Genomic DNA, 116,403 nt, shown 5'->3' with positions numbered 1-116,403 from the left:
TCCATTGAACATATATTGTTGGAGTATTTTTTTCATAGTGCTTCTAGTACTCAATTCAAAAGCTTATGATGGAATTCTTCCGGCATCATGTTATACGTTACATGTATGAATTGTGCATAATAGGTTTCAGAGTTAAAATTTAGGTGCTCTATAGGTGTAACTACATTCAAAAGCTTCTAGAAGCATCAATTATACCTGTTCTATAACATCCTGAGGTTGCCGACAAGTTGCTTCTAGTGAGATTTCACCAGACAACACAGAACCCATGAAAGAACTCTCTTGTACAGTTGACGAATCTACTTCTACGTCAGGGAGTTCCATGCCAGTCTCCTCCACTTTACTGTCGCTTCCAACTTCCTCTTGGGCATGATGGGGTCGCCTCTGAACAGGAGTTTGATCTGTGAATGTACTTTGCGATGTAAAATTCTCATGCTGTTTCTCAGTTGTCAATTGGGGCGTATCTCCTTTCGTTGACGAAACTTCTCTATCTTTTCCTCTGGGGTCATCGAGACTTTATAAGAAAGAGGGAGTTCACTTCTCTTTTCGGAGGTCACACTATATTGTGTTGGTGGGGTCGGAAGTTGATGCCTAGGACTGTACTCTAGGTTCATATAAGGAGAATGTGTGAAGAAGGTACCTCGAGGAATTAGGTCCCCATAATTGCTTTTTCTGAGAAGGAAAATTTTGTGGCTGACAATGAAGAAGAAGCTTTTGGTTTGCAAATTGCTTCACTGGACCACGACGTTGCAAAGAAGTGCTACTTAAACACTGAAGATCGATCTTTTCTTTTTCCTTCGGATTGACTCTGGCTCTTTGACTGCTCTCTCGGCATATTGACCTGTCACAGGATAATACACCGAGTTATGAAAATCGATTTTCTCTCATTCGTAGTGTACACAAATAGATCATTCTGATTCGAGTAAAAAAACAATACACTGACCCAGTACAAGAAACGACTACAAGGGGAAGAAAATAATAATGCAATTATATGTTTACAGAGGATGGTTTCATTTTGAAATTATATGTTTACAATATACTGGTCACCAAGTTCTGTAATGGAAATTTTAGGATATAGAGAAAACCTCCATATCCTGGAATCTTAAATCAACAACATATATCTTATAATGGATGAGAAGCACTTAGATCTGCTTCCAGAGTCCTCCAATTTCTCCATAAATGCTTTTAAGCAAGCATTGCCTCCATCCATCGATCATCGACTCTCTTGTCTCAACGCCTATTAATCACCACCTCCCCCTCCCTCTACCAACGACTGCTGGTCTCTTCACGTCTAATCATAGTTTTCCTCGATTTTCTCATGTCAAACCCCATTTATCGTCCAAGTGCAACCACATCATATGTCGCCGGAAATCCGTTCTTGTCCTTCTCACTGGGTCGACGCCAACCCCATCGTGCCTCTTGCTGGACACAACCATCTCTTACTCCACAACCAAGCTTTCTGCCAGGTTGGTCAATGGATTTTGATTTTGATTTTCCTTGTTGGGTTTTTTATTTCTTTTCTTTTTTCTTTTTTTCCCCTTTTTATTAATACCTTGTTCCATTGTTGGTCCTGGATTTGATGCATTGACATTGTAACGAGCAGATCACAGAGGAGAAATAATAGGGCTGTTGAGGTAAAATAGGGGTATTGAGAGTAGTGGATTGAGTTGAGTAGGATTCTTATCACTCAGGATAAGGATTAGCCAATAAAGATTAGCTAATAACATGACCACTCAGTCAATCGGCAATCAAACAACTTACATTCGGACGCCGTGGGAGGCATACAAACGAGGTTAGTACGGTTAGATTTCCCAAGGTTCGATGGAAGTGACCCATCTGGGTGGTTATACCGGGCTCAGCAATTTTTCACCTATCATAATACACCACCACAGCACCGATTGTTAATTGCCTCTTTCCACATGGAAGGTAGAGCTCTTCCTTGGTATAAATACCTGGAAAATTCTGGATCATTAACCAGTTGGGATGCTTTTGCGAAGGCCCTCGAGACCCGGTTTGGTCCGACCGAGTATGACGATCCTGTTGAAGCCTTCACCAGACTTCGTCAAGAAACCACAGTGGAAGATTATCAAACAAGATTTGAAATGTATGCCAATCGAACTGAAGGGCTGACATAATCCTTTATGATTAGCTGCTTCGTAAGTGGTCTTAAGGACGATATTCGTCTCAATGTAAAAATGTTCAAACCCACAACCTTGGCAGCAGCTTTTGGGTTAGCACGAATTCAAGAAGAGAAGATTAATTACAGGCACAGACTAATCAGAAATGAATGGAGTCGCCCCAATTCCTTCCCCAATTCTGGAATTGTAGTGGCCAAAAAGCCCACTTTGCCTGTTCAACGAATCACCCAAGCTCAGATGAAGGAGCGTCGTGATCGAGGATTGTGTTACAACTGTGATGACAAATAGTCCCCGGGACATCGATGCAAGAGGCGGCAACTCTATCTCCTTGATGGGGTAGAAACAGATGACCTATTGGAAGAAGAAAATGAGATTGATGTGGTTGAGGTCAACAATGAGGCAGAACATGGGGTGACACCAGAAATATCGGTACATGCCATTGCGGGTGCCTCAACTCCTCAAACCATGCGGCTACAAGGTAACCTAAAGAAACAAAAAGTTGTGGTGCTAATAGATTCTGGTAGCACCCACAACTTCCTCAATCCGGCAATAGCCAAGAAGATTGGATTGTCTGTTCTCCCTGGTGGACGATTTGAGGTGACCGTGGCCAATGGGGAAAAGCTAGCCAGTCAAGGTAAATGCGATGGGGTCACATTATTACTGCAAGACCAACCCATTACCACTGACTTTTATCTACTGACGTTGGGTGGTTGTGATGTGGTACTCGGGGCTCATTGGTTGAGAACTTTAGGCCCCATTTTGTGGGACTTCTCTCACCTCTCTATGCAGTTTGTCCTAGATGGAAAGCCTGTCAACTTACGAGGAGAATCAGCATCTAACATGGCTGTTATGGGTGAGAACGAGATAAGGAAGACAACATCGTCAAATAAAAAGGGTGTTCTAGTACAACTCTTCAATATAGTCGGGGCCCAACCTCAATCGGACATGGATCCACAAGTGCAAAGCGTCCTAGGCGAGTTCAAGGATGTGTTCCGTGAACCACAAGGGTTACCTCTTCCTCGCGCTCAAGACCATCGAATTCCTCTTGTTGAGGGAACTCAACCAATCAGTGTAAGGCCCTATCGCTACCCACACTACCAGAAAGGTGAGATAGAAAGGATCGTGAGGGAGATGCTCCGAATTGTATGGCCTAGTCAAAGTCCTTTCTCATCACCAGTTCTATTGGTACGAAAGGCAGATGGAAGTTGGTGAATTTGTGTGGACTATCGATCATTAAACAAGGAGACAGTGAAAGACAAATTCCCGATCCCGGTGGTGGATGAATTGCTCGTGAACTCCATGGTGCCATGATTTTCTCAAAGTTAGATCTCCGCTCAGGTTACCACCAAATAAGAGTGCATCCACCGGACATTCCAAAAACAGCATTCCGAACTCATGAGGGACACTACGAATTCCTAGTAATGCCATTTGGTCTTACTAATGCCCCATCTACATTCCATGGCTTAATGAACGAGGTATTCCGTCCCTTCTTACGTAAATTTATTTTGGTATTTTTCGATGACATACTAATATACAGTAGGGACAAAGTTGAACATTTGAATCCCCTAAGGACTGCATTGGAAGTATTACGGACCCACCAGCTATTTGCAAAAGATTCCAAGTGCAGGTTCGGTTGTGACAGCATTGATTTTCTTGGGCATATTATTTCTAAGAGGGGTGTGGCTGCTGACCCTGCCAAGATTTCTAGCATGATGAAGTGGCCAATGCCCTCAACAATCAAATCCCAACGTTGATTTTTGGGTTTAACCGGCTATTACCACAAATTCATCAAAGATTATGGGAAGATAGCGCCTAAAAAAGAATTCATTCTATTGGACGAACGCGGCACAGGAAGCATTCAACAGCCTCAAGGATGCCATGGCCAAGCCTCCTGTTTTAGCATTGCCTGATTTTTCCAAGCCCTTCACCATTGAATGTGATGCGGCAGGCAATGGAATAGGGGCGGTTCTTATGCAGGACGGTTGACCACTCGCTTTCCTCAGCCATGCTTTGAAAGGAAAATCCCTATTCTTGTCTACCTATGAAAAGGAACTACTAGCATTGATGACGGCAGTAAAAAAGTGGCGACCATATTTGCTAGGACAAAAATTTAAAATCAAAACAGATCAACAAAGTCTCAAGTACTTGTTAGAGCAGCGTATCGGCACCCCAGTTCAACAACAGTGGATCTCCAAGTTGTTTGGTTATGATTTTACGGTAGAATGTAAAAGTGGAAAAGAAAAGAAAGTAGCAGATGTACTCTCACGTCGAGAAGAGGATGGGGTTTTACTTGCCATTTCGAGACCCGTCGCTTCTTGGGTTGATGAGGTTCAGGCCTACTACAAAGAAGACGCCTACTACAAAGAAGACCCAGAAATGCAAACCATAATGGAAAGGTTCACCAAGGGCGAATTGGACCTGACACGTTATACATGCCATAACGGTCTCTTATTTTACAAGGGACGGCTCTATTTGGGCCCAAATTCTTATATGAGGGCTAAGGTGCTTCGGCAGTTACATGAGAGCCCTTTAGGGGGTCATGCAGGGTACCACAAGACATTTCAAAGGGTTAATCCGACTTCTTTTGGAATGGCATGCGATCATACGTGCACCAGTACATCAAGGAATGTGATGTGTGCCAGCGTAGTAAGACTGAAAACATAGCCCCAGCTGGACTGCTACAGCCTTTGCCCATACCGACATGCACGTGGACCGAAATCTCTATGAATTTTATTGATGGGCTTCCCCTTTCGCAAGGCAAAGATTGCATCATGGTGGTTGTTGACCAGCTATCCAAGTATGCACATTTTATACCTCTTTCTCATCCCTACAATGCCACTGTTATCGCCAAGCAGTTTCTTGATAATATTTTTAAGCTCCATCGTATGCCGATATCCATTGTCAGTGATAGAGATCCCACTTTTCTTAGTGCTTTTTGGAAAGAGTTTTTCAAATTGCAGTGTACTCAATTGCACCACAGCTCAGCTAACCATCCTCAATCTGATGGCCAAACTGAAATTGTAAATCGCTGCCTTGAGAACTACCTAAGGTGTTTTGCAGGCTTCAAGCCAAAGGAGTGGGCTAAGTGGTTGTGCTTAGCCGAGTGGTGGTATAACACAAACACCCATTCATCGACAGGAATGACTTCGTTCGAAACTGTTTACGGCGTTCCACCACCTCGACTCATGACTTATGTAGCTGGCACAACTCAAGTACAAGCTGTGGAAGATGAGCTGAAAAGTAGGGACGAAATCAAGAAGATTTTGAAGGAGCATTTGGTTGTAGCGTAAGAGAGAATGAAGCGGTTGGCCGACCTTCACCGAACCGACCGAGAATTTTCTGTTGGAGATTGGGTCTACTTAAAGTTGCAGCCATACCGCCAACATTCAGTAACCACGAGAATGAACCAAAAGCTGTCTCATAAATATTTTGGACCCTATCAAGTGACCGAGAGGGTAGGCCCAGTAAGTGATACAATTCCAATTCAGACTGAGTTGCCTCCTACCTCAATTGAGGGAGTACCACAACCACAACCACAACCAGAGAAGATCTTGGCTAGGCTGATGGTCAAACGAAACAATCGTGCAATTACTGAAGTCCTAATAAAGTGGCATGGATGTGACGATGCAGATGCAACATGGGAAGTTTATTACAAGCTTGAGGAAAGATTTCCAAATATCAACCTTGGGGACAAGGTTTTTTGAAGAGGAAGGGAATCTAACGAGCAGATCAGAGAGGAGAAATAATAGGGCTGTTGAGGTAAAATAGGGGTATTGAGAGTAGTGGATTGAGTTGAGTAGGATTCTTATCACTCAGGATAAGGATTAGCCAATAAAGATTAGCTAATTAGTAGGTTGCATTGCGTTGGGTTGTTGAGATTTGGAGGAGAACGTGGAAATGCAGCATATATAGGCTGTAATTGTTTGAAATAAAAAATATCGTTATCTGGTTTTCTTATTTGGAGGTTAGCCCCCTCGAAGTGGCCTTTTCTCTGTCTTTTTATTTCTTAAAAAAAAAACACATTTCAGACATCCTACACTTTTAGACATGGTTTGAAATTTCGGTGGAGACCGAAATCGAAATTTGCCGAAATCCGGAATTTTGCGAAATCCCAAATTCTGGCCGAAATTTCGAGAAAATGTATTTAAAAAAAAAAAAGAAATATTACAAAATTTCGAAATTAATTAAATAATCTTTTTTAATTATTACGACATTTTGCTGAAATTTTGGAATTTTGCTGAAATTTCTGATTTCGGTGGGGTCCGAAATCGGTACCGAAACCGAAATTTAAAACCTTGCTTTTAGAGCAACAAACCATCTCCCAATTTATTAGATGTACCCTCCTCAAAATTGAGTTGGCATTCCATAGAATATTGCTAAAAATTCTATGGACTTCTATCCCCCACAGGGGAAAGGATCCTATGCATTGATAGAAAGTAAGTAGGGATATTAGATAATGCAGCCTAAAGCATAGTTATCCTCTCAAGAACAGAAAGGTACCTGCACTAACATGACGAGAGTCAGTATTGAATGCTTTCCAGTTTCCACCACCGGGTCCCAATCACGCAAGCAAAGAAAACCATCTCTAAGGGGAAGCCCAGCTGCCCAAGGCTATTAGTGGGGAATGACACACTGAAGCCCAACATTGAATATTGCCCAAGCCCACCTTATTACTAACCATGTTAATTCCAACACGACAGATTTAGTCTTGTTTATCCTTTGGCCAGTGTGGTCCCTTCAATTAAGGAGATGAAGACACTAGTCCTGGCTGAATGGGGCAGAGAGGCTTCCGACAAAACAATGTTATCACCCCATGTACGGTAAATGAGAAATTATTGGTCTGCCTGGGCATGCTTCCATATAATATTGGCACAGGAAGAGGGGAGGAGGATTTGAGTGGATTACAGTGGGAGTGACTGGACTCGGGTCTCACCGAGCAACTTGATTCCAATTTAGCTTATGCAAAGGGCTGGATAGTCACCATCTCCAGGAATGACCTGTAGCACGCAGTTAGGTGGTGCGCAAGACTACTGGACTGCATATCTGTACGGGAATGCAGTCTTTTTCTGAGGTCCTGGGATGTTTCAGCCAAGTGTTATTGTTGGAAACATGGTTTTAAATTTCGACTGAAATCCAAAATTTCAGGGACGAAGTTTCATATTTCGGTCAAGAGAGGAACCGAAATCCACAATACACTCATTTTTACTTGCACAAACAATAAAAAACTCTATAAATAGCATTTTCCCTACCTTCCTCCTCCACCTTCATATAAGTGATTCTCCTTCTCTTTTCTACTTTCACTTACACTATCTATTCTAATAAATTTCCTACAAGTCTACACTCTTCTTCAACTCAATCCAAGTCCATTTTGGAGCAAAGGGAACGTCTACCTTCAACTTACAACTACAAGAACTATTCCTAAGGCTTACAAATTACAAGTTACACTACAAATTTCAAGTGAAGGCTTACAAGTTACACTACAAATTTCAAGTAAGGGAAGGCTAATATTATCTTATTCTCTTCAAATCAAGTTCAACCTCAAGATTCTCTTTATTTCTTTCCATTTCCTTTCTTTTATTTCTTACTTCATTTGTCCCATTCTACTTCATTTTTTTGTAATTTGTTTCAATTTTCTTTCTTCTAATTCATTTTTCCCCTTCTTCTACTTCATTTCAGAATGAGTGGGTCGTGCTCGGGACCTTCTGCAGGAGCATTCTCTATTGGTTCGGCACCCGCTAGATCGGATGACCCGGCATGGGCTTACGGTACATTGGTTCCGGGTCAAAAAAATAAAGTAACTTGCATATTCTGTGGCAAAGTCATATCGGGTGGAGGTATAACCCGCTTGAAAGAACATTTAGCGGCTGTTCCTGGTGAAGTAAAATCATGCAAAAAAGTGACTGAAGATGTAAAATATCGAATGAAGTAACTTTTAGATGCAAAGAGAAAAGAAAGGGCTAGGATGAGCCTATCCAGAGCAGAGGTTGGAGGTTTTTATGGCACACCAGACGAAGAAGAAGAGCATAATGAAGAAGACATTGGCACACAACTGCCTCAACGAAGAGGTAAGGAAGTTCTTGTAGAACCGAGTGGTACAAAAAGGAAGAAGAAGGGAATCACAGGAGGGATCAGGAATTTCTTTGCACCACGAACAACCCCTGGAGCCCAGCCAAGCATTAAAAGTGCTTTGGCTACCAAAGAAACAATGGATAGAGCAGACATGGTGGTTGGCATGCTTTGCTACGATGCCAATCTCCCTTTCAACGTTGCCAATTCACCTTTCTGGCAACCTATGTTTGATGCTGTGAATGCCGTGGGTTCGGGTTATAAGGCACCTACTTATCATGCTTTAAGGGGTTCCATTTTGAAGAATACAGTGGATGAGGTAAACAACTACTTGGAGGAGATTAAGATGTCATGGAGATACACTGGCTGTAGCATTATGGCAGATGGATGGACAGACACCAAACAACGTTCCCTAATCAACTTTTTGGTGTACTGCCCTAAAGGAGTCATATTCCTCAAATCCGTTGATGCATCTGGCATAGTGAAGAATGCCGATGAATTATACAATATCTTTGAAAAGATTGTCGGAGAGGTGAATCCGGAATATGTGGTGTAATTTGTAACTGACAGTGAGCCAAGTTACAAAGCTGCTGGGAAAAGACTAGAAGCCGCGTTTGGTACATTCTTTTGGACTCCGTGCGCAGCTCATTGCTTAGATCTCATCTTGGAGCATCTGTGCAAACCGACTGCATTTTCTCACATAGCAACCACAATTGAGAGGGCTCGGACGATTACAAAGTTCATCTACAACCATGGAAGCCTCTTGAATTTGATGAGGAAGAAGTTCACAGGTGGGAAAGAGTTGTGCCGCCCTGCTGCAACCAGATTTGCTACAAATTTCATTAGCATACAAAGTTTGGTGTTGAATAGGAAAGCACTTCAGCAGATGTTTGTGTCTGATGAGTATAGTACTAGTAGGTTTGTCCAACACCCACTGAGTGAAGGGGTAGTTAGTACTGTGTTGGATAAAATTTTTTGGGACCAATGCAAGTACATTCTAAACATCAGCGAGCCTTTAGTGAGAGTGCTGCGTTTGGTAGATCGGCAGGACAAACCGGCGATAGGTTACCTATATGAGGCCATGGATAAGGCCAAAGAGAACATCAAGGAGAGGTTGAAGAGAAAATCAGATTACATGCCCATCTGAAGGATCATCGACCAAAGATGTGATAGGCAACTCCATAGTCCCCTCCATGTAGCAGGATATTTTCTTAACCCTGCTCTCTTTTTCACTCCTACCTTCTCTAGGCACAGTGAAGTAACCAGAGGCTTGTTGGCATGCATCACTCGACTGGTACCTGATGAAGCTACACAAGACCTCATCACCAATCAAATTGAGGATTATCGAGAGGCTAAGGGTATGTTTGGAATGAAGCTTGCAATCCGCAACCGAACGAAGTTGGGACCAGGTATATTTGAGTTGTTTATTTAATTAAGTATAATTCATTTTAACTTTCAGTTTCTCAACAAATAATACTTTACTATTTGTTACTTTACAGTTGCATGGTGGAGTCAATTCGGAGGTGACGTGGAAGAATTACAGACCTTTGCGATCAGAATCCTCAGTCAGACCTGCAGTGCGACTGGGTGTGAAAGGAATTGGAGCACCTTCGAACACATTCACTCTGCAAAGAGAAATATGTTGGAGCACCAGAGATTAGATGACTTGGTGTTTGTCCATTACAATCTTAAGTTTCGATAAAGGTATACAACGTAATATAATGTTTTCAACTCTCACCTCATCACTTTAAGCTTTTAAGTTTAACCTTTGACATTAAACTTAATATTTTCATTTTTAGGGACTTGTTGAGGAAATCATCTACCACTAGTGACCCTTTGAGCATAGACCATCTGGATGTCATGATGGATTGGGTTGCAGAAGAAGAAGATGTCATATTCACGCCGGAAGATATTGGGTGGGAAAATCTTGAAGCACCTATTGCTGTGGTTGGGGCCGGGGACGACGACGACGACGACGACTTTCTCATGCCTCTTGAAGAAGATGTCCCTACTGGTGGTTTAGGTGGTGATGACGGCGGCGACGACGACGACGAAGAAGACATTGAGTATGATCATCCGGGTTATGATGACTGAGAGTTGTTGCTACTAGCTATTGTCTATGTTTCACTTTCATGTATCTTTTTTTTTTATGTTTTTCTATGTATCAGACTATCAGTTGGACTTGTGCAAGACTTTATGTGTTTAAGTAATGAATATGCCTTTTGGGATACATATTTTGGACTATTTATTAGTTTTTCATCTTTTTCTATTGATTTTTTATTTTTTTGGATTTTTCTCATATTTTTTAATATATTTTTTGTGTGAACGAAAAGTTTCAACCGAAATGCACCGAAATGACCGAAATCCCACCGAAATTTCGTTTCGGTGGCCAAAACGAAATGGCGACCGAAACAGAATTTACAACTATGATTCTAACTATTTCTGTCTTGTGTAAATTTTAATTTTTTGGTGTCACCAATAGCTAAGAAACCACGACTTGTGTTGCATAATTGTTGCATAAATTCATGTACATGAAAAATAACATAAACAAAAGAAAAACGGATACATTTAGAATAAGTGAGTAATGCAACCGTTAAATAAATATCACCACCTTTCCCCCTCTACCCAACTCTATAAACCCCCTAATCTCTACTCTAAATACCCAAGCCTCACAACAAAACTTCACTAATTAAAGAAGAAGAAATAAGAGGCTTGACACCAAGAAGAGGCTTCACCAATTAGAGAAGGAGAAGATGGTAGCTAGAGGGATACGATGATCCTGATCCTGACAGCATGTGTTACTATGTTGACCACGTTGGGCCTGACTTTCAAAGAGCATGGACAAGCCCGAAAGCAACCCTGAGGAAGAGTTGAGAGAATTTCACATAAGCCTCTCAAGACAACTATATGAGGCTTTATAGTCAGAGAATTTAAATTTCACATACAAATGATCGCTAAAACCCTTAAGATATATACAAACCCAAGAAACATACAACCAGAAATATAACGATCCAACAATTCATGAAAACACAATAAGAAACTAACCCTTGAAATATGGACATTTTGTTCACTTTGCAAATTCACACCTCGAGGGTGAATTGTCCATTTCTTCCTAACAGTAGTCAAACATAAGAAAAATGTCAACTAAAAGATTCCACCAAAACTAATAAACACATCATAGTATATCAATAATCAATGTTATAAACTGGGTTCCAAACCCTGACCCTAAAGATAATGAGAGAAAAAAAATAACCCTAATTAAAAACAGTCACCTTTTTGTAGTAGATGTTAATGCTCACAACCACTTCGAAAAGGCAAATAATGTATTAGAGAAAAATCTATCAAACCACTTCGGAAAGGCAACTAATGCATTAGAGAAATATCTAGAGAGAAATCCTACAAAAAAAGAGAGGAGGGACCAGTGAGAGAGATTTTGGGAAGAGAGGAATAGTGGTGTTTGGAAATGGAAAAAAAGGAGCCTTAATAAGAAAGTTTTACCTGTTAAAAAAAAAAAATCAGAGCAGCCCTAGAAAGAAACACACATTGAGAAATAAAACTACCATGAAATATTGATCTCTAATGGCCTTTTGATTTATCCCATCACCATCAACTGTAAAGAACACCTAAATAAAAAAAAAGGTAATTATATTTCATACTCTATAAAAAAATTTAAGAATGTAACAATCTTCGACTATCGGCCATTAAATAATTGAACAAATAACATGAATGAAGAGCATCCCAGCATCCAAAAAAATACACACTGAAAAGAAAATAAACCTTCGCATGATATTATTCCAGGTTGAAAAACAAAGCCTTGACCATTGAGCTTGTGTTGGATGTACAATCCGATGATGACCACAATTTGATCCCTTGTTAACTCCATTCTGATGTCAAATCACAATAAAAAAACAACATCAAATCCTAGATAGACATAAAAATTAGGAAATTAAAGTTGCATTCATATGTACAACAACAAAGCTCCCCTCCCATGAACCGCCGCTTCCATCCCATTCCCTTATCCCTTCTCAAGTGAAACAAAAAGCAAGATCAATTATGATTCAGAAAACATAACCCTCACCCAATCCTCTATCAAGCCAAGGATGAGAATCATGATTTTAAATGAGGAAAACAAAGGTTATACAACTTTGAATTTTTCAAAAGGATATTCCTAAAAGTAGCAAGCAAGGGAATCCATAAAACGTAGAAAGCACCAATAGGAGGAGGTCGATAATGAAAATGGCAAGACATTAAACAAAATCAGCAATTCAAGAGCAAAAGAGAAGAATCCATAAAAAAACACAATGTAATTAAAAACAAATATCAACTAAAGAAATTTTTGTTTGGGACGACCCATAAAAAATGTAAAATTGCATCAAACAAGTCCATACATGTGTCACTCCAAGGAGAAATCAAACAAACACATATTTGTAATTAGGCATCAAAGGGCTCACAAAAGTACAAATTACCAATATATGGGTTTTGGAATTATGCACATGAAGATTTAGAAAAAAAAACAACAAATTAAACATGATATGAGATTTCAGAGGTTTTCTACCTTGTCAGAGTAGAAAATCCAACGGCCATAACTAGAGAAAAATTTATAAATCCGAGAGACCGAAATTAGGTTACGGAAGAAGGGCAGATGAAACCACCAGAGGCCATGATAGATTAAAAAAAAAAAATTGTTCGGAGGAAAGACCTGTAAAGAAAGAAGAGGAGAGAGGGAAGAAAATGTCAAATTAAATAGAAAAGAAATAAATAAAAACTCCTCCTTGAGACATGCAACAGAGAAGAGAAAGTGCGCCTACAAAATAACAAATCAACAGAAACCCTAAGCCACGTACATTTCAAAACAAAACATACCTTTTTCTTTCAATGTTTGGAATTCTAACCAGAGGGCGAAAAATCTCTAGTTCCCATTTCAATTAGGCAGATGGAAGGAAATAGGGTGCTAATGGGATTTGGATGACATGAAGTAGTCTTTAGACAAGGAAGAAGAGTAGAAAAAAAAAATTGAAATCAATGGTTGGAAAACGGGAGCTAAAGGTTGGTAGAACCCAGGTGTGCATATGCATGTAGTTGGAGTGGGAAAAATATACTGTTCCGCCTCAGTGGATGAATAAAGGATCTACACTTCAAACAGAATTTTTGATAAGTAAGTTTGTTTTTCGAGCAGGCATCAAGAATGTGCATTGTCTTCACTTCAGAAATTCATATCAAGTGCTAGGCGTGTAACAGTTAATTTATAAAGGTATGAATAGCAACATATTAGATGACGTATGGGTTATGTAGGTATTAGGCATAACTCTAACTACTGTGGAAATATTTGTGTAGCTAAAATACAGAAATCAGCACTAACAATGTATTAGTATTTGACAACTTGGAAGCACCATTATGATCCCATTTTTGTCCAGCTTTTGTCAATGCAAGAATGCAAGATTTACATACCATAAACCTCCTTTTTTATTACTATTTTTTTTTTTTTGACTGGTAAACCAGAATTGAACCTGAGTCCCCAGGATTGTAGCATCAAGCACCATCCAAATGAGACCCCAAGATTGGCTCAAGTCCTTCTACCAAAAATAGCACCCATCTCATAAATGTTGATTAAAGCATAACTATGAAAAAAGATAAGACATCATGATTATTGATGCAATATAGTAGTATCAGATGAAATAAGAATATACCAAGTGATGCCAAACTATATACCAGCCAAGTTTAAGCTGTCTGGATCGCTATCAACTCCAACTGAATTGCACAGATCCTGAACTTTTTCTTCATCATTTACTCTAACCCAAAGAAGCATCTCATAGTATCCTAATCTAGAAAGAGAAACTGGGCTCTCATCTTTGACAAATCTACTGAAGAAGTGGAATTCTTGAACCATTTCCATATCAATTAAATACATAAGAAATGGACTATAAGTTTCTTCTTCCAGCTGAAATCCATGTTCTCTCATCGACCTAAAGAGTTGAAAAGCCTTGTGAATTTGCTCTATACAATTTTCTTCATCGCTACTCCTCCTTGCCTCCTCTATGCAAAGTTTTATCAAGGCATTGTATTCTTTGACACCTGTTTCTCTTCCCAGTTTACCGAAGACTTCAAGGGTAGCTTCCGGTCCCAGTTTCTGCACACACATTCTTACCAAAGGCTCGAAACGATGAGTTTGGGTATTCTTGAAAATCCATTTCTGTTTTCTTTCCCGCGATAGTTCCTTCCGACGTTGCGATATGCATGTATGAGACATATTCGAGAACCATGGTATATCTAAGACATCTGCCGATTTCCCATTAGTAGGAATTTGAGATTCAGGCAAGTTGACGACTCCAGAGCACTGTCACCTGAGAAGTTAAGCTCAAATACATGAATATGCAAGAAAAGAAGCCACCACTTGCTGAATTTAAGGTCATCTTTGCATGCCACCAAAATCAATCATTAGTTACAAATAAAGTACGAATGCATGGGAAGTCACTTTTACGAGCAATGGCAAAGAGCAAGTTGTGGGTCCCACAAGAAGCATAGGGAGGGGGGGGGGGGAGATAATCAATACTGTTGATCTTTTAGAACATCATGAGGTAGGGGTGTAAACGAGCCTGGCCTCGGCTCGGCTCGTTAAGCTCAAAAGCTCGGCTCGGGCTCGAACTAGGCTCGGCTCGGCTCGGCTCGGTCAGGCTCGGCCAGGCTCGAGCTCGAATTATATTAATTTTACACCCCTCATCTTCCCTGGACAGCCCTATCTAGTGTTTTTTTACTACTCTTTTTACACTAGGGGGGTGATCCAAGTAACAAATGGGGTTCCAAAAAAGAAGTGACATATTTTGCCTCCCCCTTTCACTCCCTAGACAACCCTTTTAGTGTATATATTAATATAATATATATATATATATATATATATATATATATAAATATATAAATATATTAAATTCTTAACGAGCCTTAACGAGCCGAGCCGAGCCTGGCCTAACTCGGGCTCGGCTCGTTAAGCTTAACGAGCCGGCTCGGCTCGGCTCGGCTCGTTAAGGATTCGAGCCGAGCTCGAGCGAGCTTCCGAGCCCCAGCCAAAATTGACACCCTTATCATGAGGTGATCCACATGGTCTTCTCCCCATCCCAAACGGCTGTAAGATAAAGAGCCACAAAAATCAACAGTTTAGCTTTTCATGGCGGGGGTGCCTAACCGAGGCTAGATGGATCAAATGCCTAGGAACATGAAATCAAGATGTTCCCAAAACATCATTTTGGAAGGAGTTATGGTTATCGTTCGGATCAGCGCGCAGGTACAATCCAATCATGTAAACGAGGCAGAAGTGACGCCCAGTAAGTGTCTTCTAGGAAAAGGCCTAAAAGTGACTTTCTTTTTAGCATTTTCTTTGCAAATAGGATTATTTGAAGTAAATCTTTTTTTGCAAATGAAACCTTAAGGCCACATTTGGATAACCACAAGATTTAGATTTGGATTTAGTTGACATTTTGAACTGAATCAGATCCTAAAAATTCCCAAATCAGCTACAACAGTGCAAAAAATTCCGATTTTCAAATATGTTCTGCGAGACATTATTTGAAAATCAATATTTGTGGCAACTTCCTTCACCATCGCTGCTCCTCAACGTTGCTCCAGCAGCAGCTAGACATCCCTCCCTCCCTCCCTCCCTCCCTCCCTCTCTCTCTACATGCTCATGAAGATGATGGATGTATTTTGTATCCAAAACTCAAATCCAAATCAAAATACAAATGCATGAGGTATCCAAACGGGCCCTAAGGCATCTTTGGAAGCCATTAACTAAATCATTTCTAAAACAATTACAGCTATTATTTTCTAATAATCACATCTAACTTCAAAACTATTTGCATATTACATGCAAATAAATTTTATAGGCATCGAATAAGGAGCTTAAAGAACGAAAGAACTATGTAAGAAGAAGCATAGCGCATAATATAGAAGAGATCTCCCTCAATATCTGCCCTGGAATCTTCTACGAACAAAATCCTAAAATTAAAAAAGAAAAAAGAAACCGATTCAAATGCTTCTCTAATAATAAGCACGAAAAGGCTGTTTGGATACATAGATTTTATAATCTAGGATGGTAAAATTCTGGATTTTACAAGCTAAAACCTAGATTTTATAAGCTACAACCTGGATTTTACATTTTCAGGATTGTTAAAATCCAGGATTTAGCTTATAAAATCCATGTATCCAAAGGGCATCTAAAATCAACAGAGAGAGATGGAGAGATTAGCAGAAGAAGAACTCCCTGTGGACTCTTTCACGGATTTCAATGCGGATTTGTTGGAGGGAGATGAGCCTATGGGATTTCTTCAAAAATTTATTTAGAAGATCTCTATATTGACTACACATTCTGGAAGCGTCTATAGATTGGAGGTTTAGGATCATTACATAGAGATGATTTATGGGGTACAACCAATTTACATTGTGGCAGAACAAATGAATGGTTGGATCATCGTGTGAAGGGGGCCCCACTGGACTTTACAGCCACACGCATATAAAAATTCATATAATGGAAACCTTGCAACAAAAAATGGGAAGCATCATTTCCCACCAACAGTTTTAAAACCTTTCTTTGGACTATGCTTTCTTGCACAGTACTAGAGGACATTCAGTTCTCTTGATTTTCACAATCACCTTCTCCTTTTCATCTTATTCTCTTTCATAGTTTCATGCCTTCCTTGCCCTCCTCTACTCGCACCTTCCATGGCTTTCAACCACCTTCCATTTTCAATTCTAACTTCTACCCTCTCGCCTTCTAGGAGGATGTGGAAGGCCCCCCGCTCTGCAATGGCTTTCTGCCGTATATTGGACTCTTGCAGTCTTGCTTATATGTGGTGTGACAGAAGAGACAGTGGATCATCTCTTTATCGATTGCATCATTCTGTCGATCTTTAGGGTGGCATGGGTTATGCCAATCCGTATTGTTGATCTCTTCTCATTTTCGTTGTAGGTATTTACCTCGTAGAGTATACCTAAGTAGTCATTAGGGGGAAGATTAGTTTGGGTTGAACCTCTAGCTCAATTGGTAAAGACCATGCTCTTCAACCATGAGGTTGGAGGTTCAAACTAGCTTAGCTACCAAAAAAAAAAAAAACAACGTGAGGAGACTAGTGTTGGATTTATCTGGAACTTACCTCTTAGAATACAACATTGTTTGGTTGTCAACCTAGTAGAGGTAGGGAGGGCCAATCTAGAGAGAGAGAGAGAGATCATCCTTCATAAGGCCCTGTTTGTTTCAGATTATTCAACAAGTGATGCTATATAGCAACCTAATATGGCATGCATCTATTATCAAAATAATCAGTTTTGAGAAAAGTTGTGTACTGCAACATCATCTCATAAGTGATTATATAGTCTATGTTAAGAAATTCAAACAAAATTCCACCTTTTGAGGGTTTTGACTTGGATTTCATTACGAGGAGACAAGGATGACATATAAATGCAATGATTAACCATGAGACATCCTTAGTAATCTCTAGGGATTTCAATGCTATATTGGCAAACAAATAAGGGGTTTTGTTGATGTGGCACCTAAATGCACACCAAAACCATTAAGCCATCCCAACTTTAACATATTAAGGCTCAGGCTTTTGCACCTTAGACCACTAAATGGACAAAGGATATCTCTACGTACGACCCTGTAGATGGTTTGGAAGGAGGAGAATCATAGGATCTTCAGTCTTTTTTCGAATGAACGGTAGGGAAAATGAGTTGACCAAACATTATACAAATCATTTTTAATGAATTTTTTCTCAGAGATATAATTTTTCATGAAATTGAGCAAGATATCTGAGCTTTTATATGGTGTAAGCGCATATATTGCATTTTCTCCAAGAAGTACTGTAGGGGACACACCATAGGATGATCCAAACCGTCCATTTGACGGTCCACAACGTAAACAGGTTGCTGCACAAAACTCATTTCCATTGGATAATCCTAATCCTCCGATCTATAGAGGTCCCATAATACGCAATTACACTATAGATTGGAGGGATAGGATCATCCTATGGAAATTTTTTTTTTTGCACAACCTATCTTCATTGTGGCCCATCAAATGGACGGTTTAGATCATCCTATGTGTATCCGTACAGTATTTTTTTTTAAATATATCGGACTATACCTCATAAATTAAATAAATAAGACAAAATATTCTAAAAACTAACCCTATGTGACTAAGTGAGTATCAAAACGACTTTCCGCGACATTATCTAGCAAAATCCTTTTACAAAGTTTACAACAAAAAGGCCTCGCGTGTGTCTCTAGCATTCCTCTTTCTCCCTATATAATAAATACGCATACAAACCCTAAAAACCATCGCCCTCACTTTCTCGCTCTTTCATTTCCCCCTCCAAAACCCTAACTCTAATCTTCCTCCCTTTCTCTCTCGGAGATGAGTTCCGTCGCCGCCGTCCGACCTCTGGTCACCGTCCAACCACTCTCCGGCGACATGTCCACCGACGGATCAAACTCCATCCCCCTCCCAGACGTCATGAAATCCTCAATCCGTCCTGACATCGTCAACTTCGTCCACGCCAACATCTCCAAAAACCGCCGCCAACCCTACGCAGTCTCCAAACGCGCCGGCCACCAAACCTCCGCCGAATCATGGGGCACCGGCCGTGCCGTCTCTCGTATCCCTCGAGTCCCCGGTGGCGGGACCCACCGCGCTGGCCAAGGCGCCTTCGGCAACATGTGTCGTGGGGGCCGCATGTTCGCCCCTACCAAAATCTGGCGCAGGTGGCACCGCAAAATCAACGTTAACCAAAAACGTTTTGCAGTTGTTTCCGCCATTGCCGCATCTGCTGTACCTTCCCTTGTTCTCGCCCGTGGCCATCGGATCGATTCCGTGCCTGAAATCCCTCTTGTGGTTTCGGATTCCGCGGAAACGTTAGAAAAAACCTCGGCAGCGATTAATGTTTTGAAACAAATTGGGGCATTTTCGGATGCGGAGAAGGCGAAGGAGAGTCATTCGATTAGGCCCGGGAAGGGGAAGATGAGGAATAGGAGGTATATTTCGCGAAAGGGTCCGTTGATTGTGTATGGGACTGAGGGTTCTAAGATTGTTAAGGGTTTTAGGAACATTCCTGGTGTTGATGTTGCTTCTGTGGAGAGGCTTAATTTGCTTAAGCTCGCGCCTGGTGGGCATTTGGGTAGGTTTATAATTTGGACTAAGTCGGCTTTTGAGAAGTTGGATTCGATTTATGGGTCGTTTGATAAGGTGTCTGAGAAGAAGAAGGGGTATGTTTTGCCGAGGTCGAAAATGGTGAATGCTGATCTGTCGAGGATTATTAATTCGGATGAGGTTCAGTCTGTTGTGAAGCCGATTAAGAAGGAGATGAAGAGGAGGCCGCTGAAGAAGAACCCGCTGAAGAATTTGAATGCACTTTTGAAGCTTAATCCGTATGCGAAGACTGCCAGGAGGATGGCGCTTTTGGCTGAGGCGCAGCGCGTGAAGGCAAAGAAGGAAAAGCTGGATAAGAAGAGGACTGAGCTGCCTAAGGTATACCAAATACTCTTGTTATTTGATTGTTTTTTGGTAGGATTTGTGGGTTTCTTGTTAGAGGTTGTATATGATATGTGTTTGTCGCATAAAACCTTGGACACTTGAATTTATGGTTCAGATCTCGGTTAACTGCACATTGCCTTGGACACACTTATACACGCATCATATACATTAAAGTAGATCAGATCTTGACCATTGATTGTAAGGAGATTTTAGGAAATCTTGACTGTTAGATTTTTTTTTTAAAGGGTGTCTTGACCGTTGGATTGGGGTATAGTGGATTACGTAGTTTGGATAGATTGGCAACTAAGCTAGATTTAGTAGTTTAGATTTCTGTATAAACACTCATTAGTGCTTATTGTAATTAGTCCAAGAAACCAATATTAGTGAAATCTTCTGATAATTTAATAATATAGCGCCCATCTTTTTATATTGTAATGTTCATGATCATGAAGAGATTCTTGCAACAATTTAGATTAAAACAACAATTCCCAAGAAAACATTACCTTTCTAGATTTGTTTATGATCATGAAGACGTTCCCTTTCTGGATTTGTTTTTTTGCTCCGCTTTAGAGCGTATTAGATTTCTTTGTGCAAAGGGTTGTCCTTGGTGGTTTATGTGCTTTATATCTTTCTATAAGATTGAGCTGATTGGATGCATCGATCTGGGGATCTATGTTGTAGTATGGAGTTTCCATGCTCCTCCTTGATTGATCTTTCCAGTTGGATGGCAATCTGGGCCGGATTCTTACCAACTGTCATTGCAGTGGTGTGGAAAGTTTAGCCTTTCCTCTCCTTTGTTGTTATTTTTGAGGAAAATGTACCGTGTCTTCTTTATATGTTCAAGGCCAGTATGAATTAGGGATCGATTGGTGGTTTGTCAAACGGTCTGTTTCCTTCCTGCGCATTCTTTGGAAGATAGCTTGATAGAGACATTTGGTTTTTTGATAAATTCAATAAGAGAGTTTTGTCGAGGAGGGGAGTAGAGAGAATCAAGAGCCTTGTGGAAGATTTTGCCTTGTTAAGGGAGATGATATGCAAAACATTACAAGGAAAGAAGCGGTTCAATTTGTGTTGAGAATATGACTAGGAACCTCATGATAAATGGGAAGTGGTTTGAAAAGAATTATATTGTTGGAGGAGATGATTTGCACAGGTGTTGGAAAGTGATAGTTGACACTTGACACTAGTGAGTGACAATGTGGAGAATGTGATTGACAAATGGAACCTCCTTCAAGTTGCTCTGGCGGTAGCTCGTATGATACTCTAATAACTTGGTAGCTGTTGTCTACTTGATTAAAACCATCAGCAAGAGTTGAAAGTGGCAGTTCTTGGCATGTCATTCAATAATTTTAATGATATTGAGGTTTGGATGTTCTCTATATGAGATTTTTGTGTTCCCAAATTCCTATCTTGGGCCTCTTGTTGTGCAAAACAGCCCTATGAATAATATCTTTAGGTGGATGTCTATGGTAGTCGGTAGACCATCCCTTGTATACTGCTCTATATGAGATGGTTGTGTTTCCAAATCCCTATCGTGGGTGTCTTATCATGTAAAAGCAGCAAAAGAGCCCTGTGAATAATATCTTTATGTGGATATCTATGATAGACCATTCCTTGTAGACTTCTCTTTAATGAGATGTTTGTGTTTCCAAATTCCTATTTTGGGTTTGTTGTTATGATCCCTATGAGTTTCTTTCCATCATGTCCACTAGACAACTAATGAGGCAATTAACTAGAGGATGGTGTATTGAGTCCAACTTCTGACTAGTATTTATTTTTTAAATTTTCTCTCTCGATAGATTTGCCGTTATCACTAATAATAAATGTCTAATTAAACGATATCTGATTAAATAATGAATTAGATATTAATCCACAATTTAGGAGAAAAATAGAAGCATTTTATTAGTTGTGACTAAATGATATCTGGTTAAATAATCTCTTATCTGGGTGAATGTAGTAGAAGCATTTATATTAGTTAAGAGCTAAAACTTAAGTGCATCGTGGCCATGTTCGTTTTGGATTTTGAGAATCAATTTTGTGTCCAATACTCAGTTTTTGACTCAAAATTGCGAGTAATTTTGACTATAATAATCAGTTTTGGACTCAAAATCGCGTTTAATTTTAACTCTAATAATCAGTTTTGGACTCAAAATGGATTCTCAAAATCCAAAACCAGCTGGGCCTAATTTGTAATAGAAAGATTTGAACTCAAATAGAAGTCATGTGCCAAACAACATTTCTAGTTAGACAATCAACTTTCAAAAAAATATATATTCCATTGACAAGTATCTTGCTCTCTGTAATATCGTTTTTGCTGTTAATTTTGCTTGAATACATGTATCAAATTACTTTGAAGTGTTCTTGTTGTCTTTTTGTCTCTGCATTGTTTGCTAAGATGTTACTCTTTAGAGTGTTAGCATTAAAGGATTAACTATGTTATCCATTTCCAAAAAGTGTTGCTTGATGTTTGGGTGAGTTGATTCAGTAACTTAGTTTTGAGTTATGAATTTTAACCATCAGAAGTATGTATCATTCAAAAGAAAAAGAAGAAAAAGAAGAAGAGTATGTTATTGGAATACATTCTTCCTTACTGAACGGCAAGAGCGGTCTTGTGCTCTAACTGTGCTGTTTTTGCAAATCTGAGTCCCAGATCTTAAAATATCAAAAGCGATTAATTGCTGAGGATAAAAATAAGACACGGAAGACATGGATGATCTAGAGCTCATAACTGCTTGTGATACTATCGATGTTTGTAATGGTTAGTTGGTAGTTACATGTAGAATCAACTAAGCTATGTGATTTACCTTTTCTTTCAGACATTGGACTTCACCTTCCTACTGCTCAGTTTGTCTATTGAAGTTCACTCTGTACTTTCATTTAAATATCCTTCGTTTAAAACTATTCCATTCCTTCTAAAGAAAATATGTAATCACTATTCAGAGGGCGACAAACCCTTCAAGAAAAGAACACACCTCTGCTATTTAACCAAAAGACAGAATCACAAGAATTGTTGACCTTAATTATCTGTGCAAGTGTAATGTGGATATTGACAAAAGAATACTTCTTTTGCAGGAGCAAGCGACCGCGATCAAAGCTGCTGGGAAGTCGTGGTACAAAACCATGATCTCCGACAGCGACTACACTGAGTTTGAGAATTTCTCTAAGTGGCTGGGCGTTTCTCAGTGATGATGTTTATGTTTAGTTTTGCCCCGGTGAGTTTTATTTCAAGTTCTACTGTTTTAGGTTTGAGTTTTAAAGTTTTGGAGTAATTTATTATCTTTCTTGGAGTATTATTATATTGTCTTAATCAGGAACTTACGAGGAAGGGGTGGAAATTACCAGACATGAGTTTTGGTGCATTAATTTCTGACCCCTTGCTCATTTTGCTTGGCAGCACAAGTTTGGAGTTGGAAATACATTGTCATTTAGAACTTTATTCTGTCAGAATCTGCAGAAATTATATGATGCTAAAAAGGGTGTTAAAGAGCAGGAAAATGCCAGCTCCTCTTGGCATTTGCCCAATCTTTTTCACCCCTTCTAACAGTTCCTCAGTGTAAAATGAGGAGTGTGGTGAGTGTTTTTTTCCCATCATCCCCTTGAAGGGCTTCTAATAGGATTACTCTTTTAAGAAAAATGTTCAAGATGCTGGTACTAGTGTTTTCCTTGACAGCCATTTTTGGGTCCCACATTTACCATCTAGATGTGATTTGGTCTGTTGATCTGAGTGGCAACAAGAAGTCTGGTCGATTGCAATCGGCCTCACTTTGATTGGATGATCCTAGTCCATTGATCCATCTACCTCGTTCAGTGTCCCACTGAAGGATGCCTAATTTGTTGATTTTTGTAAGCCTATCCCATTCGGCATTGAATCAGGACAATGTGTTGCCTCATGATAGTCTTAAAGATCAACGGTCTTGATCAGACGTGCATGGCCCATGTGGGAGCCAAAAATCTGATCTTTATTGAATATATCAGCTTCTTTGGGGATTGCAACATCCAATGAGGTCAGATGCATCTTATCAATATGAGCGGGTGGCAGTATCAACTTCCTCTTCAACCCATCTGTGCAGGGGAGGGATGGGTGCTTTTGCGGCTTTGCCCACAATATAAGAAAATAATTTGCTTTCGATGAGATTTTTTTTACCATAAACTCTATTTAGATTTTATGTGGGAAAAACATTAAATATATTGAAGAGGGAAATGATATCCACACCCCTTGTTTTGATATTAACACTCCAAACTTAAATAACTATTTCTCTGATTGGCTATATTGATAGCATCTTGAGGAGTGTAACATCCTTTAAAGCAAATTAGAAAAGTGTAAACTGTAAAGTATTAGAGTGTGTTATTGAAACAAGGGGGTGTAATTTCCAGGACGACATTTTGAGGCACTTGTCTCGGTGTCTGGGTTTGCGTCGTTGCAATGGATGGTTTTCCAGGGATAGTTTCTATCCCCGAACAACAGAAGAACGTTGTTCTACCCAGGAGACCTCCCTCCTCACAACTCCCTTTTTTCTTTGATAACACTCTTGCACACTTCTCTGCAGCGGTTCTGCACTTTTTTCATTGCTAAGAAGGGAGGATTGAAAAGAAAAGAAAAACTGGGTATGCAAAAGTGAGGGATGCCCTTGCAGAAATGGGGTGAGAGGGTGCCCCCTTTCGATCCACGTCACTATAGTGATCCAATGGGGGCAACCTTTCACCCTGCAAGGGCGCCCCTCAGTTTAGCATTCTTCAGCAACAGGTCGTATTGATGACCAATAAATTCTGGAGAAGCAAGGCTTCAAACCTGGCCTTTCTGCCCTCCTCTAATTGTGTGTTTGGATCGCTGGAATCGGAGACAAGAATTAGCATCCTATTCAGATTTAACAAATTATGATGGTTGGTTTATTTTTACAAATGGAATGTAGGGTTGGAGAAGTAAGGCTTCAAGCTTCTTGGCAGTGTGATGCTACCTTTATTGAATCTTTTACCAAGAACCAACCCTTTAATCCGTTGTTACCATCAAATTAGGATTTCCTTATAATTTTAACATGTACAAAAGTTCTTATAACTGATATACCAAATTTCTTATTGATTGGGATACAATGAAAAATTTATTTAAAATTTGATGTAGGCATTGGTCCAAACCCAGCCAAATGCTAGAATTACAGTCACAAGTGATTACCTTGTTGAATTCCAATGCTTACCCAAACACTAGAATCAGAATAGCCATTCTGTTTAAGGGGGAATTAGAATAGGATTGGAATGTGATGTTAATACTGATTCTTTAATTCTGGTAATCCAAACGCACCCTAAATCTCTCATTCCAAAAAGAAATACCGGCAATTAAAAAACACCCAAAATCTCTTATTCCAACAGCTAAAACTATATACAAGGGTGGGCAGCTCCACACGATTATGTATCTGCCTCCTTGTTTCCTCACACTGGAAAATGGTGAATGTGAAGCCTTGAAGAAATCAGCCTTTCTTCTGGAAGAAGACAATCTAGTGCAAACGGATTCATGTTACTGAAAATTGAATTTAAGTTCTTTAGATAAAAGACACGCCTGTTTGCCAACTTAAATTCTTTCCATTTTTATGAAGATATAAGGCCATGTTTTGGAGCCATGAAACAATTTTTTTCCCGGGGCACAAGTAGTATAGGATGACAAGTGGCTGAAAATCAAGAGAAAGAAAGACCACTCAAAATAGACTTTTTGTTTTCTTTATTTTTCAGTCACTTCACACCATCTCTTCACTAATGCCCTCTCAATTCTCTCCTCCTCCAATTCTGCCTACCCCTCTCCCTTTCTGCCTACTCCTCTCTCAAAACTTGTTAAGCTAATATCCCATGGGAAAATAATCTGCCAATCATGGCCATGCTCTTTAGGTGGAAATAGAGATTTGAGAGAACGTTGAGGGTAATTTTGTTGTTTTAAAATATTTAATAGGAGAAAGTAACTGCCCTTTGTATCTGGGTGGTATGGCAATTCTTTTCCAAAAGCAGGGACTAATTGGCAAATATGAAATTCTTAAGCACTATTTGGCAATAATTTTGCAAAGCAGTGGCCTGATCGGCAAAAATCCCTTTAATAATTGAGCATTTTTCTTTTAAATGTTGATTTGTGGGCAACCTAGCTGAAGCTTGGGTTATCAAGTTGGTACAATTTTGGCCCATAACCCAACCATGAGCCCCATTCATTTATTGGGCCCTACCATATAGATAGGTAGCCCCCCAAAAATTTTCCTTCAAATGATCGCAACTTTGACCTGTGGCCAACGAAAGGTTGGCGCTGCTAAAACAATATAAACCTACAATCTAGGTTTAGTTAGGGTTGCCACTTGCGTCGGGTTCAACCCAAAAAAATCAAGGGCCTGCTTGTGTTTGAGTTGGGTCCGGTTTGGGTTCGGGTTGAGGAACTTGAACCCGAGTCGGGTTGAGGTGTCAGATTGACTCGACCCACATCAAAACCTGATATTTAAAAAAAAAAAAAAAAAACGGTTTTACCATTTTTCTGATTTGCTTTTTTAGAACATAAAAACCTGTTTTTTGTTCCTGGGAGTTTTGTGGGAGAGTAAGTTAAATTTTGGTCCCATCCCATGTTTGGTTGCCTTTTAGCACTAGGTTTATTTTAATCCCACTCTTGTAATGATTACTTGTGGGGTGAATTTTTTAATCCCACTTTTGTAATGATTGCATTTTCATCCCATCCCAAGATAACCCCAGGAACAAAAATAAACTCAGGAACCAAAAATAAGCTTGAGAAGAATTTTTTTCTACCCAACAGTTCAAGCAACCAAACAAAGGTTTTTTTTTTCCCCACCATATCTCCCAGGGTATTTTTTTCTCCCACATAACCAAACATGGGATTTTTATTTTACCAGGATACTTCCAGAACTTTTTTTTTCCCACCTATCTCCCAGGGTATTCTTTTCTCCCACATAACTCCAGGGAACAAAAAAAACCTGGCAACCATACAGAGCATAAAGGGTAAAGATATCACCATAAACGGATCAACCCGACCCGACCCGACCCGACCCAACTCAACCCGACCCGAATCGGGAAATTGGGCCGGGTTTGTGTCGGGTCGGTTTAGCCCTCATCGGGTTGAGTGTCGGGTTGGGGTCGGGTTCAGGTTGACAGTTTAGAGTTTCGGGTTGGGTTGGTGTTGGCTTCAACCCGACCCAACCAAACCTAAGTTGCACCCCTACCTTTAGTGTGAAAGCATCCATTGATTCAAGGGTTAAGATCGTCCAAAGAGTTTGGGACATACCACACCGGTTGATATTTTTGGATCATTTAACATATGGTTGAACTTTCACTGCTCTTACTGTAGGTGAGGACGCCATATCAATTCCTCATACATATGGTTTCTTTGAAGGAATATGTAATTTTATGATTCTACATGCACATTAAATGTGACTAAAAAAAGGGATTTGGTGTGGTGTAATGGATGTATATATGTGTGTTTTTTATGCCTATGAACGACATTTCTCATTCACTTTAGTCTGTGGCTTAGCCAATGGACATGACAATTTATTTGACATAGGTGGGAGATTGGAGGAAACCAACAAAGAAGAGAAAAGGGCTGTGATTTCTGAAGCAAAGGTAAGCTCTCCATCCCGGCATGTTTGGATTGCAAGAAAAAACATGTATAACTAAAAACTTTTCTTAGAAAATTTTTCCTTCCCATGATTTAGATTAAAAAAAGAATAGGAAATTTTATAAATATTCTCTCTCTGTGCGAGGCCCAAAGGTATACACATTATATGATGTATGCACATTGGTAAGGTGGACCCACCCCCTACGTGCATACATCATATAACACGTACTTTTAGTATAGGGGGCCTTGTTCAAAGATCTAAACCATCCATTATTGGGCCCTGTTGCTGCTCAAATCCGGCTCTCGTAAGAATCTTCTCTCAGTTTCCTTCCAGAGATGAACATGAACCAGGTCAGAAATGCTGTTGATGGATGGATATCCTTGGCAACTCCATTCTTGTTTTCATGCAAGAAGAGAACATAGATGGGTTTCTTCCATGAGAAGCACATTTACATTTTTTTTTAATTTCTCATGCAAGCAGAGTCTTAGCCAAAATCATGAAAAGAATCATAGTCAAGGGACATGTTGCAATAACTTGTTATCAAACTGATGCTGAATTTTGTTACAGATTGATATACATTGCAAAATAACTGTTTAAATTAATCAACTTTTGTTTAGGTCATGATTTTTTTTATCTGCTGTAATCTCTGTTGGTTCCAACATTAAAATAATTAAAAGTTCTTCGTTGTACTTATTGTAACTTTTATTGCAGATATGAGACAAACATCAACAATGACAGCCCGGTGGACTATCCGAAGCTAAGTGGACAGGACCTGGACACACTACTAGGATCCACGAACATATTTGGGATCTAGACAACTAACAAAAGCCCGCGAGACAGTATCCGTATTTTGATGATCGCACTCCTCACTTTATTAAAAAGTACGGTATGACCCGCACCATAGGATGATCCAACCATCCATTAGATGGGACACCGCCTAAATAGGTTGTGCCCCAAAAATCATTTACATATGTTGATCCTAACCCTCTAACATTCAGCCCCTCTATATCTTGGAGGGTTAGGATTATGGAAATGATTTTTGGGGAACAACCTATTTAGGTTGTGGCCCATCTAAGGGACGGCTTGGATCATCCTATGGTGAGGGCCATACCGTACATTTTAATAAAGTACTTTTTAATAAAGTGAGGATTGCGATCATCAAAATACAGGAGTGCTAATAACATTTCCCTTTTATAACATTAAGTATTGTTTTAAGGGTATTTTAGTAAAAATAAGTGATATCCATTTTTCGTCGCCGCTGCAACCGGCCCTCTTTTAATAATTTTAACTGTGTAGATACTACTATTAAGAAAATAGTCCTAATAATTCCTCTAGTTAGATCATTGGCTAAAGCGAAATTTTGTAACGTATCAAGGCATTCCATTAGTAAGTCAGCCCAGGCCGATTCATTTGATTCTGTTATTATTGATCGATTCGGGTGCACAACGTAAGTAGGACCTACTAGGACACTCCGATGGACGGTCCAATTTGAAATGGATGGTCACCATGTAAGAACCGGTAAAATATATATATATATAAATATAAAAATGGCCTCATAGGTGGGTAATCATCGGCCATTACTCATTTTCCCCAAGTTAATCGGGCATGAGGACATCTGGCATAATGGGGCGTACACGATTCGAACCCAAGTCTAAGCTAAGATTGAACGGCTTCCTACCACTAAGCCACCGCCCCAGATGTCAACAAAAACGGAATAGATATATATATATGTTAAAAATTTCCAATAGTCACTATTCACAATAGTCACTATGCGAGATTACTATGCAGAAATACTATGCAAGTTCACTATTGAGATACACTATTTAAAAGTATTATTCACAGTAGGACCCACCGAGTACTATTTACAAACGAGTCCCACCATCAGTAGGTCCCACATCAGCGGGCCCCACACCCGCAGGTCCCACATCAGCGGGCCCCACATCAGCGGGCCCCACACAAGTAGGTCTCACACAAGTAGGTCCCACACAAGCGGGCCCCACGACCAGCGGGTCCTACCACCAGCGGGACCCATCCCTAGTGGAAACGAAAATATCATCGCACCGACGAAAATAATAATAAAAAAATGCAAAAATACTATTGACCGACAAAATTAATAATAAAAAAATATTATTAACTATGCAAAATACTGTTAACCGACGAAAATAATAATTTAAAATAGTAAATAGTTTTTACTATGCAAAAGTACTATGCAAAAATACTATTGACCGACAGAAATAATAATTTAAAATAGTAAATAGTCTTTACTATGCAAAAAGTACTATGCAAAAAAATGTCTATAAATAGAGGAGGAGGAGGAGAAGAAAAGGAGAAGAGAAGAGAAGAGAAGAGAAGAGAGAGAGAGAGAGGAAGAGAAGAGAAGAAAGAGAAAGAGGAAGAGAGAGAGAGAAGAAGGAAAAAGAAAATCCACTACCAAGTAAGTCTTTTATAATAGTCTCTCTTTCATGGTTGGTTCTACCACCTAAATTATTTAATGATCTCTTTCAATGGTTGGTTCTACCACCTAAATTATTTAATGATCTCTTTCATGGTTGGTTCTACCACCTACCTATATTTTATTTGAAGTAATGGTTGGTTTTACCACCTATATGGATAAAGTAATGGTTGGTTCTACCACCTATATACTTAACGGTGAAATACTAGCATAGTAACCGTAAAGTAAACTTTATCAACTTATGGTGAAATGAATAGTGACATGATGGGGCCCACATAAATAGTGACATGATGGGGCCCACATAAATAGTGACATGCGGGGCCCACATAAATAGTGACATGATGGGGCCCACATGAATAGTAGCATGTGGGGCCCACATGAATAGTGAACACAGGGAACCTTATTTTAGGACATAAATGGACACAGAAAGGACAAGTGTTGTCTGTGTGATATTAAAAGGACCTAGACTAAAATAAGTTGACCTATTTCACTTATTTGCCTACAGGAGCCATCTCGTCCTACTGCGACTATAAGAAAAGGCAGGTGACAGCTAGACCTTGTCTTGTAATGGTGTTCAATATAATTGTCTATGCAATGTAGCTCTGCTTATAAATTGCCTGATAAATACCTGCTTAGTGAATTTATACTCGCTTGCCTGGAATCAAATGAATTGAAATGAATGCTGGAATCAAATGAATTGAAATGAATGCAGGAAGAAAGGCAAAGGTAAGTAATTGCATACATGTTGCATACATGGGGGAAAGTGAAGGGGAACTTAAGGGTGTGGTGGAATCATCCTGGGACCTAAGGTCCAAAGGCCAACGCGAGAAGCGTGTACTGCCTTTCGTTGGCAAACCAACCAAAAAGGGAAAGTATCCCCGAGGGATAGTATCCCCGGCTCGGCAAATGCGAGACCGTAATCCAAGTCCATAACGTCACTACCTTCAGACAGGGGTAGTGGTTAGCCGTGCGGCAAGGACACCGGCAGAAAAAAATAAAAGAAAATGAAAAAGTCAGAAAAGAACTGACAGAAAAATAAATGGGGGAAAAGCCGGATGTACCTGGGGAATGTGCTGTCTCATTTTATAAAATTGTTGCATACATGCATACATAGCATACATTGAAATTATTGTCACTCCTTTGATTTATATTGCCATGGGCATTGTAATCTTTATTCTAGACATTATTGAAATGTGGATTTTATTGTATGCACTGTTATTATTGTCTCTTTTACTTTGCTCGGTCTTTGGATGACCCTGCTTTGACGTTGATTCCTCCACCACAGGGGTTGAGGCATTAGATGGCGGAGCATTTGCAAATGAAGGAACCATGGGATAAGGGACTGTGTGATCAGAGAGTTCGTTCTTGGAGTCCTTGCATTTTGACGTCTTACGTCATGTATCATTTTTAAGTTGTAATAAGATTCTATCGGGATCGTCGTTGATGCTTGTATAAAAAAGAAAAAATATTTCCATGATTTTTACTTTCTTTTGCTCGTAGCGACACGACGGAAATCGGGTCGTTACAGTTGTGGTATCAGAGCCATACCTCCTCTAGTACGATCTGCCAACAAGGACGTTGGGCCCTTTAAGGGGGGTGGATTGTAATAGTCCCACATCGGAAGCGGAGAGAGAAAGTTCCTGGATTATATGTTGTAGACCCCATTCCCGGGTTTACGGAAACCCTGGTGCTTGTGGGTTGTGTCGTTAAGTAGGGTTAGATAGCTAATAGGTGACATATGATGTGTCACATTTCAAGGGTAAACTGGAAAAAAAAAATAAAATTGATAGTGGTCCACCATCAAAGAACTTGTGCCCCCACTGTGGAAGGATTCACGTTGGGCAATGCTGGAGAAGAAGGGATTGCCCTAAGGCACCAGCCTTCATCCAAAACCGCCCACCTTCGCCACAATATCAACCAATGCAAACAAATCAGCAGAACCAGGGAAGAAGAAATCAGTACCGCCCTCTTACCCAAGATAAGAACGCACAGCCAGGAACTGAAAAGCGTTTCTTCGCCCTAATCAACGAGGTACAGGATGGGGCCTAATCAACGATGACAACGAGGTACAGGATGGGGCAACAGAAGGTCAGAAAACTTATTTATAAATTATGGATTATGGGAAACAAGGGAATTCATAGGAGTAAAATGTCTGCCTAGAATAGAAGATTAGTAGTATTTAAGAGGCAGTGCAGATTATGATGGATTTCACAAGACGTTGATTTCTAATCAAAATTAAGATTTACAAAGTAAAGGAGATGATCTTAAATTATCATGTGTCGAGATTCTGATTATCAAGATATCTAGGTTATGGGCGTAGGAATTTCGGGGACGAAATTTTTTTTTAAGGGGGGTAGAATGTAAGAACCGGTAAAATATATATATATATAAATATAAAAATGGCCTCATAGGTGGGTAATCATCGGCCATTACTCATTTTCCCCAAGTTAATCGGGCATGAGGACATCTGGCATAATGGGGCGTACACGATTCGAACCCAAGTCTAAGCTAAGATTGAACGGCTTCCTACCACTAAGCCACCGCCCCAGATGTCAACAAAAACGGAATAGATATATATATATGTTAAAAATTTCCAATAGTCACTATTCACAATAGTCACTATGCGAGATTACTATGCAGAAATACTATGCAAGTTCACTATTGAGATACACTATTTAAAAGTATTATTCACAGTAGGACCCACCGAGTACTATTTACAAACGAGTCCCACCATCAGTAGGTCCCACATCAGCGGGCCCCACACCCGCAGGTCCCACATCAGCGGGCCCCACATCAGCGGGCCCCACACAAGTAGGTCTCACACAAGTAGGTCCCACACAAGCGGGCCCCACGACCAGCGGGTCCTACCACCAGCGGGACCCATCCCTAGTGGAAACGAAAATATCATCGCACCGACGAAAATAATAATAAAAAAATGCAAAAATACTATTGACCGACAAAATTAATAATAAAAAAATATTATTAACTATGCAAAATACTGTTAACCGACGAAAATAATAATTTAAAATAGTAAATAGTTTTTACTATGCAAAAGTACTATGCAAAAATACTATTGACCGACAGAAATAATAATTTAAAATAGTAAATAGTCTTTACTATGCAAAAAGTACTATGCAAAAAAATGTCTATAAATAGAGGAGGAGGAGGAGAAGAAAAGGAGAAGAGAAGAGAAGAGAAGAGAAGAGAGAGAGAGAGAGGAAGAGAAGAGAAGAAAGAGAAAGAGGAAGAGAGAGAGAGAAGAAGGAAAAAGAAAATCCACTACCAAGTAAGTCTTTTATAATAGTCTCTCTTTCATGGTTGGTTCTACCACCTAAATTATTTAATGATCTCTTTCAATGGTTGGTTCTACCACCTAAATTATTTAATGATCTCTTTCATGGTTGGTTCTACCACCTACCTATATTTTATTTGAAGTAATGGTTGGTTTTACCACCTATATGGATAAAGTAATGGTTGGTTCTACCACCTATATACTTAACGGTGAAATACTAGCATAGTAACCGTAAAGTAAACTTTATCAACTTATGGTGAAATGAATAGTGACATGATGGGGCCCACATAAATAGTGACATGATGGGGCCCACATAAATAGTGACATGCGGGGCCCACATAAATAGTGACATGATGGGGCCCACATGAATAGTAGCATGTGGGGCCCACATGAATAGTGAACACAGGGAACCTTATTTTAGGACATAAATGGACACAGAAAGGACAAGTGTTGTCTGTGTGATATTAAAAGGACCTAGACTAAAATAAGTTGACCTATTTCACTTATTTGCCTACAGGAGCCATCTCGTCCTACTGCGACTATAAGAAAAGGCAGGTGACAGCTAGACCTTGTCTTGTAATGGTGTTCAATATAATTGTCTATGCAATGTAGCTCTGCTTATAAATTGCCTGATAAATACCTGCTTAGTGAATTTATACTCGCTTGCCTGGAATCAAATGAATTGAAATGAATGCTGGAATCAAATGAATTGAAATGAATGCAGGAAGAAAGGCAAAGGTAAGTAATTGCATACATGTTGCATACATGGGGGAAAGTGAAGGGGAACTTAAGGGTGTGGTGGAATCATCCTGGGACCTAAGGTCCAAAGGCCAACGCGAGAAGCGTGTACTGCCTTTCGTTGGCAAACCAACCAAAAAGGGAAAGTATCCCCGAGGGATAGTATCCCCGGCTCGGCAAATGCGAGACCGTAATCCAAGTCCATAACGTCACTACCTTCAGACAGGGGTAGTGGTTAGCCGTGCGGCAAAGACACCGGCAGAAAAAAATAAAAGAAAATGAAAAAGTCAGAAAAGAACTGACAGAAAAATAAATGGGGGAAAAGCCGGATGTACCTGGGGAATGTGCTGTCTCATTTTATAAAATTGTTGCATACATGCATACATAGCATACATTGAAATTATTGTCACTCCTTTGATTTATATTGCCATGGGCATTGTAATCTTTATTCTAGACATTATTGAAATGTGGATTTTATTGTATGCACTGTTATTATTGTCTCTTTTACTTTGCTCGGTCTTTGGATGACCCTGCTTTGACGTTGATTCCTCCACCACAGGGGTTGAGGCATTAGATGGCGGAGCATTTGCAAATGAAGGAACCATGGGATAAGGGACTGTGTGATCAGAGAGTTCGTTCTTGGAGTCCTTGCATTTTGACGTCTTACGTCATGTATCATTTTTAAGTTGTAATAAGATTCTATCGGGATCGTCGTTGATGCTTGTATAAAAAAGAAAAAATATTTCCATGATTTTTACTTTCTTTTGCTCGTAGCGACACGACGGAAATCGGGTCGTTACACACCAAGTGTGGGACCCTCGAGGGAACAGCGGGATGATCCGAAGAACTCTCCAAATCCGATCTGATCGATAAGGGATTTGAGTGGATTGTGACTGAGACATAGGTGGATCTGGGATTCGTTGACACCCCTATATACGTTGTAATCTTGTATTATTGAATAGAAGATTTATCTTGAATCAATTTTTATTGAACTGAAAACATCTAATAGCTGGAAAGGGTAATCGAACGGTGATGGTGCACTTACATGACACAATCACGACTCCTAGATTGGGCCCTGAAGAGGGTTTGATGGAGGAGAAATGGAAAGAGTTCTAATTTCTCCTAATTGCAGAAACTCTTTTTACATCTTTCTATGGTTCTTTTCATCACTACTGTGCTTGCTCTTGAACAAAAAGCCTTGTTTTTGGTTTGGCTAAACATGTTTATCAACAAAATAATCTATGTAATTTATTCACATTTAAAAAAGGTTATTGCATGGCCTATTTCAACCACAGCCCATGGCAGAGTCAATAAAAACCAAAAGCCAAACTTTCTATTTATATAGGTACACAGACTGTCATCCACCCTACTTCCCCGTGTCCAGTCAGAAATATATCCGACATTTTTAAAATATTGTGATATCTTATGATTTTTTTTTATTAAACATCATAATCTTGTAATTTTTCCCCGATTTTAAAAAAATATCGAGCTACCAAAAATATCATAAAAATACCGCAATAATTTCATGGTATTATTTGTTGTCCTAATATTAGGGGTGTCAATGTATCCACTTCGGATAGGATCCATGTATGTCTTAGTCCTGATCCATTCAAATCTCTTATCGGTCGGATCGGATTCAGAGTGTTCTTCGGATCCTACTTCTTGTGTCCCGATCACGATTCATTTCAAATCGGACTGTCCTAGTCAGTCCTTATAAAACAACAACAAATCTCAGCTTTCTTCATTTGAAATGAACTCCTAAACTTCCTCACTTCAGAAAAGAATTAGTCACTATATCTAATAACAACCCATGATTTTGATGAAGAATATGATTTTATTGTTGAAAAGAACTCCAATGTTCGAGGGTGCGTGACAAGTTTACATTCACTAATCCTTGTTGAGGGTAAGTGGCAAGCTTACAGGAAGAAAAAGATGTCTTGAAAAGGGGGAAGTGGAAAGCCGTAAGCTAAGCAATATTTGCTTTAGTTTTATGAAAATACCCCTCCTATAAGACTTGATATAAGAAATATTTTGAAGGTATTTTAGTAATTGAACTTCGGATAGTGACTATCCATCAGATTTTTTTGCCATGTCTTGATCACAATCCAAAATTTTTCGGATCCTATGAAGAGGATCCAAATTATATCCATGGATCCTTCTAATGTGCCCAGATCATGTCTATTAAGGTTCAGATTCGGGCTATCCATCGGACCGTCTGGGTCCATTGACACCTCTACCTAATATTGTTACTAAAATTTATTTTTATATACTTTAAATGTTTTATTTTCTAGTTGTTTCCGATATAAACCTGAAATTAACAAAAAATAAATTTAAAACCTGAGACTTAGACAGGAACTTGGCCAAGGTAAAAAAAGAAGAGTCGAGTCCGGGGTTCAATTTCTAGTGCGGTCAATTTTTCATAAACTCAGGCAGGTCAAAGGAGTTTTGATTGACTTGGGAAGAAAAAAGTCAGATTCGAAGAGAACTCGGCCAACGTAAAAGGGAGTCGAAGCTTGCAAGTCGATAAGATAATTGACTTGGGGAGTTTTTAAATGGTAGGACTAACCAATCAACCATGCAGGGGGCGGACACCAAGACAGGATGCAGAAATTCAAATCTGGCATATAATTCCAGGTCTTGAGGTTAATACAATCTAAGTCAAAATTCGCAAGAATGTCTACCAATGGGTTCATTCCTTTTGAACCACTGTTTTAAAACCTGGACCGAACTAATCAACCACCCCCAATTTTGCTACAACTAATTCAACAGCATGGTTCAAGCAATGAGCAGAATGACGGGCATGAACCAGGGTGGTTCTCGTGAACTAAAAGGTTTGTTGTCCATAAAAAGAGCGGGAAAAAAAACAAGATAACTTAGAGCAAATGTGAGGCCTGTCTCACAATTTGTCTTCATAACGTCCTTGATACTCTTCCTTGGGTTGGAGAATAAACATCATGAATGCACAGCTTGGAGCAAATGAAATTCAACCTATTAAAGCTTACAACCTTAGTAAAAACATTTGCCAACTAATTTTGAGAACAAAGGGAGTTGCCACTTGTTCTTCAATTTGTCTTGCTCAAGATGACAGTCAATCTCAATGCCACCACTCATTAAAAAAAGGGATTTTTTGCAAAAGTTTGATTGTCACATTATAACTTCAATAGGGACATAACTTAAAAACCCAACTCTTTTATAAAAGAACAAAGCCAAACCAACTCACAAGTAGTATCATCCATGCCCCTATATTCAGCTTTTGCACTCAACCAAGCTACTACATGTTTCTTTTCTTTTTTTCTTTTTCTTTTTTCTTTTTTCTTTTTTGGTTTGTAAGCTGGGATCAACGCTACGACCTCGAGGTTGAGAAACAAAGCCTCAACCGTTGAGCTAATGGCCCAACCCCATGTTGTTTCATACTTTTCCACGTAGCAAGATCCCCTCCAAATGTACAGTAGCTTGAAGTACATCTTCTATCCGGGGATGGACTTGCCCAATCAGCATCTGTGTATCCTTCCACTTCTAGATGACAATTTGACAAATACAAAAATTTTCAGACAGGATTTCCTTTCAAATATCTCATGGTAAGAATAATTGCATTCCAATTTGGTATTTGAGGAGAATTCATAAATTGACTAACAACACACAGCAAAGTGATATTTGGTCATTTAAGGGCAATGATATTTTCACTCCCCCTACAGTACGCATTCGCTCCCCTTCTAACGTGATTTGACGTCAAAAAGCGTTAACGAGGGGAGCGAATGCGTACTGCAGGGGGAGTGAAAATATCATCACCCTCATTTAATAGTCAAGTAAATTAACTTATCCACCAATCTATGATATCATCCTAGATCCTCATATAACTCTCCAACATTAGTCGCCAATTTACCGTCAATGCTGATACGTGTAATAACTAATAACTGGTTTTGAGCCAAGCAACCATGTTTCTTTGAGTAAATCAACTACATATTTTCTGTGATATCTTGATGCCCTGTTTTGATCTTGCTAACTCAATGCCCAAGAATAATGCAGAGGTCTCAAATCTTTTTTCTGAAAAATGTGAACACATGTTGTTTCAAATTTTGAATTCCCAGAGCAACATCTCCTGTTAAGAAAACGTCATCAACATCTACCACTAGCATAATAATTTTGGAATCACTCTCTCGACAAAAAAATGGTGTTATTAGCTTCATTTCTTTTCATCTCATAAGCAATTACAATTTTGTTGAAGTTGTCAAACCAAGCATGTGAGGACTGTTGTAGCCCATAGATGCTCTTCAACTTGCATACCTTATCCGACTCCCTCTAAGCAACAAATTCATGTGGGTGATTCATATACACTTTAAAAAATAAAATAAAAACACCGTGAAGAAATGCATTTTTGACATCTAATTGAAAGATAGGTCAATTCCAATTAGCAGCCAGGGAAATGATGACACAAAAAAGAGTCAGCCAAAGGAGAGAAAGTGTCCTTATAATCAATGCCATATGTCTGAGAGTAACCTTTAGCCCCCAATTGGGATTTAAGACATTCAACAAGGCCATCTGAAAGATATTTAACTGTATAAAACCCATCAGCATCCTACAACATGTTCCCCTGAGGACAAATTAGTCAACCCATGTATCAATAGTATAAAGCACAGTTATTTCATCTTCCATTGTCTTGGGCCAACCAGAATGAGAAAGTCCATGAACATGTGAAGGAGGAACACATCTGGAAGAAATGAACGTTGCAAATTTAGGCTAGCAAGGGGATAAATGATCGAAGGGCAAAAACTGAAAAATACAATGAGTTATACAGGAAAGTTTACCTTTGCAAAGAGCAATTGGAAGATTTGTCATGGAGGGCATAAGAGAGCATATGATTGATTAAAGAACTAGTAAGTACAACACCACCCCAATAAATTTAAAACATTCAAAAGAAACACCAAAAAACATGCTAGTTCAAGAAGATGCTGATTTTTACATTCAAAAATTCAATTTTGTCGAGTTTGTACACAAGACGTTTGATGTAAAATATCATGTTGATCATATATTCTTTTGCGCTATCAGAAAAAAAAAGGACACGTTGATCGTATATTCTTTCGCGCTATCAGAACGAAAAGGACATATAATCACCCCAAATTGATTTTTAATTTCCATGTGAAAGGATTGGAAATTTGAAAAACAATTCAAACAATCTTTCATTAAATAAATCCATGTTATTTTTGAACAATCATCTATGAAATAAACAAAATATCTTAACCCAAGCAGGATTCTAATACGACTAGCGTGAACACACCCCCCCCTTCAAAAAAAAAAAAAAAAACCACCACCACCCACACACCCACACCTACATAAGGCGCGTTAGTGGAGCCAAACCGAAGGAAGAGCAGAAAAAAGGAGGGTTGGGTGCTTGTGGGGCGAGGCCACCCGGCCTCCAATAGGAAGGGGGCTTAGCTCTGGATCCCCTGCCTCGACGGACTCAAAATCTGTTCCAATTCAAGCGCGGTTCGAATCCGATAGCGAGTGGGGCCAACAAGACCAAAGCTTTCTACTCACGGTGATTGATGATAGAAAGTGGCGAGCTTTTTCTGGAGGGCCACTCACCTTCCTGGTCGCCGTTCTTTGACTTTCTGGCTATTTCCTTTTCTTTCCGCGGAAGAAGATTTTGCTTTTCTGCCAGTTGCATTTTGTCCAGATTCCTCCTCGTACTACAGAAAAAGGAAACTCTACAATTCTCCAGACAAGGACCACCTATGGCTACAATTCTCCAGACAAGGAGGAGATGACACCCTATGATGTCTACAAAACTCAGACTTCACAATGTAACTGAGACATGGAAGACGAAGATGGAACCATAACTTATTAACACTTCAAGGATGGATGTCCGAAACAGCAATGCCGTTGATGGGGTGAAGCAACAGATTGAAGGGAAGCACCTACAGAACTCTGATTGACGTAGTATAAACCTCTAGCCTCACGACCTCCACAAATGTCTTGAAACCTTGAGATCCTGAAAAAAATAATAAGGATAGAAGGTGATTCCCAATTAAGAGAATGAAAGTTTACTGACAAACATAAGATTAAAAGAACCAAGCATAAAATATAGAGGATAAGGTAAGGTTGGAACTGGAACTACTATGACCCTTTCCAATTCTAGAAACTTTTGATACAGTACCATCTCGTAAAGTAACAGAACCAAAAGGAGGAGTACCATCTTGTAAAGTAACAGAACCAAAAGGAGGAGATTTCTTTAAAGATGAAAACACACCTAAGTGAGCCGTAATATGATCAGATGTCGCTGAGTTAATCACACAAGAAACGAAATACATAGAAGAGAGCAAACTGTACCTGACAATGTTACCATTAGGGTCAGATTGTTGTAAGGATGAGGTATGTGTGGACTGTGGGCAAATGCTGAACTGAACCTTCTACATTGTGATACTTGATTAGCCATGTTGGTTTACAACTAAATCCCAATAAAAATCGATGGTATAATTTCACAAACCATAGTCTACATTTCCCGACACTTGTACGGCCACTGCAATTACCTATTCCCTTAGAAGCACGAAGCAGGTGCGGGGGCGGAGGCGGAGGCGGGAGCGGGGGCAGGGAAGCGTGGGGTCTAGAAGAGTCTAACTTTGGGAGCGCCATGGGAGCGTGTATGTAATATTTTCTTTATATATCTTTCAAAATTCAAGTACATCAAAAAATAATAGTTTCTAACCATTTTCATATGTATCTTTCAAAATTTAAGTACATCTAAAAGCTAATTTCTAGCCATCTTCACCATCTTCATTTGTGTGCACTCGTTCCTCGTGCCTTCTAAAAATGGACAAGCCTTTGTGCTTGCTCCAATGAAGTACTATGAAGAGTTGGAGGAGTTTCATATAAGGAAGTTGGTGATGGTGGGACCTATAGAGTAATAGAAGCAGGATGAGAGCGTCATTAGAGCAGTTTCTGTCTCTCTGGGGTCGCGCTCCCTGGAAGCTTCCTTCCAAAGGAGAGCCGAATCGAGGTTCTGAGGTGGGAGCGGCACCCCAAGAAAAGGTTCCTGCATCTAAGCCTATTCCACAACCGCCAATACCACACCCTCTAGGTAACACTTGCTCAAGGGTTGCCAAATCATTAGGGCTTGGATTAGAAACGGTTCCAAATTCAATGAAGAAGAGAAAATGTATCATTTGAGGCTTGTATGTCCTTGCTGCACAAAATTTGTAGCTTAACAAAATCGACTGTAATCGTGAGAGAAATTTGGATAGTGTAAGGTGCTGCCTGGATGTATGGAATTTTTTTGCAAGAAAAAAATTCCATGTCATCTTTTGTTAAACTTGTTTTCAAGAAATGTTTTTCCAAATCAATTTTTTTTTTTTGGTTTTCAAGGAAAATTGAATATTATTTTCAATTGAATTTTTACATGTTTTTCTCTAGATCCAAATGCCCCCCTAAATTCTTCATGTTGCTGCCTCTGTAGTGCCTATTCATTAGTGAGACCTTGACACACATTAAGTTCCTCCCTCGTACCTTTCAGAGAAGCATAATAGTCACCCACATTTTTGCCCATGGTTGTAATGCAACATCTCCTCGTAAAATTGCTATAAGAGTGAGATGTTTTGTCGGACGAGTATATCTCACATAAAGAATGCCAAATCTCCTAAGTCGAATCCAAAAAATGACATTGTTACTAATAGATAGATCCATATTTTTTTTAAAGCCACGCCATCATTTGGCCATCTTCCTACACCCAGTCATTATAGTTGCTGCATTGGAATGGAGCTTGTTTTCTGTGGTATATTTCAGTTTCCCAGTGCAATAAGAAAGGTGTGGACAGGCTCAGACCATTCTAGGTTTTGTTCCATTCAATTTCATGGAAGCCATTTGCAGTCCAAAGAACTCAAGAGTGACCAAGCACACTTGATTTTCCATCTGTTTTACCATCCGTGATAGGGAAGAGGAACAAAACAATCTTAGATAAATAGTACTTAATGCAAGAAGAGCTTCAAATAGAACATAACAACATCTCCTCTGATTATTTTTCTTTAAAAAAAAAAGATGACATGGACCACTTACGTGCCGAAACAGCACCCAACCATTATGGTTGCTGCACAAGGAAACCTTAGATCTAGGATTTCTTCAGCTCGACGCAGAGGAGAAAAAAAGATCAATAAAAAAGAGAAAAGTACGGAAATGGGATAGGCAAGGACAAAACAAGGACTAGATCAGATCTGTGGCTATGATACCATGTCACACGTTTTGGAGGAAAGAAAATAGAAAGAAGAGAATATAGACGTCATAGGGGAGAAAAATGCGGGGATGTCTCACGATCACTCTTCAAATTTATTCACTGAAGTGGGTTTTTACAAAATATTCAAAATACCCTTAAGTACATAACAAGGTCTTCAACAAAAACATTGCTCCATCCAAACAAAATTCCTCATAAGGTGCAGAGAGAAAGAGTCCCCTCCGTCTCTTAGTACTTTGGTAGCAGTGAGTATCCTTTCAAGTTTCAACCATCATTTAGCATTGACAAATCACCTTCTATCCAAAAATATTGCGACATGAAAGAAGAACTTTTACATCCACTTAATTAATAAAAAATAACCTCAGATTAGCTAGAGCATGACCAGAGAAACATATGTGAATCCCTTCACACCATCAGACAGTCTAGGAAACATTTACTTTCCCACAATGTTGAGCCTGTGAGTTATTTTATTCTCATCTAAAAATTGGATTTTAGTGATGATACAAAAGGGGTAATTGATCTATTTTCTGACTTTATTAATTAGACTCAGGTACTTAGGTAATTGATCTATTTTCTGACTTTATTTTTGGTTAATTCTACTAATGGAGGGAATACAAAAGGGGCAGAGATTGTCCCACAGTTATTATATCTAAACTCTTGAGCAAATAATTACCTTTACTTCTTTGAGAACTAATAAATTTTCAACCAACCAAGTTATATGAGGCAAGTGCCGGTTACGCACATGTTGAGTACGAGATAGTGGAGCCTGGACAATCACTGGATCCAAACCCATACACTGATCACATATTTACCAGTTTAATATTATTCAGCAAAGTCATGCGGTAAATAAAATCAGCCACATTACGAAATACTGATAGCATTTTATGCACATAAAATGTATAGCAAATGACCAGATACCAAGGGCAGTACCTCAGCTTGCTAAACTAAAATTTTCACATATTGGTCAAGAGTTGAATTGAACAGCTCACACCTGAAAGTATTAGCATCCAGCAATGTAATTAGGTTTAACAGTCCAAGAATTTTGCATCAAAGGGAAGAATCAACTGACACTTGGATATAAAAGCACAAAATATTTTATAAACGACATAATAGAAGCCCAAGGCCTATCTTCTCGGGGTTTGCTAAAATGGATGCAAGGTTTTGACAAAAGTTAAGATAACAAGACGCAATAACTGGTTATTTAGTTAGATTAGCATGAAAAAAAATGCAAAATCGGAAAGAAGAAGTATAACTAAATCATTTCCAGTACCAGCCAAACATCAGTTTAACATTTGGGCTTGGCATGGGTATATTCAGTGCATGAAAAAATATTCTAGAGAACATGATATTAATTTTGATCCATAAGGTTCTAACATTCTCTTTGAATGCTTGGAAGTTACATGTTGAACGCACTTGTCATAAACTTTGGCTTGGGCAGGAACACATGGAACTAATTTGCTAAGACACGTGCAAGGGAAAAAACATAATGGCTGTCATTATGGTTTTTGCTCGTCTGATTCTTTGTGAGCAAAAACCATATTAGCGTCACTATGGTTTTTGCTCCTGACTGATTATTTGTGAGTAGAGTTTTTCCTTTTTCTTTTTTCAGATAAGCTGGGATTGAACTTGTGACCTCAGAATTAGTTTTTCTTTTTCCTGTTTTTAGTCACTTCTCACTCCCTCACTTGCTCTCTCAATTATCACCCTCTACTACCCTCCTTGCCCTTCTCCCACCAATTTTTTGATGAAAAAATTTCATGGCTGCCAAGGATGTTCTAACTGTGTTCTTGAATTTGTGTGTAATTTATGATGGTGGGTTCAAATTTCTTATGCTTGTTGGAAACTGGAATTTACTTGTTTTTAAATTTTGTAATTTTTTCAATTATTTCACACTTCCATGCCACTTCCCTTCCCTCCTCACTTGCTCTCTCAATTATCCCCCTCTACTACCCTCCTTGCCCTTCTCCCACCAATTTTTGATGGAAAAATTTCATGGCTGCCAAGGATGTTCTAACTGTGTTCTTGAATTTGTGTGTAATTATTTATGATGGTGGGTTCAAATTTCTTATGCTTGTTGGAAACTGGAATTTACTTGTTTTTAAATTTTGTAATTTTTTCAATTATTTCACGCTTCCATGCCACTTCCCTTCACTCTTACCCGACCCTTCATGCTTTCCACTTCTGGCTTTCTCTTCCCACACTGGCAACTATGGTTTTGTCAGTGTCTATAGGTATAGCAACTACAAAACTTTTTTAGACCTTATGTTTAAATTAATTGTAGTATAAGAAGAAAAGTGGACCAGATGTTTATTTAAGAAAAAATATTGTTGTTTGGAAATTTGTTTATCATTTTCCCACACGTTGAACTTGGCACAGCAACTAAATTTCAAAATCCAGTTGGTTTAGGCATGTCCCGGGGCCTAATTTTGGATCTAGAGGCTTTGTTCAAATTCTCTAACAAAACAAGCATGAGATGACACTGACATTCTTAATTTGCATAAACATGTTCCTTTTTTTATTAAGGCAATAAATAATAATCTGATCACATAAAACATGTAGTATGCCATATGACACAGTAAGTAGCTGAACCTAGCCATAATTATATTTACTCTAACACGAGGATATGAATGATTCAACAATTACTAAAATACAAGAAAATTCAAGTTAAACAATCACCTAATAAGTGTTCCAGGAGTGTAGAGGGGATTCTTAACAACGTACTCCACATAGATGTTGTATATGTACCTCAGGGCCTCCCGAAGATCTCCAGTCTTGGGATGAGTAACCAAGATAATCTGCATTACAAAAAAGACATATACAGTGGTAAAGTGGCAACACAATATGTTTTGAGAGGGAAAAAAACCACCATAGAGCTTTGATAGTAACAAGTAGGACTTGCACTTTTCATGGTCATGAAACACGGAAACTTCATAGGAAACATAAAATAGCACAAAGTTAGCCAACTTAAGATTAAATGTGCTCCAGTCAATGAGAACTTTGGGCAGTAGTTTTCTTTTCAAACTATCACAATCCAGCCAGGACTTCTTCAAATCTCCACACAGTTATTGACCATGATATTTGCTGCAATAACTTCTCAAAGTTATGCAGAAGAATAATTTAATCAACCAATGGAATAGGAAATTGAACTTTTACAATGTAAAAAAACATGAACATCATGTAAAGAGGTTCACATGCCTTCTAGAGAGCACAAATGCGTCAGGAGTGGGACTACTTGTTTGGTGGGAGACAAACCTCGAAAACCAAAACAAATATGAAGAAGAATAAATAAGGAGGATATGATCTTTATCACTGATGATATGGTCACATGAATCAGTTTGTTGCAGGAAATGAGATTGATATTGGTGCTTTGGGTGATTTTCCATTTAGTGTCCTAGTCAAGACGATGGATAATTATTCGTGTAAGGGCTTACAAGTTCGATTATACTCTTGTATGGAAAGTAGTTACTGGGAACTGCCTATCTGTAAGGGAGAGAGATAATTGTTCAACTGGCAATGCAGAACATGTTTTTTGGAGGATCAAGTTTTGCATGGTTGGGTAAGTTCCTCTAGAAATGTGTAAACGAGAAGCTAATTCTGATATTTGTGTCATGGATATAATATTTCAGGTCACTGGGTGAAAAAGAACCTAATCTGATAGCAATCAAGTCAAACGGGCTGCTAGGGGCCTTTAGTTTAGATCCATCTATGTGGAAGAAGAAGAAAAAAACCCAAAACCAGACCAAGGGTATAACAATACGCACAAGTAATTCATGAGATAGAGGGAACAATATATGTGTTGATGTTGTTTTCTAATAGAAAACAAAGCAAAAGATGAAAGGTAAAAGTATATTCTTGATAACAATAATAAAAAGGACGGCATGATACACAGATTTCCCCACGGCAATCCTAAACCCTTCTCTCTTGTAATGAATTTTGACTCCTGTTTGACTAGAAATAAGAAGGAATTCTCGAACAACAATAGCACTCCAACCTCATAGCTCTTCTCCTTATGTGTTTGTTTTGGTCCATTGCTTTGACGGATCCCTCATTGCACACATTTATTAGACTTGATGCAGACAAATTAACCGGTCTTACTCCATGTCAACATCGGAGACAAATGTTCACTTCGTCAATGCCAATGCTCCCAGTCTGAAAGCATCACAAATTTTACGATAACTGTGATGTCTATCACTACTCAAAGTGATGCTACAAGAAACCAAGCACCCTCACCACTTTCAACTTGAGAATGAATTGAAACACCAATTATTATGGAAACAACCCAGTCCTTGCCTACTATCTCAAGCTTTCAACTCTATCAGAACAGATGAGCAGAATGGTTCATCTCCTACTGATACTAATATTAGCAACATATTTATCATTACGTGTCCATAATGGAAACGAAACATAAAATAATTACCCTTCAGTAAACTGGAATGCTAAGTCATTCACTAGAAATAAAAGGAAAAGGTAAGAGACGCCCCAAAATTTCTATGCAACATTGAGCAGCTACAAGTTTATACCATGCTCTTCCACTAATAAACCAAAATGCCAACCACATGCAACTCTTGAGAAAAATGTGATGTTTCATGGAAGTGCAGTGTGCAGTTTCTCCTAGATGCAAATTTTTGAAACAGACACATAAAGACATTGTAAAAAAGGAGAACACATCTACTGACCTTTATCCCAGAAGGAGTTTCCATGAGACTTAATTTGTATGTGTTGGTACGAAAGCTGTGAAAGGAACAGCCTTGGCCCGGTAATTGGGGCACCCCAAGGTTCCCTTTATCAACACTGCCCAACAAGAGAACATAAAACAAAAGAAATGAATTCCATTGATGTAATAAAAGAAGCAGAATATCAACCGCATGAGTCAATCTCTCGATCTCAAAACCTCCATACACACAGGAGAGAGAGAGAGAGAGAGAGAGAGAGAGAGAGAGAGAGAGAGAGAGACGCAATAAAAGAAGAAAAATAACAAGAAAGGAATTTTCCACTGATGGAAGTAAAATATCAACCATATGAAACTTGCCATCTGTGTGTGCACGCACGCGCACAAACACGCATGCGCGCATGCATGCGCACACGCACACACACAAATTGATCAGTATTTTTTAAGTAAAATAAACAAAAAGATAGAACCAGTAAAATGAAATTAGGCAAAGTTCCACTCTTTCCATGTGTTGGAATAACAAAAAAAAAATTTATCTAAATATTGATGCGTTCAACCTAATATTGCAGTCCTTGGAAGTGTACCATCTCCAATCTCACATGTCAATAAGGGCTAAAGTATATACCTAACTAGTTGCTGACTACTTTCTAGACTCATAAAAAATAAAGGAACGCAATATTTCATTGATTGACACCATTACATATTTTTCCATGTGATAAGATAGGATGGGATCCTCTTGATCAATGCATCTGCAATCAATTTGGGAATAATGTTCAGAGATGGAGAAGAGTTTTGATTTGAATGAGTAGTAACATTGCATACCTTGTGGGGTCCATCTTGGCAGTAAGTGATTTGAGGGAGAAGAGGAGTCCAAACATGAGTTTATTGTCCTGTTGAGGGTTGAGGGTCTTGAGAGGACGATTCCATTCCCTGTAGAAAAGGCAAACCCCATTCCTGTTAAAAACATACATCATGTTCATCTTGTTTCCACCTGTAGGTGGCACAGGAGGAGATGGGCTTATGATCTCTGCCCCTCCAAAGAACTGCATTTTCCTCCCAGGCTCCCACTTTTCCTTCTCTTTTCACCTGATGAAGATGGAGATGTTTATAAAATTAAAAAAATGGTGATATTTATTTATTTGGTAAACACAAGTGTTACAAGTTTTCTCGACATTATAGTTTCTTGCAAACTGGATTAACACAAAATAGTACGCACTATGGTTTGATATACTACATGATAACAATCGAATTATGAACCGCAGAAATGAACAACAGGAAGGCAGATCCGAACACTAGAGGTTCAACAAATCCAAGAGAACACTATTTGTTCAAGAGCTATAGTTAAATATAAGGTTTTAAATTTCGGTTTCGGTTTGGTCACCACGGACGGTTTCGGTTGGAAATTTCTATGGAAATCTTATAAAATCATAGAAACATATGCAAGTGATAGAATTTAATGATGAAACTTCAAGAAATGCTGGAATAAGCACAAATAAACACTTAGGGACTGTTTGGATATGCGGATTTTAGAATCTTGGATTTCCTCAAAATCCGAGATGGGAGACGAGAGAAGTAGACCGTCTGTCATTTCTGATTTCTCACCCTTCTTTCCGTCGAGTGGGAGAGTAGGAGATCGTCTGTATTTTCAGGTTTTAGAAATCTCTGGATGAGGGAGAGATTTCTAAAACCTGGATTTCTTACTTAAACCTTTCATCTGCAACCTACTTCCCCCCACATCTGCAATCTACTTCCATTGTAAAATCTATAATGATACGTGGATTTTAGAATCCGGGTTTTAGTTTGAAAGCGGTGTAAAATTATAGATTTTACAATCCATTATCCTGGATTTTAAGTAAGAAATCCAAGTTTTAGAAATCTCTCCCCCATCTTGAGATTTCTAAATCATGGTAACAGGTGACGATCTCCTACTCTCTCGCTCAACAGAAAAAAGGGCGAGAAATCAAAAAACAACGGACGGTCTCCTTCTTCTCTCGTCTCTCATCCAGGATTTTGAGGAAATCCGAGATTCTAAAATCCGCGTATCCAAACGGCCCCTTAGAAACCATCACATAAGCAAGACAACCATCCATAATGGTTTACTAACACGGAACACCTAGTGACATGAAGTGCAGCACATGTTTGACAATTTAATACATACCAAAATTTACATGCAATTCATACAAAAATTTATACATAGTAAATGTACCACATTTCGCATACAATTCACATAATTATAATTATGCAATACACACTGATATAGTATACTTCTATTACACTTACAATTTTGGTTTATGCATTTCGGTTGTTTCGGTTTCAATGGGAATGGAAACAGAATTAGTAGAGGCTCTCCTATTGGAACTCCTCCCCTTTGCATCATCAATGATATCTCAGCTATGATTGTTCTTCCTATAACTCCCTCACCGCAATCAGACTCAAGAGTAATGGATTCAAATCAAAAGCAAAATAAAAAGATTAACTCCTTATGGAGCAATGACACTACGAGATGCACCTACATGAGATACTCGTGGTTGAGCCCATCTATAAGTTGGCACATGATTCGGTGGGCCCCAACGCAGATGACATAAGCAAAAAAACCCACTCGTTGGATGATCCTAAATGTAGTATCTGTAGCCTATGATGGATGGTAAAAAAGATTGAGCAACGAACCACATTCAAGGCCTCCAACTGGATGGTTAGGATCTCCAGTCGAGGGCAGTTCCTAGGCTATGATAACTGCACAATACGAACCAGCAGATGAAAAGTCTGGCATGCTCATGTTGTGGCTCCAATTTGTGTCTCGTGCCTATCTTACATAGCTTCATCCCATAGTGTCATTACCCATCTTTATATTCCCTTATATGGACTTTGCACAACCAACACTCGAGCTAACAGTTGTCTGGACATTTTTTAGCATCAAGGAATTTTCAATCGACCAAGTTATTTGGGTCAACTACCAGTTAGTCAAATTTTGAGTACGAGATAGTGCAGCCTCAAACAATTACCAGTAAATAAATATTTACCAGTTCAATACTACTGAACAAAGCCCAATGTTAAGTATAATCTGCAGTAAGTAACAATGAAAGCTCGTCATGCGCGTAGAATAAATAGAAAATGACCAGATGCAATGACCAAATTCAATACACTAAGACAAATTGTCGCATATCTTCCAATAGTTGAGCTGAACAGGTCTCTCCTAAAATAAGCAACCACAATGTAATTATGTTTACCAATCCAAGTTTTTGCATCAAAGAGAATAATCAACTGAAGATTGCATACAGAAGCAAAAAAGTATTTTATAAATGAAGTCTAAAAGAAGGTAGAAGCCTATTCGTCCCAGGTTTGGAAGGAAAACAAAGATAACAAGATATGACAGCTGATTATGTGGTTACACTAATATACAACACCTGGTTATGAAGTTACATTAACATGATGAAGTACGCAAACTAAAGGAATGCTTCACTATGCACGACCTCATTATCAAGGTGCCCACTATAGTATAGTGGGTCCAAGTTTCTTTAATATGGGGCATCCATTTTCTAGGCCTTTCTTTCGATCTCCGATGGCCCAAAAATCACGCCAATCATCCAATCCTTACTTCCAATTATACGCATTTTATTATGTTGCAAGTGAACCACTCGCATATTTGTAGTTTAACAAAAATCACACACTATTGGATGGTTTGCATGATTCCTAGGACATGTGAGATTCAAAGTAAGGCCTATCAAATGAACAGTTCAAATCAATCAGAGGTGGCAATTGTGGGTGCGCCTCATTATATCACGAATTTATAGTGATGAAGCACTCATTTAGGAGGAACTTTAGAATAAGACCTTTCACAGAAATTTGCAACGATAGGAGGCAGACCGAAAATAACTTGGGTAGAAACAGTGAGGAAAGACTTGAGGGCTAGGTACATATCAGAGAACATGAGCTTCGATAGGATAGAATGGAAGAAAATGATCCATGTAGACGAACCCAACTAGTGTCAAGATTCGAACCAGGTAGATCCTTTCACCTTCTTCATGAAAATTTTCTAAAGGATTCATTAGCCGACCTCAACTATTTGGGACAAAGGATTAGTTGAGTTGAGTTGTTGTAGGTGGCATCATCAGTTTTTGTGAAGTTACTTATTTCCTATACACGCTGCCCATAATATTCTATATATATCCTTCCCAATCAAGACCTTTTTGTTGGAATAGATCTCATTTTCCCAAACATTGGGAATGATCTTTCTCTGCTGTTTGATTAGAACAACATGGTGGCAAGTTTCCAATGTGATATCATATTCTAAATCTTTTTATGCACAAGTATAGAAGCAATAGAATACAAAAGCATCTATATTCATTTCCAATGAAAGAAACACTTATATATAAAGGCGTATCAATGAAACAAAAACAAAAAAAACATTCCCCAAATCAATATTTTCCTTATTAGCGGATACATATGCTTAAAATCCTTCACCTGTTAATAATTAACAGTGTACGGATCGATTTACCTACCTACCAATAACTGCTAGCACATCCAATTTCTGATAAAATCAAAATGAAATGGAGTACATGAGGTGGAGAAGGAACTCTTACTGGGTAAGAAAGTTACTTAGAGGATCCGAAACTTACCGTGGCTAAGACAGAGAGAAGGGGACTAGAGAGAGAGCCTTGCCCCTTCAGTCCCACATCGCCAAATATTAGGGAAAATTGGGTGCAACTAGGATCGGGTTCAGGTCCGGCCGGGTCGGGTCGGGTCGGGTTGACTTTTACCCAACCCATGTTGGTTCGGGTCGGGTCGGGTTTGAGTTGAGGGTTTGGCAACACGACCTGAGTGAAATCCGACATTTTTTATAATTTATTATTATTATTTTTTTAAAGCTTAAAATTCAGGGTGAGTCGGGTTGAAGTCGGGTCAGGTTCGGGTTGAAAAAATGGGTTCCTCGGGTCGGGTTGGGTTGGACCCAACCCGAACCGATTGCACCCCTAGAGAAAATTGGCTATTTATTTCTCAGTTCACCAACGCCGGACTTTATCGCGGGAGCCTGTAACCCTAGCTTTCGGCGCTTCGAAGGTGGGGCGATGGTTGAACGAGCTGGAGTTGCACCCCTCAACAGCCCAAACCCAGTTCTGAGTTAGCCCCAACCGGCTTGGATCGTCCTATGGTGTGGACCGCACAGGTGGGGCCTACCTTTCAACAAATTAATTGTTGGGCTGGGGCAAACCTTCGCTCAATTGTTTTTTCACCTGTCTATTTAGAACTACAGATTTTGAATTTTAAAAAAAAGGAGCTCAGATACATGTTTTCATACGAGATGATGATGCTTCAGTCATCAGATAATCTCAACCGTCCAACTGGAGAAACGTTCATCCGATCGGAGGAATGTTGACCCCTCAGCTGTCCATCTAGAACTAAAGATCTGAAATGGCAAAAAACATTCAAAAAAATATGGAAATGGGTTTAACAGCTTAATTTTTTCATCCGAGAAGATGATGCCTGTGGTACCCTCAACCACAAATTATGCAAATTATATCATTGCTACAACCGTATGGATAGTTTACTTTAAAAACTGCTACATTTTTTCTATATACGTACGATAGGCCAATGGAGCTGATGAACATTGCATATGTGTAGTTTAACATTTTTTAGGCCTTTCTTTCGATCTCCGATGGCCCAAAAATAACGCCAATCATCCAATCCTAACTTACAATTATACGCATTTTATTATGTTGCATGTGAACCACTTGCATATGTGGAGCTGATGAACATTGCATATGTGTAGTTTAACATTTTTTAGGCCTTTCTTTCGATCTCCGATGGCCCAAAAATAACGCCAATCATCCAATCCTAACTTCCAATTATACGCATTTTATTATGTTGCATGTGAACCACTTGCATATGTGTAGTTTAACAAAAATCACACACTATTGGATGATTTGCATGATTCCTACGACATGTGAGACTCAAAGTAAAGCCTATCAAATGAACAGTTCAAATCAATCAAAGGTGGCAATTGTGGGTGCACCTCATTATATTACGAATTTATAGTGATGAAGCACTCATTTAGGAGGAACTTTAGAACAAGACCTTTCACAGAAATTTACAATGATAGGAAGCAGACCGAAAACAACTTGGGTAGAAACAGTGAGGAAAAACTTGAGGGCTAGGAACATAACAGAGAACATAGCTTGGATAGGATAGAATGGAAGAAAATGATCCATGTAGATGAACCCAACTAGTGTCAAGATTAGACTTAGTCAATTCGAGCCAGGTAGATCCTTTCACCTTCTTCATGAAAATTTTCTAAAGAATTCATTAGCCGACCCCAACTAGTTTGGGACAAAGGCTTAGTTGAGTTGTTGTAGGAGGCATCATCAGTTTTTGTGAAGTTACTTATTTCCTATACACGCTGCCCATAATATTCTATATATATCCTTCCCAATCAAGACCTTTTTGTTGGAATAGATCTCATTTTCCCAAACATTGGGAATGATCTTTCTCTGCTGTTTGATTAGAACAACATGGTGGCAAGTTTCCAATGTGATATCATATTCTAAATCTTTCTATGCATAAGAATAGAAGCAATAGAATACACAATTCATTTCCAATGAAAGAAACACTAATATATAAAGCCGTATCAATGGGGAAAAAAAAAAAAAAAACATTCCCCAAATCAATATTTTCCTTATTAGCGGATACATAAGCTTAAAATCCTTCACCTGCTAATAATTAACAATGTACGGATCGATTTACCTACCTACCAATAACTACTAGCACATCAAACTTCTGATAAAATCAAAATGAAATGGAGTACATGAGGTGGAGAAGGAACTCTTACTGGGTAAGAAAGTTAGTTAGAGGATCCGAAACTTTCCTAGATATGGTCACCGTAGCTAAGACAGAGAGAAGGGGACTACAGAGAGAGAGCCTTGCCCCTTCAGTCCCACATCGCCAAATATTAGGGAAAATTGGGTGCAACTAGGGTCGGGTTCAGCCCAAACCCGACCCGAAAAAAAAGGTCCGGTCCGGTTGACTTTTTCCCAACCCGGGTTGGTTCAGGTCGGATTCAAGTTGAGGGTTTGGCGACACGACCCGAGTGAAATCCGACATTTTTTATTTTTTTAAGCTTAAAATTCAGGGTGAGTCGGGTCAGGTTCGGGGGTTGGAAAAATGGGTTCCTTGGGTCAGGTTGGGTTTGTCGCGGAAGCCTGTAACCCTAGCTTTCGGCGCTTCGAAGGTGGTGCGACAGTTGAACGAGATGGAGTTGCACCCCTCAACAGCCCAAACCCAGTTCTGTGTTAGCCCCAACCGGCTTGGATCGTCCTATGGTGTGCACAGCACAGGTGGGGCCTACCTTTCAACAAATTAATTGTTGGGCTGAGACAAACCTTCGCTCAATTTTTTTTTTCAGCTGTCTATTTAGAACTACAGAGTTTGAATTTAAAAAAAGAGCTCAGATACAGGTTATCATACGAGATGATGATGCTTCAGTCATCAAAAAGAAAAATAGACCTGAGAGTTCCGTAGGCCAATGGAGCTGATATTCTCTCTCTGAATGGCAAGGAATTCTGACAATAAAGAAGACAAAAAAACGGGGAGAACCCCAGTGATCGATGAGATCATGAAAATACAGTGAATCAGGGGGAAAAAAAGAACCATCAAAGACTTCCAACTCCACCCTAGACACCTCATCCCGAGCCAGGCTATTGGCATCGCTATTAGTCGATCTCTTTACATGATGAATTGAGATGGTAGATCCCGCCATGACATCCAAGATCTCATCAATCCACCTGTCAAACCTCCAAGGATGCACCTTGCTTCCCTTCAACCACCTTATCGCGTTCTTAGAGTCGCCTTCAACTATAACCTTGTCCGAAAGTTCTCAGTTAATCAACTTGATTCCTTGGTGACCGCTCCTACTCATGGATGATGATCAGTCTCACTTTCCTGCTATTACATATTTCTGACCATCCTTCCCAAAGGTCAAATGCCAATACGAACAGAAAGCTAGGAAGCACTCTTGCCTGAACAATGGTTAGTGCTAAAATATTCACAGAGGAGAAGTGAGGGGACTTGATTAATCCAACAAAGACTTTGGCATTCCTTTCCTTCCATAACACCCGGATAAAGTGGAGCGGAAAAAAGCATAAATGGGGTATATATTTTCAAGTATCCAAACCATTCATGTTCTAGGCCATGCTATGGATAGGCAGGCCATGGTGCAAATTACACCCTCATTAGACAATTCTAACCCTCCAAATCTTCACCACAACTAGACCGAGAGAAAATGAAAGCAACAAATTCATCAAGAAAGCTTCTACAAATCGTGGGGTAATAAATGGTCAGGATCATTAACCAAGCCCCCCCTAACTTGTACTTTCTCCATATCATCACTTCCCTTGGAAAAATACGTGCATCCAATACATCGTATATGAGCTCTCATTCACCGTGAGGGAGAAAGATGAATAGAAATAAAATAATAAATCTACCCTATAGGCTATAGCATAGTGGGTCTGACTTTTATTAATCTGGGGCATCCATCTGATAGGTCTTTCTTTCGTTTTCCAATTGCCCAAAGATCATGCCAATCATCAAATCATAACTTCCAATTATACACATGTTATGGCGTGGCATGTGAACTTTGCTGGCCATGTGTAGATTTTTGCTGGCCATGTTGATCAACAGAAATAGCAGGTTATGGGATGATTTGCATAATTTCTAGGACATGTGAGATTCAAAGTAAGGCCTATGAAAGGAACGGTTCAGAGCGATCAATCAAAGGTGGCATTCATGTGTGTTTCGTTGTATTACAAACTTACAGTCATCAAGTGCTCATTTTGGAGGAACATTTAGAACAAGATCGACCTTTAGCAGAAATTTACAGTGATCGCATGCATCATCATCAGTTTTTCTGTGGAATTACTAATTTCACAGATTACCATGTAGATTTTTAAATTTACATGGTATATTTTTAAATTTCACAAATTACCATGCAGACTTTTCAATCTGTGACCAAAATACCCATGGTAGATCCAAAATGTCCTTTTCAATCTGGAATGCACTTCCATCACGAAAGGAGCATTTGTCTCTGCCGTGCGTTGCCCTTTTTGCTTTTTAAGAGAGAAGGGAGGCTTGCACCGAGCTCTTTCCCTGACTAACCAGCTTTCCTCCTTCCCTATCGACCATACAACAAATGCACGTGGTTGGGAATCGTTAATGGCAAGCAATTGATTTGCTTTACCTGAACTTCTCTTCCCCTTTCTTCGACATAGGAGACAACGAGCGGTTTCAAAATGTTTGCACTGGTAATTCATAGCGGCGACTCGAACTACGTATCCAACCCAGTTGAAAAACGGAATGGAATAGTCTAAGATGCTTCAAAGCTCCTTCCGTTTTCCGTGTATAGTAAGTGTGAGAAACATGTAAGGTGAAACAGTGGGGGAAGGATTTATGGGTGGAACAATATGTAAATGAATGAAAAGGCAGTTTCGATGTTGGAGGATACGTAAAGGCAGGGGTGGAATACAAAAGGAAGTTTCTATGTGGGAGGAAGCATGTGAAAGCAGGGAAACGTGGGGTAGGAGATTATGGAAGTGGTGGGTTGGAATACGAAACGGTGTTTTCGGTTTCACGCTTTTCAGGATTTTTGTTGTAGAAAAGCTCAGGAAAACGTATTGTTAATGGGGTGCAAAATTAGAGTGCCGCATGGCGCACTGACAGAGTGCAGGATTCTGCTTTACTTATACGAAGTAGCGGGTTGGAATACAAAATGGCGTTTTCCGTTTCACAGAATTTCAGGATTTTCGGTGCAGAAAAATATCAGGAAAACTCAGTGCGAATGGAGTGCCAAAATTAAAGTGCCATGTGGTGCAATCACAAAGTCTAGGATTCTGTTTTACTTATATATTATTAGACTAGATATCATTCTTATCCCATGCCATGCATGGGTGTAAGAAAATGGCCTCACCCTATCAAAACATGAGGTGCAAAATGGTTGGACCCACCCTGTAATGGGCTTAGATGGAGATTGCAGGACCTACCCATCAAAACACGTGGTAAACTAGTGTGGCCCCATCAAAACATACCATTGAGCATCTCGGGCATTTCAGTCTTTTTATTATGTAAGGGAAATGATATATCCGTCCTTTTGATCACCAGGAACACCCCCTGTCAGTGTTTGTGGGAATCGGGGGCATTGAAATCTTCTGACATAAGTACAACAGGCCCCATTTAGTCATTGATACACTGACATGGGGGTGTTCCTGGTGATCAAAAGGGGCGGATATATCATTCCTTATGTAATTATTGTCTTTTCGTATATAAGGACATTTTGGTATTTTTAGGAGTAAAAAAAAATTCTAGCATGAGTATTTTGGTCATAAAGTGTTGGCATGACCTGATTTGCGAATTTCACTCAAACGTGGCGACTCTATTTGTAAATTGTCAAATTAGAACACTGGTTTTGCAAATAAAGCTCCTAGTTTTTAATCGGTAGAACCACACTCCGGACCAAGGTTGAAGTGGGAGAAGGTTTGGTTTGGAATTCGAATTCTATTTTCCCCCTTCATCTTTGTGGCAGGGAAAGGAGAGAGGTGCAGAAATGGCAAACAAGCTCATCAGCCAAATGGGTCTTCATCAATCCATTGCAAATATATTTGCAGCTCGGAATATCCTAACCGCCAAGGTCCTTATTTCTGTTTAGTTCTAAATCTCTCACCTCTTTCTCCTTCAGAAATTTGTCTCTTGGTTACTTTCATTACTAAATTTCTATATATATCCCATGAATCTGGGTTGTGGGTCAGGTAGTGATTTCCTTTTTTTCAACATCCTCCATATTCAATTTAATTTGATCATTGGAACCCGATTATTACATTGAAGCTGTTTGATCTCCCATGAATCTGGATTGTGGCTCAGGTAGTGATTATGAGGCATTGTATCACATTTTTACTATTTCCTCCATACTCAATTTAATTCGATCCTCGGAACCCGATTAGTAAATTGAGTCTGTTTGATCTCCCTCAGGTCTGTATTGTGTTATATCTTGAAATCAGAAGTTCTTCTGGAAAATATGATGTGGAGTTGATGTTTTTATTAAAAGACCATGGAATGTCACTTGTTGGGTGACAATTGAAAACCTATTTCTCTATTAAAGTATACATGCTCAAATAATTCATGAAACATGGAGGCATTTGCGGGCAATGATTCGGTCTCGGATCATTGCCCACTCATGCTTGATCCGAGATTGGATTCTTGGGGTCCTTCTCCTTTCAGATTTTATTTGGCTTGGCTAGAAATTCCATAGTTTGAGGAGATGTTGGGAGGATGGTGGGTATCACACAAGGTTGAAGGGGCAGCTGATTACGTAATTGGAGAAAAGCTCAGAGCCGTAAAAAAGAAACTCAAAGTGTGGAATGCAAACAGGACAGGGGCTAGAGCTTAGAGCTGAAAGAAAGTTGTGTCTTCTTGATAGAATTAGAGCTATCTCTTTGGCTGATGAGGAGGGGACTGCTTTAGAGGAAGAGCTGTATGAGTTGGGTAGAGCTAAGGAAGAACATAGGTGTCTTTTATTGCAGATGAAATATCTTGGAGGCAGAAATCAAGAGCCTTGTGGCTGAAGGAGGGGGACAAAAATACGGCTTACTTTCATAGCATAGCAAGTGCGAGGAGAAGAAACAATCGTATAGAGGCTCTCGTAGTTGACGGTGCATTATCATACAATAGGGAAGTTATCACCAAGGAAATTCTGGACTTTTATAGGTCGTTATACTCTTCAGAAGACATGTTGAGGCCTGTGTTGGAGGATATTCATTTTAAAGTGCTAGATGAGAATAGTAGGTTGGCTCTGGAAAGGCCTTTTTCGAAAGAGGAGGTGGAGCAAGGGGTTTTTTCGATGGACTGTGATAAAGCACCGGGGGCTGGATGGCTTTTGCCTTGCTTTCTTTCAATCTTGCTGGGAGTTTGTGAAAGGGGACATCCTAAAATTCTTCAAGGATTTCTTCGAAGGAATGGTGCTGGATAGAGGCACCGGTGCGTCTTTCCTCGCGCTGTTGCCCAAAATTAAAGGTGTAGTGAAGATCTCAGATTTTAGGCCTATCAGTCTGGTTGGATGCCTATATAAAGTCCTGTCAAAGGTACTGGCGGACAGGATGAAAGTGGTTCTTCCTCTTATTATTTCGGAAAATCAGTGTGCTTTTGTGAGTCAGCGTTAGATCTTGGATTATTCTTTGGTGGCAAATGAAACGGTGGATTGGGTAGTTAAAATGGGCACTGAAGGTGTTGTTTGCAAATTAGACATGGAAAAAGCTTATGATAGAGTGGAATGGCATTGTTTGGATTTTTTCCTCCGGAAAATGGGTTTCGGAAACAGGTGGCGGGGGTGGATAAAAGTTGTTTATCGGCGGCTTGGTTTTCCATTCTAATTAATGGGTCTCCAAAAGCTTTTTTCAAATCGTCTAGATCCGTTATCCCCTTTCTTGTTTGTGCTTGTCCCTGAAGCTTTGAGTCTTTTAATGGAGAAAGGTAAGTCTGAGGGGCTAGTAAAGGGGATAAAATGTGGCCACAATGGGGTCGAGGTGTCGCATTTGCAATTCGCGGGCGATACTCTATTATTTAGTTCACCCCAGGTATTGCAGATGTTAAATCTGAAGGCAGTGCTGAGGTGCTATGAAATTGTTACTGGTCAAAGATCTAATTTTTCAAAGTCTAGATTATATGTGGTGAATGTGGGAGAGGATGAAGCAAAGAACCTGGCTAATCTAATGGGCTGCCTCTTGGATAGTTTTCCCTCTTCTTATCTTGGGCTCCCTTTGGGAGGGGGGAGGCCTAAATTAGGTGCTTGGACTCCCATGGTGGAAAGAATTGAAAGGAGACTAGACACTTGGAAAAGGAATTTGGTATCAAAAGGGGGAAGATTGACTTTGATTAAGGCTGTTTTGTCCAATATTCCTATTTACCAGCTATCTTTGTTCAAGTGTCCTATTAGCGTGGTGAAGCGTATCAAATCGATTCAGAGGAGGTTCTTATGGGGTGGATCAAAGGATAAGAGGAGTCTTTCCTTGGTCTCGTGGGAAGATGTTTGTAAACCTGTGAAAGGAGGGGGTCTAGGGATCAAAAAGATAAAACAAGTTAATGTTTCTCTTTTGGGGAAATGGCTGTGGAGGTTTGGCGAGGAGCAGTCGCAATTGTGGGCGAAAGTAATTCGAGGTAAATACGGGGTAGATTTAGGTAATTGGAGATCTCTCAACAGTTTCAGCAAACCGGGGGTATCTGTGTGGAGGGATATTATGCGTTTGAGTTCCAGTTTCGATCAAGGAGTCAGATATAGAGTTTATTCGGGGGATAGGATATCTTTTTGGAACATGTTATAGTGTTCCGTCATTCCTTTAAGAGATTTATATCCTGATCTTTATGTTGTGGCAGCTGATAAGCAAGCTTTAGTCAAAGATTGTTTTGAGAGAAGGGACAGTAAAGTCATCTGGAAGCCTCTATTCCGTAGAAGCTTTTTCGATAGGGAATTGCCCTCGTTGGTATCGTTACTTCAGATATTGGAAGATACTTACATCAGCTCTTCAGGTGTGGACAAGAGGTTATGGGTTTGGGATTCTTCCGGTTTCTTCTCAGTAAAATCTTTCTACAGGGGTCTTAATCCGATCCAAGAAGATCTTTATGTTGCAAAGGTGTGGAATATTAAGGTCCCCCCTAGATCTTTATATTCGAGGCCGCATCCAAACGGTTGATTTTTTAGGGCTAGGAATATGCTTATAGTAGATCATTGCGCCTTGTGTGTAGAAGCTGGGGAGTCGGTATATCATTTATTTATTCATTGCAAAGTAGTTCGGGAGGTTTGGGGAGGGATCTTGTCGAGATTCGGCATTGCATAGGTGTTCCCTTCCAATATTAAGGATCTCTTTGAAGGTTGGTCTTTTATGCCATGGAGGAAAAAAGGGAAGATCTTGTGGTCGATTGCTTTACTGGCCACATTGTGGGTTATATGGATGGAAAGAAACAACAGGATTTTCGAAGGTCGTGCTAAGTCCTCTTTCTTCCTATATATTAAGGTTGATGCGTTATCGATTTCCTAGGCTAGGTCGCTGCCAATTTTCAAATTTGCTTCGGCATACGACTTGTGGGAGGGGTGGGGGTGGTCTGTAACAGTCAGGTTCGCAATCCGATAATTGTTCAGAAGTGGGTCAATCCACCTGTTGGCTTCTCCAAATTGAATTTTGATGGGTCTAGCTTGGGTAACCCCGGTCTAGCTGGGATCGGGGGTGTTTTGAGGATTTCCTCTGGGGAAGTTGTGAAGGCTTATTCCGGGCCTATCGGAGTAGCTGATTCAAATGAAGCTGAAGTTAGAGCAGCTCCTCAAGGTGTGTTACTCCTAGGGAGAGCAAGGATGGCTAGCACTATTGTGGAAGGTGACTCGTTAAATGTCATTTGTGGCTTAAGGGTTCTTTGGTTCCTCCTTGGAGATTTCTTCGCTTCTTTGATGAAATAAAGGATATTACGGTGGGGTGCGCTACGGTGTATCAACATGTAAGAAGATATGCTAATGAAGTAGCGGATAAGCTGGCTAAAGACGGGGCTGTGAAGCAGGCTTTGGAGCTCTTTGACTTTCTTCCTCCTTAATTTCTTTTTTGTATTTTTTCTCTGTGTGGGCGTGCTTGTAATGTGGTGTGTGGGGGGACTCTCTCGGTCTTCCCTTTTTAATGAAATCAGTTACTATTCAAAAAAAAAAAAAAATTGCGTAAAAAATTAGGAAAAGTGAGTAAAATAACTTTAATCAGAGTAATCAGAATCATAGTTTGAGTGAATGTATAATTTTAGAATAGTTTCGTGAAGAAATGGTCAATCCTGAAAAAAGAACAACTTAAAGATGTCAAAAGGTTAGAATTAGTCTAGTTACAATTCAAACTCTTCTAAATGCTTGTACTTTAATGTAAATTACTTCCCCTCTATCTTAAGCACAGTCCTCATAGATCATTGCCAAAGATTTTGAAGGGGGCCTTTGTAGTATCAGACATCTAAACTATTTAAAAATTAACTGGTAAATTTTTAAGGTAACACAACATTGGTTGAACACAAACTTTGTGTGTGCTGAAGTGCATAGGCTCTTGGGCATACACCCATACCTGCTTCTTTTGTTCATACTTTCTATACTTGTTGGCAGACTGATTTACCTTTCTCTCACCCTTCCGGACACTGCCTTTACAGTCAACGCTATTGGCTAGTTCACGCATTCTCCTCGGACTACTCACCTAGAAGCTGCATATGGGATTCTCAAGCATCCGAAAGCCTCCCTGGGTAAGGGGTTACTATTTAGTAACCATGGTCACAAAAGGGTTGAGGCATACACTAATGCATATTGGACATGTTCACTTACATATCGCAAGTCTACTTTTTGCTACTGTTCATTTTTGGGGCTAATATGGTTAGCTCAAAGATTAACAAACAACAAGTAGTTACCAGATCAAATGCTGAGGCACAGTGTAGGTCTAGCTTTTATGGATAAAAAATTTGTTGTGCGAGTTGAGCATTAGAGTTCAAAAGCCGATGCACTGTATTGGGATAATAAGGTGGCAATCAACATTGCACATGAATCAGTTTAGCATGACTGAATGAAGCATAATGAAGTGAATAGACACTTCAAGGAGAAATTGGAAACATGCCAAATTTTCACACCTTATGTTAAGACAAACAAGCAGATTGTTGATGTCAAAGGGTGTTTGCAAGAATTACTTGCACAAAGTTCTATCCAAGATGGGCATGATAGATATCTTCGCGAAACATGCCAAATTTACACACTTACTTGTGTTAAGACAAGTGAGCAGATTGTTGATGTATTAACAAAGGGTGTTTGCAAGACTTACTTGCACAAGGTTCTATCCAAGCTGGTCATGGTAGATATCTTTGCACCAGCTTGGGGGGAGTATTATCTTGGGCCTTATCAAGGCTTCACTAGGTTATTTAGTTATTTCTTTACGTAAATGGGTCTTATGATCCCGTCATGTTAAGTCACTTGTGAGTGGAATTCTTTATTCTTGTAATATATGTAAGGGGTGAATATATAATAAATCTTTTGGGTCTTTGTAAGGTATAGTTTTATAACTCCCCCGCGTCGACTCCCCCGAGTCGACTCCCTTTTACCTTGGCCACGTTCCGCGTTGCGCTACATCCGTGTTCCGCTTTTTGCTCTACACAATCAATAAAATCTCCTTTGACTCCCAAATTATGACCGCGTCGACTCCCAAATTATGACCGCATCAACCGAGTACTCAGCCGCGTTGTGCCGAGTCGACTAGGACTTTCTTCGTCCACGTTCCCCGTAGCATCAACGTTTTTAAACACTGTTGCAAGGTAAGAGACACCCTTATGAATTCCCTTTCTCCATCTCTCTTCTTATATTCTTCTTCATTCTTTGATAGCATAAACCCTAATTTCAATTGCCTCAACCTTGATCATGACTGCAACCATGACCATGATCGCAAGAGTTGGATGAACCAGCTGAATAAAATACCTCTAAGTGGTCCCGCGAGGGCTACAATTGTTTGCGGCTTGGTAGTGTTTGACAATTGTGTTTACGGCTTGTTAGTGTTGGAAGAGAGGATCATCAGTCTACGCATTGCACCTTCCTTGCAATTCTAAATCTTAGCCCAAAGATGGACGACTCTGGCTTCAGACTATTGGGAATATGTGACTGCGCTCATGGCATATTCTCTTCACCATTTGCACTGGCGCACTGCACCTCATTACGTTTTTTCATACGCCTCAACTCGAGGCATATTCCTTGAACGTCTGTTAAAAAATTGATCCCTTTGTTTCTAATAGTGTTCTCTCTTACAGGTTTTTACCTTGGTTGGGTTCTCATCCGAATACGGGTTTTTAAATGCTGTTATTGATGCTTCACTCGTTGTTCAAATCTATTATTCAGTTCTAGCAAAGCATATTTTTACCATAAGGGCCTATGATTTTGATGAAATTACATTTGGTGATGGATAAGATATTGAAAGTTATCATTTTCTTTTTCCATGCCTTTTTCAGTTTTTATCCTGGTTGAAGGATACAAGTCTTTGTTTAAGTTTTCAGTTGTAAAAAACAAATGCTTTGATTGAAGGAACTGAGGCACCTGATTCAACCTAAAACATTCCCTGTAATCATTGTATTTGAGAGATCTTTTCTTTTTCTCGCATGTATTCAGGATGCTTTATCTTTAACCGAATTCGAGCTGATGGAGCTGTTAGATGTTGGGCTGGAAGAAGTTACATCTGCAGTTGCACATATTAGTGAAATTGCTTGTCCTCCATACCAAACTGTAAGCCTCGGATCTCTCCACAGGTTTAGAATTCCGTAACTCAAATTGATTTCATAATAATTCTTTTAAGCGAAATGATAGTTGCACCCCTCTTTTTGCCAGTCTCATTTCTCACTTTAGTAAACACTTCTCAGATCGCCTATTGATAGATTTTGGGGAATTGTTTCAGCCTTTAACAACTAATTAGAAAAAATGTAAGATAAGGATAGAAGTTCCAATAATTAATCAAGGGACTGCGGATATCATTTCCCTTATTTTAATCTTTTGGCTGAACTAATTTTGTTGCTTATGTAAATATACCTACACACAGGAAAAAAATCCAAATATACATCTATTCTAATTCTGTTTTTAATTGTTTATAGGTTCTCTTGCTCATGGAGGACCGCATCCAAAATGAATACTTGGTTGGCCATCTTCCGACGTTTTTGAAAGGTTTGGATGATGCATTATGTGGGGGAATACCGTCTGGTGTTTTGACGGAGTTGGTTGGTCCAGCCGGAATTGGGAAAACACAAGTATGAAAACCATCTGGTCCATATCTTCATTTTTAGAGAGCATGGGAACTTTAGTTGTATTTTTTTGGTGATGGAAAGTGTAGTATTCTTTCACAATGAAATGGTTTACACTTTTGATAATAGTACCATCTTAGTTGTAATTAATTTTTTGACTTCTATTTGCAGTTTCTTCCAAGTATTTAAATCTAAGCTCACTTTACTAGGTCATATTTAAAACTACCGTTGGTCTGTTTATACTTTAAGACATTTGACCAAAGTGAAGTTTTTATAAAACTTATATCCCTTTGTTTTGTACAAATTATGCGGGCAAATTATTTAAGCTTTATCGTGATTAGTTCTGTTATATTTATTTATTTATTTATGCATTCTCTGAAGAAAAAGTTACTAAAGTTCCATTTAAAATTGTTACGTCAGATATAAAACTGCAGCATTTTAACAAATTGAAGTAATGAACATTTACAAATTTCACTGTATTGGGTAGGTACTAACAAAGACCTTCTCTAAAAGACCTGAAATTCCATTGTGTTGTTTTTTAGAACCTATTTGACATTTGTGTGGGGGCAATCTCTGGCCTTTTGTAATGTTTTTCTTTTCATAATAAAGTTTTGTTTTATCGCTAAAAAAATCTGCTGAGAAATTCTAGATTTGGAATCACTGAGCAAGAACTGATATGTAAGTAAAGAAGGAAAAGGTAAGTTGGATTGGTAGAGCTTGGATGAATCTAGATTTGTGTAGGAACAACGGCTTGTATATGTGCGAAATGCCGAGATTCGGAAGTCCCATGTTTACGTAGATGAATGAAGAGAAATAAGAGCAGGTTAAAATTTGCGTAAAACCAGATATCTTCAAAACAAGCAAATTTATGTTTTTTCAAGTCAAGTTTTGCGTACCTTAGCCTTCAAAGAATATATTAGTTGATTTATGTTGTGTGGAAGTCTTTAGCTCCTTAGCTTGTTTGATCCTGGCAAGGTTTAGATTACTTCAAATAGAAACCCTTTCCAATGCATGTTAAAAAACTAAAAGATATTGATCAACATGCAGTACAAAGTGACTGAAATAAAATATATATTCTAATAGTAAGGTATTGCTATTGACCAACATCCATCTACATCGGCACATGAGAATGTAGTAAGTTTCATTTGTCAGGGAATTGATTGTTAGCTTCTTTTTTCTTTAAGGATTTGTAGCAACCTTATCATATGTTATTTTGCATGTTAAGGGAGTAGATTAAGCTCTATGACAAATGAATATACAATCTGAACCACCTATCTATCAAGCCTGTGACAATAATTGTTATGCTGGTTGGTGTAAAAGTTCTAATTCGAGTCCTCATGTTCTACATCATATGTTTCTGGATACCCTATCGTGCCTTTCATCAATAGAAATATAATTTTTCTTTGAAAATATTTCTCTTGAAGTTCTTTTGCAATCAAGATTTTTTGTTCTTATTCTTTTATTGTCTATATCTCTTTTTTCTTTTTGAATGTTACAATATTAATTTATATTGTTCTGAAATATTTGAGCTAGTTGAGTGGATCTTCAAAGAAATTTTGGTTGTTGTGGTTTCAGTTCTGCCTAAAGCTCTCCTTATTGGCTGCCCTGCCCTCAAGTCATGGAGGTTTAAATGGTCGTGTGATATATATTGATACGGAATCTAAATTTAGTTCGAGACGGTACTTGATAGACTCCCATATGCTGGAATTTTTTCAGTCTTGTGATACTGTTCTTTTACATTGTTGTAATTAAATATGCTTTTTGTTCTAAAAGCAAGTAACTTTTGACAGGATGATGGAAATTGGAGGAAACAGCTTTCCCGAGCTATTTCACTCGGAAGGAAAGGCAAAGGAGGTTTGTCGGCAGTGCATTTCAGTTTGATAAATTCTGTTTTCTCTTTCTTTGGTAAAAGAATTGTCTTAGGGCTCTCACTACATTATTTTGCAGATGGCTGGTAGGATAGTAGTTTTGCGACCGACATCTCTGTCTGAGTTCACTGAAAGGTACATATTTGTTTGTGTGGGGTTTGCTGATATTGTTTTATTTGGTGGGTAAGCTGGGATTGAACCTCCGACCTCTAGGTTGAAGAACAAAGCCTTGACCATTGAGCTAGTGGCTCAATCCCTACTGATTTTATTTATGATATTGTTTATGATATTATGTATGATATTCTGGTTCTTTTTGATGATCTCCTAAGAGCCACCAAAGATGATTGATCATCTTGGTAGTTTAAGCATCTGCAATGTAGATTGAGCTGTTGTGTAAACTTATTCTTGAATTTATTTTGGGGAATATATTAGTAATATGAAGTTTTTCTTGATATATAAGTTTTCAAGAAAGAACCCAAAATACTCTTATTTTAGGACATCAAGATACATCTTATAACCTAGAAAGATGGAGAAATAAACCTGAACTGATGAGGTTATATGGAAAGGTTTTCCTATGGATCTTTTTACATTGATTTGATCATTATTGTCTTCCACCTTGATTTTTTTTTCCAAATCTAAATACCAAGTTCCTTGATGATGTTGGATATATCATATGTTTTAGGATAACTCTCCACTTGTCCTTGAATTCATTGAATTTGGATAATTGGGCTCTTGTTTTGATTCTTTCTATAGGTGCTTGGATTAATTCCTGCACCTTCATCTTGTTACTTGCTATGTGTTTGATTAATGCCATAAAATGTAAATGAAATGATTAATGTTTTTTTTTGTCAGCTTGCAACAAATCAAGTTGTCTCTTCTCCAAAATCAGGTGAAGTTGCTCATTATTGACAGTATGGCTGCTCTTGTTTCAGGGTAAGGGAAGTTCTATGTTGCATGTTATCATTTGGTTAACTGTTTGAATGCATTCACGCTGTAATACTTGTTATTTTCTGTAAGAATACCTTTCTTGGTAAAAAGGACATGGGCTTTTCTGTTCCCAGAATCTAGTCATTGACATAGCTAGGCATCTGGTGAACTAAGAATTTTGTATACTATTTGTTTTAGGACGTTGGTTCTGACAACAGGGGCAACAGAGGAAAGAATGTTCCCCCAAATATGAAGTACTGTAATTTACTTTACCTGGAAACCTAAATAAGTTACAAATATGTCAGGTGTTCAGTCAACCAAGAATCCGATGAAGCTGTGAATTCATACTACGAAAACTCACACTACAAAAACTCTCCTCGTTAGAAGACAAGGAATGATTTTACAATCTTATGGAACTAGGATATGAGCCCTAGCATCAACAAATAACACATGATTTTGGACATTACGATTCCCAAAACATTGATAATTTTCATATGCAATATCCCACAGCAGGAAGGGGCCGTTTTCATTTTTTAAAAAATGCAGAAGGAAACCTTGCTCCCCTGCAAAAGGGCCAGTTGTATATGAACTTGCCCTCTGTTCATGGGGGATTTCTTGAGTTCTTAGATACAACAAGCTTACATTTTGCTAGCAGACTTATCCTTGTAAAGTATATTGTTACATTCTGAACAGAATATACTTGAATGAACACATAAACTGATCAAAACTAAAACAGTTGAATGATGAAGTTTGGATTCTCCTTTGATTTTGTTAGATGTTGTCTGTGTGCCTAAGGGCATTTTGGTCATTGTACGTCTTCCTTTTATATAAATACATTGGTGAGGGGAAGCATAGCTCTCTAACTCAGTCACTCTCTTCTCTCATTCTATTCAACAGATTTGTATGCTTTTATGCTGAATTTAGTTTCTACAAACATGTAAACATTATTGAGCGGACAAATGCTTGAGTGTTAATTGGTCTTTCTCATAGTTATTTTCATAAAATTAATCTTCTGCTTTTGATTTTTGTGTAGATTATTACTTTTTCCAAGTGCAGTATCTCAGTGTATACTTCCATTCATGCATACTTCCATGCTTTCGTGCCAGCATGTGTGGATAAAGACATGCCTTTGAGTTTTTACCTGCTTATGAATTTTGGGAAATGATGTCAGCACAATCATGTTTTGATAATTGCACTGAACCCATCTTGTCATTCATTATTAATTCATTATTAAAGAGCTGTCAAGGGTTATTACAGTTCCCCCAAAACTCCTACAAACCAATTAATAATGAATGACAAGATGGGTTCAGTGCAATTATCAAAACATTTTTTTTTTGCTCGTAATTTGGGGTTAGGCAGACCCCCACCGGATACATTAAAAAAAGAAGATTACATACCACATCAAAAGAAGAAGATTACAATCTCGGGTAAGCCATGCTGGAAAAATCTTCCGAAACAATATTAAGAAGCTCATCAGGGACCGAGTCATTAGGAATGGGATTTCCTTTAAAAATACAGTTTGGTTTAGATAAAAAATCTGCAGCTCTGCTTCTCGCCAAATGTGAGTCAGCTTCCAGCTCTCGAGAGAATTGAGGATGGATCTGATTTTTTCAAGGGAAGGGATTTTCCTCCATGGGCAAGGCCATAGGTGATGAATAACCATGACTGCAAGGAGTGAATCAGATTCGATCCACAGGTTCTTTACTTGGTGGTGGGCGGCAAGTTTGAGCCCATGAAAGATTGCTTCAATCTCTAATTCTTGAATTGGGAGGGGGTCACATTTGACCAAGAAGAGGGAAAGAATGATCCCCAAGTGGTCCTGAATGAGGCCCCCAATAGAAGCGTTTTCTCCAGCGAGTGAGGCATCAGAATTTAGCTTAGCTTCGGACTCGGAGGGACTCCCACTGACAGAATTTTGCTTCAATTGATTTACTGACCAGAGGGAGGTTGAAAGCACCCGCAATTCTGCGGTTTTCTTCAGAGTCCTCATCTTCCAGGTTTAAATGTAAGATGCGATTCCTCGAAGAGCTGATAATTCTGTTTAGGAGGATCCGTTTGTGAGTTTTTTTGTTTTCAAAGAGCCTCGCATTTCTTTCTAACCAGATAAAATAGATAGAAGCAGTGAGAAGGGTTCTGGCAAGAGTAAATGACTGCCCCTTCTTCTTGAACTTATTTCTGAATCAGCATTCTTCTTCAGAGAGAGATTTCTTTTGCTTCTTCCTAGTAGAGATGCGACGAAGAATCGAGCGCCATATCCATGGCGAGAAAGAGCAGTTGAAGAAGATGTGGTTGATGCTTTCCGGATCGGAATTGCATAGGAGGCATGACAAGTTTTGGTTGGGGCCGAGGAAATGGAGCTTGTCTCTGGTGCATAGCTTGTTTTGCATTGCTTGCCATGAGGTGAGGCTGAACTTTGGGGTGTGTCCTATAAACCGAATCGATGGAGCCCAATGAGGTTTAGGATTAGGAGTTTTGATGGTGTCCCAAGCGTTCCTAATTCTGAATTTACCATCAGATTCAGGTTTCCAAATTGAAGACATTGCAGATTCGGAAAAAAGACCAGAATTGATGATCTTTTTAAGGTCCTGGAGAAGGGGTTGTTCCTGGATCATATCCCACCATCCCTGAGATTTAGCTTCGTCAATAGAAGCATTTTGTGGGATGAAGTTAATGATGGAGAAGGAAATCTGGGAGGCGATGGAGCCATTAGGATGCCATGGATCTGTCCAAAATTTGAGAGGGGCCTGAGATCCTACAATGTAACAAATATGATTGGAGGCAATGTCGCGGGATTTTAGTATGCTCCTAGCTGCCCAAGATGGAGAAGACGGCATGGGGAGGCTCCAGAAGCTCCTGCCTCTGATATATTTCCGGTCAAACCAAATAACCCAGGGGGAGTCTCTGTTGGATAAAATGCGCCACAGTTGTTTGATCTGAGCGGCCAGGTTCAAATCCGTCAGCTTTCTGATTCCTAGACCACCTTCAGGTTTAGGGTTGCAAATTGTATTCCATGATACAGGGTGGTAGGTTTTCTCAAGCGAAGATCGCCATTTTTTCTATTTTGCTGAGAGTTTCTTTGGGAATATGAAATGCTGCAGACCAGTAAATTTGGTAACTGCAGAGCACAGCCTTGACCATCTCTACTCGTCCTGCTCTTGACAGATGACGATTAGACCAAGAGGAGATTCTTTGCCTGATTTTGTCTATGATAGGCTGACAGTCCCGGGTATCAAAACATGGCAGTGCAATTATCAAAACATGGCTGTGCTGATATAATTTCCTAAATTATTTTTTTTGGTTTTGCTTGTTGTCACCTTTTGTAGATAACTAGAGTTCTTATCTTGGGTTATGCTATTATCTAAGCATTTGTGCTCTGCAATAACATGCTTAGGGAATATGAAAGGGATAAACGAGCTCCAACACAACATTCATTGGGGTGGCATGTTTCTTTTCTGAAGTAAGAACTGCTATATCATTTCAGAAATTCCATTCCCAGCAAGTGAGTGTTTTTTCCCTCTAGTGATATTGTTTTGAAACATCTCTAGATCACTTGCGGAATTTTCACGAATTCCCATTGTGGTAACGAACCAAGTTCGAGCTCAAAGCAAGGATGAAACTTTCTGTTATCCTTTTCAAGGTATGGGGTATAGTTGGATTGTTGAAGTACTTTCTGAGAACGATTATATAACGTTGCTCATTATGTGCAGTGCAAAATAGAGACGAGACTGTAAAAATCCCTGAGAGATTGGAGTCTCATCTAGTTGCCGCCCTCGGGATCAATTGGGCTCATGCTGTAACAACTCGTCTAGTGCTTGAGGCTCATTCAGGTTTGAATTTATGTTAGATTTGTGTTAAACTTAATGGTCTAATGCTTCCTAAAATATAGATGAAAGAAATCTAAAATAAGGTGATGCTCAAGTTAAGACTCCATTATAAAATTTAATAGTGCAACAAATAGGGTAATTATAAATACAACTTTATGGGAAAAGAAGGCAAATTTCAGCTGTATTCTTGTTGATGAATGTTGATTTCGATGCCTATTTACTGTGTAACAAACAATGAAAGAATACAGTGTATCATTTTTATACTCCCCCACAAGTTTAAGGCCAGTGCTGCTATATCAGAAACTTTTTTAAGAAGATATTAGCATTTTCTTACAAGATCAGAGTTAGCTGTGTCAGCAATCTAGTCCTATAAACAAAATGGCTTGTTTTTCTTTTTCAATCAATAAGACTCCATTAATAGATGTATTGATCCCTAGCATGATATATAGATTTGATTTGATGTACAAAGAACTTCGAGTAGTGCAAGTTTCCTTAATATGTTTGAGCTATGTTCTTTCCTTTACCATTTATCTTGCGTATGCCCCAGTTAGGCCATTCTTTAAATCCTTTCTATATAATTGTTTGAAGCTATTTCTATCTTTCATCATGAGAGCCCTTTCTTGGGTTCGGGGCCTAGTGTTTGGCATTGCTATCCTTTTTTCTTGGTTTTTAGCGAATGTCCGGTTATTATTTTCTTTCTTGTATTTGCCTTCTGTTTTAATAAAACTTTTCCATCTGTTAAAAAAAGGGATCTCATGGGTAGTCTTTTTCCTTTTCATTCTCTCATTTCTTAGTTCGTTTCATATGTATCTTATCTCTAGCATTTTGTAGGAAATTGTGTCTTAGAAAAGCATCTATTTTCAGTTTAAGTACTCTGTTGGACATGTGGGCTTTTGTTGACAGTTCTCTCTTAGTATATAGTGGTTTTCTGTGTTTTTTCCTTTTATTCCTGCGTGTTGGATGTGCGTTGAGGTGGTTCAATACAGTAGGGTGAATGCCGCACCTTTAATTGTGCAGAAACACTGCTAGTCATGACCTACCGAAACACGACTAGGTGCTTCCATGAATTGGACACGAGAATTCTTCATTTTTAAGTACAGTTCGACTTTTTCTGTGTAATTTCTCTGCTCACATTGGTGGCAGTAACATAGCAAGTGGGGCAGTGCATTTATGAACTTACGGTGTTGTGTAAGACCAGTTTTTCACCACTATGAACCATGTACTTTTTTTTTTTTACAGCCTAAGGAGTCTAAATCAAGGGTTGAAAGAGAATGATTTTCTTTTATTCAACTCATAGGGAACCATGGTCATAAAGTGAGACAATCGACTCAAGACCAGTAATAGGACGTTGGTACCAGGAAGATTACTAGATTGGAACTAGAGTAGTTCAAGCTTTCACTTGCCTAAGGTTAGTTGTTCATTCTTCTTTAAAACTCCAATTTCTTTTTCGACACACATTACCAACTTTAGGCTAGTGTCTACCAAGTATAATAGGAGTTTCAAATGATGAGGGTTATGTACTTAGAATTATTATGTTCTGAGCCTAGATTTTTACCACGTCATTATTATATAGGAGTTCCAACAACAAGGAATTCAGAGATACCCTTTGTATTAGTAGTAGTTAGTCACAGAAGCAGTTTAGTATATTCAATCTTTGTGAGAAATGTTTCTGCAGGTCAGAGGTTTATAAAGGTGGCAAAATCTCCAACCTCTCCACCACTTGCATTTCCTTTCGTCGTGAATAAGTCGGGGATTTCTTTACTGAGCGAGGATGGAATCCAAGTAATGGGTCCAGAAATAAACATGATTCACTGTCAAGGTGAGACTAACTCAACTTTTTTAGTGTTCCTTCTGCAATTCCATATCTTCTGACATCTGTAATTGCCATGCTTGTCAAGAGACCAAGAAATCTAAGGCATTTATTTGATGATAAAATTGCAGGCCACAATGACCTGGTTCGTGGGGAGAGACAATAATGATTTCAGAGTTTGTCAGAAGCTAATGCCTATTGATCAGTTTTTACTGGATAATTTCGCAGAACTTTGTGATATTAAGAAAAAGCTCTCATTTTTTCCAGCTCCATTTCTGTACTAAACAAGACCGCTAAACCGAATACATTTTTTTTTATCTTACCTTCCATGAATGCTAGGGATTTCCAAGAAATCACATCTCATAGTGCCTTGTGCCAATGTTCAGATCTCTCAAATGCGAAAACACACTATTTTTCTTACGCTTACAAACATAGTGGGCAAGGTGATACTCAACTTGATTACCCTCTCTGAACTGATTTGTTATTTTAGGCTTCATATCAAGGACAAGAGGCTAAAGCTCCTGCGGCCTGCAAATAGTATTTCATCGGCCAATAAGGATTTGTTTACAGAAGATCATGCCAATTAAGACCTTGATGTCTTATTCTTCCCAAATAGTCAAGAATCTAAAGGCTTTACAATATATAAGGCCATCGAGAATGCTTGTAATTTCTGCTTGGATATTGCTTCACACCATAATAATAATAATGAGAGAACACTAAGATAATCGTGCCACCATGATTTCTAATCATGCATGCCCTCCCTAGTCTCCTCCCATCCTAGCCCTCTCTCACCACTTGATAAACTAAAATTTTGTGGAAAAAAATTTCATGGCGACCAAACATGGGCTTAGGCTTTTTGTTGGTTAGGAAATATCTCAATGGCCAAAAGATCTCAGTTTTCCCAAGGTAGGCACAACTCTAATTAACGAAAGAGATTGACTTAGCTGAGTCTTCCATGCGCCTATTGCATCTCTCCTGCATATCTCCCATATTACAAGTGAAGGAATGACCCAAGTTATAGCATGGAACGGAACATCACAGAACATTCATGAAATCCACTATACAATAATCAATTGCTCAACACATTTCATTTTCTTTGGTCATTTAAAAAAATTTATGGGATAATTCTGAATCATCCACTATGTAAATATTGGAAATATAATTGGGCGATTATAAATTCGCACCCCCTATAGAATAATTCGCACCCCTTTAAAGGAGGGTATGTGGCACACTTTAACGCTTTTTAACGTTAATCGATGATAAAGGGGTGCGAATTATCCTACAGGGGGTGCGAATTTATCATTGTCCAAGGGCAATGATAAATTCAAATTATCCTATAGGGGTGGAAATGATAAATTCGCACCGCCTTTAAAAGAGGGTATGAGGCACACTTTTGACGCTTTTTAACATCAATTCACATTAAAAGGGTGCGAATTATCCTAATTAACGTGAAATGGGGCAGGCTTTAACGTTTTTTGACGTCAAATCACGTTAAGAGGGGTGCGAATTATCCTACAGGGGTGCGAATTTATCATCACCCAAAATAAATCTTATTTTCAATGGAAATTTTTTATCCAGCTTTTTCATATCCTCTTCTTGCTTGGTCCATCTCAGGTCTCTCCGTCTAGATGCACTCACCATTGGGTAAGCTAATATTCTATTGGCAGAAAAAATTCATGGTTGCCAAACGCGGCTTTGCTCTATTTGGTCGTAGATATTTACCTCGTCGTCGATTAGTGGTATAAGCAGTCAACAGCGAGGAGACTCATTTACCCAGAACTTCCTTCATAGAGTAGTAGCAACTAGCAAGTAGTGTTTGTGTTAAGAACCCAATCCGGTTCGCAACAGATTTGATCTTCTTGGAGGGAAGATCAGCCTCTTGACCCACTTCGAGGGAAGGGTCGGTCCTCCTTTGTGCGCAAATACACACTTTTCTTGAATAAAGTTTCTACTGCCGTTTTCTTCTCATTCATTACGTTAAATATAAATTACATAAATCGTTCAACACCACAAAACTAGGACAAGTCTCTCATCCAATATAGAATCCTACCGTATCAAGACTCCACAGACCAATGAAATAAAAGACAAATAAAACTGATAATTCTAATCTAACTAATAGATAGAAAGATAATCCTAATCATAATCCCACGAATGACTAAAATCTAGATAATTTATTCAGGCCAAGTGAAACCCATGTACGAACGTAACAGTTTGGTTCTCAACCGAATAGAGCTGGGGTGTCATTGCCAGTGGAGAGAGAGAGAGAGAGAGAGAGAGAGAGAGAGAGAGAGAGAGAGAGAGAGAGAGAGAGAGAGAGGAAATTTCTACCTTTTTGTGGCTTTCAGATTGATTTTACAGGGAGGGGCAAGGGTGATACATCAGTGGACATGCAATGGTTAACCGGGAGACATCCTTGGTAGTCTCTAGGGATTTCAATGCTATATTGGCATCCAAACAAGTAGTTTTGCTGATGTGGGACCCAAATGCTAAGCAAAACCCCCAACTCATCTCGGCTTTTGTGCGACCAAACAAGGAGTTTCACTGATGTTTGTGGGGAAATCAGACTTTCACTTATCTTATGAAATGCTGATATTAATTTCACTAAAATACATGTTTTTAATCTAAATTTTATAAGGGCCCGTTTGGATACCTCATGCATTTGTATTTTGATTTGGATTTGAGTTTTGGATACAAAACACATCAATCATCTTCATGATCATGTGTTAAGAGAGGGAGGGAAGGATCGTTGCTGCCGGAGCAACGTGAGGAGCAGCGATGGTGACGGAAGTTGCCACAAATATTGATTTCCAAATAATGTCTTGCAGAAAAAATTTGAAAATCAGAATTTTTGCACTGTTGTAGCTGATTTGGAAATCTAAGGATCCGATCCAATTCAAAATTTCAACTAACTCCAAATCTAAATCTTGCTGGTATCCAAACGTGGCCTTAGAAGTGAGGCTGATTTATGAGCAAACGTGGTCTTTGACTAAAGCGAGCCAAACAAAAATTGAAGACAGATCAAGCACGAGACGCGTGACCGTTTTTAATTCTCCATTTTCCACTCTCACACGTGTCAGTTTGTGAGTGGCTTATTATTATAATACAAGGGCAGCAACAATGGCGTCCGGCCTAACGGTTGGCAGTGTCCATTTTTGTCATTTTACGTCCAAAGGAAGGATTCTATCCTGCCTTTGACATTGTTTTGCGGCCATAAAAGCATGGGGCGGGCCCACCAAAAAGTCTCTCACGCCCACCTCTCCTTCTATTCAAAAAACATAAAATAAAATCTTTCTTCTCTCATTTTCTACGTGTATGAGATTATTTACGTATTTTAAAGTTAAAGCTTTGCTAAGGACACTCTCTCGCAGGTATACACGCTATTACACTGTGGCCCACGTAATGGATTATTTCAGTGGACTGATCTATATCGCCGTGTTTTCTTCCAACGGGCAACGGCCATCCCCTGTAGTGTATTTATGACTACTTTTTTAAACTTCAAGGGGGGTTGGAGATCGAGCATAGGTGATAGGACCCAGCAGATGACAGTTTAGGGTTAATCAAATGATACACTCACCCTTTTTTAATTCCCAGGGCCACCTCCTTGTAGTGTAAAAGGTTAGCCATAAATACACTAGAGGAGAGGGGCGCAAGGAGGGGAGAACTGGCCATGGACCAAAATCTACTCTCACTGGACGATTCTAACCTCTAATTCACCGCAATAAAACTAGGGTGATGATAAATTCGCACCCGTGTAGGATAATTCGCTCCCCTGTAACGTGAATTGATGTGGGTGACTCAAAACTTTTTCACATTAAGGGTGCGGATTACTAATTTATCATCGCCCAAAAACTATTGTGTTTTATCAAGAAAGTGTCCACAAATTAGAGGGTTAGAATCGTCCGATGAGAGTGAAAGACATATCATCTGTGAGATAAAGAATTACAAAAATTAACAGCTTAGATTTAGATGGTGAGCCTTGGTGCAACCGTAAGGTTGCTCCATTGTGACCTGGTGGTCACGAGTTCGACTCACACAGGGGCAGAGGCACATATAGCATGAGCCCCCCCCCCCCCCCCCCCCCCCCAATGAATTGCAAAATCACTTTTATGGTTTATGATCTTACATGCATGCTTAGCTAATTTGGTGGCTTTACATGCATGCTTAGTGGCCATGGCCCCCAATGATTTGCGTGTATCTAACCCTCTCCAGACCCCGCAATGGTGGGTGCCTCATGCACTGGGCTGCCTTTTTTTTAACGGCTTAGATTTTCTTGGCATAAACTCTAAACGAAGTTTTAATGGATCAAGGGTCTAGATCATCTGATCATTGTTTTCTCGACAGCAATAGAACAAACATTAGACTTCCAGTTGAATCAACGGACACGATCACAAATTAACTGACAAGGGAGTTTAAAAAATTGGCAGTTAGGAAGAAGCCAGTAGCCCACGTCTGTTTTTTAGCATTTTCAATTTCCCGCCAAACAACCTCAGATGATGTCACTCTATTAGCCGAGTATTTCCCGATAAAATCTTTGCTGCCTAGGAATTGAATGGCTAGAATTAGAGAAGGTAGGTAAGTCCTCTTCTCTCTTTCGTCTTCTAGTTTGTATCGTATCGTACCGAAACTCCACAAAAATATCGGCCATTTACAAAAACCTCTCTCCTTTTGAAATGCTATTGAAATTTAGCCTCCTCCTTTTCGAATCTCTCTATGAATTCTTCGACCCCTCAAATCTCCATGGGCGCCCCTGGAGCAGAGAGCTCCAATAAGAAGAGCAGGAAACCCTACACCATAACTAAATCAAGGGAGAGCTGGACTGAAGAGGAGCACGACAAATTCCTCGAAGCTCTCCACTTGTATGTCCTCCCTCTTTTTTTCCCATTCCTTTCTACTTTTTTTCCTCATGAAGAGAATCTGATCTTGCTCTTAGCAAATCGACAATAAAAAGTCGGATTAGTCAGAAAGCTCTAGTTTCTCATATTTTTGTGCTTTTTGAATCTTGATTAGGGTTTATTAGTTCTTTTCTGTTCCTAATCTGCTGTTTATTTAGTTTGTGGCAAATTTAGTGGTGATCTAATGTTGATTTGGCTTTACTTGGCTTGCTTAATTTCTTTTTATTACATGATTATCTTTCTTTGTGAGTATTAGAACTGTGCCTTCTGAGATTATACATGGACTCTCTGTTCTAGTTTTTTTTTTTTTTTTTTTCTCATGGAGAGAATCTGATCTTGTTTGCAGCAAATGGAAAAGAAAAGTTGGATTAGTGAACAAGTTCTAGTTTCTCTTTTGTGTCCTTTTTGAATCTTGATTAGGGTTTATTAGTTCCTTTCTATTTGTAATCCGTTGTTTATTTAGTTTGTAACTGATATTCTTGCAATTTTTTTGTTTAATTTTAACTGAATTGAATCTGTTTTCGACTGTCAGAGATTTTGGCTTGCACTTCAATTTGCACCTTTTGACTGGAAAATTTAGGAGTAATGTTTGTTTTAGTTCTTGGATTGGCCAATGTTAATTTTGATAGGCTTGCTTAATTTCTTTTTTATTACATGATTATCTTTTTAGTTTTAGAACTTTGCCTTCTGTGATTGTATATTGTCTCTCTGTTATAATGTTCTTGGTAATGGTTACTGCTTGCTGTGGAAGAATATATATATATATATATATATATATAGAGGAAAAGGATTGTGAGCTTGAGCGTTGGAACCTTATGGTGAGCTTGAGCTCTCAAACCAATGAGGCCCACATTGTTAGGATGATCCAAAGCATTCACTAGAAAGGGCCTTACATAGATAGGGTGTGTACAAAAAATCAGCTCCATAGGATCATCCTAACCCATCCATTTGTGGAGGTCAAAATGGACAGACCACAAATCTACCCATTTTTGCCCTCCACTTTTGGGCCTCACAGAAATTGTGGGACCCATGTGAATGGTGCACTCAAGCGTACCATTTGGTTCCAACGAATATATAGAAGAATATGTTCGTGCGCTTGAGCGTTGGAACCAAATGGTGCGCTTGAGTGCACCATTCACATGGGTCCCACAATTTTTGTGAGGATCCAAACCATTCATTTGCAAGGCCCTATCATAGATAGGGTGTGTACCAAAAATCAGCTCCATCGAATCATCCTAACCCCTCCAAAAGTGGAGGGCAAAAATGGGCAGATTTGTGGTCTGTCCATTTTGACCTCCACAAATGGATGGGTTAGGATGATCCTATGGAGCTGATTTTTTGTACACACCCTATCTATATAAGGCCCTTTCTAGTGAATACTTTGGATCATCCTAACAATGTGGGCCTCATTGGTTTGAGAGCTCAAGCTCACCATAAGGTTCCAACGCTCAAGCTCACAATCCTTTTCCTCATATATATATATATATATATATTTATATATATATAAGTTTTTATTTTTTTATTTTTTTATTTTTTTTTCCTAATGAGTTTTTGAATCAACTGTAATGAATGCACTTGCAACTATGTGTACTTTTAGTCTTTTAGAGCGTAAGTTTTCTTTTCTTTCAGGTTCCAATCATGGGTACCAATTTGGAACTCACGTGCCGCATTATTATTTAAAATCAGCTTCTTTCAACCCAATTCTGAGGTTCCATTATTTTGTCTGTTTTGCTTGTGTTAATTCAGGTTTGATCGTGACTGGAAGAAAATTGAGGACTTCGTTGGTTCGAAGACTGTAATCCAGGTAATTTTTTTCTGCCATCTTGTGCCTATCTCTAGCTTATTGCATTATTACTTCCTCCTTTGTTTTTGAAAATGATATTACTTCCTATTTTTTCTACTTTCAATTATTCAAGAATCATCAGATATTCCGTAATTTGGTTCATTATTATGTGCCAAGGGCATATTTTATTCCTTCCTGTTTTTTTTCTTAATCTCCATGACCTACTTTATCCTATGACTGTGAAAGTTTGAGATGTGATCCGCTAGTTGTATACTTCTATCATCTCTGATATTTTCCTCTTAGTTAACAATCTCTGAAATAATTACTGTACCTTTTGTGATTCACATACGATGAAGAAGTTGTCGGAAATCCCTGAAACTTAAGAATAAATCGTGCTTCAACCATAGGACATGTGTTCCTCAAGACCTTTTTAGCAATTAAGGGAATCTTTTTATGGAAAAATTCTCATTGTTTTGACAAACCAATCACCTATAGAAGGATATGAGATCATAATATCTCTTTTGTGAGTTTGTCTAGTACGTATTATGAAGGACATTTTTTATATTCGCTTCATCAGTTGGGGGGAAGTATATTGTGTGATACTAGCACACCATTTTTTTAAAGACTAACCGGCATCATTATCTTCTCTCCAAATCATTGAGTGATCATCACCTTGACTAGTGTCACGGGGCAACTCACCAAAAATCAAATTTTGTTTGATAAAGGGGCTGTCCGTGATGGCCTAGCACCAAGCTAATCAAGCCAAACAAGTTTTCACACACAAATAACAAACAACAATCAAAGAACACACAACCACACATGACACAAGGGACTTTTTAACGTGGTTCGGCCAAATCTTTGCCTACTCCACAGATTTACAATTGTAATAGTACAATTACAAGAAACTCTCATAGTTGCCTAAGATTGCCTATGCCTTGGGCGTTTTTACCCATGAGTGCCTATTACATACAAACTTTGCACAATCCATGTGCTTAGTTACAAACCAATACAAAGCCACCATGTGGCACAAACAACTACCCACAATGTGAGCATAATAGCCACAAACAACAGCCTTCATTTGAATATAACCGTTGCCACTCTTTTTCAAAAACGCCCAAGAATGCCCAGGGCATGCCCAAGAGCGCCCAGGTTTGACTTGCAATTGTTCCCGCCACTTGCAACCACGCCCATGTGTTGCCAAATGTCCTGTGTCCACTGGTGCCTTGGTTTTGCTTATGCCCACCAACTAGTGCCTTGGTTTTGCTAACACCCACCAATGAGTGCTCACCAAATCTAGTGCCCACCAATCCAGTGCCCAACCAGTGCCCACAACCAGTCTAGTGTCGAACCAGTCCAGTGCCTAACCAGTGCCCACAACCAGTCTGCCCAACCAGTCCAATGCCTAACCAGTGTCCACCAATCTAGTGCCCAATGATGCTGGTGCCTACGAATCCAGTGCCCACACATGATTCAGTGCCCAACCAGTCCAGTGCCCAACAATGCTTGCCCATGCAAGCTGAGCATAGCCCACGCCTATGCTCTATGCGATGCCAAAGCCTTGGTCCCATGGCCTACTTTTCACCTTGATGTTCCAAGTGCACATTGGCAAGGGTGCAAGGTGCCACCACAAGCCAATGTGTGAACCAACATTTTAAGGGGGTGACAACTAGCCATTATACTGGAGGCTATATGACACTGGCTACACTTTGTCTTGGTTGGGCCCACCATGCTACTCTCCCCCAATGAAAACAACACATATCCTGGTGGGCTGATATGTCTGTAATTTTTGTGCTCGGTTTGCTGCGGATCCCTAGGAGTTGAATAGTGTATTTGTGGTCATTTATAGATTTTTAAAATGGCCCACTTCATTGCATGTAGACCATGGACACGCCACACGAGTAGTATTGCTTCTCTGTTTTTTAGGACAATTGTACGACTTCTTGCTGTACCCTTATCTAGTACTTATAACAGGGATTTGAAGTTCGTGAGTATTTTTTGATGGAATTTCTTGGAAAAGATGGGTACTTCATTGAATTTCAGTAATACTTATCACCCTCATATGGACGTCCAGATGGAGGTAGTAAACAGGAGCCTAGGCAATTTACTTAGTAGTTTGGTTGGTGACGTGCCAGGAAATTTGTATTTGTAGTTGCCCAGACCGAGTTTGCTTTTAACCTGTCACAAAATAGGCGCACATGGTTCTTTCCATTTCAAATTATATAAGAGCATAATCCTCACATGAAGAAATCTTATAGAGGCAAAGATCCCGAGTCCGATGGTTGGAGGGAAAAAATACTGCTTATTTTTATGGGATAGCCAGTGCAAGAAGACGTGGGAACCACATAAGTGTTTTACAGGTTGAAGGGGAGGCTTAGGGAGGACAAGGAAGTGATTGTGAAGGATATGGTGAATTTCTACAAGGGTCTATATTCATCGAAGGGAATGATTCGCCCCAAACATGATGGGGTGGAATTTAGTAGGTTGGAAGAAGATGATAGAGTTCTTTGAGGCAGGTCTCTGATTGTCATTGAGGTTGTGGATTATTATTTCAAGCATGGATATAGGGGCATCACTTGTAAGTTGGATATAGAAAACGATTATGACCAGGTGGAATGGGATTGCTTGGATTATCTTCTAGAGAAATGGGTTTTGGGAACCGCTGGCACGAATAGATAAGTTGGTTTGCATCCTTGCCGTGGTTTTCGATTCTAATCAATGGAACACCTATTGGTTTTTTCAAGTCCTCCAGAGGCTTAAGAGAGGGAGATCCCCCTTTTCCATTTTTTATTTGTAATAGTGGTAGAAACCCTTATTAGAATGCTAGACAAGGGTAGAAGTAGAACTCATGTGCTTATTGAAGGCTTCAGGGTTGGCAATCAAGGGTGGGAGGTGTCCCATCTTCAATTTGCGGATGATACCTTTGTCTTTAATGCCCCAGAAGTAGATAAGGTGTCAAGTCTAGAAGCCTGGGTATCTATACATCTGAGGGTGAGGTTAATGGGTTGGTTGGTCTACTTGGTTGCACTGTGGATCACTTTCTGAGGACATATTTAGGCCTCCTGTTGTGTGTCACAAAACCGAGGAAGTGGAAGCGGGACCCGATTATGGAAAGGGTAGAGAAACAATTGGATCCGTGGAAGTGTAATTTGGTTTCTCGGGAGGGCAGAATTACCCTCATCAAGGCTGTCCTTGAAAAATATTACATTCTATCAGTTTTCAGTTTCAAATGTCCCATGAGTGTGATTAAGCGAATAGAGCAGATTCAGAGGGATTTTTTTGTGTGTGGTGGTGGTGGGAGACTGATGAGAAGCGGAAAATGGATTTGGTTAGTTGGGAAGAGGTATGTAAACCCATTAGAGCAGGTGGCCTGGGGATCAAAAGACTGAAAGGTGGTAATAAGGCATCGCTTGGGAGAGAGATGGTTTCATTTTCTTTTCCAAAGTGATTCTGGGGTTGGATGGGTTTGGGGGGGGGGGGGGGGGTGAAGGACTTATATATTGGGGTTCGGTGTCTTAAGTAATGGACCATGGGGCCGATGGGTTTTAAATGGATTTAGGAAATAGCTTTTGGGCCATGGCAAGTGGTAAGTGGAAAATGGATAAGGGTAAGTGATATGGACATCTCTCACATCTAGGCTCACAATAAAATAATAAAATATATCAAACTAGATTAAAAGTCCATGAATAAACTAAAACAACTAATCCTAAGGCCTAAATCACATCAAATGACCAATCTATTCTTGTAAATGTTCGAGGACAAATAAACCTCTGCTCTTACATTTTTTTACTAGAAATTGTGCTTTCCTTAATATTTTTGATACTTTGTTTGGGAGTTTCATGGTTTTTTCCACGCTCTAGGTCTCTTGGCTAACTGATGAGTATTTCTAGATCTTATTCTCCTTCTTTGTTTATCATATATATGATTAAAAATGGACATTTATAGATCTTCTCTTTTATGCATTTTGGCTGCATTTTGACTTCATTTATTTTAACATTTAGTAGTACTATGTGCTGTTATTTCTTCATCAATTTTTCCTTTGCAGATTCGAAGCCATGCCCAGAAATACTTTTTGAAAGTTCAAAAGAATGGTACAATAACACATGTGCCCCCTCCTCGTCCTAAGCGCAAAGCAACTCATCCTTACCCGCAAAAAGCCTCGAAAAATGGTATCACAGTTGTAGCGGAAAGACGAATATGTATCTGTTGGTGTATTTGAAATGAAATGGTTCACTTTATTGACATCCTGACATGCTACATTTGGGAATGTTTGCAGCTTTAGTGCCGTTACAAGTTTCTATAAGTTATCCTTCTGCATTGAGTTGTCTTGCACCTAGATATACTCCATGGGATGATGCATTGATACCTTTAAATACTGCCTCAGCTGTACCTGTCCCTTCTCAAGATAACTATGACAGCCTTCACAGAGTTGAAGGCATGTATATGTTATAATTTGTGCTCCTTAGCAAATACCATTATATGGTTTTAAAGAGAAATTTTACGCACTTATTAATAATGTACAACTCCACTTATGCAGAGGATATTGGATCAATGGCGATAGCAAGGACAGGTAACCGTGGCTTTAGTTGCATTGGAAGTTCAAGTCGAACATTATCAAATCGTGAGATGCCAAAGCAAGTGAATCAAGTTTCATTACATCATGGTACTTATTTTAATGACTGAATTCTTTCTTTTTCATGATTCACAATACACACGCCATAACTATATATATTTCATGATCAAACTTTTTACCTCCAAAACTATGTTTTTTTAATGGTACCTCCAAAAATATGTATTTAAATAAAAAAGAATTAGCCAGTCTGTTGTGTCTTAATTAACTGGTAAGAAGCTAAAATACTATATTGCACAATCAGACATTACCTTCAAACTTATGTATTTAATCAAAATGATTTAGTCCGTATGCCTAAGGCCATGTTTGTTCTTCAGTTTTTCTTGGGTGTTTGAATCATAGTTTTAAAACTCCCCCGTGTCATCGTGGACTCCCCCGGGTTGACTTCCTTTTACCTTGGCCGCGTTCCGCGTTTTTGTGCTACAGAGTCAATAAAAACTCCTTTGACTCTCCCGAATTATGACCGCGTCAACTAAGTACTCAGCCGCATCAATCAAGTACTCAACCGCGTCATGCCAAGTCGCCTAGGATTTTCTTTGGCCGTGTTCTGAGCCGCATCTGCATTTTTTTAAACACCGGTTTGTATGCAGTTTTCATGCACATGTAATGTTTAGAAGACACGATATGCAGCAGAATGCATGTTTGGTTGACGTGTGGGATAATGTTCCCATGGAATTTTTATTTCCATTGTATTGTGTTGTTTTCTTCTTCTTTTTGTTTGTTAATCTATCAAACTCAGCAGTGTATGCCTTTTATTTTGCTAAATCCATCTTTAGTTAAATCAGTAGAAGGTAAGTGCAGAGCCTAGGCACCCATAAAAGCTTTGAGACACGATTTCCATCTAAAGCCCTTCACCTAGTAACACTAAAACCACAATAGAAATGGTCATGTAGCAGCTCTTGTGATTGGGAAAACATATTAGTTCCATGATGATTATATATATATATATATATAAGAAAAGTGTCTCTAGTCTGCCGACTAGAGATCATTCTCTAGTCCAAAACACATGGGTCCCACATTTTTTGTGGTGATCTAAAACATTCATTTGATAGGCCCTATCATAGATAGGGTGTCCACAAAAATCTGCTTCATAGGATCATCTTAACCCTTCAATTTGTAGAGCTAAAAAATGGACAGATTTGTGGTGGTTTATAGCCGTCCATTTTAAGCTCCCCAAATCGTAGGGTTGGGATGATCCTATGGAGCTGATTTTTTGTTGACACCCTCTCTATGTCAGGGCCCATCAAATGAATGCTTTGCATTACCCAAATAAGATGGGACCCATGTGTTTTTGGTCGGCGGACTAGAGACACTTTCCTCTCTCTCTCTCTCTCTCTATATATATATATATATATATATATATATATATATATATATATATATGAGAGAGAAGTGTTGGTGCGCTTAAGCGCACTATTTTTTTGGTGCGCTTAAGTGGTTATAACGCCTCCCATTGGTTTGCTTAAGCGGGACCCAAACATTTAAACGAATGGGAGGCGTTATAACCACTTAAGCGCAACAACATATTCCTCTCTCTCTCTCTCTTTCTCTCTCTCTCTCTCTCTCTCTCTATATATATATATATATATATATATATATATATAAAGGGAGATGATATTTTCACCCCCTCTGCAGTACACATTCGCCCTCTTATAACGTGAATAGTGGGCAACCTTTAACGGTTTTTGACGTCAAATCACGTTATAAGGGGGGCAAATGTGTACTGCAAGGGTGGGGGGGTTGAAAATATCATCGCCCTATATATATATGTGCGTGCGTGAACAAGTATCGTTTCATTAAATAAAAGAAACGAAATACAGGAGAAAAAATGCATGACCTTAACATATGCTACATGCCAAAAACACCAGCAAAAACTATACATCAGATAAATGCAAAAAAAATAAAATAAAATCCTGCATCACTACAAGATACAACAAAGTTTTCCAAATGGTTAGCTAGAGAGTTTCTTTCTCTATGAATATGTGATATTTACATATAAAATCTCCAAATGGTCCTGGCAGATCACCCAAGGTGAGGGTATTATTTCAACGATATAAATAACAAGCATAGAGTCCCCTTCTACCCAGACTCTGAGGCAATGAAGTCTGTTAAAATGTCATGCCTTTCCACGATGTTAACACTTTCCGGGCCTGCAGAAGCAAGAAGAAAAACAGGAAAAGAAACAAAGATCTCTAAAGCCTTCTTTTTAACTGACTCTTATCGATCAAAGTTTAGCTTTGGCCAATCTGGTTGAAGTTAAGTTGTAAAGATATATAGGGATTTCCCTTAAATCTCTGCAAACTTCTAACCAATCATGAATGAAAAGATTCAAAGATATTCTGTTAAAGCATTCTATCCTAAGCAGTTCCAAGTATATTATTTCTCTGATTAAACACCAGAGGTTTGAATAAGATCAGAAAAGTATCTTAGAATTTCCAGAAAAACAATTCTCCAAACCTGTGGGTCTACACCATCATCTCAAAAAGCATCTAGCTGAGTTAAAAATGTAAAAATGTTAAATATACCCAAAAAAAAAAAAAACCACAAGATCTAAATCTAAGAAGACCACAGGCAGGTATGAGTATTTGCTATGGATTTTCAATAGGGTTATCACAAAATTCTCACTTGATCTCTCAATATATTCTCGCTTAAATAAGATCAGAAAAGTATCTTAGAATTCCTAGAAAAACAATTCTCCAAACCCTTGGGTCTACACCATCATCATAAAAAAGCGTCTAGAGAGTTAAAAATGTAAAAACATTAAATATATATAAAAAAAAGATCTAAATCTAAGAAGACCACAGGCAGGTACAGTATATATATATATATGAGGAAAATGATTGTGAGCTTGAAGCCCATATAGCTTATATGAGCTTGAGGGCCCAAACACATGGGTCCCACATTTTTTGTGGTGATCCAAACCATTCATTTGTAAGGCCCCATCATAGATAGGGTGTGTACTAAAAATCAGCTCCATTGGATCATCCTAACCGCTCCAAAAGCGGAGGGCAAAAATGGGCAAATTTGTGGCCAACGGTGTCTGTCCATTTTGCCCTCCACTTTTGGATGGGTTAGGATGATCCTATGGAGCTGATTTTTTGTACACACCCTATCTATGTAAGGGCCTTTCAAATGAATGCTTTGGACCATCCTAACAATATGGGCCCACATGTGTTTGGGCCCTCAAGCTCATTTAAGCTATATGAGCTTCAAGCTCACAATCATTTTCGTCTATATATATATATATGGACAAATTTGTGAAGGTTTTTACACGTTCATTTTTGCCTCCACAAATCGTAGGGTTGGGATGATCCTATGGAGCTGATTTTTGGTGGACACCCTATCTATGTGAGGGCCAATCAAATGAATGGTTTGGATCACCAAAACAATGTGGGCCCATTGTATTTTAAGCCGGCGGTGTAGCTAAGTTAGCTACACCGGCGGTGTAGCTTCACTTTCCTCATATATATACTTCACTTTCATATATATGAGGAAAGTGAAGTATATATATGAGGAAAGTGAAGCTACACCGCCGGTGTAGCTAACTTAGCTACACCGCCGGCTTAAAATACAATGGGCCCACATTGTTTTGGTGATCCAAACCATTCATTTGATTGGCCCTCACATAGATAGGGTGTCCACCAAAAATCAGCTCCATAGGATCATCCCAACCCTTCAAACTATGGAGGCAAAAATGGACAAATTTGTGAAGGTTTTTACACGTTCATTTTTGCCTCCACAAATCATAGGGTTGGGATGATCCTATGGAGCTGATTTTTGGTGGACACCCTATCTATGTGAGGGCCAATCAAATGAATTCTTTGGATGACCAAAACAATGTGGGCCCATTGTATTTTAAGCCGGCGGTGTAGCTAACTTAGCTACACCGGCGGTGTAGCTTCACTTTCCTCTATATATATATATATATATATATATATATATATATATATATATATATATATAAAAGTGTTTCTGGTCGATCGGCCAGATAAGTTATTTGGATTCTTGCTTTATAACAAATATGAATATGTTAAACTGTCGAATCTGTTTCGATTGATTTACATGGGTGCACACATTAAAAGTTTTTTATTTTTCTAGAATTGCAGTTTCATTATGGCGAATTTGTTACTTATTGTGCATGCTGGTTTTATAACCCAGCAAATTCCTCAATGGAATCTGATAAAATGAATTGAACATTTTATACATAAGTGCTTCATGTGGAAGGTTTATCACAGTATTATGATTTTTCAGAGGCTGTTCGTGATTGAATAGTATTCATGTGAGATGTAAGTGGCGAAACCAGTTTTTAAAACTCGTTGATTCAACTCGGAACTCGATCGAGTCGACTCCCTTTTACCTTGGCCGCATTCCGCTTGCATTGCATCCGCATTCCGTGTTTTGCCTTACAGAGTCAATAACAACTCCTTTGACTCTCCCGAGTTATGACCGTGTCAACCACGTTCTTGGTTGTGCCCGCGCCGAGTCGACAAGGATTTTTCTTGGCCGCGTTCCGCGTCACATCCACGTTTTTAAACATTGGGCAAAACTAAGAGATCACTGTGGTAGTTTCTCTATGTTGCAATAGTTCAACTTGGAATTTTTTTTTGGTATCTCTATCTTTTAATTTGTAGAAGCTTCAATTTCACCCTTTTTGTTTAAAGTTTAAACCTTGGCATACTTGCAGTGGATTGATGTATAATGCAACAATTTTGATATTTTTCTAGTTCTTTTCAAGATTAGTTGGCTTCTTCATCGTGTCTATATTTTGCAGGTATACCAGATTTCGCTGAAGTGTACAACTTCATTGGCAGTGTCTTCGATCCTTGCACAAAAGGTCATATGCAGAAGCTCAAGGTGATGGACCCCATAAATATTGAAACTGTAAGTTTCTTATCCTTAAATCTATATTCATTTTTTATGATCTAAACTCTAAGGTAGCAGCATTCAGCATTAGGTGTATTTATATTTGTAATACATGTAAACTTGAATAGGAATTATCAAAATAAATGGACATCTGAGGCCTAAGATATTATTGGCTAGTGCTAAGCAGATACCCATCAATGTTATCATTAACTTGTTAAAATATGCTGAAGTATTTTCCAGCTGGAGTTATACAAATGCTTGCAGTTATACAATCTGCAACACCCATATTGAATCTTGCGAACTCTTTCACCTAGCTACAGCATAAAAGCACTTAAATTTAGCTTACTACAATGTTAGATTATTTATAAGCCAAGTTAATTTTATTTGAAGTGTTTTGAACTAAGAGGGAAACTAGAACTTCTAAAACTGATCAAGTCCGAACTATCTACCATTAAGAAGAAAAACAAAGAACAAAAGTATTAGTATTAGTATCAATGTACCATTAAAAAAAAGGTAATTTAGTATCAATGTAAACTCTTCATCCTTCCCTATCCAAAAAATGTACTAGTCTAAACTATCCAAAACTGACAATGGTTGCTTCATGAAAAGAACTTCTACGATAAGTTATGTATAGTAGAATCAATATAATTCCTAAACTACTTATAATGAGGTCAGAAGACCTGGCTACCCTTAGATACTACACAATATACATGTGTGTAACAGGTGCAAACCTATGGTTCGCGGATTCTTTATGGAGAGCTTTGGACCTCAAGGCATCTATAGTTCAATTTAAATCCGCACCAATAATCCCAAATTAGATTAACATTCAGAAATTTGATCAAATCTAAGCTAGAGTTTTCACACATGTTAGCTTTAATGATAGGTCATCAACAAACTCAATTCAATCCATGTAAAGCATGCAACAATAATATCATATTGTGACAACTCATTACTCCAAAAGCTTAAGCTGTTAGAGTTGGTGTTAGTTAATCATTTGTACTCCAATGCTCCCCCTCGCGTGTGGCCATCTTTTGGGTTGGCCGTACATGTGGATTTTTAATGTCTAGGGAGTTGTTCGGTCTTGAAACCAAGACCTGCCGTGAGGCAATAGGTATGATGCCATGTGAAACAACCAATTACTCCAAAAGCTTAAGCTGTTAGAATGGGTGTTATTAATAATTTATACTTCAACACATATCAAATGAAATCAGATCTATGGATAAGGTCATCGACGTGATAGGGTCTGTATACAATCTAAAATAAAGCAAAATAAACCAGATTAGGTCCCAACACACTAAGAGAGGTAGGTTAATTTCAATAAGTGGGGTATACGAGAGAATGAAAGCTTGATCAGAGGAATAAAGCTACAAACTATGGTCAATAAAGGTGATATAATAGAAGGACATGTCTCACTAGTTGTGTGTGCCTCAACCTTAAATCTCGTGAAGGAGTACCCAAGAGATGTTGTAGGGATAGTGTCTGCCTCGATCCGTCGAAAAAGCCATACCAGTCACCGATATCATGTGAAACAGTAGGGGAAAAAGCGATGGATCTGTAGGAAGTGCATCGGGGGAGGAGGGACTGCAAGCACCGCCCAAAAAAGTGGAAGATGAGGGAGGGAAAAGTGGACTATTTCTGTTGTTATTGTAGAAATTACAGAGGAAATAGAGAGAGAATAGCAACAGTCGCAACACTGGCTGTCTTGGAGAAAAGGGGAGGAAATAGATCAGCATATCTGATCAGAGTAGGACAGCAAGTGAAGGTAAGATGAGGGGGGAAAGCTGTCGGCTGCTGTCTACTCTTTTTGCTGGCCAACAGTCTTAGAAGGGGCTGAAACTAGGGGAAGATCGAGAAATAGAGAAATATAGGGGAAAAGGTAAAGAGGGAAGGAGGGAAATAGAAGAGAAAAGGAAGAAGGATGCGGAATAGAAGAGGGAAGGAGAGAGGGAGATAAGAAGAAAGGGATGGAGGGAAAAGAGTACCTTTACGACTGCAAGGGGGAAGGCTGCTGCTCCAAAACATCAGTCTACCCCTAGGACTCTCCCTTTTAGGCTCTGTTTGGTTGCACAAAAGCCGGGAAGGCTTAGGTGTTTTGCTTGCCATTTGGGTGCCATGTCAGCAACCCTCGCCTGTGTGGTTGCCAATATAGCCATTGAAATCCCTGGAGACTACCAGGGATGTCTCCTGGTCAATCATTCCTTGTCTAGTGACATGTCACCCTAGTCTCCTCCCAACAAAATCCAAGCAAAAAACCACCAAAATGGGTTCTTTGCTTGGATTTCTTGGCAATGATACTCTCTCTCTCTCTCTCTCTCTCTCTCTCTCCTCCCCCTTCCTATATCTTTATATTGATAATGACACCCCCTAACGCTACTCTACGAGGTTGACAACAAAACACTACTTACCACTATACTACGAGGTAAGTTCCAGGGAAATCCAAGGCTTGTTTCCTCCCTGTTGACCACTTACCCCACTACTCTATGAGGTAAATACCTGCAACCAGACCAAGGCATAGGGTTTTATAATGGGGGCTGAGGGGTCTTTTTCCAAGGTCCGCATTTACTAAAAACAGTAAGTCCGTACTTACTAGAAAGAGGAATGCTAGACTGAAGGAAGCACTTGCAAAAAGGAGATGAAAGGGTTTTCCCATTGGCTGCACATCACTCTAACATGTAAAAGTCAAAGAATGTTAATGCGCCTGATCGATGTGCAGCCAATGGGAGAGCCCTTTCATCTTCTTTTTGCAAGCGCTCCCTTCAGTCTAGCATTTCTCTACTGAAAAATAGTAAGCGCATATTTACTAAAAATATTAAGTTCATACTACTAAAAATGATAAGTCCATGTTTTGAATTAGTAATGTGTGGCCCTTAGGTGATGTGAGCAGTCTCTTTTCTAGGATAATAAGCATGCCAAAAATGGAAACAAAACCAAATCTAAAATGCCTCTCATCTTATAGAATAAAAATTGTTCTTCAAGTGGGCCGTGTCACATCAGTAACCTGTGCACAATATACATGTCATGTAAAACCCCCACCTCCTGCCCTTCCGACTCACAATGGATTAGCAGAGAGGATCTAGAGTTTGCAAATAATAAATTGGAAGTTAGGTACTATATGAGACTTCGTAAACATGTCGGATCTAAAAGTCAGATGATAAGAATGGAAGTGAAATCTTGGCAGCCTGATAGTGACGGGGAACAGAAAAGCAATCAATCTCAATATTCTTAGACCTCTCACGGAATATAGGTTTACTGAAAATTTGAATAAAGCACAAATCACAACAAAGGTAGACAACTTATCATGCTTGACTTTAAATCAAAACACATGCTTCCAGATATAGAAGAGTAGAATAATTAAGATGGGATACTAGATATACTCAACTAAACTCAGCAAATACAAAATAATTAATCAACTAGATGGCTGTAAGAACTATTTCTGCCCACTAGAGCCAAGAAAAACAGAAATAGCAACACTTGCAGATGACTTATCCCGCTAATTCTAAGAAGCATAAGCTGCATAACATAACATGTGCTTCCAAATGCTTCTAGAATAGAGTTGTCCATAGAAGATGAGAACAACTGTTGGAAAGGAGCGACACCAGATGTTGTCGATGAGAGCAACTGCTTGAAAGGAGAGAAACCATAGATAATAGATGTTGTCAATGCATTAGAATATGTTTTAGTGTAATATGGGGCATTATTTTTTTTTTTGCTCGGTAATTTGGGGTTAGGCAGACGCCCACCAGCTATATAAAATAAAACATAATTACAATCTTGGATAAGCCATGCCGGAAAAATCTTCTGATACTATGCTTAAGAGCTCATCAGGAGCCAAACAAAGAGGGATTGGGTCCCCTTTACAGATACAATTTGGTTTATATAGAAAGTCAGCAGCTCTGTTGCCCTCTCTCCAAATGTGAGTTAGAGTCCAGCTGTCGAGAGAATTGAGGATGGTTCTGAGTTTTTCAAGGGAAGGGATTTTCCTCCATGGACAAGGCCACAGGCGATGAATAACCATGACTGCAAGGAGAGAGTCAGATTCGATCCAAAGATTCTTAACTGGAAGTTGGCAGGCAAGAATGACTCCATGAAGAATAGCTTCAAATTCTAATTCCTGAATTGGGAGAGGCTCACAGTTGACAGAGAAGAAAGAGAGAATGGTCCCCAAGTGGTCCCGAAGAAGGCCACCAATCGAGGCAGAGCCACAAACAAGGGAGGCATCAGAATTCAACTTCACTTCAGATTCAGAGGGGGGCGCCCAGTGACAGAACTTAGCTTCTGGGGTTTTGTTGACCAGAGGGAGGTTGAAAATTTTCGCGATTTTGCAATTTTCTTCGGAAGTTTCATCTTCCAGGTTTAGAGACAGAATACGAGACCTCGAAGTGCAGATAATTCTGCTAAGAAGGAGCCTTTTGTGAGTTTTTTTGTTTTCAAAGAGTCTCGCATTTCTTTCTACCCAGATTAGGTAGATAGAAGCAGTGAGAAGAATTCTGGTTAGAGAATATGTCTGCCCCTTCTTCTTGAATTTATTCCGGATCCAGCTTTCCTCGTCAGAGAGCGATTTCTTTTGCTTCTTCCTAACAGAGATGCAGCGAAGAATCCAGCGCCAAATCCAGGCCGAATAAGAACAGTTGAAGAAAAGGTGGTTGGTACTTTCCGGAGCAGAGTAGCAGAGGAGGCATGAGTGGCCTTGGTTGGGACCGAGGAAATGGAGTTTATCTCTGGTGCAAAGTTTATCTTGCATCGCTTGCCAAGAGGTGATGCTGAATTTCGGGGTGTGCCCTGCAAACCAAATGGAAGAAGTCCAAGGAGGTTTAGGATTAATAGTCCTGATGGAATTCCAGGCACTCTTAAGCCTGAAATTTCCATCAGATTCTGGCTTCCATATCAGATAGGTCAAATCAGATTCAAAGAAGAGACCGGAATTAATGACTTGCTTTAGATCTAGGAGTTGTGGATGTTCTTGAATCATGTCCCACCACCCTTGAGATTTAGCTTTGTCTATGGTAGCCTTCAGAGGGATGAAATTAATGATAGAGCCAATTGAAGACTGGGAGACGAGGGGACCCTTCGGATGCCATGGATCAGTCCAAAATTTGAGAGGAGCTTGGGATCCAACAATGTAGCATATGTGCTTGGAAGCAAAGTCTCGAGCTTTCAAGATACTCCTAGCTGCCCAAGAAGGAGAAGCAGGCATAGGGAGGCTCCAGAAACTTCTACCTCTGATGTATTTCCGATCAAACCATTTAATTCAGGGAGAATCTTTCATTGATAAGATATGCCACAGTTGCTTAATCTGGGATGCTAAGTTCAAATCAGCCAATTTTCTAATCTCTAATCCACCTTCAGATTTGGGGCAGCAAATTGTGTTCCAAGATACTGGATGGTAAGTTTTCTCAAGCTTGGAACCAGACCAAATATAGTCTCTGAGGATTTTTTCAATTTTGTTGAGAGTTTCTTTGGGGATATGAAAAGGTGCAGACCAGTGAACTTGATAAGTGGACAGGACGGACTTGACCAACTCAACTCTTCCAGCTCTGGAAAGAAGACGAGTGGACCAAGAGGAGATCCTTTGCCTTATTTTGTCTATGATGGGCTGACAATCCCGAGAGGAGGAGCCTGGAAGTAATTAGAGGTAAGCCCAGGTATTTGATGGGAAACTTCCCTTCTTCAATCTAGAGGATGTTGCAAATAACTCTCTTGGTACTGTTTTGGATGCCTGCAAAAAAGACTTCGCTTTTGTTGGGGTTAAATTCTAAGCCAGAGCATAATTTGAATGAATCAAGGCAATTTATGATCCATGTTGCAGAAATTGAGTTTGGGTTTGCATAGATCATTACATCGTCAGCAAAAAGAGTGTGGCTGATAGTAAGGTCTACTTTGGAGAACGGGGAAGAAATAAGGCCCTGGGCATGGAAGGAGGAAAGGAGACAGGAGAACATCTCCATAACAAAACAAAAGAGCAAGGGGGAAAGAGGATCTCCTTGCCTGAGACCATTGGAAGACCTGAAGAAGTCCCGAGGGGAGCCGTTTACAAGGACCGAAAAGGAGGGAGAAGAAATACATTCATGAACCCAATTGCACCAGATCTCAGGGAAACCAATTTTTCTCATGAAAATAAGCAAGGAAGAACGATTAACACTATCGAAGGCTTTTTTTGAGATCCATTTTAATACACATGGCTTTTTCCTGGTTTTTCCTATGAAAATTATGGCAAAGATCATGGGCAATGAGAATATTGTCTTGAATGCTCCTTCCTTTGATAAATGCAGATTGAAAGGGACTAATGAGCTTATTCAAGATGGGTTTGAGTCTATTTGCCATCAGCTTGGTATTGTCTTTATACAGGAAATTGCAGAGGGATATTGGCCGATATTTCTCAGGTGAGCTAGCTTCAGGAGATTTGGGAAGCAGAGAAATAAAAGTTGCATTAAGCTGAGGGAGAATCTTGCCTTTACGGAAGAAGAATTGAATAGCCTTAACAACATCCGGGTCGATCAAGTACCAGGAAGCTTGAAAGAAGCGGCCATTGAAACCATTAGGACCAGGGGACTTGTTCCCATCAGAGTTTTTAATGACATTCCAAATGTCTTCAGCAGAAAAAAAATTTGTTAACTGCAAGGAGTCTTCTTCAGAGAGGATTCTGGAAGGATTAGGAATGTTGCTGGGATGAGTTGGAAGGGCAGAATCTTCCTTGTTGAGGAGGGATTTGAAGTAGGCAACCATTGTATCAGCAATCTCATCAGGGTTGGTTGATATGGATCCATCGGCAGTGACAGTTCCTTGGATGGAATTCTGATTTTTCCTGGCTTTCATAGCTGAATGGAAGAAAGCAGTGTTTGAATCACCCAGCTTCAACCACTGAATTCTTGATTTCTGTCTGAAGAAGGCCTCTTCCTTATTAGCAGACTTGATATATGAATCCTTAATGCTATTTTCTTCTTCTCTTAAAGCCTGATCGAGAGGGGATATAGTAATCTGAGCTTGAATAGTCTCTAGTTGATGCCTTTTCCGAGGGGCTTCAATGTCAATTCTGCCAAACATATCATTACGGGCCATTATTGTCCTACAACATCCTTTATTAATGATAAAAAAAGGAGAGGGTCGGCAAGGGCTGATGCAACTTCTCTTTCCTCTCCCCTATTGACTCCTACACCTTCACCATCTTCTTCTTTTTCTTCCATCTCATTCTGTCCTCTCACTTTCTTCAACTATTGCGACATGTTAAGAAAGGAGTGTTGATTCCTAGGGATCCTCCATTTTTGTTTCTATCTTATTATTTTCTTAAAAAAAAAGGAGGAAACAAGTAGTCTCTTGTGCTGATCGGAACTACGCAGATTCCTTCTTTTTTGTGATGCTGTGGTGATTAAAGCCTCATTGCTAACCTATTAAATGAGGATGATCCAAGCATTCTTGGTGGTGATGTTTATATGTGACGTGATTAAAGCATTGATCGTAGTGTCGTTTGGTTTTAGATCATGATTTCAAGAGGGGTGTGACTTCTTCTTCTTTTCTTTTTTTGTGTTCTCAAGCTTGATCATGGTGATAATATTTTTATTGGTTGTGGCTCCTGAAAATTTCAGGTCTGGCATACTTTAGTTTGATCTGAGCATAGTGTGGTTATATCTGGTCGGTATTTCAGATTTGGGCGTGGTTTGGTTAGATCTGGTTTTTATTTCAGATCTGATGACACCATTGGAAATTGCGTATGAGCACAAGCTGCAACATATGGTTGATTTGGTTCCACTACCACAGGATGCTTTGATCAGTAACGTCAGTTATGATGGAGATGTCTATGCTGAGCACATTAGGCGTATTCATGAAGAGGTAAGGGCTGCTATTACTAAGAATAATTACTGATAAAAAATATCAATACCAAGAAGTGGCAATACCTATTGCTGGTTTAAAGAGTTCAATGAAAGAGATCAGTCATGTTACGTACTTGGAATGGTGGAAGGAGAGGTTTCCACGTAGCACTTACTAGTACTACTAGCTGAAATCCTGAAAGTTTGGTCCTTGTAAGATTGTTCAGAAGATCAGCTCCAACACATGTTAATTTGTCAGACCGTCTTCATGCCAGTCTTATCTTTGGTGTATCTAATCTGGATGATTTCCACGGCTCAATGATGGTGACGAACAAGATGACGGAAGCACTTGGGTGGAATAATTTCTCAAGAAGTCAGAGGACATGGCTAAGGCCATATTGGGACATGAAAGAGATGCGGTCAAGGCACAGGAACCAATACCGGCATCTTATCGCCAAATGGATGATGTCAAATGGTTGGGCAAGCCATCCAACAAGAGTACGTGGATATCTGAGGATGAGTTGAAGCGATTGAATCCTACTAATGCCCATTATCAGAGGAATTTCCGGTCGAAGGCGAGCTCTTTTTAGCCAGGGGGAATTGATGCAGCAGCAGTTATAGAACCTGTGAAGAACAAGAATTAATTTCCTTTCCTTTTTTTCACACAAGGGGTGTCTTTTATTTTCATAGGGCTTGGGTTTTAATTTTAGTCACGGGTTTTAAATGACTTAAGAGGGTGGGAACCATCCACTTAAGTCAGTACCTTGTAACTTAACTGAGTCTTTAATAAGTTACAAGGGTGAGAACTATCATTTTAAGTTGGTTTTTATGTTCGTCACTTAAGAAGGATTGTAGGGCATAGAGTGGTTTCAAGAGCTTAGATTGATTTTACGGTTATGAGAGTATTGCAAAGGGGGATTATGCTCTAAACTCCTTTTTTCAAATATTGGAATTCTGGAGGAGGTTTTCTCCTGTAAGAAGTTGTACAAACAGGACCAACACCATCTTGTGTTTTTTGCCAGATTTCTGTTCTATTTTCTCATGTATTTCGTAATTTATTCCTTAAATATCAGATCTGTTAAGATATGTACCTGTGCTTCTACTGCGTCACATTCCTTCTTCAAGATTTTTTATGATGCATGGAGGAGGTTTTCTCCCATAAGAAGCTGTACAAACAGGACCGACACCATCTTGTCTTTTTGCCAGATTTCTGTTGTATTTCTCTTGTATTTCGTAATTTATTCCTTAAATATCAGATCTGTTAAGATATGTACCTGTGCTTCTACTGTGTCACATTTCTTCTTCAAGATTTTTTTTGATGCATCCTTTCTGTAACATATAAATGACAAGAGGCCATAACCAATACATTTGATTCTCTTGCAATAGCTTTTTGGGTTCCCACCATAAGAGTATTGCACTTATCTCTCTATTTTTCCACATTAAATGTTTTTCTCTTTCAATTGCGAACTTTGTTGCAGAGGGAGTTTTCATGTTGTTGGTGTTTATTCTTTTGCACCTTGTAGCAAGCCCCGAGCAACATTTTCTTGCTTGTCGATTTTATGGTGCGTTAGATTTCCTTTAGGTCATTCAATACTTTCGAATTAATATGTACCGGGGTACTTTATGGTGCGTGCTTGCCATTCCTATTATTATTTTTGTTGGCACAGACCCTTAGGAATATTCTGCATGTATTGTGGTTTCTTATCCACAAACTTGATTATCATTTCCTCGAGATATCCTACGACCCTTGCTGGTTTCAGGTTCTGATAAGGAACAATAGTTCTTGTAGTCACCTACCATGACTTGAAAAGAATCACATTTACTTACTCTTTGATGCTTATTTAAGTGTAAATATGCTCGCAAATTGAGGGGCTGATTCATCTACCTAAGTCCATGGATGGTGGTTAATGATGACTGAATATCAATGATTTCTTTTCTTATGCATTTACTGACATATCGTTGGTGACTTTTGCAGGTTTTGTTATTGATGAGAAACCTTACAATCAATTTGTCAAGCCCTGATTTTGAGCAGCTTGTGAGTTTTTCCTTATTGATACTGTATATCATTCTCAGTTCCGTGTGACTATTTCGAGTTCACTATGCATGAAAATTTGAGGCCCTGGGTTTCTTCTTTTTCTATGACAGCTATTTAGATCTTCGAGTTTCATATCTTCTGAAGTTTGCACTGGTTAATGGATTTATTTACATTATCCATTTTGCCAAATCTCCTGGTCACAAGGTTAAGTCTTGGTCACAAAAATGATGTTTGTAGAAGTACCAGCTCTCCTATTATAGTCGTGCAACACTGGCAGTATTTTGTTCACTTTATTTTGAAGGTTATGTTTAGACAAAAAGAAGTCAGGCTTAGAAGAAACCTGGACAATGTATAAATTGGTCTTGTTTAGGAGTTGGGAGTACTAAGGCTTGGGTATGTACCTAAATTCCATGTTCGTACAGCTAGCCACAGAAGTAAAGGAGGTTAGCTCTTCTTCTATTGGAAATTAGAAATGTATTGATCAAAGAGAAGGTAAATGCTTACACAGAATACATAAGCATTATTGCCCTCAATTCATGTTTTTTCTAATCTGTCTACTACAATTTTCACTTCTCTATGGATGTTGGAAAATTTATATGCATTTAGATAATGGGTTCAAAATCCCGTGAAAAATTTTGTTGAAAAAGGACTTAGACCACCCCCCCCCCCCCCCCCCCCCCCCACCCCCCCCCACCCCACCCAACACACACCCACACACCAAAAAAAAAAAGAAAAAAGAAAAAAAGAGATAAATAAATAAATGGCCCACATCCTTTATCTATAATTATGAAGCTCGTTTAATTACACAAGTCATGGACTCATGATTACGGTCATCCATGATGAGTGCCATCCTACTAATGCGAACGAACATAAAACATAAGTCAAAGGAGTTACACCAAAGCATAAATGTAAATTTAACTAAGCTATGTTCTGTGTCAAAAAAAACCAAGCTATGTCACTCTCCCTCAAGCTGGAGAATAGATATCATCCATTTCCAGCTTGCAACAAATACTACCAAACTTACTGCGTCCAAGTGCCTTTGTAAATATGCCTGCCAACTGATCTTCTTAAAATCCAAAACGAACAGGGTCTTAGTAACAAGGGGTTTTTGGTGATATTTCGTATTAGATGTAACTTTTTGGGAAATTATATACGACCTTATGAGCCCAACTATTTGTTCTAGGTTTTTGAGGTTGAGAGGGCAAAAAGGTCAGACACCAATGATGACAGGTTTGGCATCCCCTTCTTCCCTCGTCCTTCCTCTTCCATCCTCCTCTTTTCATTCTTCCATTCCTTTCTGTTTTATCCTTCCTCCCACATGTACCCTTGTGTTTCCGTTATCAAGGTGGTGTATCAGGTGTTATCATGTTGGTCAAATTGACTTTTTTCATTCTTATAAACACGGTCAAAATCCACTTCAAATAAGCACAGCAAACATTCTAAGAGAACTTTCTAACTTGTCCAGGTCACTAGTTCACACCTGCTCAGTTGAGCCTGTTACTTCTCGCCAAACTTTTTGTATGCCTCAAATAATACTAGACTACCACCTGTAGAGTTGAGTTGCCAAGTTTGTGAACCATGGTTTGTATCACTGACACATTGAGCCCTTTTCATACTGTTAACTTACCAACTTCTCCAAATGCTCAAGCTGTTGGAGAAGGTATTATTTATCTTGTATACTTTAACACTCCCCCGCACGTGTGGCCCACTTGGCAAACACGTGGCACATGTGGTCCCACTTTGGGCCGACCATCGCATGTGGATTTTTGCTATCCGGGAGGTTTGAACTCGAGACCTTTGGCTCTAATACCGTGTTAACTTACCAACTTCTCCAAATTCTTAAGCTGTTGGAGAAAGGCTTTATTTATCTTGTATACTTTAACACATACCTTAATGTATGATCCAATGATGGCATATTAATTCCAACATCAATAGGATTGGTGATTCTCACAATCCATACTTCTGTTCTCTAATTTTCTGTCAGTCTCTGCCTCCGGAACTTTCCCATTTCTTGTTAAACTTAGTGTCAGTAATGAATTTGTGAAAAGTAGTTCTCATCTGGGTCTAATATTTCCGGGTCCCGTTGAGGAATATAGGTCTAGCATAAAGGCGGCAGAACTACGGGAGGTCGCTGGAGTGTCCTCTCCAGTCTCCATATCCGAAGTAAACCTGAAACGCACGGAGCGCGAATTGGTGAGACTTCAATCGGATATCAATTATGATTCTGGATCGCATAGCAAAGGTCTCACATCCCAGAAAAAGGAAGAAAGTCTGGTATCAGGGCGGGGAGGAATTCATCGGAATACAGTTGTTAATGAAGATTTTATCCTGGAATATAAACGGCTTGGGCTCTCGGGAGAAAAGAATTCAAATCAAAGCATTATTAGTTAAACATCGGCGCCCTGAGGTTGTTTGTCTTCAGGAAACAAAGATGGAGAAAATCCGTAACATAGATATGAGAAGCATGGGGTTCAATACTGACTGGAATTTTGCTTTCTTAGCATCCAGAGGAGCTTCAGGGGGCATCTTGGTGGCTTGGGATTCAGTCTTGTGGGACAGCACGGATGTTTGGCGTGGAGTTTTCTCTCTCTCCGTTGCTTTCCGAAAATGCAATGATAATTCAGTCTGGTTCTTCTCAGGCGTCTATGGTCCTTTGTCATCCTCTGAGAAGTGTCTTTTTTGGGAAGAATTAAATCAGACGCGACGCCTATGTTCCGCTCCTTGGTGTATCGGGGGGGATTTCAATGAAGTTCTAGGATCAAGAGATCGACTTGGGGGTCAGCGAGTCACTGCGGGCATGAGATCTTTCGCTGATTTCATCGCAATCAACGAGCTCGCAGATTTACCTTTGGGTGGCTCCTCTTTCACCTGGGCCAGAGGTTCGAACCGGAGTCGGCTTGACCGATTTCTTCTCTCGGGTGACTGATTGGCAATTCTTTCTGAAGTCTATCAGCAGGCTTTACCCCATTCAGTTTCCGACCATTGCCCTCTCCTTTTGTCTCCTAAAATGGAGTTCTGGGGCCCGCCCCCCTTCAAATTTGAATTAGCTTGGCTGGAAAATCCCCAAATGGAGGCTCTCTTAGTCCGATGGTGGTCTGAAAGCGTCTTTGAAGGTCCAGGGGACGTAGTTATAGGCAAAAAATTACGCTTCATTAAGGGGAAATTAAAAGAGTGGGATAAGGAGCAGAAAGAAGTGGACCAAGGCAGGAAGAGGATTCTTGAGGACAGATTGATGGAGATAAATACATTGGCAGAGAGTGGTTTGGCCTCGGCGGAGGATTATGAGCAACAAGGAAGATTAATTCAAGAGCATAAAGAGTTGTTGATGCTTAAAGAAATCTCTTGGCGCCAAAGATCTCGAGTCAAGTGGTTGTTGGAGGGAGATAAAAACACAGCCTTCTTCCATGCCATGGCTAGTGCTCGCAGAAAAAGGAACAGAATTGAATCCTTAGAAGTGGAGGGGGAGATTGTATCTGACAAGGAGCGAATTATTGAAGAAATTATTGAATTCTACAGATCTTTATACTCAGCTGATGGGATGTTACGCCCAATTCCTCAAGACATTTGTTTTGCTAGCTTAAGCCTGGAAGCCTCAGCCGGATTGGAAATCCCTTTCTCTGAGGTGGAAATCCGATCAGCACTATTTTCTCTGGCAAAAGATAAAGCTCCTGGACCCGATGGTTTTTGTTTGGCTTTCTTTCAAACTTGCTGGGAAACAGTAAAATCGGACATTCTTCGATTCTTCATAGAATTTTTTGAGGGAGCCATCCTTGACAAAGGGACAGGTGCAACTTTTCTCGTCCTCATTCCAAAAATTGAAGGAGCAACAAAAAGCTCGGATTTTCGCCCGATTAGCTTGGTGGGCAGCCTTTACAAAGTCCTCGCAAAGGTTCTGGCGGATCGTATCAAAGTGGTTCTTCCTTCAATTATATCGGTCTGTCAAAGTGCCTTTATAAGCAACCGGCAAATTCTTGAATGTTCTTTAACAGCCAATGAAGCCATTGACTATTATCGGAGGAAGGGGGAAGGTGGCATTCTATGCAAGCTTGACATGGAGAAGGCATATGACCGAGTGGATTGGGCAGCATTAGATTTTCTCATGGGTCGTATGGGCTTTGGGGGTCGGTGGAGAGGGTGGATCCGGAACTGCTTATCGTCCGCCTGGTTTTCTGTCCTCATCAACGGATCAGCAAAAGGATTCTTCAAATCTTCTAGAGGATTGCGGCAGGGCGATCCTCTCTCTCCTTTTCTTTTCCTGATTGTGGCCGAATCACTGTGCAGACTGCTGAAAAAAAGAAGTGAGTTGGGGCTATATCAAGGGTTCCTTATTGGCGAGAGTAAGGTGGAAGTATCGCTTCTTCAGTTTGCGAATGACACTCTTCTGTTCTGTTCTCCGGTCATATCCCAGATTCTTAACCTTAAAGCTATGCTTCGTTGTTATGAGATGGTTTCGGGTCAAAGATCTAATTTCGCAAAATCTCGGTTGTTCGCGATCAACGTTTCTGAGAGCGATGCATCATTTTTCGCCGGAATTATGGGGTGGTTTAGATGTCTTTCCAGCAACCTATCTGGGTCTTCCTCTTGGTGTGGGTCGACCGAAACACAACCTATGGGCTCCTATTATTCAAAGGATTGAGCGACGTTTGGCCACCTGGAAGCGCCGGTTGGTTTCCAAAGGAGGTAGATTAGTGCTTATAAAGGCCGTTCTATCCAATATGCCGATATATTTTCTATCTCTTTTTCAATGTCCCGCCTCGGTTGCTAAACCCATCGAACAAATTCAGAGACGCTTCCTGTGGGGCGGATCAGGGTCTTCCAAGGGGGTCTTCCTGATTAAATGGAGTATGGTCTGCTTGCCTACTAAAAATGGAGGTTTGGGTATCAGGAGGGTTCAGAGTTTTAACCAGGCTCTTATGGGCAAGTGGCTGTGGAGATTTGGCGAAGAACAATCCTCTTTGTGGGTCCGGGTCATTGGAAGTAAGTATGGTTCAGATCATGGGCATTGGGACTCTGTTGATAATTTTAAACTCAAAGGTCTCACGGTTTGGAGGGACATCTTGAAGTTGAAGTCGTTATTTGCTCCTGGCGTCCGATTCAGAGTATATAGGGGGGATCGGATTCGGTTCTGGCAGGATCCTTGGTGTTCGGACGATCCTCTTCAAGTGATGTTTCCTGACTTATTCATCGTTTCATCTCAGAAAGAGGCCTGGGTATCGGAATGTTTTGCAAGGGAACATGGGAAGGTGGCTTGGTCTCTTAAGTTTCGCAGAGACTTCTTTGTTAGGGAGTTAAACTCTTACAGCGCCCTCCTCTCCTTATTGGATTCTTGCTTCATCAAGTTTTCGGGCGTAGATCGTCGGATTTGGATTTGGAATCCTTCGGGGATATTTTCAGTCAAATCTTTTTATAACCATCTGATCCCTTCTTTAGTGGAGCATGTGTCCTCCTCGGTTTGGAGACAATCTTGCCCTCCGAGAGTTGCTTTCTTTGGGTGGTCGGTTAGCTGGGGCCGCATTCAAACTATGGATTTTTTGAGGAAACGAGGAATGTGGTTGGTAGATCACTGTCCTCTATGTTTATCCGCTGGGGAATCCATTGACCACCTTTTCATACACTGTAAGGTTGCTCGCCATATTTGGGGTCTTATTTTTTCTCGTTTTGGAATCAGTTGGGTCCCCTCCAACTCTATGGCTGAATTCATTCAGAGTTGGGCCTGGACTCCTTGGAAAAGGAAAGGCAGAACGCTGTGGAAGATGTGTCTCCTGGCCTCATGGTGGTTCTTGTGGAAAGAGAGGAATGCTCGTATCTTTGAAGGGAAGGCTAGATCTCCCTATTGGATTTATATTCAGTTGATAGCTGCGGTCATATCCTGGGCTCGAAGCCTTCCCCTGTTTCGTTTTGTTTCAGCTTTCGACCTCTGGGAAGGATGGTCAAGCTTGGAATCGGCTACCAAAGTGAAAATCCTCCCCTCCTGGATTCCTCCTCCTCCAGGGTCCCTGAAACTTAACTTTGACGGATCGTCTATCGGCAATCCAGGAATGGCAGGAGTAGGGGGGTTATGTAGAAACCACAAAGGGGAAGTCCTCTGGGCCTACTCGGGGCCTATCGGAGTGGCAGACTCAAACGAGGCAGAGGTCCGAGCCGTTCATAGCGGGCTTCTCTCGATGCCTCGTCTAGAGTGCGACAAAATTATCGTCGAAGGGGATTCCTTAAATGTTATTCGCTGGCTTTCGGGTAACGCTTCTCCCCCTTGGCGATTTTTGCATCTCTTAGAGGAAATAGAGGACAGAGCTAAGGGCTCCTCAATAGTTTTTCGCCATGTCAGGAGATCAGCCAATGCGGAAGCAGACACCCTTGCCAAGAAAGGAGTCTTTCGGGCCGCGTTTGAGTGCTTTGACTATCTACCTCCTTGAATTATTGTACTGCTATCTTTGTATTATCTTTGTTCCTTCAGGACCACCTCGGTTCTGTTTTTACATATATATATATATATATTCTGTTGCCCTTTTCAAAAAAAAAAAATATGGTTCCCTTGTTTGTAATTGAGAGAATATTGCCACAAAGATTAACACAAGAGCTATAGGACCTCATCATTTTCTGTATTTGCATAATTGCATGTGCCAAAGCTAACATGGAGCTTGTCTCTTCTTGTGGGAGTTCTCATCTTCCTGATGTTCTTTTTGTTGGTACAGAGGAATCTTCTATCATCTTTTGAGGTCAATAACCAAAAAGTAGGAGGTTTAGTAGGAGCTGTTGCCGCAAACCAGATCAATAATCTTCTACCATGTTGAACAGTTACAACTTGCTCACTTGTATGTTATCTTGTAACACCCCTTTAGACTCCTTTCATATTACACATGATGTTAGGTTTATCTGAAACTGCCTATCCAATTATTTGGCAACATGGTATTATTTTGTAAATTGTGGTTCACAATTAACAATACTTTCTGTGATCCTGACTAGAGTGAAGGATCTAAACATCCGGTGCTTGTTCTAAAGAGTGTTGTGCTTCTTCAAGTCTGGAATTGTTAATTGTACTATGGACAAATCCAGGACCGAATAAAGGAATATGGAGTCAAACACATTCCCAAACTTTCTATGGCCCTTATTGGAGTTAAGGATGTTAAGGTCCGAGGGCTGTATTGAAGGATGCTATCTGGTGTTGTTGTGGTGCAGTCTCAGCTACAGTGGAAATATAACCTAACCACTGAGTCGAAGATGCGTCGCGCAAGTGTATTATTCTGTGCATTTTATCTGGATGATTCTTTGTAATTCTACATGGATATATGTTACTTATTTTTTGTATAACCCTGGCATGTATATTCATTTAAGCCGGCATAATCAATGTCTTGCCGCTTGTTTGAACTCCTAAGTCTGACAATTTATAACAGCATTGCCTTTTCTTTGTACATAGTTTTAGTTTTATTCATCTTGGAGGTAATGCAATTTTCAATTCCATGACCATTTTAGTAAGCATGGAAGCTATCACCATAGTCCCTCGATCTGGGTTGTTCATATGTTTTGTGCATTTGACATTACTACTATGATTTGTGGACACGGACACCAGTGTCGCGTGTCGACACGGACAGAGTGTCGGACACAGCGAACTCCCAAAATTTAGAAACGGGGACACGCCTAAAGTAGAATACACATATAATCATGATTTGTGGACGGATTCGTGTGCCGAGTTTCGACACGGATATGAGGTATCTACCATGGCAACCCCTAAAAATCTACAAATAGTGTCACACTCATACACATACAAACATATAAAGTCACTGACACTTCTAGCAGTACACTTAAAAGTGTCTAAAGGAGTGTCGACACATGTGGACATGGGGACACGACACCACACCCGTGTCGGCAATAAATTCAAAGTGTCGGCCAAATCATAGCATTACTAAAATACACGAGGGCCATGTTATGACAATGGCAGAATTGCATTCCCTTTTTTTAAGTCTCAAACTGTTCCCTGATGAAAAATATCAAAAGCTGACTGATTTTTCAGAGTTTTAGAATTGCTGCAGAATATCCACAAGGAAAGATGGGCACTCTGCTATTTGGACAAATATGGAGGCCTTTCCTTTTTTCACTCAGCTTCAAGGAGGAAATCTTTTTAAGATATCGCACTTTTTCTGGCAAATGGCAGGTATATTTACATAGCAATTTTCTTATTTAATTGCTTCGTTTGTATTTTCCCACTTCTCGTGTTTGCCTCAAAAGTAATAGCGTAGTGCTTTTTTCTGTTAGGTATTTAAAGGTCGTTTATTAAGGAAATATGTTTCTTCAAAATAAGTATATAATATAAAGTTTGGTAGTATTTATATTGCAGAAAAAGGACAGTGGAGAGTTCTGTCCTTAGGCTTTGCACCTGCTAGGATAGGTGTAACCATGTAACCATTTAGGGTTTGTTTCAGTTAAAATTCCAACAGTGAAATTCAATTCAAATTCCAAGCCTTTGAATCCCATTCAAAGCTGGATGCAAAAGCCAATTTAAATCCCAAATATTAAGTGGGAATATTTATTTTTTGTGAAAAAAGGATGGTGGAGAGGTCTGTCCTGAATCTTTGCACCTGTTAGGATAGGTGTAACCATTGAAGGTTTGTTTCAGTTAAAATTCCAATATTCAAAGTCAATTCTAATTCCAACGCTTGAAATCCCATTCAAAGCTGAAGCAAAAGCCAATTTAAATCCCAAAACTTGAAATCACAATTAATTCTGGTTTATTATTCTATATGATGACTATCACCTATGTCTTCCTTTCTAATACTGGAATATTCTACCTTTTAAAACATAGAAAGATAGGTTTCTCATGGCAGCTTGTTGGAAATGATGACAGCAGGAAGCTTAAATAGAGGGCTGTGAATATCAAAACATATGGGCTGAATCAGGTCCCTTTTGCAAAATAAAATATCCCATCTCACCATTTTACTGTTCTCTATATCCTCTGTTCTGTTTTATTGACTTTCTGTACGGCATTTCAGTTTGTATAAAAGTTGTTCAGACTTGAATTCCATTTTTGCAGGTTTTCATGCAACTTCGGTGTTGGACTTGGCTTTGTTGGATCCTAGAGATAGCTCGTCCGGAACCCAATTGCAAAATTGGAATAACCTATGTTGGGGCTTGTACTGTCTTAAAGACAGGGTTTTCCATGCTTCAAAGCCTCTTGATCATAACCTCTATTGTGATTGATTTCTTGATCTCAATCTTATTCCCCACAAGCCACAAGCCACAACACACAACCCTACAACTTGTGAATGCTATCCATTCTCGTGATCTTTCTACGTTCTCATGCTTCTTCTTTTTTTTAACATATCTCCATGTGATTATACAAATTGTGCTTGAATCAAACCTCATTAATGTCAAAATCTTCTCCTATCATGTAACGAATATATTTACATGAATGGATCCACATTTATGTTCCCTCATCAGATAGACACTTCATAATATATATGCTTCAAACTGAAGAATCCAACCTCAAACTCAACTTTGACAGGAGCTGAACAGGTCGAGTGTCATCCATTGACTGCAACAATATCATTCTTGGAAAATTGTTTAATGGAAATATACAAGTCTTAAGTGTGATATTAATGCATATCAAACTTGTAGTGGTTGGAGATTAGGTCGAATGCTGTCAGGTGGCGACTTGTGAAAGCATCATGATGTGAAAATTACGGCTATTATAAATGAGATTGTTGATGTTTGTAGAGATGGGGAGATTTCATTCATTCATGAAACCAATGACGTACCCCTTAGCTAAGGTTGGTGGATGGGAGAGGGGTTGACTATTAGGGATCTATTTGTGGAGGGGCAATCTCTGCCTGTCTGCTTGTCTTTATTTTATTTCATCTTTCAAATAAAGACTTCTGTTATCTCTCCAGACAAAAAAAAAAAGAAAGAAAGAAAAGCTATTAGTGTGGTTTGTGTGATCTATTGACACTTTTATGCTTCTGAAATTCTACCACAACTGCTCGGGTCGAATTTACTCAGTATATTAAATACAATAAGGTTGAAAAGAGAAGCTTGGTTTTCAATCATCTGCTTTTTGGACAGCATTTTTTGTAGCTTAGTTATAGCTCTGTTACAGTTTGAACATATTGTGCTAATGAATTTACTCCCAAAATAAATGCTTATTTCTAATTTACAATGGAGGATCATTAAGCCGTTCATTCATTGAAATATTGTTTGCTACTCCAACAAACCATACATGTTTGCATAGCATGACAATGGAAGAAATATACCTAAAAGTATTTCTAAAGAGACACGCTTCTTTTTTAGGATACAAAGCATACTTTTTAAGCATTTTCCTAGGCTGTTTTTCAAAAAATATAGATTTTCCTGCATCATATTTTACTTCATTCTTGTTTAGGGCCTAAAGAGCAGTTTTTAAATAAATTGGAGGGGGCATTCCACGAATGTATCGGCAGCTCTATGTGGTCCTTAGTCCCCTACTCCATCATATGGCACATATGGTCGGAACGGAACAATATTCAATAATCCAGATCCTGGCTCCACACTTTACTCTTCTGCAAAATCAACATCATCTCCTGGTCCAAAGTTAAAGATGTATGCCATACTCCATATGTGACGTCCTCTGGAACGGATCTTCTGTTATATCTGAGAAGAAGGCAAGGATGGTGAGTGCGCCACAATGGGTGGCTCCGCCGGAAGGTTGGTTCCAACTGAATTTCGATGGGTCCTCTTTGGAAAATCCGGGTTTGGCGGGGATTGGCAGGGTGTACGGGATGCAAATGGCGTCACTATCATGACCTTTTCGGGCCCGGTAGGTATATGTGATGCTAATGAGGCCGAGGCGAGAGCACTACTATTTGGTCTCAAATGGTTCATGTCTCACAACATTGGACCGCTTATCATTGAAGGAGACTCCACCAACATTATTGCGTGGGCCACGAATCAATCACCGGGATCATGGCAGTTGTCCCACTTATTGGATGAAATCAGGGATTTGACTCGCATTATATGCCCCAAGTTGACTCATATGCGAAGGACACATATAGAATCTAGCTACCGCTAGGGCGAGGGCCTCCTTCCGCTCTAGTCCACCATCAGGGGGTCAGGGGAGGGAATTTCCTTCTGGCATTTCCCCCCCTCAACCTGCTTCCCCCGTATGGTGCCACTTTCGCCTCAGTATGGCATAGTGAATCTAACTTCTAGTCATCCGAATGGGCTGCCCCCTGATAGGTATAGGATGCCGGCCCCCTTCCCAACCGTTTCCACAGAGGTTGGGTGCGTTTTTGAATCGGCGATCGAAGCAGTATCGGAGTCCCCACCCGTTCCTCCATTCAGAATGGCTACTGGACAAGAGTAGGCCTGGCAATAAGACAGAAGAAAGATCAGTTCCAGAGGTCAGTCTGTAAAGCAAGATGGCAGGGCCTGTAGCCTTCTCTACTTAACTAACCAGAAGTGGAGCATACGAGTTCTACTCTTGCACTGTCATATTGGTAGCTGTTGTCCGTGTTTGAATGGGAAAAATCCAGGTAGAGTGACTCTCATTACTATCGGTGAAATGATTCTCTCTCTAATCTTTAGAGGTATACTAAGTGATTTTGACTTGCTTTTTAGAAAAGTGTTTGTTATCGTCGTGGTTTGGTTAGTGTTCAGTGTGACTTAGTACAATAGCGAAAAGAATGCTCATCTTCTTGACCATCGGTCCTAGCTCTTGTATTGAGTAGGGCAACCACCCTGTAAGCTGCGTCCTCCCTCATCTATTGAGCTGCCTCCCACCTCTTCTATTGAGCAGGGAGTTTACTAGCGAGCGCTTTTCCTTCCTACCTCACTTTCCATGGAGCTGGGATGTGAAGAAACGGTGCACCGCATGTTGCACTACTGCTCTCTTTGTGGATCTGTAATACTTTATTTTGAGTTGCTTGTATTCTGTTCGTCTGTTGGGACATCTTGTCCCACACCGGCTTGTATGCTCTTTGGATTATGAATAAAACGAAAAAAGAGAAGAAGAAACAATTTTTAAATGATTTTTGCCCTTCTGATCATAAAGATTTAGCGGCCGTTTGGATACGCAGATTTTAGAATCCAGGTTTTTATTTGGAAACAGTGTAAAAGATGGTCATGATCAAGCTGCTGGTATGCTGTCCTGGCAGCGTTTCTTGGATTTTAAGTAAGAAAACCAGGTTTTAGAAATCTCTCCCGCATCCTGCAATTTCTGAAACCTGGAAACATGGGACGATCGCCAGCTCTCTTGCTGTCGGAAAGAAGGGGTAGAAAACAGAAAATGACAGCTGCTCTCTTTCTTCTCTCATCTCCCAACTACAATTTTGAGGAAATCCAGGATTCTAAAATCCGTGTATCCAAACGGCCCCTTAGAATCAAAATCCGTGCTGATATGTCGCTTGTATGGCTTGCAAAAACGAGCCACAGTTCAGATAAAATGTGCAGAACACTGTCTTTTAGGCAGGTATATGCAGTTTCAGCCCTCTTTAAGATCTTTTTGTTGCTCATGTTTCTACTTTTTAAGCCTTTCCCAAAGGTTCAAACCATTATTTTTAAGATTCAATGGTCACCTATCAGTAAAAGAATTAAAAGGAAAAAGAAAATTAAATCATTCATTTATGATAAAGGTGCTGTTTCTATGGTTTACAGGACTCTACTACAATTCAGAAACTTGAACAAAACCCAAAAGTCTGTAGGACAACTACTCATGTGAACAATGAACATGTTCATATCAAGTTGCACTTTTCGTGGGTAATGATGAGACTTCAGAGCAGAAAAAATCGCACAATTAGTATCATTTTGTGCTTAACGATGGGAAATTCATTTAAGCATATGAATTTACAACATGGAATACTGGCAGAGGGCTCAATATGCACAGCACATGTATCTTTTGCAGGCAAAAAAAATCACTTTTCAACAAAAACTTACAATGAAGTCCAGAATTTTCACCCCCTACTCAAATGATGGAATTATTTGTATCCTGATCACTCTCCCATGAGAAGCTCTCTAATCTCTTGACTCATGGTCCAGCTTCAGATTATCAGTGTCTGTAATCACGGATTGGGTTGAATTCCTGAGACTGGCACATTAAGGTCTCAACATTTCAGCATGGGATTGAGGGAAATCCCTTATGATACACCTAATCCAGCTTGGTTATTGATAGAGTGAATGTATCCGCCATTTCTTGAAATCTCTCTTCGGATTCATAATTGTAGGGGCGGTTTGGATACGCGGATTTTAGAATCTTGGATTTCATCAAAATCATGAATGGGAGACGAGAGAAAAAGGAGACCAGCCGTCGTTTTATGATTTCTCGCCTTTCTTTCCGACAGTAAGAGAGCAGGTGACCGTCCCATGTTTTCAGGTTTTAGAAATCTCAGGATGGGGGAGAGATTTCTAAAACCTGGATTTCTTACTTTAAATCCAAGAAACACTGTCAGATAGCAGCTTGATCATGAACTCTCGTTTACACTGTTTTCAAACTAAAACCTGGATTGTAAAATCCGCGTATCCAAACGTCCCCGTAGTGTTTTGGAGCTATACCCAAAAGGTATTGACATCCAAATGATAGAAAAATACAAAGAGTGGGGCATAGCACCTTACCTAGATTAAAAAACTACTACAGTAAACCAAAAAGTATTGACATCCAAACAGGCCCGGGCAGGCACCTTAATTTTTTCTATTATGATAGAAAAATACAAAGAGTGGGGCATAGCAGCTTACCTAGATTAAAAAACTACTACAGTAAACTTACCAGCTATGAATACTAGTACTAGGAATTCTCAAGAAGTCATATCTCATGGCACTCCTAGCCAATATAGGTAAAATCCTTCCATTGCCAGTATATTCTATTATTCTTCCACTCAGGGTGATCTGTAACCTGGTTACCCTCTATAAACTAAAGAGGATTTAGGTTTCACGTGAAGGAATAGGGTCAAAAGTTCCTGTCAGTAGCATTATATAGACCAGAGAGGTTCCTATTAACTATGAATAGATAACTAGCTTTTACCACTACTTTTCAGCTATGCAACTGCATTATACAACATGATCATTGAAGTACATGACAGATATGTATATGCCCAGTGTGCTCAGGCCATGACTCAAAAGGTTTGGTGGTGAAGAAGGCATAAACAAGGCAGTGACAGCTCTGGGCAAGTTTACAGATCCAAAGCAAGACATCTAGACAGCTCTAGTGAGCTATAAAGTATTGTTGTTGAGGACCATGGCTTGGATTTGCAAGTAACAGTACATAAGTGTTGTCAAATTATAGACAGAGGACTCCTCTTGAGTTTGGAAATGAGTACAGGCTATGCATTTTTTTTCCTGAAATTGAAAGGCAAAAAATCAGCTCTAAAGCTATGGGCAAGTTTACATATGGGAAAACTGTTTATGAGCTCGAGCTCAGCAAAGCTTATGTAAGCTCGAGCTCAAAAACTCATGTGGGCCCACATTTTTTGGGCTCGTCCAAAGCATTCATTTGAAAGGGCCTCACATAATAGGGTGTCCACAAGAAATCAGGTGGTTAGGATCATCCTATCCCTTCCATTTGTGGAGGGGAAAAAATGAGCACATTTGTGGAGAAACAATATCTGTCCATTATCCCTCCACTTTTGGATGGGTTAGGACTTAGGATGATCCTATGGGCCTGATTTTAGGTCTTTCAAATGAATGCTTTGGATCACCCAAAAAATGTGGACCCACATGAGTTTTTGACGCTCAAGCTTAGAATTTCCATATATATATATATACTAGTAAAAAACCACGTGCGATGCACGGGTCGACAAAGAACTGTACGGACCACATCATAGGTTGATCCAAACCGTCCATGTGATGGAACACAAAATAAATAGGTTGTGCCCCAAAAATCATTTCCATAGGTTGATCCTAGCCCTCCAATCTATAGAGGTTTCCATAATTAAAAAAGCATAAAAGAGGGTGTAGGATTGAAATTATGTGGCTTTAATGGGTGCCTTTGTTAACGAGCATAAAGAGGAGAGGGTAGGATTGAAAATATGTGGGTTGAATGGGTGCCTTTGTTAAAAAAAGTTAAAAAAAGGGATGTGCAATTCTCATAGAATTTTGGGGGAAATTCAAATAATTCTCTCATTTTCTCTTCTGATATAATTTTGGGAGAAATTCAAATAATTCTCTCCTTTTCTCTTCTGCTATAATTTTGGGAGAAATTCAAATAATTCTCTCCTTTTTTCTTCTGCTATATATAAAAGGGTTCCTGCTAACGTTAGCAGCTAGCTTAGCTGCTAACGTTAGAATAAAACAAGGGTGGGGACACATTGTTGGGGTGATCCTAAGCATTCATTTGAAAGGCCCCATCATGGATGGAGTGTGTACCAAAAATAAGCTTCATTGGATCATTATAGGATATCCATTTGTGGGGTTGAAAATGGACAGATACTGTTTGTTCACTAATCTGCCCATTTTTTCACCCCACAAATGGACACCCTAAGATGATCCAATGGAGCTGATTTTTGGTGGACATCCTATCCATGAAGGGGCATTCCAAATGAATGCTTTGGATCCCCCAACAATGTGGGCCCGACCTTGTTTAAGCTAACGTTAGCAGCTAAGCTTAGAGTTCCTGAGGTTAACCTCATATAAGCTTATATGAGGTGGCGCTCACAAAACATAAGGCGCCCACTTTGTTTGGATGATCTAAACCATTCATTTGAAAGGCCCATCATAGATAGGGTGTGTACCAACAATCAGCTCCATTGGATCATCCTAACCCTCCAAAAGTGGAGGCAAAATGGGCAGATTTGTGGACAAAAAGTGTCTATCCATTTTGCCCTCCACTTTTGGATGGGTTAGGATGGTCCAATGGAGCTGATTTTTTGCGCACACCCTATTAGGATGGGGCCTATCAAATGAATGCTTTGGATCATCCTAACAATGTGGGCCCCTTATGTTTTGTGAGTGCCACTTCATATAAGCTATATGAGGTTAACCTCAGGAACCCTTCTCTCTCACTCACTCTCTCTCTCTCTCTCTCTCTCTCTATATATATATATATATATATATATATATATATATATATATATATTAGTAAAAAAACCCATGCGATGCACGGGCCGACAAAGAACTGTACGGACCACATCATAGGTTGATCCAAACAGTCCATGTAGTGGAACACGACATCAATAGGTTGTGCCCATAAAATCATTTCCATAGGCTAATCCTAGCCCTCCAATCTATAGAGGTTTCCATAATTAAAAAAGCATAAAGGAAGGGGGTATGATTGAAATTATGTGCCTTTAATGGGTGCCTTTGTTAAAAATCATAAAGGAGGGGGAAGGATTGAAAATATGTGGGTTGAATGGATGCCTTTGTTAAAAAAGTCAAAAAAAAGTGATGTGTAATTCTCATAGAATTTTGGGAGAAATTCAAATAATTCTCTCATTGTCTCTTCTGCTATATATATATATACTAGTAAAAAACCCCGTGCGATGCACGAGCCGACAAAGAACTGTACGGACCACATCGTAGGTTGATCCAAACCGTCCATGTGATGGAACACAACATCAATCAGTTGTGCCCGTAAAATCGTTTTCATTGGCTGATCCTAGCCCTCCAATCGATAGATGTTTTCATAATTGTTGTTCCTTTTCAAGTGCCCAGAATCTGTCAATATTTTGCAAGGTGTCCTAAATGTGAAATATCAAGTAGTTTTGTCATCATTGTCATATGTCTATACCTCTTCTTGGTAGTTTTTTCAGTAATTGTCATAGACAGGTACCCGTGCCGGTACTTTTCGTATGAGTAAGACAAAGAAATTGTGAGAAAAGCATAGGCATCTAATAGACGTAAAATATCAGGAATATATTGACAATTTTACCCTCAAATAATTTCTCATAGATATAGATGTTAGATAGCAGCAAATGGGTTCATGGTAAAAGAGTAATGCTGACGTGTAAATGTCAGATGAAAAGAAAAGAAATTTCCTTTTCCTCCGCTATATATATATATATATATATATGAGAAAACATTTCCTACACACTTGTGTAGATAAGTTACCTACACACTAGCTTAAAATACAGTGGCGGCCCACATTGTTTGGGTGATCCAAACCATTCATTTGAATGGTCCTCACAGAGATAGGGTGTACACAAAAAATCAGATCCATAGGATCATCCCAACCCTACGATTTGTGGAGGTAAAATGGACGTGTATAAACCTTCACAAATTAGTCCATTTTTTGCCTCCATAGTTTGAATGGTTGGGATGATCCTATGGATCTGATTTTTTGTGGACACCCTATCTATGTGAGGACCATTCAAATGAATGGTTTGGATCACCCAAACAATGTGGGTCCCCACTGTATTTTAAGAGAGAGAGAGAGAGAGAACGGTTTCTACACACATGTGTAGATAAGTTATCTACACACTAGCTTAAAATACAATGGAGGGCATATTGTTTGGATGATCCAAACCATTCATTTGATTGGCCCTCACATAGATAGGGTGTCCATAAAAAAATCAGCTCCATAGGATCATCCCAACCCTACAATTTGTGGAGGTA

The 116,403-nt window shown here is 39.5% G+C and overlaps 4 protein-coding genes and 1 long non-coding RNA gene across 14 annotated transcripts; 4 read left to right on the top strand and 1 right to left on the bottom strand.

Moving 5' to 3' along the window:
- The first annotated feature begins 7,860 nt into the window (after positions 1–7,860).
- LOC143878679 (uncharacterized) lies at positions 7,861–10,573 on the top strand. The gene is made up of 3 exons (XR_013251077.1): positions 7,861–9,610; positions 9,701–9,905; positions 10,001–10,573. It is a non-coding gene; the product is annotated as an uncharacterized LOC143878679 (long non-coding RNA).
- Positions 10,574–18,506: 7,933 nt separating this feature from the next.
- On the top strand, positions 18,507–23,144 carry LOC143880458 (large ribosomal subunit protein uL4). The gene is made up of 2 exons (XM_077383488.1): positions 18,507–19,707; positions 22,786–23,144. Exons 1-2 carry the CDS (start codon positions 18,598–18,600, stop codon positions 22,897–22,899), a joined length of 1,224 nt encoding a protein of 407 aa, XP_077239603.1. The 5' UTR covers positions 18,507–18,597; the 3' UTR covers positions 22,900–23,144.
- Positions 23,145–38,223: 15,079 nt separating this feature from the next.
- On the bottom strand, positions 38,224–51,436 carry LOC143880457 (uncharacterized). Of its 5 annotated transcripts, none has more exons than XM_077383483.1 (6): positions 51,285–51,436; positions 47,491–47,754; positions 46,676–46,790; positions 44,676–44,794; positions 42,930–42,990; positions 38,224–38,489 (listed from the first exon to the last, which is right to left on the bottom strand). In XM_077383483.1, the coding sequence occupies exons 2-5, from the start codon at positions 47,715–47,717 to the stop codon at positions 42,939–42,941; spliced, it is 513 nt and encodes a 170-aa protein (XP_077239598.1). In that variant the 5' UTR covers positions 47,718–47,754; positions 51,285–51,436; the 3' UTR covers positions 38,224–38,489; positions 42,930–42,938. The 5 variants fall into 5 exon arrangements, with proteins under 5 accessions (XP_077239598.1, XP_077239599.1, XP_077239597.1 ...); XM_077383484.1 differs by lacking the exon at positions 51,285–51,436 and adding an exon at positions 51,249–51,267; XM_077383482.1 differs by lacking the exon at positions 51,285–51,436 and adding an exon at positions 51,130–51,246.
- Positions 51,437–57,059: 5,623 nt separating this feature from the next.
- Positions 57,060–73,252, top strand: RAD51B (DNA repair (Rad51) family protein). 3 transcript variants are annotated; one of them, XR_013251706.1, is made up of 12 exons: positions 57,060–57,337; positions 63,848–63,961; positions 64,324–64,476; positions 66,046–66,149; positions 66,261–66,324; positions 66,418–66,473; positions 67,191–67,271; positions 70,657–70,722; positions 70,811–70,902; positions 70,973–71,092; positions 72,329–72,497; positions 72,765–72,902. XR_013251706.1 is itself a non-coding variant. In XM_077383480.1 (12 exons), exons 1-12 carry the CDS (start codon positions 57,254–57,256, stop codon positions 73,063–73,065), a joined length of 1,113 nt encoding a protein of 370 aa, XP_077239595.1. In that variant the 5' UTR covers positions 57,062–57,253; the 3' UTR covers positions 73,066–73,252. The 3 variants fall into 3 exon arrangements, 2 of the variants coding, with proteins under 2 accessions (XP_077239596.1, XP_077239595.1); XM_077383480.1 differs by lacking the exon at positions 72,329–72,497 and adding an exon at positions 73,031–73,252 and having other exon boundaries at positions 57,062–57,337; positions 72,765–72,908; XM_077383481.1 differs by lacking the exons at positions 63,848–63,961; positions 72,329–72,497 and adding an exon at positions 73,031–73,252 and having other exon boundaries at positions 72,765–72,908.
- A 4,176-nt stretch (positions 73,253–77,428) lies between these two features.
- Positions 77,429–110,891, top strand: LOC143880454 (protein REVEILLE 8-like). 4 transcript variants are annotated; one of them, XM_077383477.1, is made up of 9 exons: positions 77,429–77,755; positions 79,538–79,595; positions 83,617–83,740; positions 83,956–84,006; positions 84,109–84,234; positions 88,973–89,082; positions 98,842–98,901; positions 106,918–107,050; positions 107,927–110,891. In XM_077383477.1, the coding sequence occupies exons 1-9, from the start codon at positions 77,610–77,612 to the stop codon at positions 108,091–108,093; spliced, it is 975 nt and encodes a 324-aa protein (XP_077239592.1). In that variant the 5' UTR covers positions 77,429–77,609; the 3' UTR covers positions 108,094–110,891. The 4 variants fall into 4 exon arrangements, with proteins under 4 accessions (XP_077239592.1, XP_077239591.1, XP_077239594.1 ...); XM_077383476.1 differs by having other exon boundaries at positions 77,432–77,755; positions 83,848–84,006; XM_077383479.1 differs by having other exon boundaries at positions 77,434–77,755; positions 83,848–84,006; positions 106,929–107,050; positions 107,927–108,065.
- The last annotated feature ends 5,512 nt before the right edge of the window (positions 110,892–116,403 follow it).

Source organism: Tasmannia lanceolata, unplaced genomic scaffold (assembly GCF_043159265.1).
Source record: "Tasmannia lanceolata isolate RefF3 unplaced genomic scaffold, GAP_Taslan_0.1 ptg000006l, whole genome shotgun sequence".
Classification (NCBI taxonomy): Eukaryota; Viridiplantae; Streptophyta; class Magnoliopsida; order Canellales; family Winteraceae; genus Tasmannia; species Tasmannia lanceolata.
Note: the sequence above shows the minus strand (reverse complement) of the source record. Positions and strands in the feature narration are given on the sequence as shown.

Bases quoted from the DNA above. Each gene is read 5' to 3' on its own strand.
- LOC143880454 (XM_077383476.1), top strand. From the start codon at position 77,610: ATGAATTCTTCGACCCCTCAAATCTCCATGGGCGCCCCTGGAGCAGAG. The intron at 83,741-83,847 runs GTATCACAGTTG...GAATGTTTGCAG, and splicing joins GCAAAAAGCCTCGAAAAATG to CTTTAGTGCCGTTACAAGTT. The intron at 84,007-84,108 runs GCATGTATATGT...CCACTTATGCAG, and splicing joins CAGCCTTCACAGAGTTGAAG to AGGATATTGGATCAATGGCG.
- RAD51B (XM_077383480.1), top strand. From the start codon at position 57,254: ATGGCAAACAAGCTCATCAGCCAAATGGGTCTTCATCAATCCATTGCA. The intron at 64,477-66,045 runs GTATGAAAACCA...TTGTGGTTTCAG, and splicing joins CCGGAATTGGGAAAACACAA to TTCTGCCTAAAGCTCTCCTT. The intron at 70,903-70,972 runs GTATGGGGTATA...CATTATGTGCAG, and splicing joins TTTCTGTTATCCTTTTCAAG to TGCAAAATAGAGACGAGACT.
- LOC143880457 (XM_077383483.1), bottom strand. From the start codon at position 47,717: ATGCAGTTCTTTGGAGGGGCAGAGATCATAAGCCCATCTCCTCCTGTG. The intron at 46,791-47,490 runs GTATGCAATGTT...CTTGTTGGGCAG, and splicing joins GCCAAGATGGACCCCACAAG to TGTTGATAAAGGGAACCTTG. The intron at 44,795-46,675 runs GTCAGTAGATGT...TTTGTAATGCAG, and splicing joins AAACTCCTTCTGGGATAAAG to ATTATCTTGGTTACTCATCC.
- LOC143880458 (XM_077383488.1), top strand. From the start codon at position 18,598: ATGAGTTCCGTCGCCGCCGTCCGACCTCTGGTCACCGTCCAACCACTC. The intron at 19,708-22,785 runs GTATACCAAATA...CTTCTTTTGCAG, and splicing joins AGAGGACTGAGCTGCCTAAG to GAGCAAGCGACCGCGATCAA.